The sequence below is a fragment of the Condylostylus longicornis genome, unplaced genomic scaffold (assembly GCF_029603195.1).
Source record: "Condylostylus longicornis isolate FDR11 unplaced genomic scaffold, ASM2960319v2 ptg000109l, whole genome shotgun sequence".
NCBI classification, from domain to species: Eukaryota; Metazoa; Arthropoda; class Insecta; order Diptera; family Dolichopodidae; genus Condylostylus; species Condylostylus longicornis.
This window is the reverse complement of record NW_026578077.1, coordinates 6,931-151,109: the sequence shown is the minus strand read 5'-3', so window position 1 is coordinate 151,109 and position 144,179 is coordinate 6,931. Positions and strand designations below refer to the sequence as shown.

Here is a 144,179-nt window from a genome sequence, read left to right as displayed (position 1 = left end):
AAAAATATATTGAACCAATTCATAATGCATTTACTGAACTATTAGTACTAGTTTATATACATTTTAGTTCAACATTTATAGGACTGCGTCGCTTATAGGTGACCAAAAGCGATGCGTTACTGTAGAATATTAATAAAAACATTTGAGAACTTAAATAAATGAAATACTGTACAAACAAAAGTGACCAATTCAATTGCCAATATAAATACAATACAAATAAAAGTGAACAATACAATAAATTGAAATACTAATTGAAACGCCCTTTAGTTTTTTAGTAGGACAAATAAAATAATTTTTTAATTCTCTTTTAACATAATTTACTTACTCAATAGCTCTAATAATATTTAAAAAAAAATTGTCAATTATTCAATTCTAATAAGTAACATATAGGTAAAAAAAAACAAAATAATTTAACATATATTGTAAATAGAATAAAGTAAGACTCTTACAAAACTTAAACAATTGCCCTGGTAAGTTTAAGGCCACCGCATTAAAAAAATCTGATGTGGTCAGCACATAACCGACCGCATTCTGTATTGTCTAGTTAAATGAAAGTGTTACAGAATATTATAAAAATGTCTGTTAAATACTTCTTTCCAATTTTTAGGACATTAGTAAGCTTATAGTTAACATACCTAGAAAAATGTAAATTTGGCTCTTAGTAGAGTTTCGCTTTGTGCTACCCGAATTCCCTGAAATGCTCGCCAGTTAGTTTCGGTAATAACCAGAACTCAAATATCAAATTTCAAGAAATTCCATGAATTCGTTCCGTAGATATGGTAAAAAATGTAAAATCAGTTTTAGAGTCCTGAACTTTCCAAAAAATTTATATGTTCATTGTTTTAATACGAGAAATTTAAATATTAAATTTTAATGAAATCGGTTGATTATTTCTTTTTATATACGCCAAAATGCATATTTGGCCCGTAGTAAACGTCCAGTTGCCGACACCTGATTAATTACAAAATTTAGGAAATTTCGCAGACGGTTGCTATATGAAATATAGCTAAGCACAGTTTGTATATGAAATTTCAAGCAAATCGATTGAATATATTTTTTCAAAATAGTGAAATATGTAGAACAGGCCCACTAGAAAGTGCAGTGCTCGAGGCCTGGTATATCCCAAAAGTAAATTAATCCACAGTCGAAATAAACTTCAACATAAAATTTCATCAAAATCGGTTGAGCCGAACTTGAGAAACTCACGTACACACGTACGACCGACAGACCGGCAGACCGACAGGTTGCTAAAAATAGTTTATTTACACTTCCCTACTATGGAAAAGTGCATTCCCATCGAAAACTCGATGTGCAAAATTTGTTGCCATCACATAACCTACCTATTGTATACAATACAGTCAACTTCAATATAAATCGTATGTTTTTCCTCAATTTATTTTCTATCGAAATTATTTTTTAGTTTTAAAAAAGTATAGAACAAATAGGTCCTTTTTATTTGCTTAAAATTTTTTTATTTTTATTTTCTCAACTGAAACCCCTTACTTAAAATCTTCAAAATATTTTTTTGCATAATTATAGCTGTTTGTGAATAATTGCTAACACCTTTAAGATTTTGAATGAAAGATAAGTTTTTTTTTTTCAATATTATCAAAGTTTATTGTAAAAAGCACTAAATTTAGAAAAAAATTATATTTTTTTTTTTTTTTTTTTTTTTTTTTTTTTTTTTTTTATTTATTAATTATTATTGCAACTAGAACCATTCGGTCTATCTAGCAATCCTTTCTTCTCCAGTTCTAAAAATCACGTTTGTTGGGCCAACATCCTGTGATGATTCCCCCGAATACCTCCGTTACACTTAAGATCAAGCGGCAAGATCAAGCGGCTTCCTGCGGTTTAGCCTTCTGAGGATATTTTCGTGATTATTTAAGATATCTACCATCTCATTATTTTCATGTTGACTCATCCTAGATTTGTGGTTCTTTGCCACCCTAATTATTTCATCTTCCACAGTTGGGACGTTTAGATCTCTATGCAAGGTACTGTTACGCACGTACCAAGGTGCTCCGACTATCTGTCTCAGGATTTTATTTTGCGATCTTTGGATTATGTCTGTAGTACTTTTGCTTGCGCACCCCCACAGTTGGATGCCATACTGCCAGATTGATTTAATTACTTGGTTATATACTAACAGCTTGTTCTGGAGATTTAGAGTTGAATTTCTATTCATCAGCCAGTTCAGTTTTCTCATTTTTATATCGATTTCTTCTTTTTTCTTTCTTACATGAGGTTTCCATCTTAATTTGGTGTCAAGCGTCATTCCGAGATATTTAGCCTCATTCGCATGGGGAATTGGCGCGTTATTCAAATATATATTCTCCGGATTTATTATTTTATTTGTAAAATCAACATGAACTGATTTTCCTACGTTTAGTTTTATTCTCCATTTCTTGGTCCACACATCCACTAGATCTATTGTTCTTTGCAGCTTAGATGTACACTCCTGAATTGTATCTCCCACAGCAAGTATAGCCGTGTCGTCGGCAAAAGTTGCTAGCTTAGTTTCATGCGAGTTGGGAATGTCATTAGTGTATAAGAGATACAGAACCGGGCCCAACACACTGCCCTGCGGGACACCAGCACTTATATTCCTCAGGCAAGAGTATTCGTCTTCCATCTTAACTCTAAAGTATCTGTTCTCAAGATATGACGTCAGGATATTTCCAAAAGGTTCAGGAAGATTCCGTTTTATTTTGTAAATGAGGCCCTCGTGCCACACCTTATCGAACGCCTGAGCCACATCCAGGAATATAGTGGAGCATATTTTCTTAGTTTCAAAAGCCTCTTCTATGGTATTGGTTATCCTGTGAACCTGATCAATTGTACAGTGCTTGCTTCTGAATCCAAATTGATGATCAGGGATGAGCCCCCTCTCAACTATCACTGGTTTCAATCTAGCCAATAGTAATCTCTCGTACAATTTCGACATCATTGGAAGTAGAGATATAGGACGGTATGACGTTACATCATGTATTGGCTTACCTGGCTTTGGAACTAGGATAACCTCAGCCACCTTCCACTGTCTGGGCACGTATCTTAAGCGAAAGCTGCAATTTATAAGATGAAGTAACTTCATTTGGGCTTCTTGAGGCAGTTCCTTTAGGATAACCGGAGTAACTAAGTCGTAGCGCGGAGCTTTGTTGTTACTAAGCTTTTTTATTTCGTCTCTGAGCTCAGGCATAGTTACTCTGCTGAGAGACACTTCACCCGCACTAGGAGGAGGGACAAGATCAATAGTCTGCGCCGTAGGATTAAATGGTTCAAATGTTTTTTCAAGGTGATCCGCGAAAATTGACACCTTCTCTTTATTGCTGCAGGCCCAAGAGCCAGCTGCTCTTATTGGTGGGAGTGAGGTTGGAGGCTTCTTATCTGATTTAATTGTCTTCCAAAGAGAATAATCACCATCTTTTTCAGCGGATAGATTTACTAGTTTTTCAGCTAATGTTTCGTTTTTTACTATTTTCAGAAGTCTAGTTAATTTACTGTTCAAATAGTTTAACTTACGTTTATGCAGCGGGGATCTCGTCATTTGCCAAGTTTTACGAGCCTTCCTTTTGTCATGGATCAAATTACGAACTTCCAAGGGGTAAGCTATGGAATTATTCAACCTCTTTTCCATCGGTTTAGTATTGGATACTGCTGCTCTGTGTATATTATTTATGAATTCGTCAATTTCTTTTTCCAGTTGCCGAGGATTTTGCAAAGGAACATTAAGCTCAGTCATTAATGAAAGGTCAATCTTGAAATTTTCCCAATTCGTGGATTTATTTGTTAATCTTGGTGGGTCTTGTTTGAATATTATAGTTTCACTAATCGTCAAAATTATGGGTGAGTGGTCATAGCATAAATCATAGCATTCACTGATACCAATATAATTATTAGAAATGCCCTTGGTTACGAAGAAGTCAATTAGATCCGGAGATCTGTTTTGATCAGTTGGCCAGTAAGTTGGTCTACCAGTAGAATGAAAACAACATTTCAGATCTAAGCCAGCCTCATACAAAGCCCTGCCCTTTGGTGTAATTAACCTTGAGCCCCAGTAGGTGTGTTTGGCATTAAAGTCGCCACCAAGGATGAAATTGTTTCCAAGTGCATTTATCATATTTTTATAATCATCTACTTTAAATTTGTGCTTGGGTGGGCAATATATAGCAGAGACTTTGAAGTTTTTGTTTTTGGTTTTGATTTTTATGGAAGTTATTTGCATATGTTCTAATTCGATTTTCGTGTCTTCGTCATGATTTAAATTACTTTTGATTATTATTGCTGATCCACCTCTGGCCCTATTTTCTGGATGCTCAGCATGGTAACATGTGTAATCTTTGATGGCTATGAAGGATTCCTTCGTAAAATGGGTCTCCGAAATCAAGCAAATGTCAATTTTGTTTTCACGTAGGCACAGTTCTAACTCATTCTTTATGATTTAGCAGCCCGTTGGCATTCCACGTCATAATTCTTAATGTGTACATTGTCTATACTGGGATAATAGTTTGATTCTTTTTTCTAGCTCATCTAGTCTTTTGATCAATTTTCCTTCAGTCAACTTTTGCTCACTTATTTTGCTTAATATCAGACTTAAAGTATCTTCTAACGACATTTTATTAGCCGCAGTCACACGAGCCACTCTTGCATAGGACCTGGAATTACTACTCACGCCCCTCACTTCTGGTGTTGCGTCGATTCTCCTATTCTCTACCAATGGAGTGGCAATAGAATTCAGAGCAGGCGTGGGCTGGGCCATAATCACTGGGGTTCTGGAACTTTTTATGACAGGAGTTGCCCCGTATTTCATTGCAGTGCTCGAGCTCGGAAACGACTTATTGTTCGCTCTCCTTTTTATGGAATAATCTCTTTTCTTTTGAAGTTCACGTGCTACCTCACATCCCCTGTAGTTAGCCGGATGTAACCCACCACAGTTAGCGCATTTAGGTGGAAGGTTTTTGCTGAATTTACACTCACTGGAAAAATGATTTTCTCCGCACTTTACACACTTCGGTTCTTTCTTGCAAAAAGATCTCGTATGGTTGAAGCCCTGACATCTTTTGCACTGTGGGATAACTTTTACATTCTTTTTAATTGGTTCAATTTTCACAGTCATGTTTGCTATCGATTTTATGTTATAAATCTTGTCCACATTTTCGTTCTTATCAAATGCAAGCATAAAGAGAGGAAGTTTTATCTTATGATTCGTCAATTTGTTATTTTTGTCGGTTACTTTTTCGTTTCTCATAATATTTACTGCGTCACTTATTTTGAATCCTTGATTTCTTAAGTCCTGCATAATGTATTCTTTATCACAAGACCAGTGAAGTCCTCTTGCAACTACCCTTATTGGTCTCTCGTTCTTATTTTCGTATGTATACCATTGGGCCTTAATTGATTCCAGCTTCTTGACTAGGGCTCTGTAGTCATCCGAGCACTCTGTTTTGATCTTCCATATGTTATCCTTAATTGTGACAATCTTGAAGCTCTTGACCACTGTCGAGACAATCGCGAGAACATCTTTATATTTTTCAACTCCCTCTATGTTAATAGGGGGTGGTTTACGGTCTTTTAAATTTGTTAAAAGACCGCAAAAAATTAAAATCAAAGTTTATTGTAAAAAGCACTAAATTTAGAAAAAAATTATATAGTTTTTTTTTTTTTTAAACTGCAAATTACACAAATCTTTATATATCTACGTCATATTTCTTTCTTTTCTTTTTTTTCTTTAAGAACTTGACAATTCAAATTTATACAAAAGTTATATATAAAAAGTTCAAATTCTATAATATGTTTAACAAAAAAATTTTTTTATGTCTTAAAATATTTATAATTCGAAATTCCATATATGTATGTGTTGCGGTTAGCGATCTTCTACTTAGTAGTACTTCTTTTCTAGATAATTCTGTCCTTTTTATAATTTCTGGAATAAGCTGTTGTGCAACGGTGAAGTTGTTCCTGGCTTTTCGGTTGTAAATGTTTCTTTCTTTTACATAGATCATATGATATAGTTCAACGAACCTGTAATGCAATGTATCATAATTATGTACACCACAATACAAATCGTTGTTGTAAATTTTACGTTTCTTCTTCTCTATTTTATACTATTTTCCCCGTCAATTCTCCGTTTCATTCTATTCTATTTGTTTTTTTCACTCTATTACATTTTGATCAATAGCTGACTATTACTCTACATAAATTCGTCTTTGACTACAAGTGACAGTTGGCAGCATGACATATAATGTATGTGCAGAAATAAGCGCTGCAAACTATCATCCACCAGTTTTATTTACATTTACAAAATGCATAAATGGAAGGAGAAAGGGTAGGGGTCGGGGATAGCAAGTTGTTTCTTTGTGGTTTTTTTTTTTTTTGTTGTTTCTTTTCAGGAAAAAATGCATTGTGAAGTCATGACGGAACAAAAGCTGATCTCTAATAATTAAAAATTTTGCTTTTGTAGATTTATTGGTTAAATGATATTAATTATATTTTTATACAAAAATGTGACCAATAACACCAAATTATTATTTCTATGCTATGATTTTTTTCAATTTTGAAATATTTTTGTTGCCTAAATAAATAAAATTACTTGCTTTAGAAATTTAGGTATACTACGATTTTCGGACGTACTTTTTTTATCAACCATCCTATTTTGGCAGACTTTAAAGGTTTGACTTGTCGAAGATATTTTCTATTAATTCTAAATTAGGACTGATTATTTAAAATATCTAATATTTTCTTGTATATAAACATGTTTTCAGTAAAGTTTTGTATTAAAAGGAAAATATGCTTAGATTTTGGTGAATTTACCTTTACCCTATTTTCAATTTCAAATTTATTATTTATTTTACCTTTGACATTACAAAAAATCAAGGCCTGGGCCCTGATTTTTTTGTGAATGTATTTATAAAATTGCATATGTATTTTTGGCGAAATGACATTTTTGAAGAATCATTTTTTTTTTTGTTGTTTTTTTTAGGAAAATTATGATTTTTGCTATTTTCATTTCGAGTTATTTATACGAAAAGTTAACTGAAACCTAAAAATTTTTATATTAAAATGGAATTTGGAGTTTTCTGAACAACATATCAAAAATTCAAGTTTTAACTCAAAATTTTAACTACAATTTCGATTAAATATATTTTCCAGCTTTTTCTGCATTTTTTTCTACCGCCATGTCAGGCAACATATCTGAGAGAACTAAGAGTGAAAAATTATAATACAGTGAATAAAAAAAATTTAGTGTTATATTTTTTAGTCTAGAATACACGACTATAAATAAAGCTAAAAAAAATTTTATTTCATTTAATTTAAGTTTGCAATTACTTGATTTTTAGTTTTATAATTATGAAAGTGCTTTTAAAATTTTATAATTGTTATAAAAGATGTTTCGTTTCAAATTATCCCCTATATAAAAGCAAACATTTTAGGTAAATTAGCGAGTAAGCCTTACTAACAAAGTGAAAACAACTCCTAATGAAACCATAAACACATACTAGTACATACCTAAAAAAAAAATATATGGACTTTTAATATAAAAAGAATTCACATAAGTATATGTATGCAGTGATTTTTACGAATTATGAAGCATATAGGTTTAATTAATATAGGTTTAATTATATTTTATACATCAAAAATATATAGATATACGAGTATATGTGGTTATATCAGAAGTATGCATTTTGCGAGATATATCATACAAAATTACCAAACTCGTTAATACCAAATGTACATTTTCTCAAATTTGAAAAAATAAACCAAAATCAGCTAAATACTTCGAAAAAAAAAATTGTTCTATTTTTTTTTTCTGTAGTGTAGCATTTATTAAAACTTAAAAAAAATAAACAGAACCTGGAGGGTTTTTTTTTAAATCAATTTTTAATGTTTTAATAACACAAAACTTTAAAAATGTTAGCACAAGTAGAGTAAAAAAGATTGAACTTTAACTTTTTCTAATTAAAAAGTTGATCTTGTGGGAGATTTATAATGTTAAAAAGGGCCTGTATTTCTGTCAGCCGTGATTTTACCCTATAATTTTTAGGAAAAATAATTTTAATAAAATTTATTTTGAATGCAAACTTCCTTCTTTTGACAAATATCTTTTGCAAACGTCAAAACAAAACTCCAAAATTTATTTATGTGAAAATATTTTTAGGTCTTTTTAGACTCAAATAACTTAAAACGTAAAAGAAAGGTGAAAATTGTTTTTTCTTCATATAAACTCTATACATTTTTTTGAAAACTATGAAAGGAAAATGAGAGTTGCACTTACTATGCGGTGGTCTTATACTTGTTATTTTGATCTATTGTTTTCTTAACTAATCTATTGGTGGGTTACTGCTTGCTTTAGTTTTATGGAATTTCATAATTATAGATTTATTAATTTTTTTTTTTTAATACAGGTGTTAAATCAAAAGACCAAAAAATAGGCGGACCCCAACTGTCATCAAATCTATCAATAGTGGGGAACTTTAACCTAACGTAAAACGCACCTGGATGGTCATAAACTTCTAAAACTAGTCAAACTGATTATTAAAAAAATTAACCATTAGTTTTACTCTGTCGTGTTTTTTTTTTAAATTCTGTGAAGAAAGGCGAGGAAGCTCTGTCACTGTCTTTTTGTCCAAGCCCTCTCCCTATAAGTCAAGAGGTCCAGATATTTGTATGCTGTTCAAAACGCGGCTTATGTTTCATGAAACAGTTCCGTTTTTAATTACTTACTTGGGAACACCCAGATCCCTATGAAAATCACTATTGCGCACATACCAGAGAGCACCTACCATATTACGAGGGTCCTTGTTCTGGAAAGTTTATATTTGTTTGATGTGTGCCAGTTGGTTATATATCAACAGCTTTTTGTATGTTGACAATCCAGGCCTAAGACCTAGAGGCAAAAGTTCTCTCTACATTTATCTTCAAATTCGTTCTTGTTTTCTTTACATGTTCTTTCCATTTGAACTTAACATCCAAAGACATAGCTAGGTATTTCGCTGTGTTTTGGATTGATTCTTTAACACCATTACAAATCAATTATGGAGGGTTGACCAAATTTTTGTTTGCGAAATTTATATGTTAAAATTAGCTTTAATTTAGCCTTATTTTTCATCTATTCGTCCATTTCCTTTGACCCCCATTTACACCCCCTAAATTTGGCAAATCGCTTGTATAAATCACTTATAATATAGGACACAGAATACTGCCTTGAGGCAAACCAGCTCCTCGTCCTGTTTGATTTGGAAAAGCCTGTCACATAAATATGATTCAAGTAACTCCACGAATTATAACGTTATCAATTTCTTAAGTTTAAATAATAAATCGTCGTACCAAATTTTATCGAACGCCTGGGTCACGTCCAGAAATATTGTCGAACATATTTACCTTTCTTCTAACGCCATTTCCCCAATATTTGTTTTTCTGTATACTGGATCAATTGTTGCATGCTTTGTTCTAAGAGCAAATTGATAATTTGGAATCAACTTGTTATTTTCTATTATCGGCATCAGCTTTGTTAACAACAATTTTTCAAAAAGTTTTGATATCGTTGGTAGCAAAGAAATCGGTCTATATGACTTTGTTTTATTGAAGGGTTTCCTTTCCTGAAAAACGAAATTCTTTCCAAGTAATCAGCAAATAGTTCAGCTTGATCCATCTATTTTTTTCAGTGGGGGATTCGCTTTATCGGTTTCCTGGTACCCTTCGTTTCTTTCCACAATGAATAAATTCTTTAATGAATAAAGCGAATCCCCCACTGAAAAAAATAGATGGATCAAGCTGAACTATTTGCTGATTACTTGGAAAGAATTTCGTTTTTCAGGAAAGGAAACCCTTCAATAAAACAAAGTAAGTTTCTTTAGTTGCCGATAAGCCATTTAAATAAATCTCGTATGATAGTGATTTAAAATTTTTCAGTTTTTTTTAAGTATTTGAGATAGTCTATTCACAATCACTTTGTCGCCTGGGTTATGTGACTGTTTTCATTTACGTCTATTCCTTCCTTTTTGCACTATTAAATGAGTTAAATCATTAGGATTTATTATTAAGCTCAGTCAATCTTGTATTTTGCCACGCTGCTTTCTGTATCAATTTGATAAAACCCTCCACTAAGATTAATTTGACAAAACTCCATTACGATTTATATGTCTAAAGACATCACGTTTCAAGCCCACCCAATACTTAGTTTTGCTGACTAAAGTGCGTACGCTCCGTTTCTTAGCTATTTTCCCCTTAAAGGTTTTATGACTGCAAAGCGATCGGAATTCAAATTAAAATCATTTCCAAATTCAAAAAATTTTCCGAAATTCCTTTAGATATAAAAAATTCGATAACATCAAGGACTTTGTTGGCATCAGTAGGCCAATAAGTCGGACTGGCAATAGAATGACTATCTCTGATTAAGGTCAATCTAGAGCTCCAATCCACATGTTAAACATTATAGTCACCTTCCAGTAAGAGACTGTTTCCCACCGCGCATAAGAGGTCCTTAAAGATGTCTTGTTTTATGCTATATATTGGTGGACAATATATGGAACCAACATTGAAGTTCTGCTTGGGAGATTCACTTTTACCCATAACAACTCGCACATCCTCAGTTTCTTTTTGAGATTGCTCATTATGCTTTATTATTCCTTAATTAAAATAGATTTCCTTAATAAAATAGCACTACCTCTTTTGAATGGGTAAAAGGATGAGTTCTCCTACAGCATCTATAACCCAATTCATCCAAGTCCTTTCAGATATACATTGATATTTTTAGCTCGAAGAAAAACCTGTAAATCGTGCTTTTTACATAGAACGCCATTTGCGTCTCACGTACCAATTCGTATTTGATTTACTGAAATATTTCGGAAATCGCTTCGGGGTTGCTAGATATACGTTAGTATATCTATTCATCCATAATAGTTAGTCTCATTGAGATTTCGTCAATACTTTGTAGCACGTCTTACATTATTTGCATTATGCTATCGTCAATTTCTTTAGATTTTTGCACTGTATTTTTATTATTCACTGTACTTTACTATTTTATTATTCATGCCTTTCTTAGGTCTTTTATTTATACAATTTTCTGCCATTTTGGAAGCCACATGTGAGTATGTAATACCATTTCTTACTATTATATTCTATTTTATATATTTTATTTATGTCTTCGGTTTGATCGAAGGACAATAACTCTACGCTTTTGAATCACTTTTGATAAGTTCACATTTAGTATCCTGGGGCTAATATAATGGATGTAGGTTTCTGACCATTACCCTAATTGGCATCGTCAATTTGGCTTTATTAACAGATATAGTCGTTTTCAGTTTCAACATTTATTTTTAGCTGATCGTTATTCGTAATGTTTACCTCCACGTTAATACTGTCATCTTAGATGATCCATATTAGCTGTACGTAATTAGTTATATTACTTACTAGTACTGGCGGTGGCTGGTGTTTTTTCCACCTTAATGCTATTAATTTCTAATGCCGGTTCCAGCTCTGGTGGACCCTTGGCTTTTCTCTCCTTTTAGTTTTTTTGGTTTAAGAACCCAATCAGTTTTTCTAGTTAACTCTTTCTCATCTGTTTCATGCACGACCATACTTATTTTGTCTTTTTCGGTGCCATTGGAAATCGCATTCTGCTGTTCCAATAATCTTAAATTTTCTGCTTTTGGTTTGCAGATCTCTTCTTCAAGCTTTCAGCTTCACCAAATCACTTATACGCGAATCGACCAATCGCTTATACGCGGTCCAAAATCGTTATGCAATGAATCTTTTACATTACTTTCAGATGTTTTAATTTTGCCATCTTCATCAGACCTTTTTTCTTTATAACTATTTATGGCTTTTCTTCGAACTTCCCCCTCAGGAGGTGACCTTGCAACCCTTAGGCAACTCTTGCCAAACAGTAAATCATTAATTTCGTAAAAGTATAGTCGTAGTCGTACTCTACAACCGATTGGTACATCTATTATTCTCGATTAATTTTTTATACATAAATATTTAAGAGCGAAACTTTAAAATTTGAAAAAGTTCTTCAAATCTAATTAATTATTGTTTGTTAATTATAAGCTTCATTTTTTTTATTTTTTTTATTTAAAAACACTTGGTCTATTTAAATATTTTACATCAGAAAAATAAATTGTGATTTATTTTACAATATTTTTTTTTACCGAGAGGAAGGGTGAAAAATCTCGAAAGACACTGCCAGACGAAAAGCAGTAGTGTGGAACTTTAATCCACTAAAAAACACCCTCCTCAAAATAAACTATAAAACTAGTCGAAAACGACTAACCATTAATTTTCCTCTAACCTTTTTGATTATTTACAAGCTTTTGATCTGGCACAATAGCGTACTAAGTACTCATTGTTCCAGATAAAAAACTCTAAACTAACTCGAGAGGTCTCGTACGTTTAATTCTCCTAACAAAGTTTTGATTGTCAACCAATCGAGCCGCCTCGATATTGACATGATTGGATAAACGCATTTTATGATTGGCTGCTTGCTTTTAATATCGTCTGTGACACTTAGGATCGTGAGATCCCTGTGTATATCGGCATTACGAACATACCAAGGGGCATTTACAATGTCCCGTAATACTCTATTTTGAAATCTTTGTATAGATTGGATATGAGTCTGCGCAGCGCAGCCCCATAACTGAATACCGTAAGCCCAGACAGGCTTAAATATTTGATTATATATCAAAACTTTGTTGTATATTGTCAATTTGGAACGCCTCCCCAAAAGCCATTCAAACTTTCTATATTCCTCCTCTAGTTGATATCTCTTTTTCTTTATGTGCTCCTTCCATCCGAGCTTCGCGTCCAACGTCATTCCCAAATACTTTGCTGTGACGGAATCAAGACGCCATTTATTCGAACCGAAAATGAATTGTCAATTTTCCTATTAGTGAAATTTACGTGTACTGATTTCACCTCGTTAAGTTTTACATTCCACTTTCTTGTCCATTTTGAGATCTCATCACTGGCCCTTTGCAATTTTTGTGTAGATTCATTTTCAATTCGTCCTAATGCGATAACTGCTGTATCGTCAGCAAATGTAGCTGTTGTCACTCCTTCCGATTCAGGAATATCACACGTGTATAGCAAGTATAGTATCGGGCCCAATATACTCCCCTGTGGTACCCCCGATCTGATATCCCTAAGCGAAGAGTACTCCTCTTCCTGTTTAACTCGAAATACCCTATTAGTTAGGTAAGATTCGAGCAGATCAACATACTGCCTTGGTAGTAATTGCCTAAGTTTTTTTATTAATCCACAATGCCAAACCTTATCGAAGGCTACGTCCAAAAATATGATAGATGATGTGATATTGTTTTTTCTTCCAGTGAATTTTCTATTAGGTCAGTTATTCTATGAATCTGATCTATGGTTGAGTGGTTCCGGCGAAAACCAAATTGATGATTCGGGATTAACCTTTTGCTTTCAATTATAGGCTGAAGTCTTTTCAATAAAAGTTTCTATAGCAGTTTTGAAATCATAGACAACAATGAGATTGGTCTATAAGCCGCCAGGTCTATAGGTTTGCCAGGTTTGTGCAGCATGATTATCTCTGCAACTTTCCAAATTTCAGGCACGTGATTGAACCTTATACACGCATTTATTAGGCGCGTAAGCATCGTTATACCCCTTTTTGGGTAATTCTTTCAAAATATCGGCCGTTATTAGGTCAAATCCTGGGGCCTTTTTAGCTTTAAGAGTCCTGATTTCTTCTATAACCTCTCTTTCCTTAACAATTGGAATAGTCACGCTATCCCCAACAAAAGTATATTCCTCATTATCATCCACGACCTAGATGTCATGCGGGCAGAATATATCGGACCACGCGTTTGTTGCCACCTCTTTCTCGCCCGCCTGCTTCGTTTTACTTTTGCTAGTATATGTGGGGGATAGTTAATGCCCCCCCTTCTAATAGCACTAATTTTGGAACTACTCCAAGCCGCATTATGATCTCGCAATCTCTAAGCGAAATCTTGACCAATCTGTAGTTCCATTTGTCAGCGCAGGTTTCACTCTTTTCATGACTATATTTTCCTTAAGTTCAAGAATAACCACCGAATGATCGGAGTCAAGATCATAGCTGAAATATTTCTGCCGTAATTTTAAATCTAGGGTGACAATACAATGCAGTCACTCTAAATTTTTGCTTAGTCGAAGTGATCTGAACCGCCGTCATTTGCATTCCCTCGGTTTGCATCTGGTGCAGATCGCAATGCACCACATTTTCTTTTATTATGATCGCCGTTCCGCCTTTCGCTATATTTCCAGGGTGGTCCGAATTGTAAATTCTATAACCTGGAAACCGAATTCTGCTTCTTGAGGTCATATGTGTTTCAGTTACGTGTTTCTATATTCAGTTATGTGTTTCTATATTCTGTGTATGAAGATAAACTTCAAGCATGTCCCTTTTATTTGCAATGCCATTGCAATTCCATGTTGCTATTTTAAAATTACCTCCTGCCATCATTTACCAAGCCTTTTGGTACTCGATTTTTTTCCTTCGCTCTCTAAAATGCTCAATCTCTGAGAGATTTTGTCCATCATATCTAGCATGTTCTGCATCATATTTTGCATTTTATACAAAACATTCACGTCACTGGCTCCTGTTTTATTGCTCGTGCTATATTGCTACGTTTTTGTAGTTCCATAGCTACAAGGCATCCCCTATAGTTTGCTAGGTGGGCCTCCAAGCAATTTGAACACTTTGCTGCAGTACTCTTTGGTTTACTACAATCTGATATTAAGTGCCTGCACATTTAACACAATTCGGTTCTCTCTGGCAAAATTTTTGTGTATGCCCATACCTTTGACACCTTTTACACTGCGGAATGGTCCTGTCCTTTCGAAGTGCCTCTATCTTAACTTTCATCCTGTTTATGTGATCGATTTCATAAATTTTTTTCATCTCCTCTTCATTTAAGAATGTTAACATAAACAGCGGTAGAGGCACCATAATGTTTTTTCCATTTTCTTTTATTTTTTTAATTTTATTGGTTACATCTAAGATCTTGTAACCCCTAGAGCTTAGGCCTTCTTTTATGTCTTCCGGTTTACAACTGGAGTGAAGATTTCTTACCATGACTTTTATTGATCTGGCCTGCTTGTTCTCACAGGTATGCCATTCTAGTCCAGATCCATTCATGGCTCTGGTAAGATTCCTGTAGTCCATTTCGGAATTTACAATAAGCTTAAATTGATTGTTGTTCATCATTTTAACCTTATAATTGATGTCCTTATTTTTTAAGGTTGACTCTATTTTATTATAGTCAACCACATTACTTATGACTACTGGAGGCGGCCTAGAGTTTTTCGTGACATTGCCTCGAATCCGTAGAGCCGACCTCCGAAGAGGGTGGATTCTCCAACGTAGTTGAATTACCACCTGGGGTACTAAATCCTTTTGTTTTGTCCATTGCACACATGATTAAATTCTGCATTTTATACCTACTGCCAGGATTCAAAAACTGCCTTCCCTCAGGGATCAGACGCAGACCAGGGAGCCGCCTATTCTAGGCCAGACGCTTCTGGATTTACCGCCCGCGCGCTTCCTAACCAACGATACCCGGATTAAGCGCCGAGTACTCGCTTTCACCCGCTCTCGTCAGTCTTACTAAGTAAGTTGCCCAGGAGACACCCGGCAGATAACTATGTTACCTACTTTCTGGGAGATGAGAGTCGGATTTGTTGGCAGAGCTGATGTTTTCAGAGGGCATTTCCTAGCATTTTCAGTTTCACATGTTAGGAAAACGTGAGACTGACTAGGACTCATGCCAACCTCTGTCCCCCAACAACCTTGTTCCCCCAATTTACAATATGGCACTAGTTTTTTCTAAAAGCAATGCATTAATTTATAACAATTTATTTGTAAATTTTAATTTTTTTTCGGCAAAATCTCTTGTTGAAAATGCACGAATGTTACGAATGGAGTTTTATATTAATGAATAAATCAATTTGCAATATTATATGTTGTTGTGATGCGCGTTGTAAAATTTTTTAAGCGAAATGTTATTAAATATTAAATATGAATAATGTAAGGTGTGAAATTGTATCAATGAAAAATATTATAATGCAATTATCGGATAATAAATCTAAAAATTGTAGTTCTATTAAGTGAAATTCATTTACAAATTCTAATAGCACTGATAATAATTCTGCTTCAAATTTTTTTTTTCTACTAGGTGAAAAAATCTCGAAAGACGAAGAAGGACGGCTCTATCTGCCTTTTTCCTCCGGCAGTGGGGGAACGTGACTCCTACTTGGTTTTCCCGTGCAGGAATTAAATACCTTCCATAAGGAAATTGGTATTTAGTGTTAAATCGAATGTTCTTGTTCGTTTAAGTCTTTCTGTCATAACGCCATTGTCTAGCAGCCGAGCTGTTTCCATATTTACATGTTGCTCTAGACGAGCCCTATGTTTTGTAGCACAACTCCTAATTTCATCCACAAACAAAGGAATTCCTAAGTCCCAGTGGATATCACTGTTACGTATATACCACGGCGCATTTACCATGCCCCGTAGAACTATATTCTGGAAGGTTTGAATTTTGTTAATGTGAGTTTTCTTGGCACAACCCCACAGCTGAATGCCATATCGCCATATTGGTTTAATGATTTGGTTATAAATTAAGATTTTATTATCAATTGCCAAATTGGACTTACGACCTAGGAGCCAATAATTTTCTCTATATTTATTTTCTAATTCTAAGTGTTTCTTCTTTATATGCTCTTTCCACCTTAGCTTGACATCTAAAGTCATTCCTAGGTATTTTGCTGAGTTATGGATCGCTACATTCGTTCCATTTACGTTAATTTATGGTGGATTCACTATTTTCCGACTGGTGAAGTTTATATGAACCGATTTTGCCTCATTCAACTTCACCCTCCAATCTCTAGTCCACTGGCCTATTTTGTTAATTGCCTCCTGTAATTTTTTGGTTGAATCGTCAATGTTCGCTCCTACTAACAATATTGCAGTATCGACAGCAAAAGTTGCTATCGTAGCATTTTCTATTTGTGGCAAATCACTCGTGTAAAGCAAGTACAACGTTAGAAACATGGAAGAGCAGATTTCCTTATTTTCCAAGCTTTTTTCTATAATATTAGTTATTCTATGGACCTGATCTATTGTAGAAGGGGTCCTTCTAAAACCAAATTGATGGTTCGGTATTAGGCCCCTATTTTCTATTAGGCCCCTATTGGCTTTATTTTCTATTAGGCCCCTATTTTTCTTTTAAGCACCTGGGAAAGTCTGTTTAAAACAGTTTTATCATCAGGGTGACGCGAACGTTGCATCTACGTCTGGCCCTTCTCTTTTCATCTACTAAATCAGTTATTTCTCGAGGATAGCTATTTGCTGTCGGTTTGTACTTTGACATTTTTGTATTGTTCCATGCAGCTCTTTGTATGATTTTAATAAATCCTTCTAACTCAACATCTAATTGCTCTCTTGATTGTATATTAATATTTACGTCAATATTGTTTATTATTTCGTATCTAAAGCTCACCCAATCCGTAGTGCTATTTGTTAAACTAGGCCTAAATAATGTTTTAGTTATTTTTTCACTTAGTTTTAATATGACAGCAGAGTGATCCGAATTAAAATCATAGTTATCTTCAAGACTTCAAGAAAGTTTTCTGATATTTTTTTGGTTATAAAAAAGTCAATAACATCAGGAATCTTGTTAGTGTCAGTAGGCCAATAAGTAGGAGTGCCAGTGGAGTGATAGCAACAACCTAGTTCTTGAATAGCTTTTCTTAGCTCTCTTTCTCTAGTTGAGGTGATTCTAGAACCCCAATCTGTATGTTTGGCATTATATTCACCTCCTATTAGATATTTGTGTCCATGCTTTTACAGGAGATCTTTAAAAGTATTTTTCTTTTTGCTGCAATTTGGTGGACAGTATATAGCAACAACACTGAAGTCCTGTCTAGTCGATTTAATTTTTATCGAAATAAGCTGAATTTCAGCCGTTTCTATCTTGAATTCTTCATTATGTTGTATACTATCTTTTATTAGAATTGCACTACCTCCTCCTGGCTGATTGCTGGAATGTACCGCTTTATAGCAATCATAGCCTTTTATTTTAAGGCTCGCATAATATGTCAAATGAGCCAAATATCTATATTTCTCGTTTTGACAAAGACCTCCAATTCTTGTTTCTTATTAAGAACACCATTAGTATTCCAAGTCTCTATACGTACCTCATTTACGTACATCTTTTCTTAACTTCTTTGGTGTGCCCGTATACATCTCAGTGTATGCATCTTCAATTTTTAATAATCTTTTAGAGATCTCGTCAATTCTAATCAACATACTATGCATCATTTATATAATGTCTGCTTCAGTTCTTTTTAATTGTGGGGTTTTGTTCTCAGGTTCCTTCATTTTCTTTTTTTGTGGGGTTTTGCTTTGAAGCGCTTGTGAATAAGATACTCCCTTTAACACCTTACTAGGTGCCGTCGTTCTGTCTATTTTTGGAGTTCTTTGTTCATTAAATTTAATTTGGTTTTGTTTGGTCTTATTCTTTTTCAATCTTCTTTTTTGCAATTCTTTTGCAACCAAACAGCCTCGATAGCTAGCAGGGTGTGCCTCATTGCAGTTCGCACATTTGGGCTGAGAACTATCCTTCTTGAAGCTTCTAAGAGCTTCAATTGTACTGTATTTTTTTTGCTCTCATGTGCTGTAAGTACTCTTTTTTATAGATCTTGGTTATCTCTTCCGAATGGTCAAAAGATAACATAAAGAGCGGAAGTTTTACTGAAATATATTTTCGATTTTCCTTCTTCCTTTTGATTTTATTTACAACATCTAGACATTTAAAGCCTTTGCTAATAAGCTCTTTTTTTATATCCTCTGGCTCACACGGTGGATGGAGATTTCTAGCCATAACTTTAACTGGCATCCTCAGTTTATTCTCATACGTGTGCCACTCCAGTGTAGCCTTATTTATAGCTTTTGTTAGTAATCTGTATTCATTTTCATTTTCCACATTTATTTTTAATTGGTCATTATTCATCATATTGACCCTAACGTTTATTCTTTCTTCTTTTAATATCTTAACTATGTGGGAGTTGTTCTTAATGTTGTTCAATATAACCGGAGAAGGCTTGCGCTGTTTTGGATTTTCAGCCTTCATTTTAGGGCTGTTTTCATTATTTTAATTAACTGTCCTCTCTAAATTTATTTCAGGAGACTTTTTCAGTTTTCGCTTCTTTGCATTATTATGTTTTAGGATCCAGTCAGTTTCTCTTGCCAGTTCTTCCTCGTCGGTTTCATATACGATAACTTCCGCATCTTTGTTTTTCTTTTCTGTTGATGCAGATTTTATTTGATTTTTTAAATCCACATTCTCTGCCTGTAATTTGCAGATCTTGTTTTGTAGCACCTTACAAAGACTCTCCAACTCGGCTATTCTCGAGTCCTGAGAATCTAATTTATTCTCCTGTATGAAATGCCTTTTCATATTACCCTCTTGGGTTTTCTTTTTTTTGTCTTCCACAAACTTATTAGACTTTTTCTCAGAGTTATCATCCTTAACTCTGTCCTTTTTCTCTGCAATCACCAATGGGGGTGATCGCATGACCCCCGATCTCCTTCTAAATGGGTCCATCAACGCCGATCTACTATGCAATAAGTGGTCTCCCTCAGAATCCATGAGACCGGCCTCCGAAGAGTGTGGATTTTCCAGCATTACTGGATTACCGCCTGGGGTATTCAATCCTTGTGTTTTGTTCATTGCATTTGTTTGGTTTACTGCGAAGTTTTCTTCTCCTAGCCTTTGAGAATAATTTCCTCGTGCAAGGCAGCACATATAATTTCTGCCGTCCCTCAGGGAACAGTCGCAGACCAGAGAGACGCTCATTGTGAGTCCGTCGCGTCTGGATTTTCATTTGGATTTTAGTGAACTCTTACCACAACCATACCTTACTGCGGATATTTCGTAGCCCAATCTGCTTCAAATAAAAATTCATTTAAAAACATATTAACAAACTTCATTCCGACCTTACGCAAAAACAAGGGATACTAACTGAACTAATGATATAGTTCCTGCTAATCTACTCTGGTTATTTTACAACGTCCAAAATGGTTACGTATTTCGAGACTAGGTAGGAATAAAACCCCGGAAGCACTTAAAAACTGTGTCTCAAGTAAATTAAACATTAAACATTCAGTAATAGAATGCTTCAAATAAGTGAAAAAAGGCGCCGATATTAGTAAATTACAAAGTATTGGGTTTAAAACAAATGTTCCGTCAATATTAATATTTAAATATCAAAAATAAAAACTTCTGGCCTGTTGAAATTAAAATTAAAAATTTACTTTAAAAAAACCGCCCGACTGTACACCTAAATCGAGTAAATTAGCATGACGATCATCATCATCATTATCTTCTTCTGTGTCATCACATGTTCCATTTTAATAATCATTAGAGCCGAACTCTAGTGATTATTACTCGAGAAGTCTTGTAGACTGAAATAATGAGAGTAATAATCCACTAGCTCAGAATTTAAAAAGAAAAATATATGTTTATTAACAGAGACACATTTTAAACAGCAAACACATATAAAATAAATGGTTACATAGAATATAAAGCGGTGCATCTTAATAATGAATTAAAAGATGGTTGCGCTATTTTTATAACTATTAATATAAAACATAATGAAATAAGTAAAGTAGAAAGAGACGAAAACAAAATTTCGGTGTCCGGGACGTACTATAAAGATCTCTTAAATCTCCTTAAAGAAAGGTCTATTCTGGGAGGTAACTATAATGCCAAACATATTGATTGGGGTTCCAGATTGACCTCAACAAGAGGTGGAGAGCTAAGAGAAGCTATTAAAGAGGTTGGTTGTCAGTACCAATCCACTGGTAGACCAACATATTGGCTAAGTGATAGAAATAAGATGCCAGATCTGCTACACTTCTTTATTTTCAAAAAAAACTCGGCAAATTTCATTAGTTTCAGTTATATTAAACTTAATTAATATCAGTTATATTAAAATTAACTGATACAGTTACCAAGAAACAAAATAGCCCATGTTGAGAGATTAAGTTGATTTAAAGAAGAGATTAAGAATAAAATAAACTTAAGAATTAAAGTACGAACCCTAGATGGGGTAGAGAATTTTAATAAAATCATACAAAGCGCTGCTTGGAATAAATAAAAAAAATCTGATGTGGTTAGCACATAACCGACCGCATTGTGTATTGTCTAGTTAGATGAAAGTGTTACAGAATCTTATAAAAATGTCTGTTAAATACTTCTTTCCAATTTTTAGGACATTAGTAAGCTTATAGGCAACATACCTAGAAAAATGTAAATTTGGCTCTTAGTAGAGTTTCGCTTTGTGCTGCCCAAATTCCCTGAAATGCTCGCCAGTTAGTTTCGGTAACAACCAGAACTCAAATACCAAATTTCAAGAAATTCCATCAATTCCGTAGATATGGTGAAAAATGTAAAATCGGCCCGCAGATCAGTTTTCGAGCCCTGATCTTTCCAAAAAATTTACATGTTCATTGTTTTAATACGAGGAATTCAAATATTAAATTTCAATGAAATCGGTTGATTATTTCTCTATATATACACAAAAATGTATGTTTGGCCCGTAGTAAACGTCTAGTTGCTGATGCCTGATTTGTTCCAAAAGTTAGGAATTTTCGCGGACGGTCGACCAAAGGTCATATATAAAATTTTAAGTAAATCGGTTGAATATTTTCTTCAAAATGGTGAAAAAAATAAAATCGGCCCGCAAATCAGTTTTCGAGCCCTGATCTTTCCAAAAAATTTATATGCTCATTGTTTTAATACGAGGAATTCAAATATTAAATTTCATTCCCACCGAAAACTCGATATGCAAAATTTGTTGCCATCACATAACCTACCTATTGTTTACACGATACGGTCGGTAACAATATGAGAAACACTGAATATGATAAGAGAGAAGTGAAGAGTTAGACGCAGATGGTAAAACTCACGAGATCCGGCAGATAAAACTGCACTCAAACAACTCACTTATAATCTAAAAAGAAAAATGAGAAAAATCAAAGAAGATTTACTTGATAATTACATTGCAAATTTGTCAGCCGACCGAGAAAGTAGTTATTCCTTATGAAAGGCTGCAAAAAATATTAAAAAGCCAATTTTACATGTCCTCCCTATTGGGGGAACAGATTGTAAATGGGCAATCGAAAATAAAGATGAGGATGAAGTATTTGCAGATCATGTTGAACAAATTTTTAGGCCAAATGACATACACTCAAACATAAATATTGCAATTTCAAATATGAGAGAAAAAACGTTATCGCCGCATTTGCGCAGAGAGATAGTGGAAGAAATAAAAAGTTTAAAGCCAAGGAAAGCAACGGATTATGATTTAATTACCTCCGACATACTGAAGCAATTACCAAAACAGGGTGTAACAATGTTGACTTTTTTAATGAATTCTGCATTAAGGTTAAAATTTGTGCCTAATGCTTGGAAGGTGACAGAAGTTATAAAGTCACCAAAATCTGAGACCAAGTCTTATAGACTAATTTCTCTGCTACCAATTTTGTCGAAACTCTTTGAAAAGTTATTACTAAAAAGAATAGGTCCTATAATTGAGAAGAGATCATTAATTCAATTAAGTCCGAAACACCAATTTGAATTTAGAGCAGAACATTCAACTGCTGATTAAATTCATAGAACAATAAATATTATTGAGCAGGTTCTAGAGGAAAAGCAAATTTGTGCAACAATTTTTGTAGACGTGGCACAGGCTTTTGTTATTCTCTCTTCTTATTTAACCAACACATTATTTAGAGTCAGACAGGAGGGGGAATATTTCACACTTGGAAAAATAAGATCAGGTGTGGCTCAGGACAGTATTTAGGATACAATACTCTACCTATTCTTTACAAGAGATGTGGCTGAAATAGGAAACATAATTATTGCTACATATGCTGATTATACTGCAATTATGACAGTATCACCAAATATTGACGACGCCACAAGAAAGTAGCTTCAAACAAGCAACAGTTTTGACGCTGAGGCGAAGAAACGGAAAATAAAAGTCAATGAAAATAAGTCTGCAAAAGCAAATTTTACAAATAAAATTTTTGTAAACCCCCCACGTGTTAATTTAAATTTGGTGAATGTTCAGCAGGAAAATGCGGCAATATATCAAGGAATGACACTGGATGTCAAGCTAGAATTGGAGGAACATATTAAAAAGAAAAAGGCAGAATTAGAATTAAAATATAAGGAAATGTATTTTCTAAATAAAGTCCTGCTCTATAACCAAATTATTAAACTGGTTTGGTTGTATGGTATCCAGTTGTGGGGATGTGTCAAACAAATACATGTCCAGGGAGTTCGTTCAGAATATGGTTTTCCGGAATATGGTGGATGCCCCTTGGTACGTGCGAAATGGAGATTCGCGCAGAGATTTAAAAATTCCGTATGTAGTTGTCGAAATTAATGAAAGGGCGGTGAAACATAGAGCTCGTCTGGAGCAACATGTCAATGTAGAGGCCTCTCGGCTCCTTGTTATCTGGGCTCCTTTTTATCCGGAGAGGCAAAGTCCTCTTCAGTCTTCTGATTTAGTGCAAAATGCGCTTCACCAAATCGGGGAGCGTTGAATCTCTTTCAATCTGTATTAAAGAAACTTTGATGATTGGTCTAAGGTAGGGTTTCTTAACCTGTGGTTCATGGACCCCTTGGGGGTCCATGGATCATATTTTGGGGTTCGCCGACTGCTCCTAGTTTTTAAAATTTCTTTAAAAAATTTTTTTTGTCAAAATTTGAAACACTGAGTAGATAATTTGAAACACTGAAAAGCCTTTGATTTTTATTTCACTTAGAATAAAGTGCGTTAGAATCAGTTCAGTTCCACAAAGTTCTTGCAAATTCTTAAAGCGAAATATTTGTTCGTAAAGTATTGTATTTACTAGTATTTTTTTTCGAGTGCTTTTTTGTATCATAGTTTTTTCTAGTGTTGGCATGCGCTGGTTACAAAAACTCTTCCAACCAGCTTAAAAGATGTATTGTCAATAGTTATTAAAACCGTGAATTTTATTAGAGGTAGAGCTCTTAATCACCGTCTTTTTAAAACATTGTGTCAAGAAATGAACACAGAACATGAGGTACTTCTGTACCACACGGTCTGGCTGCCTCGAGGGCAGGTTTTGAAACGAATTTTCAAGTTGAAGAAAGAAGTATTTTTGGAAGAAAAAGATAACTCGCTTTTTGAATATTTCAATAACAAAAATTTTATATGCAAATTAGTCTACCTGGCAGACATTTTTAATTTTTATTGAAAAACTTGAAGGATGCAATCTGTGAGCACCTGGAAGTACTTCAAGTTTCATTTGAAACATATTTCAATTTGGATGAGATAAGTAAAAAAGATGAGTTGTGGATTCGTATTCCTTTTCTTTGTGATATTGACTGTATCGACGACATGGACCTTGCCAAAGACGAGTTAATTGATTTGAAAACAAAGTCCTTGTTTAAAATGGATTTCGATTCAAAAACTCTTGGAGAGTTTTGGTCTACTTTAAGAGAAGCCTACCCATTGCTAGTAAGACGAGCTATGACAGCCATTATACCATTTGCTACGACATATCTTTGCGAATCACGATTTTCTACACAATAAAAACAAAACATCGAAATCGACTGAATTTCGAACATGATATGCGCGTTGCTTTGTCGAAAACCATCCCTCAGTTCTATCTCCTAGTCAAGGAAAAGCAGCAACAGCCTTCACATTGAAAATTTTATTTTTTTCAATTAAAATTATTATTTTACATCCAGGAACATAAAGATATCTGTCAACAGTTATATTGTTGAAATAAAAATATTTAAATAATAAAATAAAATATATTTGTAATAATTGACGTTTAAACAACTTTTTTTCACAGAGGGGTCCGTGACATATTTAAAATTGTTAAAGGGGTCCATTGCACCAAAAAGGTTAAGAAACACTGGTCTAAGGGGACTAGTATCAGAATATAAGGAAATGGTTTTGGTGGTAAAACACATAACATTTGCATAACAAAACAGGACACCATTTTGAACGGTTGTTGCACAGTTTTCTAGGTCATTGGAGAAAAAAATTTGGTATAAAATAACATATACAGTGCCCTATTTTTCTCAATAACTCCTAAAGCAGATCAGGTAGCTTGATGACTCATATACCCAAATGAAGCTCAGAGTTATGTAGGTTGCCAAATGAACTAAAATTGGAAAAAACTCAAATGTTACGGCACAGAGAAAATAACGTTTTTGAAAAATGAAAAGTCAAATTTTCACCAATCGAAACTTTGGTGAATAGCTAAAAATTTTTTGTTTGTTCTACAACAGACTATACCAAAAAATTTTTTTTTAAATATAATAAATAACTATACATATGTAATATCTTTACATCTATCAAATCCTAATGCTAGGAGAGAATCTTTTATGCACGATCTTTTTTTAACGAATTAACAACCAAATAAATTTATACTTATTATAAAGCAGGTAAAATTTCGAAGTTATATTTCAAATATAAATTATATATAATACTATTTTCATGAATAATTATTCAAAATTTTTACAATACATGCACAAAATACGGGAAAACTACTAGCACAACCTTCGCCTCCAGCATTTTACGTGGAACTGAAAGAAAGGACCTACTTCAATAGTTTTGTTCAAATACATAATTTCATTGGAAAATAAATTGATAAAAAAAATAAAAATTACATCGAAGTTAACCCGATTCAAGTTTGGAAAACTTTTTCAATGCGTTTACCTAATACTAACAAGAACACTGGCTGTAGCTTTAGTGTAGAATTTTAACGAAATCTTAAAACAATTAACAGAGTCTGGAAGGTTTTTTTTAAATTAATTTTTTAATATTTTTTTAACACAAATATAATATAACAAGTAAAAACGTTTCAGTCGGTATAAACCGATTGAATTATACCCTGCACCTTTCGTTATTGTGTAGCAATTACTCGAACCTGTGAAATCATTCTATAGAAACTTCACGGATATGTCTGACCTATAATTGGACATCCGACTGCCAAGTTTCATGAATCTGACTTTATTATTTTTCCAAATATTTAGAATAAGCTTTTGGACTTGTATGGGAGCTGCTCGAACCTGTCAAGCAATTCCATCAAAACTTCAGAAATATGTCTGCCAAGTTTCATAAATCTGACTTTATTATTTTTCCAAATATTAAGAATAAGCTTTTAGACTTGTATGGGAGCTACTCGAACCTGTCAAGCAATCCCACCAAAACTTTAGAAATATGTCTGACCTATAATTGGACACACGACTGCCAAAGCTCATGAATCTGACTTTATTATTTTTCAAAATATTTAAAATAAGCTTTTAGACTTGTATGGGAGCTACTCGAACCTGTCAAGCAATTCGACCAAAACTTCAGAAATATATCTGGCCTATAATTGGACACATGACTACCAAGTTTCATGAATCTGGCTTTATTATTTTTCCGAATATAAAAAATTTGCTGTTGGAGTTGTATGGAAGCGACCTGAACCGGTGCAGCTATCATATTATAATTTTTAGACCATGTATAGAATATAATTGGACAAACGTATACAAAATTTTATATTTATAGCTTTATTAGTTTTTGAAATATTTAAAATAAACTCTTTGAGTTATATGGCAGCTACCCGAACCCGTTGTCCGAATTAGTCCAATAACAATAGGGCTCGTCCTTGGCACAAAAGAAAAAGCTTGTGAAAGTTTGGTGTCGATTGCATTATTCGTTTTTGAGTTATCGTGCGAACGGACGGACGGACGGACGGACGGACGGACGGACGGACGGACGGACGGACGGACGGACGGACGGACAGACGGACATGTCTAAATCGACGCAGAATTTTACGCTGAGCAAGAATATATATATATGTCCATACCGCAGATGACTCCTTCAAGTAGTTACAAACTCCATACCAAAGTTAATATACCCTTCACGAAGTGCAGGGTATAAAAATGTGAGTTTTCAGAAGGAGGAGCACCTTGAAAAAACAATGAAGCTAAATTTTTCTAGTTGTCCCTTCCTTAGTTTCAAGTATTGTCAAAATCGTAATAAGAGTGTGTTCATTATATATATTTATTTGAGCTCTACCATAAAAGTCGTTTAATTTGAAAGAAAGAAAATTTAAAGATTTTTTTATGTAATAAGTAAAAAAAACAAATTTAGACAAAACACATTAATTTTTTTTTTTCTCTCTGAAAATAGTAATTACATGATATATGTACATATTTCTATACAACAATTCCGCCCTTGAACTGGACATATATTTTTTTGGACATATTTTTATTTTTTTAATTTTTTATTTTTGAATTTTTGTCATTTAATATTCGCTTTTATGTTTTCCATTTGAACACACTGAAAAAACTCGTCACTATATTTTGGTAGCTAAAAAACATAACTACAACTTTATATTTGAAGTTGCAAAAAAATTTAAAATTTAGCAATATTTTTGCCCCCATATTGAATACATATTTAAAGCCTATTCGTGTATCTCGCTGTTTAGCTCACTTTTTATTAACTTTCAAATCAGAATTCTCAGTATTTTCTAATGGATGTTTCACTTTTCCAATAAGATTACTCATTATTTTATTTGGATATTTGCACTTTTTCTCAAATTTTCGACTGAATGTTTCACTTCCAAAAAAAATAAAGTGAAAAACTTTAAAACTTTTATACAATTTAAAAAAAAACGAGATACGCAATCGGAATAATTCTTCACATTCGAAAATTACATTATACAAGTATATGATAGTTACTCACTTTCATCTCACTTTCCTTATTATATAGGGATATACATAGCTGATTTATGACATATAAAGTGAAGTTAGATTTTATGAAGATCACTTGAGAGATATAATTAATCTTGTCAGATCCTTCATGAGCAATGAAAACAACTTAAATTTTTTAGCAGCATTTGATCAAAAATATTATATAATGTTAAGAATGCAGTGCAATAAAATATGGCAAAAAATGTTATTTCCTCGTACTATAACGATTTCAACCAGTTTTTATTTCTAGAAGCATACAAAACTATGGCAGTGTATCAAATTGAGTATGCGTTGGAATATCAACGTAAAAATTAGAATTACGTGTAAAAATTAGGTATACGTGGTAAGCGTTTTTCCAGATATTTAGGATGAGCACGTAGTTTATGCAAAAAAGTGAAAGGAACTGATAGTGTGAAATTCTTTTTATAAAGGTGTTACTTTCATATGCATTGAGTTCCCGAAAATAGTACCAATTTGATTTTCGACTATAATGTTTATATGTTGATTGAAGTATACTTGAAGTATACAAGAACACCAAAAATATTTAAGGAAAAAAATCTTTTTTAAAGGAAAAATAGAAATATTCTATAGAAAAAGCACTATCGAATATATCTCATAAATTCAATTTTACCCCTTCGAATATCTAAAATGAATAAATTTTTCGGAAAAATCCTAATTATTCGACAGTGGATATTCGATAGCTCCCATCACTATGTAATAGCTAATCTTTACTAAATTTTTGTTGCCTACACTATAATTATAACAACATATTTAGTTATAATACTATGTTGTAATTATAAAACTAAAGAACTGCATATTTCGAACTGAATAAAATGAAATAAATTTTAAACATATACTAATTATTGTCATAATTGCAATGTTGTAGAGTTTTTATTTGACTTTCGGAGTAAAGTTTTAAATTCTTTAATCAATAACCCATCTTGGACTTAAACTATATTGAATGTTTGCATTTAAAAAAAAACTTTAAGGGAGCTTTGACTATTGCTGATTTCTAATTTCGTGAGTTGTTTTCTTTTTGTTTTTGGATGGCAAAGGTTATTGAATTGGCTATCATTGAGCAAATGCTGCATAAGGAAATGATGCAGAATCTTATAAGGAATTGTAAGAAACTGGCTACAATTGTAAAAGAGGCAGGCAACATTTTACATGATAAGTGATAAATTCGAGGCAGGTCAGACTTATCATGAGTATAAAATTATCCAATTCCAAACTTGTAGTAGATAATGAACATTTTTGCGAAGATATTTATTTATTTATTCATTTATGTTTAACTCAAACATTTTACATAACTTAAAATTAAAGAACTACTAATTATACATTTACATATTTTTTAGGGAGAACAAATTTTTGACTTAAAAATTAAATTTAAAAATTATACAAAATAAAACTTGTTAGTATTAATACTCCATTAAATATGAATAGAAACAATGAAAAACTAAAACAAGAATTAGTTAAAATAAATAAAAGGGTTATACTTAACTATAAGTAAATAGAAGCTTTTTCATCGTATCTTTCTTCAGTGAAAAGTCAAATCTGTATTTAAGTTTGTTGCATAAACGCAGCATTCTGCTAACAGGCTCATTTTTCCCATAATTGGTCCTATGAAAAGGAACCATGAAAAGGTCAGGGGAAAGAGACCTAAAGTTAGAGTTAACCACAATTTTATTTAAAATATCGGGAGAGATTAAGTCAGTTTTCATAAGCTGAAAAATGAATAACAAATCCGCAACGTCACGTCTTTTACCCAGTGTGAGCAGATCAAGCTTGATCTGCATATAATACGATTGTTTGTGCACATTTGTGCACATATACTTAGATTAATTTTTAGGTTATTCCTTGAACACCAGTCGTAGAAGCGGCTAAGATCGTTCTGAAGATACATCGCATCATTTGCAGAACTCATTTTTTTGAAAATTTTCATGTCGTCAGCATATATTAATACTGTGCGTTAGCATGCAAACGACATTATTAATTGAAATTATGAACAGCAGTGGACCTAAGTGACTACCCTGGGGTACACCAGAATTAGACGAAAGAGGCGAAGAAATTGCTGAACAAAAAAGGACTCTGTAAGTCGTATCAGAGAGATATGACTTTATTCAGGCTAAAAAGTTGTCAGGGATCCTAAGAGTTCTAATTTTAAAATAATAATTTCATGTGGTAGTATGTCAAAGGCTTTGCTAAAGTCTGTGTAAATTACGTCCGTCTGACACCCATTTTCCATATTATTTGAGAAAAGTGTCGTGGCTTCCACTAGGTTAATCAAACGATAGAAAAGGGGCTCGTCAATTGATGGTTGGTCGTCAATGCAATAAGAGAAAAATATCAGAGGATGATAGATATCAACATTAACCAACGGATCCGAGAAAGTTATAGGTAAACAATTATATCAATTGGAAGTAAAGACTAGATCCAGCTGCCTCGATTGATGGTTTGTTATTGAGAATATTTGTTGCAAATTATTTAGATGAAAAGTATCTTTAAAAGACATGTAGACTGAACTTGAGAGTTTATCGATCGATAACAGCCAGATATCCGAAAGATTCAGCCAAGATGACCAAAGCTAAAAAGTGGAATATTCGATGGTGGACCACAACCTGTCAGCCTTGGTTGGGAGGGCCATCAGTCTATCAAAAGTTACTTTCGATCAGTCTACAAGTTTAATGGTGGCTTCAACAAGTGGCCAACACTCCATGATCTTTTCAGCATCATGATCGATAAGAACAGTTCTCCATCAAATGTTTAAAAGTTGCAAAACCTCAAGCTGCATTCGGTTGGTGAGCCAGAGAAGTTGTTGCGCCAATTCCAGATAACAAATAAAAATGATGTAACTTCTTGGAGTGTCCTGAAGAAAAGTACGATAATAAGCACGTACTTGTGAATACCCAATTAAGGATATTGTCCAACGACGGACTAGAGAATATGACGGACTGAAATCAAGTGCTGATTACTGAAACGGAGTTGAGGTACCCTTTATATTTTTTGACTCCTCTCCCTTTGGATTTGGTGAAAAATATTATCTAATGTTAAGAATGCAATGCAATAAAATATTGTAAAAAATATTATTTCTTCACACTATACCGATTTCTTTTTATTTCTATAGAAGTATACAAAACTATTGTAGTGTATCAAATTGAGTATACGTCGAAATATCAACTTAAAAATTAGCGTGTAAAAAGTAGGTATACGTGGTACCCGGTTTCAAGATATCCAGAATGAGCACGTAGTTTATGCAAACAAATGAAAAGAACTGTTAGTGTGAAATTCATTTTATAATGATGTTACTTTCATATGCATTGAGTTTCCGAAAATACTACGGATTTGAGTTGGCAACTGTTATTTCTTTATGATGTTTATATGTTGATTAGATTATCGTACAAGTATACAAGAAACCCAAAAATATTTAAGGAAAAAAATCTTTTTTAAAGGAAAAAAAGAAATATTCTATAGAAAAAGCACTATGTAATAGCTCTAATATCTTAATATCTAACAAGTCCCAGTACTTAATTTTTTTTTACAAAGTATTACGATTATCGTTCCTGTTTTTTTCTTTAAATTCCACTGATCGTGTCGTATTTCTTATTATTTTTTTCTTTCTTTTACGTAAAAAAGAGTTTAATATTTCAGAAAATTTTAGGATATTATATACATTTTTTAAAAAGCTTCCCATTTAAATTCTATTGCACGAAAAAGAAAGAAAAGTAGGAGGAAAGAAAAAATGAAAAAAAATTCAAATTCATATTTCAGTATGGTTTCAAATTTAAAGTGAGGGATGTATGATTTTTCATACATATTTTTTATTTCCCAATACGGTAAGTTGAGTAATGTCGCCTAACAAAAATTTTTATAAAAATAATATAGGTTAACGCATTTCAACAATTTGAGTTATCTCATTTCGGTTATTTATACTTACAGAATCGTTTCACATAATTTCAATTAGTTTTTAAGTTATTAAAAAAAATATATATATGTACATACTTCCAATAAATTTTTTTGCACATAATTATTTTAAAACTAGTTCAAACTTGTTATATTGAGTGCTTAATAATTAATTTGTGCTCTTGTTTCATATTTTAATAACATTTATTTATAAAATGGGCCTGGCTGTATATAAATCTTAATAGTAAACTTAAAAGGACAAAAATTTACATAAGTACCTACTACCTATACTATTTATTTCAAAAAAAAAAAAAAATTCTAATCCGGTCGTAGAAATATATGATTATCTTGATATATCTTTTCTAAAACCTTTTAAATATTCCTTTACTTAGGTAATTATATTAAGTTTTAAAAAATTTTCTCAAATAAAAATAGAGGTAAAATTTTAAAGTGTATATAAAATTTGTATTGATAAAATGATATTTAATTGTATTTTAGATATTTCTTCAAATTTTTTCTTTACAATGTATTCATATCAATATAATAGTTATCCATTCATTAATTATATTTTCAACTTAACGTAGTGTTAAGTTAGTGTAGTACTAACTTCCCATATTTTGAGTTAACTTATCCTATGAGAAAAAAAGCTGTTCATTTAAAAATAATGAGATGCTTTCAGTAACATATTAAATGTTGAAGGCGAAGGCTGTGCTTGTGGTTTTTCCACATTTTTGTATGTATTTTAAGAATTTTAAAATAATTGTGAACGAAAATATTTGATTGTTTTTTTAAATATATTTTTGAAATTTATCGGTTATTGAATTTTTTATGAATAAAATTTTTTATTGATAAATTAAGCTGTTAGGATCTTTATGTCACGTCCATACAGACATTGACTATTGTAGCTTATTTACATTAAGAAGGCGTGACTGATTACAGCCAAACACAAAAATTGGCGAACTGTTACTTATCAAGGATCACAATTTGCCATCATGTAACTCGCGAAAGGCGCGCGTCCGCAAAGATCATCCGAATGAGGATGGGATTGTTCGGTTCGTAACAGTGAAAACGAAAAGTTCAGAATTTGACGGCCCAATCGCTTACATTTGCGTTCTTCCGATCGATGGAGAAGCATTTTCGGACACTGATGTTATAACGAATCATGTTAAAAAGAACTCACGACGATAAGATCTGGAAGCGTCAATAAGTATTTTTCAGTTATCCAGCAATTAAAATATTAAGCAGCACGTAAAAAATTTTGAAACCACTTCAAATTTTAAAAATTTAAATCAAAACGAAATTTAACAAAAGGGAAGAAAAAAGAAAATTTGTACATCTTATTAAACTTAAATAGAATTTTTTATATTTGGAATACGGATCTGAGTATTAGATTCTGGACAATATTCCAGGCAAGTCCCAACAAGTTGGTTAATAAATTACAGTGAAATTGTTTTTAAATGGAGTTTACCAAAAACAACAAAAATATTGTTGCATCGGTGTACTTACACGACATGTATTATTTTCACATCACACCATCGATATACTGCGAAACGTAAAATGTAAGAGATCCATACATTTTTGACATTCAATATGATACTATAAATCAGAATTTTAAAAGAATCTTCGTATAAAACTGGGAGTAGAAAGAACTTGGAATTGAATATAATGTTCGCTAGTGGACAGCATCGCGTATTTACATCAAAGCTGCCGGGATCGATATAAAATTTTACTGCACGGAACCAAACTGAATTAAACGTTGAACGCCCAATGCCACGTTGACACTGTTGCCAAATTTTTAGCATCATTAAGGCGTGATGAAAGCTTTACGAGATTGCTTCTCAAAGAAGAATATATTGGCAAAACAAAAATGAAAGAACAATGTTTACAACGTTTTTAACTTACTTTAATTCTTATGCTAATTGGATTTTCGGCGGATCATCACCAGGCTATTCAGTTTTTCTGCAAAGAGAAGAGACAATCACGGTTTAATAATACATTTAAAATAAAATCATTTTAAAAATAATTTTTTTTTTCTATTTTTTAATTTCCAAAAAATTCAAATTTATCTACGTCAGTTTAATAATCGACATGTGTATATAAGAAAAATGAAAAATAATGTCTAACACGGCGAATAATGAAAAGGGAACCTATTAATAGACGTTTTGCCAAGTTTCAGCTGCAATTCGCAGTAGTTCAACGGTTGGGAGCGGAACTAAAAATATTGGCTCAAAAAACAACAACGCATTCTGTCAAAAGCAAAACCTTAGCTAACCACATTGGAATAAAATTGGTTGCTTTTACGGCAACCCTCTAAGGGAGCAGATTAAAAAACTACACCGGTCGATTAGTGATTATGATATAATATAGAAATGTACAAATTTTTTTTATATAAATTTTAAATTTAACATTTAATAAAATTTAAAGTTAAATTGATTGTAACTTTTAAAATTAATTTTTTTTGATGTGCATAGTAATTTTTATACAAATTAATTTAAAAGATTGTTATAAAATAAATCATATTGTAAACAGAATCAAACTGTGCATTTTCATTAAATTATAATATAATATTTTATTCTTTCCACTACTTGCGATCAAGTCAAGTTTGGAAACAGATGCAGCATTGTTAGGGTTATAGTTTACCACATGTTTGTAATTCAATGCGTAGAAAAATAGAAAAAGATTAAATATTAAATTTCTCTAACTAGAAATTTGAAAAAAGTGCAGCTTGTTGGAAATTTATTATGTTAAAAAGGAACCTGTATAGCTTTCAGAATCAACGAATTAGAAATACTAAGGGAAAAAACATCTTATAAAACATAGTGAAACCAAAAACTTCGCAAAAATCTCTTTCCTTGCTCTAAGCATTGTCAAACTGGAGTTAACATTAAATGCCAAATTTGTTGTTTTTTTTTCTTAGAAAAGTACGCGCTGGTATAAAAAGTAAACAAAGAAGATTTTATTTTATTGACAAAATTAGTGCAGTTTGTAATAAAAAAATAATAAAATATTCAATAATAAGTGTTGAAAAAAGAATATTATTTTATTTTAAAACTAATAACAAATAAAGAATGTAACAACTGAAAAAGAGGAAGAAAATCTATTAAAAATGAAACCGTTATTCCCGTTTGTAGAAGCAAATAGTTTTATTACACAATATACATGTGAATATCATTCATCTCGATAAAGAGATATTTCGAAAAAGAAATATTTTTTCAATAGTGCCTTAATTAATTCATAATTTGTAACTTTATTAAGTATTTAATTTTGTAAAGTAATCATTTGTTTTTGTTTTATTTTAAACTAAAATTAAAAGATCGAATTTTCTTTATAAGCAAAATGAGTTTGATAAAATGTAGCATACAAACAAATATTTTAAATTAATCTTTTTTTTTGTATAATCACATTTTTTCTAAAAATGATTAAATTAAATATATTTACCTTTATAGAGTGAATATTTGATCACAAATCAAACATATGAAGGCGTTCCGATCCCTTTGAATTCAGTAAGTAAAATAAAATATTAGAGTGAACTATTTATAAAATATATTGTTTTAGAATGAATTAGTATGTGAAGCTCAATTAAAGAATAGGAAAAAAAAACGGCAACGTACCATCTGCTTCAGTGAGTAATAGCCATTATATTTATTACAATTTGTGAAAAAGGGCATAGTTTTAGGGTCATTAAAATATACAAAACCTAAACAACTCCAAACGCAATAATTATATTTCTGGGTAAAAAATCGTGAAAACAAAAGCTAAAACTTTGTTTTCTTCTTATTTTTATTTGTTCAAATGGTAGAAAAAAAATTAAAAACATTAAAAAATACTAGGTACAAAACAAGCTTTTTTACCCAACATACTTTTGAAAGTACGAAGATTGATTGGCCAAAACATAAGCAACCTTTAATTTTCTTTTTTGAATAAAAACAAAAGTAAATTCAACATGCTTGAAAAATATTTCAGGCAAAACTTATGTGATATGTTTAAGCTAAATTTTGCATAAAAATTTTGTTGATTAAATAGAAAATAGTTAATAAATACACTGCTAGTCTTTAAGATTTAGCATAATGTTTAGTTTACGAATAATACTTATTGACAAATTTTAAGAGTGATTATTTCGCTATGAATTAAATACATAATATTCAGTTAATGTCTCAATAATTTCACGAACAATTAAAAAAATTACATACATGTTCAACATTCTAAAGGTAGACCTAGAAAAACTACACCACAGCAGAACCACTTAATAAAAACCAATATAGTAGAGAACCCTGAAATCCTGAACAAGCAAACTACATTTTCCGATATCTGCTAAAGCTCTTAGGAAAAAAGCTATAGACTTCGGAATGTTTAGTCGCTACCGTACCAAAAAGCCTCTTATATCAGAAAGGAAGTGTAAGCCGAATTAAAGTTGCAAGAAATCATCTCCATTTCTAAATTGGAAAGCGTATTATTCGCGGACGAAAACAAATTTAATAAGCTCAGTGTTAGCAGGCCAAAGAAGGAATAATTATTATTCCAAAATACATTAAAAGTGGGGTTAGTAATGTGGACATCTGGGTTTTCATTCCTGGTTAGAGTATCGGTTCAACTTGCCACAAACAGGGTATTTTGGATTGTTTTAAATATTTAGTTAGAATGTTGCCACGTGCCCAGGAGGAAACGCCCTTGAAATGGAAGTTCCAATACGGCTAAGGTCATTGCATTCAAGTAAAGTGGTTACAAGAACAAAATTATAAATTGATCGGAACAATCTCAATGTCTAACTTCAATAGAAAACATGTTCGAGATTGTAGAAACAAAGATCAACAGAGAAATAATGACAAATTTAGTCACTTTATGTATTGGAGTGGACGAGCTCTCTAAGCTTGCTTCCTCTAAAGAATAACTTTCCATTCCGGGTAAAATAATTAAAAATTTTATTTTTTCTGTACCTTATAATATAAAAAGTTATAAAAAGCGCAGGTTATGCAACGAAATTTTAACGGATTTTTTGCAAAAAATGTGAGTTGCTTTTATTTTGTCCAACTAAATTTTGAACTTTTGAAATATTTATGTTTCATTTTTGGTTTTTTTTTAATGAATTGTACGATTAAATGTTAAGTTTTTCTATTGCCTATAGTTAGTTTATTTAAAAAAAAATATTAAACTCAAGAAAAATATATTATTTTTCAAATTTATGCATAAATACGTAAAATTGTGGCAGCGGATTACTTTAGTTTTGGCCAATACTGTATATATATTTATATTTATTGTTATTAATATTGTTTGGAGTTGTTCAAAATATGTTCATTTTCGAGTGTAATAAAACATTGTGTTATTAAAATATTTAATATAACAATATTATTTGCAATTTATAAAAAAAATAATAAGTTATTTATAAAATAAATATTATACGTTTTTTTTTTTCAGTTCAGATTATTAAATTCGTTTTTTTTACAGATATCCAAAATGAAAAAATATTTTGAAATACTTAAAGTCGATTTACGACGCACCTGATATACGCCGATAAAAAATTTCATAGCGCTGATAATTTGTAGTTGTGTCGTTTTGGAAAATGTATTTTCTTATTTTTTGTTGTTTGTTTTATTTTCTTATTTTCTGTATAAAGGTTTGCCTTAATCTGAGAACTCTATCCTTAATCTGATCTCAGAAAGTAATTTTAGCTACTATTGTTATTTTGCTATAAACGTATGTATATACGAGTGCATTTGTATTATTTTATTTAAAAACATTCGTATATAAATATACATAATATTTGTTTAAAATTCTATAAAATTTTAACTGTATAATTTTATATGCATGTATGTATGTATTTACATATTAAATTTTAACTTTACAAATATTTATGTTCTCATGAATGAATATACATACATACTTTTAAAAAAAATCTTATTTAACGACGATTGCGACACAGTTTTCCGGGACGCACCGCCGTCGTTAGTTAAGGTCCTGGTGTAAAAACTTTTAAAAAAAATTTTTAACTTATCCTTCTTACAAATTACATATATTTTATAGTAGAGGCCAGACAAGAAAATAAAAGAAACATGCTCCTGCTGTGACTTTGACAATGCTCGGAGCAAAAAAGAGATTCCAGCCCTGTATTTCTGTTAGCCCGGATGTGTATGCTTTTTCTTTAAAATTTAAACAAATTTTTTTTATAAGCAGAAACTGCAAAAATAAAAAACTGCTCAAAAATTAAAAAAAAACCTGAAATATATGTGTAGGATTTCAATTTTGTTTAAAATTTTTATTTAAAACATTTTATTTAAATCATTAGATTTTATAATTATTACAATATTTTATTTTACATTTAATTTACATATGTTATTTTACTATTTTATTTTAAACATTTTAACTTTATTTATTTTTATTATTAAACATATGTTTCTACATGGTTTATTTTAAACATGTGCTTTTTTTAATTTTAATGAAACTTATAATTTGGTGTCTTCTTCGATGGTCGCTTACGAGAAGATTGATCATTTTCATTACTTATTGCTTCCACGAAGATAAAAACTACTCAAAATTCTTTTCGAAAACCGTGAGTGGAGATTTACGAAAGTGAGAACAATTTCGGAAACAAAGTACATACCATCATATTAATTAAGAAATATTTGCAATAGTTATATATTAAGAAATAATCAATAAGTCAATTAAAAACACTGAGCATGACACGGCAGAATAATAAACCTATCCTACATTCGGCCGTCCTGACATTTTATTCGACTCTAATGAAACGCCCGAACCGCACTTTTTCAAATATTCGGCCACCGTCGTTGTATTTGCTGGACTCTCGTGGTCCCCCATTTTCTCAACCTCATATCTACCATAATCTAATATTTTCACAACTCTGTAAGGGCCCAAAAATTTTGGTCTCAACTTTAAAGCAGTTCCACACTGGGTTCTTTTAATAGCCACCAATTAATTCAACCTATAGATAATTTCAGATTTTCTCCTAGAGTTGTAAGTTTTAAAATGTTCTTTATGGATTTCAGATATATTTTCCTTCACTTGAGTCCTTATATTTTCTTGCTCTTCGATATGATCGGTAATATCTTGGTCGTCTAGTCGGTTTAAAATTTGAAGATCCTGTTTCAACCTCATCTGTAATGCTGTTGAAATTGGGTGCTTCTCGTCGGCGTGCTATTGATTATTTGTTGAACTGTATCAACGTATTTATACCAACTGCAAGGTCTCTCACGGCACAGTTTTGATAACATAGGTACTATTATTTTGTGAATGCGCTTAACTTGTTTGTCCCCCCGAGGTACTCCTGTTTCTATAACTAGATGTTGGATGTCTTCAGAATCGCAGTATTGTTTAAAAGCTTTTGAATTAAAGGCTGCTCCTTTATGAGAGATGATTCTCTTTGGGTTTCCAAAAACTGATGCTTGTTTTTGTAATCTAGAAACAACTGCATCTGCCCCAGGGTAAAGCCAAACCAAATTTCGAGAAAGCATCTACCACCAGCATATTGTTGTATGCTTTATTTGTTTTTCCATAGACCCAGACGGTCTATGTGATACATTCCTAAAGGCAGAGTTTCTTTTTTAATTGGACATAGAAAACCTTCCTTTTTACGGTTTTTTCTTTTGCCATAATGCATTCTACACAACTTTTTACAATACTTGGAACCTTTACATTTAATTTTGTTAATATAAAAATATTTATTTAGGTAATCCTGGGTTTTTTTAATTGAAAAATGACCACTTCGGTGCGCTAATCTAATAATTTCTTCTTGCATTTGGGATGGAACCACAACCAACTCGTTAACAGGAATTGATTGGAAAAGAAATCTTCATAATTGGTAATTTCCAAAATCTTCAAAATTACATTAATCCATTGATCCTCTGCTTGAGCTTCCTTCAAACGATGACGCAAAGAATCTTCGAGAAGCAGACAAACAGCTCTGCTTAAAGCATGAACATGCCTCATTTTAGTGGCGGGTTTATGTTCTATTTGGTAATCAAATTCTTGTAAGAACATTGCCCATCGGGATACTCTTAATGGTACATCTGTTTTCTTCATTGTCGTCGCAAATACATTGCAGTCGGTGACAATTTTGAATTTCATTCCCATCAGATAAGTTCGCCATTTCTTTAAAACTTCAGTAACAGCGAGAACCTTTAGCTCATAGAAACGATACTTCTTCAGCTGGTTTAGTTTTTCGACTCATAAATTTTGTTGACTGTTGGTCCTCTACATCCTTTTGTAATAATACAGCCCCATATCCAAGCATACTTGCATCTGTGTGAATTGCAGTTATCGCTTTTGAGTTGTACAATTTCAAGACCGGAGAACTAATAAGCAATTTTAACTAAACAAATTTCAATTGTTGGAATACAAGAACCTGCTCATCAAGCACATTGAAGGGTCTATCTTTTTTCATGAGGTCGGACAAAAGTCTAGCTATTGTGGCGCAATTTTTAATAAACCGCCGAAAATATGATGTTAATCTAATTAGTCCGATTTGATTACAATAAAAACATCGTTAACCTATTCATACTAATCCCTGGCCAAATGGTTTGTTTACCACATCGGAAACAATTCCTACCTCTACTAGGCTGATTATTCAGTTTCACTCCTGCAAATCGGCTTATTGACGGTTGTGTGTTCTGAGGTAATGCCAGTTTATTAAATGTTGATGTATTAAAATACCTCGGTGTACTTGATACTGTGTGGTTGCTTTTTACGGGACTTCAAGATATTATGTACTTCAGAAGCACAAAGAACAATGCCAAATTCATACATCAATGCTCCTTTAAGGTTTGCCAGCTACGAATATTATTTTGGCTTCTGATGAACAACCTAGCAGCCCCTCTCATTACTTATTGCTTGGCATAAACGAAATTTTCAAGCTCACTCCATCCAGCGATCAAAGCATTTTCCTCTACTTCAGCTGTCCAATGTTTTACGTCTGGTGAAGCAATACCGTTGAATTGTGATAAGCTGTATTAAAATCCCTGAGAGTAAAGTTTGACTGTCTATTAGTGTAATAGATCATTCTTGGAGTTAAACTTCCATCATTATTTTCGCTATCTATTATATTACATTCAGAAAAAAATATTCAATAATATTAAAATAAAAACTGTTGAGAAAAGAAAAATTATAGTGTAGTTTCAAAATAATGGACAATTTAATCTATATAATGGAACCCAAATGTAAATACTCGTAATAGAAAATAAAAGAGTTGTTTAATCTAGATGTATTTTATTTTAGTTTAATAGAAAAACAAAGTAAACTTATATTCAAATATTTAAAAATATAAATTGTATTGCAAATTCATCATTTTATAAAAAGATAAATTTGCAATTTATTATATATATTTTTATTTAAAAATAAATTCATTATTATATATATTTTCATTTATTATGAATTTTCAAATAAAGTCGTTATTATATATATATATTTATATTTTTAAATAAATTCAAATTGAAATAAATAAAAGGTCACCTGTATTTCTATCATATCATGACCTTACTGTATCCAATTACAACATGCTCGAAAATAATACAACGATGTAAAGAATTCATTACTCCCAAATGTCATAACCAAATTCAACACTCAATGATGACATAATTGCATGCTACACAATTGGATAAAAGTAGCATCCAGGAGCGTCACAAAATATATCACGCGAGATACTAAAATCGATATGATGTAACTAAATTTATATCGCGATAGAAGGTAAATGGAACATTTGTGGTCGACTTAAATATATCATGAGAATTTCACCCCAATATGACGACCATTTATTACCGACCGTATTGTGTAAACAATAGGTAGGTTATGTGATGGCAACAAATTTTGCATATTGAGTTTTCGGTGGGAACGTACTTCTCCATAGTAGGGAAGTGTAAATAAACTATTTTTAGCAACCTGTCGGTCTGTCGGTCTGTCCGTCTGTCGGTCTGTGTGTGCACGCGTGTATCTCAAGTTCGGCTGAACCGATTTTGATGAAATTTTATATGTAAGTTTGTTTCCACCATGGCACGGATCGATCAACTTTTGGTATATATCAGGCCTCGGGAACTGCACTTTTTAGCGGGCCTGTTTTACATTTTCGAACATTTTGAAGAAAATATTCAACTGATTTACTTGAAATTTTATATATAAGCTCAGCTCGACCGTCCGCTAAAATTCGTGTGTTTTGGAAGAAATCAGGCATCGGCAACTGGGCGTTTACTACGGGCCAAGTATACATTTTTGTGTATATAAAGAGAAATAATCAACCGATTTCATTGAAATTTAATATATGAACTCCTCGTATTAAAACAATGAACATATAAATTTTTTGGAAAGATCAGGGCTCGAAAACGGATTTGCGGGCCGATTTTACATTTTTCACCATTTTGAAGAAAGTATTCAACCGATTTACTTGAAATTTCATATATAAGCTTTGCTCGATCATACGCAAAAATTCCTAACTTTTGGAAGAAATCAGGCATCAGCACCTGGGCGTTTACTACCGGTCAAATATACATTTATGCGTATATAAAGAGAAATAATCAACCGATTTCATTGAAATTTAATATATGAATTCCCCTTATTAAAACAATGAACATGTAAATTTTTTGGAAAGATCAGGCATCGGCAACTAGACGTTTACTACAGGCCAAACATACATTTTTGTGTATATAAAGAGAAATAATCAACCGATTTCATTGAAATTTAATATATGAATTCCTCATATTAAAGCAATGAACATATAACTTTTTTGGAAAGATCAGGGCTCGAGAACTGATTTGCGGGCCGATTTTACGTTTTTCACCATGTGCACAGAACAAATTGATCGAATTTCTTGAAATTTGATATTTGAGTTCTGGTTGTTACCGAAACTAACTGGCGAGCATTTCAGGGAATTCGGGTAGCACAAAGCGAAACTCTACTAAGAGCCAAATTTACATTTTTCTTAGTATGTTAACTATAAGCTTACTAATGTCCTAAAAATTGGAAAGAAGTATTTAACAGACATTTTTATAATTTTCTGTAACACTTTTATTTAACTAGACAATACACAATGCGGTCGGTTATGTGCTGACCACATCAGATTTTTTTAAACTGTTCAATCAAGTCAAAAAAAAATCAAAACAAAGTTACTCAAAGTCATTAGATTCAATAAAACCTACAAATAAATCCATCCCATAATTTATTTTAATTGAGCGAAAATTTTTTTTCGTTTTTCTTTCAATTTAATAAAATTTTTTCTCTCGAGTAGCTTTCATGTATAAAAAAACAAAATTGGTTTTATTGTACTTTCTTTCGCACAATAATATGCATCTCTTTCGACAATCTGCACTCAGATACAATTTAATAATTTTAAAAAATTTATATTAAAATATATATTATAAATTTATAATAAAATATATTTAAAAATTTTAATAATATATGCAGTATAAAATATTATTTAATGTACTTAATTTTACAAAAAAAATTTCTAATTTATTAAAGTTTTAATTTTAATTTTTTTTTTTAAATATTTCTAAAAATTCAAAATTTAGAATTCTTTTCTTTTTTTGAACTTTATTTAAATTTACTCAAAATCTTTGTGTAAACAAATATATAATATATCAAAAAAAAAACTTACTCTGTTTTATTCTTTACTTCCGCATGAAATTTTCTCACTCATATTACTAGATGTGTAATCCTAATTTTAACTCGGTCTACGAAAATAGGTTCATATATTGCGGTAAATAATAAATTTCTCTCAAAACTTCGAATATACCATGCTATATTAGGTGATAAACTTTCTCGCATGCGACCACTCAGGCTTAATTTTAATTGATATTATCACAAATTAAAATACATATAATAAAAATATACATATTCATGAATGCAAGTAAATAATACAATTAGATACCACAATAAATACAATTAGATAACGTGAAACACACAAAAAATTGAGAAATATGAAATTAAGTTAAATTAAAATTACTTTTCTGTTAACTTTAAATTGTAAAGTTAAAAAATATTTTTTTAACTTTATGAATTATTAAAATGATGTAAAACTAACAGAAAATTCTAAATTTTTCTTTTGATTTTCTTTTATTAATGTAAAAGAAAATCAAGAAATATTAAGTTGAATTAAAATTTATAATATTCCTTTATAATAAAATTTTGAAAAAAATATGAATTTAACTTTACTTGGTTACAGTTAGATGATATAATATCGTCTTACATAAGACGATAGTAAACACACATTTTCCTTATTCTTTTGGCAAATTCACAATGCAAAATTAAAAATTAAATGATATTTCATATAAAGAACTATTTTCAAAAACGTTATGAAAGTTCATTGGCGTTTAATTTCATAAGTTAACACCATGTAATAAAAAAAAATTTTTTTTTTTAGTTTTAATTAAATATCGTGATTCTTTTGAAAAAGTGTGTTCTGCAACAATAAGATGATTTCTGCTTTCTCATTCCTCAAAGTAACAGGAATACACATGTTCAAAACTTCTAATATCTGGACTTTCTGATTGGTTAATTGGGTGGACCTTATTAGATCTTGATGGATCTTGTTTAATTTTGATGGACTTTATTAGATTTAGATGAGTTTTATTAGATTTTGACGAATAATATTTTGATCAAATAACTTCTTTTATTTTTATAGAAGACACCAGTGAATCTTTTTGGGATGGCTTAATTCGTAGGATTTCGTAGGATTTCAATTTGGTTTAAATTTTTAATTTAAACCATTTTATTTAAATCATTAGATTTTATAATTATTACAATATTTTATTTTACATTTAATTTACATATTTTATTTTACTATTTTATTTTAAACATTTTAGCTTTAATTAATTTTATTTTAACATGTGTTTTTACATGATTTATTTTAAACATGTGTTTTTTTTTTAATTTTATTGAAACTTATAATTTGGTGTCTTCTTCGATGGTCGTTTACGAGAAGATTGATCATTTTCATTACTTATTACTTCCACGAAGATAAAAACTACTCAAAATTCTTTTCGAAAAACGTGAGTGGAGATTTGCGAAAGCGAGAACAATTTCGAAAACAAAGTACATATTTTTTTGTTTTTTTTTTCATATATTCATTTATTTCAAACCAAAGTAAAAATTGAATAATTCAATAGCTAATTATTTACTTAAAAAATAGTTGGAAATAAAGAAGTAAATTAATCATTCGTACTAAATAAGTAAGTGTTGGTTAATTCCTACCATAATTTTACATGCTCCAAAAAGTACTACATGCATTTTAAATTAAGGAAAAAAAAGTGACATAAAGTCAACAAGTTTATAAAAAGATAGAATAATTTCGAATAATAATACATAATACAAAATTTTTAAAATTAAAAGAAAATTATATAAAATTAAGAAAAAGAAAAAATTAAGAAAAAGAAAAAAAGTATAAAAAATTAAAAAAAGTAATAAACTTAAATTAAAATTAAAGTAAATTACATCAAAACACGTAGAAGATCTTCAGTTTCATTGTAATTTAAATTAGAAAGCCAGAACTTTGTTTGTTTGTCAAATCTTGATCTAGAATTGATAAATCTAATTTCAGCTGGCAATGTATTAAATATTTTCGGTGCAGTATAACTGAAAGATTGAGTGAAATGAATATTGCAAAATCTAGGAACATTATATTAAATTATAGTTATTAGACTGTCTAATCATAAAATTTTCAGATTTTAAATAAAAAATTTTTAAGTTTTATAGAGATATAAGTTTCTTATAGGTAAAATATTTAAATGTTTAAACAAATTTAAAGATGAAGTTAATATACCTTTCCAAAATATAACTCTAATGGCATGTTTCTGCAATATAAGTAGTGGTTTTATTTAATTTAAATATGCCCCACCCCAACAAACCAACCTATACTGGAGTTTGGAGTTAAATAACGCATAGTACACAGAAGTGGCCAATTGCAGTGAGGTATACAAAACGAACACGATAAAGGTTCCTTATAATTTTTTTGAAGTGTAGTTTCAAATGATTAGTGTGGTCCCTCCAGTTTAAATTTGAGTCAATAAACAATCCTAAATATTTAAAAGTAGACACACATTCAATCTTAAAGCACTTATGAGAACAGTTACCAAAACAGTCATACTTTACCAAACAATTACAAACAGGTAATTTTCTATAAGAATGGGAATGGCACAATAAATCGAAATCAGTCTGTAATAAGTTCCCAATAGTAAAATTCACATACTTAGTCTTTGAATTTATAATCAATCTATTTTTGCTGAACCAATGGCGAAGACTATTAAGATCATAATTAATACTAGCAACAACATCAAAATAGTTATCGCAAGCATAAGTAAAAACGGTATCATCTGCGAAACCAGTAACAACACCCTTAAAAGATTGAGAATATAAAGAATTTATGTATACAAGCAACGATATAGGGTCCAGAACAGAGCCCTAAGGCACTCCACAGCTAATTGAAAGTTCGTCACTAAGAGCACAACCAATCTTAACCCTTTGTTTCCGTTCCGACAAGTAAGAAGCGAACCAGTCATACATAAACCCCCTAAAACCTGCATTGGACAATTTTCTTAATAGCAAATTATGATCAACCAGATCGAAAGCCTTAGTCAAATCAATAAACAGAGCAGACGTAGCTTTCCCCATATTTAAAGAGTGGCAAATCTCCTCGCAAAATTTTAATAATGCTCCCTCTGTAGATTTACCACTCAGAAAACCAAATTGATTTTCACTAAAAAAAGCATTTTTATTCAAAAAGTAAACAACTCTGGTTTTAATAGCTTTTTCGAATATCTTTGAAAAAGTTGGTAAAATAGAAATAGGTCTGTAATTGTTAATGTCTAATTTATCACTTTTCTTAAATAGAGGGATAACTTCGGCAGATTTCAAACAATCAGGAAAAGATCCTGAAAAAACAGACTTATCAAAGATATAAGCTAAAACATGAATAATCGGCCAAGATATTTTTCTTACAATTTTATTAGTTATCCCATCTGAAGTACCAGAATCCGAATTATCTAAACTATTAATTATTTTGCGTTCTTCCAAGGAAGTTATCGGTTCATAAAAGAAGCTAGTTCTACTATAAACCTCATCACTAATAACAGAATTATCAAAAAGCCAACTAGAGTTCGGTTCACCAGAAAGTAACGGCACCCTTACAAAATATTCATTAAATTTTTGAGCCAAAAATGACTGATCAAATATAACATCACCATCAATTTCAATGTTTATTTCACTATGGGAACGGTCCCTATTTAGAAGATTGTTAACTAACTGCCACTCTTTCTTAGAATCACCTTTAGCATTATTAAATTTACCCAAACAGAAATTATCTTTTGACTTTTCAACAGAAGTTCTTATGCTTTTACTAAATTTCTTTACATAGTTTCTCAATCTCGTATTATCAGGACACCTTTTTAATATTTTCGGAAATTTATTTCTTCTTCTAATATCTCTAACCATACTATAAGAATAAATGGAAGAACAGATTGAAATATGTCCACCCAAAATATTAATAAATTTACTAAAAGCTAAATTCGAATCAGGTTCATCATACACAGTATCCCATGCCTCATACATAAGCATTTCATTTAATTTAGCAAAATCTATACTTTTAACATTGTTATTTAAAAATGGATTATTGACAGTATGCTGGATACCTGGAAAAATTTTCTGAAACCGCGTAAATAGGTGATTAATACACGTTGAAGATGTATTGCACACTCTCGAAGGCTCATTAATGCAAGACTCGAAGCCATTTGCGGATAATAAGAGAAAAAAGAATAATCATCTACATCATTAGAATTACCAAGCAAATCTATATTAACATCACCAAGAATAACGCAGTTTTTGGTTTTTACCGATTCAACAAAATGACCAAATTCATTATAAACTCATTAACTTTGGAACACTGCAGTCTATATACCATCATGTCTACATACCATCATATTAATTAAGAAACATTTGCAATAGTTAATTATTAAGAAATATTCACAATAATTAATAATCAATAAGTCAATTAAAAAACTTAAGCATGATACGATAGAATAATAAACCTATAGATAGATATATCAAAGTATATCTATTAATAAGTAGTTCGACTCTCCGTCTACATCACACTAATGCAATCACTCACCAATATTTGTATACAAGGCGGGAGTTTTATTTTTGTAACTTATTCCAGTACAAGGTGGCAAAAAAGGTGTATTCATATTATAAAAGCGAAACGGAAAAGAAATGTTTAAAAAAAATTATTAAAATTTATATAATATAATTTTGAAAAATAATAAAAATAAATTTTAAAAAGACGAATCACCAATGGGGGTGATCGCATGACCCCCGATCTCCTTCTAAATGGGTCCATCAACGCCGATCTACTATGCAATAAGTGGTCTCCCCCAGAATTCATGAGACCAGCCTCCGAAGAGTGTGGATTTTCCAGCATTACTGGATTACCACCTGGGGTATTCAATCCTTGTGTTTTGTTCATTGCATTTGTTTGTTTTATTTCGGAGTTTTCTTCTCTTAGCCTTTGAGAATAATTTCCTCGTGCAAGGCAGCACATATAATTTCTGGCGCCTCTCAGGAATCAGACGCAGACCAGAGAGCCGCTCATTGTGAGTCCGTCGCGTCTGGACTTTCATTTGGATTTTAGTGGACTCTTACCACAAGCATACCTTGCTGCGGATATTTCGTAGCCCGATCCACCGGGATCTCATTTAATTTTAGTATTTAAAATTTAAAATTTAATTTAATTTAAAATTGTATTTTATTTTCTTTTTACATCTTCTCCGTTTTATGATTTTAATCAAAGTGACCTATTTAACATTAAAATTTGCTTCGGTACAAAAATTACCGTTAAGAATGCAGTTAACATAATGTTTTAATGGAAAAATGCATTAGCCTAATTTAAAAACTATATAAAAAAATATAAATGGGCATTGACCTCGAGTGTGAATACACTGTTCTTTTCTGTTTCCTTTTCGCCTTGAGATGTCTCTAATATACTCGTACTCTGTTGTAGCATTTATAATTTGTGGCTACACTCGGCCGGTCAGGTAGTGCAAAAATTATGTTCAAATAAATCAAGATGTCAGCTGACATTGGATACCAAAACAAAGGTAAGATCACTTTGCTTTTTACCGACCGTATTGTGTAAACAATAGGTAGGTTATGTGATGGCAACAAATTTTGCATATCGAGTTTTCGGTGGGAACGTACTTCTCCATAGTAGGGAAGTGTAAATAAACTATTTTTAGCAACCTGTCGGTCTGTCGGTCTGTCGATCTGTCGGTCTGTCGGTCTGTGTGTGCACGCGTGTATCTCAAGTTCGGCTGAACCGATTTTGATGAAATTTTATATGTAAGTTTGTTTCCACCATGGCACGGATCGATCAACTTTTGGTATATATCAGGCCTCGGGAACTGCACTCTTTAGCGGGCCTGTTTTACATTTTTGAACATTTTAAAGAAAATGTTCAACCGATTTACTTGAAATTTTATATATAAGCTCAGCTCGACCGTCCGCAAAAATTCGTATATTTTGGAAGAAATCAGGCATCGGCAACTAGACGTTTACTACGGGCCAAATATACAATTTTGTGTATATAAAGAGAAATAATCAACCGATTTCATTGAAATTTAATATATGAACTCCTCGTATTAAAACAATGAACATATAAATTTTTTGGAAAGATCAGGGCTCGAAAACGGATTTGCGGGCCGATTTTACATTTTTCACCATTTTGAAGAAAGTATTCAACCGATTTACTTGAAATTTCATATATAAGCTTTGCTCGATCATACGCAAAAATTCCTAATTTTTGGAAGAAATCAGGCATCAGCAACTGGGCGTTTACTACGGGCCAAATATACATTTTTGTGTATATAAAGAGAAATAATCAACCGATTTCATTGAAATTTAATATATGAATTCCTCGTATTAAAACAATGAACATGTAAATTTTTTCGAAAGATCAGGCATTGGCAACTAGACGTTTACTACGGGTCAAACATACACTTTTGTGTATATAAAGAGAAATAACCAACCGATTTCATTGAAATTTAATATATGAATTCCTCATATTAATGCAATGAACATATAACTTTTTTGGAAAGATCAGGGGTCGAGAACTGATTTGCGGGCCGATTTTACATTTTTCACCATATCCACAGAACAAATTGATGGAATTTCTTGAAATTTGATATTTGAGTTCTAGTTGTTACCGAAACTAACTGGCGAGCATTTCAGGGAATTCGGGTAGCACAAAGCGAAACTCTACTAAGAGTCAAATTTACATTTTTCTAAGTATGTTAACTATAAGCTTACTAATGTCCTAAAAATTGGAAAGAAGTATTTAACAGACATTTTTATAATATTCTGTAACACTTTCATTTAACTAGACAATACACAATGCGGTCGGTTATGTGCTGACCACATCAGACTTTTTTGTTATAATAAAATGTTATTAAAGTGTTTTAATATATTTATAAGGTGTTCTTTTGCAATGTATTTTGTTAATGTATCATACATTGCATTTGTTTACATTTTGGCCTGTGTTGTTTTTGTGCTTAAAGTACTAATATTTCTTATTTCAGAATAAAATTTTACATCAAGGAGACCAACATGAGGACCAGAAGTCTGTACCGACCAAGGATAATGGATCAAAACAAGTAACATATAAATGTTTTCGCAAAATATTAATTTCTTATTGGAATGGGAATGCTTTTTAATCTTGTTGTTGTTTTTGCTTTTCTTTTTAGGTTTTTTGTAGCATGTTGGACCGCAGCTAAACATTCTCCTGGCTTTGATGTCCACGTTTAGTGGGTATCAATAACACTATTATGATTCATGCCAAAGGTAAGCGGTTATTTTCCAATTATTACATCCATACGAATTAATTCTGCATACTAAAGTTCTCCTCTTAATTTATTTTTAGCTTCAACACGATGACGTCACCTGGAAGAAAAAAGGTGGATAAGGAAATGAAGGGGATATAGCGTCCCGACTAGCTTTCAGCAGCGAAAGGATTTAAGGATGCGGAAGGAATTGCAGCAACCATAATTTTTTTTTAGTTTTAATATTATAGTAGTTTTGTTTAGAATAGTTTTTAAGTTTATTTATTTTAAATATTATGATATTTTTAAGATGAAATTTGCTAGGTTCCAATTCGCGTTATCTTATAAGTAGGATCGGTTTGTTGAGTAGTGTTTTTTTTTTGTTTTTAAATTTATTTATTTTTTTTGTTCGCGTTTCGTTTAATTTAAATTAATTCTTTTCTATTAGAGTTGTCTTGCTCGACCGGTAGTACGCATATTTTAGTTATCGCGCGTTTTAATATTAAATTTTTAGTTCGAATCGTACCAAACCATCCGCACCAGGGTGCGTCTCGATAATTCGTTCCATGATCCATCTGCTCGGTGTTAGGTTCTCCTCCTTTAGTAATACAAGATCACCCACCTTGACATTTTCTTGTTTTGTTGCCCATTTAGGTCGTGGTTGTAGTCGAGAAAGGTACTCCTTGTTCCAACGACGCCAAAAACTTTGCACTAAGTTTTTTATCTGACTCCAACAATCTAATCTGCTGATATTAGTATCCAGTACCGATGGTTCTGGTGGTGATAATAATATGTCACCAATCAGGAAATGTGTTGGTGTTAGCGCATTTAAATCCTCTGGATCACTTGATAGTTAACATAAAGGGTGTGAATTTAAACAGGCCTCAATCTGATGAAGTACGGTGGTAAATTCTTCATAGGTTATTACCATGTTGCCAAGTGCCCGCTTCAAATGATACTTGGTGGAGCGAACACCTGCTTCCCACAATCCGCCAAAATGAGGGGAACCTGGAGGATTGAAGTTAAATTTTATTCCTATATTTTCAATTAGCAGCGCGATTTCATTATTTAGTTGCTTTAGCATCTCATTTTTGTGTTTCGATAGGATTTTATTTGCACCTTTGAAATTAGTAGCGCAATTAAAATGGAGTTCCTGACATAGGCCTCTTCTTGCACAAAATCTTTGGAACGCCGTGACAAATCCTTCAGCCGTCAAGTCCATCACGAGTTAGAAATGAACTGCTCTGACTGACATACAAAAAAATAGAGATATATATGCCTTGTATTTTGACGGCTTCCTGGTTCTTGACGATTTTAGTTCAAACGGCCCGCAGTAATCCACACCGCTGTGTGAAAATGGTCGAATTTTTTTTACTCGTCGAGTTTGCAAATTGCCCATTAGCTGTTTCCGTGTGTCAAGTTTTTGTCTAAATTATTTGATACATTTATTAACATAAAATCTTACTATATTTCGCACATTAGTTATCCAATATTTTTCGCGTAATATTGTAATCATTAATTGAGAGCCATCATACAATGTTTCTTGGTGAACCTTTTAATAAATTTGTAAAATGATTTTTCTGATATGCCCAATCTGAGGTAAACAATCTGCCACGAATTCGTAAAATTCCTTCGGAGTCCAAAAATGGAACTTTTAGAATCCTTTTCAAGATTTGTAAGTAATTTTTGAATCTCACCGTAGAAATACCTTGCCTGGGCCCGCTGAATTAAGATGTTTTGCGCCACCTGCAATTCCGTTGCAGTTAAAAATTTAGGTTTTTAAGTCTTGTTTTTTAAAATATGAATGAATTTGGAACAATAAGCAATAACACGAACCATGCGTGTAAATGACGAAAAGTTTTCTTCAAATTTATCATTTCTTAACTGCATGTGCGCCACACATATTTTTCTCTTTTCGACCTCTGTTGTTATAATTGACTTTTCGGGCCAATGTCTTTTAGATTGAGGTAACCACTTTGGTCCTCGCCACCGTAACTCATGTTTTTGTAATTCACTTGGATAAACTCCTCTAGACGCGCAGTCCGCAGGATTGAATTTTGTTGGAACTTGATTCCAAATGTTCTTGCCAAAAGCGCTATATATATGTGAGACTCTATTGGCTACAAATGTTGTCCAAGTTTATGGACGTTTTTGTAACCAGGCCAGAACAATCTCCGAGTCAGTCCAGGCGTAAATATTTTTTATATAATTTCAAGCTCTAAAGCACGTAGAACATATTTAATAACTTTTACTGCTAATGACGCAACACAAAGCTCAAGCCCGGGTAAAGAAATTGTCTTTATAGGCGCAACTTTAGTTTTTGACATAATTAACGACACATTTCTTCGACCATCGTTATTAGTTATGCAAACATAAACAGCAGGAGCATATGCTTTTATGAACGCATCCGAGAAGCCGTGGATCTCTATTGATTGTCTGTTTCGCTTGAAATGAACCCATCTGTTACTTTTTATTTGTTTAACATCTTTTAATTTTTGCAGATAGGCCAGTCATTCTTTAGTTATGCTTTCATCAAGGTTGTCATTCCAATTTTTTCCTGAAAGCCAAAGATTTTCCATTATTATTTTTGCCTTGATTATTATAGGTGCCAACCACCCTAGTGGATCAAAAAGCTTGGAGGTTTGCGATAGAATTTTTCTTTTTGTCCAATCTGTCTCACCGGAATCAAGATTAGATACATACGAAAATATGTCTGATGTTGGATTCCAATAAATCCCCAAGGTTTTGACCGTTGGTTCGTTATTCTCATGAATCGACAACAATTTCTCACGTTCTCACTCGCAATGTCCTTTAGGATTGCAGGACAATTAGACATCCATTTTCGGAATTTAAAGCCGGCACTGCTGGTCACTTCTATAATTTGCCTTTGTGTTTCAATTGCCGAAGGCACTTCGTCAGCCCCAGATAACAAGTCATCCACATAGAAATCTGTTTTCGCAATTTGGCAAGCTATAGGAAACCGTTCTGCTTCATCTTTAGCCAATTGCAATAGAGTTCGCGTAGCTAAATAAGGTGCACTTTTTGTTCCAAAGGTCGCCGTTAATAAATCATAATCTCGAATAGGCTCAGTTGTCGTTGCTCGCCACAAAATACGTTGGTAATTTGCATGATCGGGTTTTATCCAAATTTGCCGATACATTTTCTCGATATCTGATGTAAACGCTACTTGATGCTTCCTCCATCTTATTGGAATCGCCGCTAACTCGTCCTGCACAGTAGAACCTCTATAAAGCATGTCATTTAAAGATTTACCACTACTAGTAGCTTTCGAAGCATCAAGCACAACTCATGACTTTGACTTTGTAGTTGAACTAGATTCTTTGATGAGCGCATGATGAGGAAGATAAGCTGAGTTATATGATAAGCTCCTTATTATTTGGTCGAATGAATACAACTCGATGGAATTGGTCAACTTCATGTGGCCCATTGCGATGTATTCATTCAAGCAATTTTCATACTCTTGTTGCAAGGCTTGATTTTTTTAAAATTTGTTTAAAACTTGCTGAAATCGCGTGATTGCAATACCTCTAGATCTTCCAAGATGTAGCTCAGGTGTCGCTTGTTTTAGAGATAATGCCACTTCATAACGCCCGTTTGGTAGCCTAGTTGTTGTTCTTTCATAAATCTCCTCCTACAACTCTTCTTCTTTACTCAAGATTCTAGGCCCGTCACTAATCTTCTCTAGCTCCCAAAAGGCTCTTAATTGATCTTCAAAGGATGCGCCTACATGAAAAGTTTTTAATATTATGTTGTTTTGAGGTTTTACACCCATTCTGCCGGAGAGCATCCAACCAAACACTGTATTTTGGGCAATTGGAAGATCCATTCCATCCTTAATTAGGCTATCCACTAATATTTGACCAAATATATCTGCTCCGATCAATAAATCTATTCCGCCAGTCTCGTTGAACTTCGAATCAGCAAGTGGTAACTCCTTGATAAAGTTCCAATCACGTGTGGAGAAACTTGATCCTGGTAAAACGCCTGCAACATTCCTCATAACCAGCCTCTGCATCTCGATTGATTCCTTGGACAGAAGTGACTTGATTACGAAGTTAACTCTGGCCCTAATGTGATGCGATTCATGATTTCCAATTCCCTGAACTATAGCACTGATCGACTCTTTCTTTAAATGCAGCAGTTGTACAATTCTCTCTGTAATAAATAACGCCTGGGAACCTTGATCTATTAGCATGCGAATCACAATTTCTTGTCCAGTTGAACTCAATAACTTAACTTGAGCTGTTGCTAAAAGTACATCGTATTTAGAAATCGAACTAGTATTGACTGACAGATTTGGGCTGGGATTAAACGTGGGACTCGTTGCATTAAGTGTCTGACTCTGAGATGCTGCAGAATTACCAGTCACGCTGCTATTTTGATTGGGTACCTGATCTCGACCTCGATCATTTTGTTCAAAATGAGTCATGGTATGATGTCGGCGCTTGCAATGAAAACAGCTGTGCTTACTTGGGCAGGTAGCTAGCATTTGTCCAGGCAACAAGCAATTAAGACACAGTTGATTGCGCCGCACAACTTCAGTTCTTTGGCTAGGCGACATTCCCTTGAACTTAATACATTTGCGCAAAATATGTGACTCACGACAAACAGGGCATTTAACAATGTTATTAATATTGCCACTGTGATAAGTCCTGGCCTGAACTTTTGGGACGTTAAACTGTGATGCACCTCTGTTTTCACGCTGATTAGATTTTTTAGCGGAAATAGCTTCCAAAGCCCGAAATCATGACTCCAAAAATTCTTTTAATTCGGACCAAGAAGTCAACTCCTTAGTTTTACTAATTTCTTGCTCCCACAATTGATGACTTTCGGGTGGCAGCTTTTAAACTGTCAAATAAACAATTATCGGATCCCAATCTTTAGTTCCAAGACCAATATTTTCTAAGACTTGCATGCATTTACTAGTCGTGTCCAACAGGGCTCTAACGCCTGAAGCAAATTAATGAGACACTACAGTTTGGGTTAAAAGTCGCTTTAATTGCACTAATATTCTTTTATTCTGATACCTATCCTTTAATAATTCCCAGGCTCATAATTACTCCCAGTAATTTGAATGTGCCGTAAAAGTTGCTCTGCATCAGCTGTGAAATGCAATTTGAGCTATTGGAGTTTTTGTACATTAGATAGGGAATCATTATTGTGAATCAGGGTATTAAATAAATCATGGAATGTAGGCCAACGTATATAACTGCCGTTTAATTTTTCTAAATTGATTTTTGGAAGTTGTATTCCATGACTACTATCGCTATGGTGTACAATAGTGGTGACGTCAGCCTTAGGCTCAAGTTTCGATACTTCGACGGTAAATTCTTCATCTAATCGCTCTTCAATCGCACCATAATTTTCGTTAAAGAACGGCTGGACCTGAGAATACACATAACCAATAAAATATTCATGACTAATCTCTTTATCCTCGTTTTAGTCCCGATGATAATTTTTAATGAATGATTCAAGTAAATCTTTTTGATTACATTGCAACTTTAACCGCTTATCCATAAATATCAATTAAATTTTTCACTTAGATCTGGTCCTTTTTTCTACAAAATTTCAACGCGATTATTTCGCTTAAATGATGCAACTCAATTCTAGATACTATACCAGCCTATTCAATTTCAATATAAACCTCAGCCTCATAACAATGAGTGAAAACACCGTACCTTCAATTTAATTGACCTTAAATATACGTTAGGTCAGCAATTTTTCTATAACCAGAAATTTTAATTATTTCCTCCAATATCACTATAGTGTTACAGATTCGATCGTAAATGTTATAGATATTCTATATATTTAAGATCCAAATCGATTATCAAAAGCCGCAAGAAAAATATTTCGCACACTCCAAATTTCAAATGATAAATCAACCACGTATTTTTTGTACTTTTTGTAATTTTTAGAATCTTTATTTTGTTTTTATATTTGCAAACCTCAAAGAAGTTATATAGTTTATTTTTTATTAAAAAAAATTTCTTTAATTTTTTATTTATTTGATCAAAATAAATCAAATAAATTTTATTTAAAATGTATTAAGGAAAGGTATTTATATTTCATTTTTGTTACCTTGAAATCAATATGTAGAAAGCACTTCTCAAAATGTACCTTTATATTGACTTCAGTAGATCGCAATCAGCTCTGATCACAATGTTGAAAGTAACTTCTTTGTAAGATCCTTCCCCAACGCAACTTAGAAAAAATAGGTACCACTTATTAGTACATTTGCACAGCACTCGTTTTAAATTATACGTATTATTAAATCAAATTTCCAATTAAGAAAAAATTTAACAAATAAAATTAAATGTTCACATTTGAATGTTTCTCGCGAGTTTATAGTTTTTATTTTATACAAAAATTATTTTTTTTATCACAAAAAAAAATATATTGTATTGAAATTAATGCATTTTAGTCTATTGTTCATACTCAAAAGTTTATTTTCACGACACTAGCAAATTTCTTTTTTTTAATGTTCTCACACTAAATTTATTATAACGTATGAATTTTTAAGTTATACGCGCACTACTCATAATGTTTTTACCGTCTGGAAGTTAGTTTTTTTTCTGAAATTTGCTTTCCCCAACGTAATTGAAGAAAAGCGCGCCACACCTTGAATATAAATTTTAAATTGACTTAGGGTACGTAATGCCACTATCCGGCTCGAAGGACCAAAATGTTTTGACACAAAACGTAATTTTGTGGATCAGAAACATGCACCACAAGAAATTCAAAAAAAAATACTAGCTTCGCCACTAATTAAGGTTATTTGTTGTAATTAAAATGCAAACACATTTTTTCAGTTAAAATTTTTAATTGTTGTAATATAATTATTATTGCTCTTTTACATTTCAAATTTGTTTTATAATATCATTTCATTCATGTTAAATTTATATAATTATTTAAAATAGTTAAATAAAATGTTAAATTGTTACACTCTTTTTAATATATCTCATTTAATTTTAGTATTTAAAACTTGAAATTTAATTAATTTAAAATTGAATTTTATTTTCTTTTTACATCTTCTCCGTTTTATGATTTTGATCAAAGTGACCTATTTAACTTTAAAATTTGCTTCAGTACAAAAATTACCGTTAAGAATGCAGTTAACATATGTTTTAATGGAAAAATGCATTAGCCTAATTTAAAAACTATATGAAAAAATATAAACGGGCATTGACCTCGAGTGTGAATACACTGTTCTTTTCCGTTTTCTTTACGCCTTGAGATGTCACTAATACACTTGTACTCTCTTGTAGCATTTGTAATTTGTGGCTACACTCAGCCGGTGAGGTAGTGCAAAAATTATGTTAAAATAAATCAAGATGTCAGCTGACATTGGATACCAAAACAAAGGTAAGATCACTTTGCTTTCTTTTTTTTTGTTTTATTTAAATAAATTTTTAAAGTTAAAATTGTGCCTAAAAGCAAAATAAATGTTATTAAAGTGTTTTAATATATTTATAAACTGTTCTTTTTCAAGTGCCGAACCCATTTGCAACGTATTTTGTTGATGCATCATACATTTCATTTGTTTACATTTTGGCCTCATCTATTTTGTTATTTTTGTTTCAGAATAAAATTTTCATCAAGAGGACCAACATGAGGACCAGAAGTCTGTACTGACCAACGATAATGGATCACAACAAGTAACAGGTAAATGTTTTCGCAAAATATTAATTTCTTATTAGATTGGGAATGCTTTTTAATCTTGTTGTTTTTGCTTTTCTTTTCAGGTTTTTTGTAGCATGTTGGGCCGAAGTTGAACAACCCGGGATCCAAGTTGGGTATTGAAGAACTAGTTGCATTAATCCTCTTTTCAGCCTTGTGAGTGGTGTTTCTGGCTGTTTCCGACAAACGTTTGTAACTTGCGAAGGGTGTATCGTTCAATGATATTTTAGGTGGAGTTCTCGGTGTTAATGTACTTCTATGGGAAAACAATGTTTGGTCCCCCCCAGAATCCATTGGACCGATCTCCAAAGAGAGTGGATTTTCCAGATCAACTGGTCTGCCACCTGGGGTAATAAATCCTTTTGTTTTCGACATTGCATGTTTGAATATGTAAATGAATTTGAATGCACATTCATAAAGCGAGCCGCTTGCTGCAAGACAGACGCCCGCCCGTTGCGACCAACTATTGGAACAGCCGCTCCGAATTAAGGTTTGATGATATCTCTGCTTTTCCGCAATCCCGTTTGCTAGCTGACCCGAATTACACCACCTGGGTTGGAACCAGATTTTTCATAGCGGTTGCTCAGCGTAACCGGAGGGACCACTTGCAGATGAGATATGGCGTTGAGTAGCTTATGCTAGGCTGTGGTAACAGGAAACCCAACAGTTATATTGCGCAATACTACCCTAATAACCCCCCTTTAATTAATAAAAAGCAGAAATAGTAGCATTTATTTGAATTCACACATTTTATTAATTATTTTTATTTTATGAAATTCAAATGTTTATTTTGCTCTTGTACTGTAAAAATTTTTTAAGGTTTTATGACTTAAATTAAAGCTTAACAAACTGGGCTAAATCCCGTAAAATAAATTTTGAAATTATCCCTACAATTGTAGGAATAAAGAAAATAAAATAATCCTTTTTTAGTTCCAAATTTCAAAAACTTGAAAATTTTCTAAAATTTGAGTGCTTGTTTCCAAAAATAAAATATGTACAAATACTAGCTTTTTCAATAACTGTTTGTTTAAAACCCCAATCTTTTTTCGGAAGAACAGTTATAAACAAAACAAACTTGGAGAAATTTCGTGGAAATTCGTTAAATCCTTGTACTTCATAAAGCTTTGAGGTTCGACACCCATTCTGCTCAAAAGTTCTAATCATTTTTTATTCCACCAATGGTATAAGCTGTTGTATACATTTCAGAATCCCCCCCGTTCATTGCCTAAAATAATAAAATCTTGGTATCTTGGCACGACTATGTCGCTTGACAAGGATTCCTGAGCCTCGGGGTTCCCGTTGTCTTCCAAATTTCTCCGCAGGATGCCCTCCAGAAGACTCCTTGCAGCTTCCTCACCACACTTTAGTATATCATGAGGTTATCGGTTTTTAAAAGGAGATTTACAATTTATCTCAGAAACTTTAAAGATATTTGATAATACTTGTTTGAATATCCCAAAAAAGCTTCGTTGATTCCGGGCAATCCCAGGAACTATCATTATATTGGAGCAAAAAATTTTCGTATTACTGACCCCAATTTTTTTGTACTTTCGTAGAACCATAATTATCAATATAAAAATTAATAGACTAAAATTTTTATTACAAAATTATTGAAGTAACTTTTATAACTTTTTTATAGTTCCCGTAACTGATATAACTTCTTGATAGTTGAGTAAATTTTATAACGTGGCCACTTTTTTATTGTATTTATAAATTTAAACTAAAGGACTTCGACACGATAGCCTAATGAATGGAAATATTCAGTAGATAAAAGATGGTTGTCATGCCGTATGAAAAGTTTTACAGAATTAACACACGCGATGATTTTGACCTTTGCCATCATGTCAAATTTGGTATTTCTGCAACTATCACGTATACGACTACAATAATAGAACTTAGAGGCAATGCTATCATATAATCCGATATATGATTAAGAATAGTCCACATTTACAAAAAATTTTGTTACATTACCAACAGCGTCCCGCGTTAAATAAATATCAACAATCAAAATGATCTGAATAAATGGTAAAACCCATCTTGAAATTCTGATTGTAGCAATTAAGAACTTGTATAGTCTAGTGTAGAATAAATAAACAATGTTCTTTAGGCTTTCATCAACGTTTCGATTCAATTTCAAGTCTTTATCAGGGATAAAATAAAAATTTAATATGACAAGAATGTTTCTGGAATATTTTATACATTTCTTGTAATATCAATTATTATATCGAAATTTATATTATACAATCGAAATTTATATCAATAATCATACAGTAACACCATGGTAATAGCTACATTCATATATTTAAGTTATATATTGTGGAAATAATTTTAATATTGAGTCATATCAATACTTGTACCAGGGAGTTAATAAATAGTACATTTTGGTATTCACGCAAATAAAATTAAGTTTTTTATATATTTTCAATTCCAATATAGAATATTCAATTTATATTTTAGAGATGCTCTACCGATTTTACCGAAATTTTTATAATTCTGTAAAGAAGTAAGATACCAAGGGTTGAAAAATATGCATAAAAATTTTTTAAATTTTTAGTATTTTTAGTTGGCGTTGCTTTTTTTCGAAGTACAATATCAACTTTTATCAATAAAATTTTAATGCTAGCAACTTTTTGATTTATAATCTGGCAAAAAAATTATTTTAATTTCCCATATTTATAATTTTATGACATTAAATTTTTGACTAAAAATATTTATTGATTACATATTATACACGTAAGCATATGTATAGTTTGTTATAGTTTTATTAAAAAAATAAAAAGCGGAATAGATATATTTTTTATAAAGTCTGAAGTAAGATCGATATATTTATTCAACAATGTATTAAGAATATTACGAATTTTTGAATTCGTTGCTGTTTTTTTCTTTAAATGCCACTGATCGTGTCATATTTATTATTATTTTTTTCTTACGCAAAAAAGAATTTAATATTTAAAAAAATCTCAGGTTATTATACACATTTTCTAAAAAGCTTCCCATTTAAATTCTATTGAATGAAAAAGAGAGAAAGGTAGGAGGAAAGAAAAAATTAAAATTTTTTTCAAATTCATATTTTAATATGGTTTTAAATTCAAATGAATGTATGATTTTTCATGTACATTTTTTATTTCTCAATAAGGTAAGTTGAGTAGTGTCGGCTAACAAAAATGTTAATAAAAGTAATATAGGTTGACACATTTCAACAATTTGAATCATCTCATTTCGGTTTTCAAACAATTTCAATTAGTTTTTAAGTTATTAAAAATGAATATAATATATGTACCTACTTGCAACCAAATTTTTTTTTACAAAATTATTTTCAAACTAGTTCAAACAAGTTATATTGAGTGCTTTATAATTAATTTTTGCTTTTGTTTCATGTTTTAATAGCAGGTAAACAAGATTAATTTATTTATAAAATGGTCCTGGCTGTGTATGAATCTTAATAGTAAATGCAAACGGATAAAAATTTAGATGAGCATCTACTACCTGTCATTAATCGTTTGGAATTTTTGAGTCATTTGATAAGATACTATTTATTTCAAAAATAAATATTCAAAAAATAAATATTCAAATCCGGTCATAAAAATATAGGACCGTCTTTTCCAAAACCTTTTAAAATTTTTTTTTCAGGTAATATATTAAGTTTTACAAATTTTTAGAATAAAGAAAAATAGAGGTAAAATTTTGACGTGCATACAAAATTTGTATTGGTAAAACAATATTTAATTGTATTTTAGATATTATTTTCTAATTCCCTCTTCAAATTTTTTCTTTACTATGTATTAATGTCAATATTTAATAATTATCCTTTTATTATTTATATTTTCAACTTGACACTACAGTTACTTCCCATATCTTAAGTTAACTTACCCTATGAGAAAAAAAGCTGTTCACTTAAAAATAATGAAGTGCTTTCGGTATCATATAAAACGTTGAAGGCGAAGGTTGTGCTTGTTGTTTTTCCGGTTTTTTGTGTGTGTTTTAAGAATTTTAAAATAATTATCAATAAAAATATTAATATATTTAATTAATTTTTCAAATATATTTTTGGAATTTTACCTGCCGTATAATAAGTGTGAATTTATTTTAATACTTCTCAAAATAATAGCCAAATCGATTTAAAAAAAAACTCATATAAAATAAGGTCGTGCTTTCAAGTTTCTCTCTTAGCATTGAGACTTGTTAGATATAAAGACATTAGTATTATTCTTGGAAATTGTTACTTGGGACAAGTGCGAGTGTGGGAAAGTTACAATAAGTGCGATGACCCGAGGGATGTGTCCTTTTGCCCCATTTGATTCCTTTGTAATCTACCAATATACCAATGCCAATAAAAATTTAAGCACATTTCTATTACAGTAATATAAAAGTTTGATTTTGTGTGAGAATTTAAGTAAGTTTTTATTTTTTATGTTGCAAGGTTTTTTCTGAAATCAATATATGTTAGAAACGCTGCTTATGATCTTTCTGATCACATTTGCAAAAATAGCAATGCATACATACATACATACATACATTGTAAAGAAGCAATTACATTTTTTTAATCAATTTTTAAAAAACATTTGTAACTATAAAGTTTAACTAGAATATTTTACCTGATAAGAAAACATGGTGTTAGAAGTGAACTTTTTCGATGAAAATATTAAATTTGAATGCTATTGTTTTTACTAACTTTTATAGTCTTATTTAATTAAAATTATAAAGACAAAAATTATAACCCAGAAAAAGAAATGTAAAATAAATTTTTTTTTTTATATAAAACCAAACACGTGTTTGATAATTTGCCATATATAACATTCATATTATTTTACTATAAAAATGTCGAAAAAAGAAGAAAGCATCATATACATCAGGGGAAAAAATAATATTTCTCTGGTGCATCCAAGCGGCGTAACGCAGCTTATATCAGGAATGGCATGTCCCCAGAGGAAGATTATTATCTCAATTTTAAAAATTCTTAATTCTGAAAATTCTAATCTTCCAATCACTTTTAAAATGTGGACGGATCAATTTAAAATATTTATAAGAGCTGCTGATTTGTAGTCTCAAAGTGATTGTCGTAAAGTGGCTTTATTACTGCATCATATGGGTCGAAGTATTCAGGTATTTAATTCTTTCGTTTTAAATATGGATTAAGTGATTTAGTCGTAAAGTTTGAAAACTATTTTGTACCAAAAACAAATGTGGCAATGGAACGCCATAAATTCTTTACTCAACGTCAAGGTCAAAACGAATGAATTGAAGAATATGTCACTGTTTTAAAAAATCTGAGCCTCAATTTATGTTTTGATACTTTACGAGAAAATTTAATCAGAGATATTTTCATCTGCGATTTAACAGACAATTTCAGATTCATTAAAGAACAAATATTACATGAGGGAGATATAACTCTTGACAAAACTATTAGCATTGCTAAATCTATGGAACTAACCCGTTCACAAAATCAACAATTAGAGAATACAAAAATGAGACTTTTGTTGGTGGGCTTCAATAATGCAATTAATAAAAAAAGGCAAGCTTTAATAATAAAGGGTTAACAAATTTCCATAAAATTGTATAACATAATCAAAATGCAGCGAAATTTAATCAAAATAGTAAAGGTTCTTCAGAAATCGTCAGCGCTGTCCTGCTATTGGAGCAACATGTTATAAATGTGATGGTAGAAAACATTTCACACTAGGTTTGTAAATCGAAAGAAATTGAGTCCCTACAAGCAAATAATAGTCCAGTTAGTCATAATTTTTTTGTTGGAGTAATTAATGTTAATACAAAAAATTCTTGGTATATTCAAGTATCAGTAAATAAAACAAATTTTAATGTACAATTGGATGCCGGTGCGCAAACCAATATTATGTCAATGAGAACTTTTCAAGAATTAATATTAAATTCCAAAGATATTTAAAAGTCGTAATTAACATTCTTACATTTAGTCATGAAAAATTCATGATTTTTGGTCAATGCAAAATTGTGTGCATAGTTAATTGATTAAAATATGAAATTGAATTCTTATTGTCGATTTAAATTGCCAAACTGTTTTCGGTTTACCTACTTGTATCCAATTGAATCTATAAAGAAAAGTTGCTCTCTTAATCAAATTATTAATTTGTTGCAGAAGTATATTACTATATTTAATGGTCTAGGTTGTCTAAAAAATAATTGTACGTTAAGACTAAATGCAGATATAAAGTTGGTGGTTGAGCATTTTAGAAGGATTCCGCTTAAATTATACAATCCTTTAAAAGACGAACCTGGCAGCACTTTTATAACACCTCTTGGTCGTTATAGATTTCTACGACTACCATTCGAAATTTTTCATGCCGAAACTTTTAAATAATACCAAGACCTAACAGTTTATATAGATGATTTTCTAATTTTCAGCTCCACAAAAGCAAAACACGACATGCGTTTAAAAATGGTCCTAAAAAAAGCTCAAGAAGTAAATTTAAAATTTAATACAACTAAGTCAAAAATATGCCAATCGGAAATTAAATTTCTAGGTCGTATATTCAATTCCAATGGTGATAAACCAGACAATACAAAAGTTGACGAAATTTGTGAATTAGGGATCCCTACTTCCGTCACAACGATTTTTCGGAATATCAATTATTTGGGTTCCTATATTCCTAATCTGGCTTGCCATTTAGAGAATTTACATCAATTACTTGAAAAGGATATTGTTTGGTCTTCGAACTATAAGCATTCTCAAGAATTTAATAATGGTTGGTGCACCGATTCTTACTTATTTCAATGCGTCTCAAAATGAATTGGGTGCTGTAATTTTTTACGAAAGAAATCCTATTGCTTTTGCTTCGGCTACTTTAAGTAGTAAACAAAAAAAATAATGCTCAAATAGAGAAGGAGCTGTTGGCAGTTATTTTTGGATGTAAAAAATTTCAGATATATTTATGGTTAAAAAGTAAAAGTATTTGTTTTGTTTGCAAAGAATTATGTTTCGTTTGCAGGCTTATGATCTCACAGTTTCATCAGTTTCTGGGAAGCTTATGTACATTCCAGACGCTCTTTCTAGATCCCCACTTCCAGAATTTGCTCTTACGGATATTATTAAAGATATTAATTTACATGTTAATTTATTCAAATTTAGAAGTGTCTGATAAAAAATTAGAAATCATTAAGAACCGAACTATGGCAGACGAAATTTTAAAAAATGTTATTGCCAAAATAGTTGGCCTAGTTCAAAAAGTAAACTTCTTTCGGCAGTTTAATAAAAGCTAAAGCTTTTAGCTCTTTATAAAAGCTTAAAAAAGCTCGAAAAAATAATGTTCATTAAACGAGGGAGAAAAGGTTTATTAAAAAAGAATTATGATTCCAAATGGTTACGGGGTACCATAGGTGTCAAACTAGACATTCCAAGATCTTATTTTGTATTTGATGAATATGGTAAGTCATACCGCCGAAATAGAAATTTGAAATTTTGATAAAGATTACTACCTAGTTATAATGAAATAAATTGAAATATAAGTTTAGCTACAATATTCTTTTGATTTTACCATATAACAAAACAAACAAAAATATTTCTATTAGCCGTCACTTCTTTTTGACACTTGGAAAAAAAGACTCACCCACTTTGTTGTGTAACAACAGTTATTCTGAATTTCATATTTTTTTTATTATTATTTTCCATTTATACAAATTACCAAAATTGCTGAAATATAATTTGTCATAATCTATATTATATTTTACAAGATTTTTCCAGTTCATGAACAGGTATACATATAATCTAATAAATAACAAAAACAAAAAAATGAAAATAGCAAAAGAGAATGCTGGGTAGAAACATTACTCAATTGATTATACATACTGTAAAACAAAAACAAAAAATGAAAAGCGAAAAGCGAAAGAGAATAAAAAAAGAGAAGTAATATTTTTTTTGTTTTTTTGCTTTACTACCATAAACAAAAATAAAAAGCAAAAGGAAGCGAAATATTTTAAATGAGTTAAGTAAGAGTAAAATAATTTTTTGTTGTTATATTTAACATGGAATGGAATTAAAAAAAATAAAACTAAAAATTGTGAGAGAATATAAGAACACGAATAACGTTACGTTACGTACTTAACTAGATAACGTTGTTTAGAAGGAAATTTTTCGTTCTTAATTGTTAACTAATTCTTAATTTGAATTTTAATCATATCTATGTAATTAACAGTGACACATATTACATCTTAAAATTTATTAAATTAAAAATATTTCCATTACTTTTATTTATCATTAGTATTCAAACCAATATAATATTTATGCATATACAAGTATATACCTGCATATGTATGCCATAATATGTACAAATTTTTCTAAAGTTGATTGCCACAATCCTGTTTTTACAACAGATAATACTGCTTATAAGCAAACCACAGGGGCCCCTAGTTTAGTATTAATGCATGTGTTTATAAACATTGTAGTTAGTTAACGTGAAGATTTTTCCATAGTACAATTTCTCGCAATATTTTAGTGGAAGTTAAAAAACTTTTTTAAAAATTAATCATTTTTGTATGCCTCTTAATTTTACTTTTAGTTGATTTGAAACCGATATGATACGTAAGTAACATGGGAAACTTGTGATTTTTATAAACACAAAAATTGCTTACAAGCCTATTTCAGTGGGAAATAATCAATTTTAAATAGTATCATTTTTGTATAAACAGGTCAGATTTTTAATAAAAAAAAATAATTACAGCAAGAAGTTCTTCAATTAAACTATTTAGCATTGTACGACCTCAATCAAAAAAAAAAAAAACAATACCACAAAATTTAAATCTGGATGAATCTGCCAAACAGAAGGAGTTAGGAGAAGAAATCGAGGAGTTGCTTATTAATTTGAAGAAAGATCCAACCTCACGTCAGATAGCAAGATATGTAGCTCCCAGGCTAGATAAACTCAACAGACTATGGAAACATATTTGGAGTGCGAGCACTGATCACGCGTAATTCCAAATTCATAAATCTAAAAAATACTAAAACAGGTACTAAAAAATGGACCAAAGCCAATAATTACCTGAAAATATATAGTTTTTTTAAATATATGAATTATTAGACTACTTTTAGTTAAAAATAAAAGTTTCATAAATTTTGAACATTTGGAAGGCTTAAATTTTTTGCCGGTACTCACAAGTATCGTTGAATTGCAGGAACCTGCCGTTGAAATAAATAATAAGTAAATATTGTTTCTAGTTTTACAAATAAAACATTTCAAATTATTTATTTATTTAAATTTATATTTCTCACAACAGAAAAAATAGCTAATCAACTTCAAATTCAAAAATATGTAGAACCAAATATAAATTACAAAATAGAAAAAAAGTTTTTACAGTAGAACTTATTAAAAAAAGTTAATATTTTTAATTTTCCTTTAATTTTTTCAATAAAACAAGCTACCTGAAGAAGAAATAGATGGTACTTGTCAGTTTCGTTGGTTTAGAAAAACAAAACAATTTTTATTTGTGCCGAAAATCACATTAAATTAAGGCGGTACTTGTAAATACCGTCCGTCAAAAAAGGTTCACAGAGAACCTTCAAGACCGAATTACAAGCAAGGCATCAGCTCCAAACGAAAATCAAGCTAAGAGCTCTAAAGTTGAAAGACGGACGGCGATTCAGAAGAAAACGAAAATTAAAATGCTGAGGTGAACACTGATGTTTTGATAAACATAGTGCAATAGCAGAGTTACAAAACGCAGTATAATAAAATAAAAATATTTTACCGAGTTGTCGATAAGGTAGACGAATGTAGGCTACAAAAGAACTCCGCCAAAGCATGCATGCAGTATCTTGAAACATTGCAACGTATTGGAAAGATATTACTAGAACAAATGATGACATTGTTTCCCATGCCGCAAATGAACTGGAATCAGAATACCTAAAAAGTAGATATTTAGAAAAAGTGAAAAAAAACATCAAGAAAGCATTACAAAAATAAGGGAGCATACGCTGCAGCAAAAGAAATATGGTGAGTCTACAATACAATAAGAAAGGCCTACCGCAAATCAACCCTACCGCAGTATTAAAAACCTTGGAGTGCCCGAAAACAAATGCAAAACATGAAAAACGTGAACATTAAAATAAATGTACCACAGCGTGAGGAAAATAAGATAGGAATGTCTAATTTGCAAGGAGCAGCAAGGAGTACATTACTCAACACGTGCATGAAATGCAACAAAAATCATAACAGCTTGTTACATAACACATCAATACAAAAAATGCGGAATTTTTATTATCTAAGGAAAAATGCGTTTAACAAAAGAAGCAGCAAATCAATTACAACTAAAACCAACAAAAATTTATGTCATAATAATAGAAATGGATGCAAAAAAAAATCAACTTAGTAAAAAATAGTGTAAGCATAACAATAACATCAAAAAAATGTCAAGAATTTTCGGTTACAACCACTGTTTACGTTCTGGAAAACTTAACAAAAATCCTGCTGCAAGAACAAGTAAATAAAGGCAAATGGGAGCACCCTGAAAGCATTAAGAGAATTTTTGACACTGAATTTAAAAACACTGGATGATATTGATGCACAATTCAAACAATTTTAGTCTGCTGAGGTATGGTCTCCATTTTTTGAAGTAGCTACTCAGCGTAATAACAAAGGGAGATATTTTGCCAGAATCCCATTAAAAGAAGACTATGAAACCGCATTGCAAATATAGCGCGATGCGGCTATATTTAGTAGCCGCATCGCGCCTACTAAATATAGAAAATCAGTTCGCAAGAAATCAAAAACTTGCGGAAGGTTATAAAGCATTTATGCGAGAATATGAGAACCTAGGCCATATAAAAATATGTGAAATGGGCAACCAAGATGAATCTTACTCTTTACCATCATGCAGTTGTTAAAGAAGAAAGCGCAACAACGAAACTTCGAGTTGTATTTGATGGATCCAGTAAGTCACTAAACAGCAGAAGTATCAGTGATATCATGAGGACAGGGCCTAAGGTTCCAAAGTGGAAAACCTTTGTTGTCGACCGCGTTAAAATCATTTAACAATCACCAAGGAAGATTATTTGGAATTATGTTAACACAGCTGAAAATCCCCCTGTCTACCCTATAAGTCGGGAGGCCTCGGCGTTTACATGCTGTTCCAAATGCGCCATATATTTCTTGAAAAAAAGTTCCTTATCTCCTCACTTACTTTGGGGACACTCAGATCCTTATTAATATTACTATTGCGAACATACCAGGGAACACCCACCATATTACGTAGGACCTTGTTTTGGAAAATTTATATTTGTTTGATGTGTGTTTGCTTGGCATACATCTATGTAGGCTTTATAATTTGGATATTATATCAACACCTTATTGTATATTGGCAATCCAGACCCACGACTTAGGAATCTATAATTTTCTCTATATAGTTTTTCTTATTATATTATTTCCTTCTTTACATGTTCTTTCCATTTGAGCTTGACATCCAAAGTCATATCTAGGTATTTTGCTGTGTTTTGGATTGATACTTTAGCGCAATTCAAACACAATTATGGTGGGTTTACTAATTTTTTTTTTGTAAAACTCACATGTACAGATTTCATTACATTTAGCCTTATTTTCCATGTATTTGTCCATTTGCCTATTTGCTTCCTGTAACTTCAACTGCAAATATATCTGTATCGTCGGCAAATGTAGCCAAAGTTACAACTTCTAAATCTGGGAAATCGCTTGTATAAAGCACGTATAATATAGGACCCAGAATACAGCCTTGACGCACACCAGCCGTAGCTAATTTCCCTAAGCTTAGAGTACTTCTGTTGATTCGGAAAAGCCTGTCAGATAAATATGATTCAAGTAAGTCCGCGAATTACCAAGGTATCAATTTCTTAAGTTTAAATTATAAACCGTCGTGCCAAACTTTATCGAACGCCTGGGCCACGTCCAGAAATGTTGTCGAATATATCTCAACAGTCTCTCAATAACTCAGCAGTAATGAGATCAAAACTTAGCGACTTATTCGGTTTAAGCGACTTTATTGTTCCGCAGATTTCTTTTTCATTAAATAAAGCCATAGTGCTTTATTCCATATCAAAATCTTCTACGAAAGAAATACTAGAATTCAGTTCACTTTGTTGCTTTCCAAGTAATCAGAAAATAGTTCAGCTTTATCCCTCTTGCTCTTTACCCATGATTTCAGTTGGGAAATTCGCGTTATCGGCTTCTTGGTACTCTTCGTTGCTTTCCAGAACGAATAATTCGTTTCTTTAGTTGGCGATAAATTCTTTATATAATTCTCGTATGATACTGATTTAAAATTTACTATATTTCTTTTGAGTGCTTGAGAAAGTCTATTCACAACCATTTTATCGTCTAGCTCTTCTTTCTGGTATTAAAGAAAGCTCTTCTACTATTAAATAAATTATGTCCTTAGCATAATTACTTGATATAGGTTTCAATTCAGAGAATCTGCTTTCAATTCAGAGAATCTGCTTTCAATTCAGAGAAGGCTTTCTGTACCAATTTGATAAAACTCTCCTGTAAAACGTAAACTTAGTTCTCTGCCTGTAGTTAAAGTCAATCTAGAGCCCCAATCCACATGTTTGGCCTTACAGTAAACTCTCAGCAAAAATCTATTTTCTCCCGCACATAGCAGATGTTTAAACATATCCTTTTTAATGTTACATTCCATTAGACAATATACTGAACAAACATTGAAGTCCTCCTTGGTAGACTCAATTTTAACCACAACAAGTTGAACCTCCTTAGTCTCTATTTTGGATTCCTCATCATGGTGTATAACTTCCTTAATCAAAATAGCGCTACCTCCTCTCAAGTGGTTACCAGGGTGAGCTGCCCTATAACATCTGTTATCCAGTACATCCAAGTCCTTCCCCAAGTGCGTTTCTGGCGACAGACAAACGTCGATATTTTTAGCTCTAAGAAAAACCTCAAATTCGTGCTTTTTACTTAAAACGCCATTAGCGTTCCACATACCAATTCGGGTTTTATTCCCCGATATTTTTCGCTCCATAGTAGTTAGTCACATTGAGATTTCGTCAATCCTTTGTAACACGTCTTGCAAAATTTGCATAATGCTACTGTCAATTTCTTTAATACCATTTTTTACCCTAATTGATGTATAAGCATTAAACAGCCAAGATAACTAGCAGAGTGTGTCTCGTTGCGAAAATTATCTTTTTTTTTACATTCTGCTGTCATATGATTACCAGCATATTTAGCACATCTAGCCCCTCTTTGGCAAAATCTTCGTGTATGACTGAACCTCTGGCATCTCATGCATTGCGGGATGAATCCATTATTTCTAAGAAGTTCAACTTTTATTCTCATGTGCTGAAGATATTCTATTTTTTATATGTTATTTATGTCACTGGTGTAATCGAAACGCAACATAAAAAGAAGCAACTTTCCTCTTTGAAAATTCTTATTAGCTGCGTGTAACTAGTTACATTACTTAATATCACAGAGGAGGTTTATGTTTTCTAAGTTGATCATTCTTCTTTGATGGAGAGTTCTCCACCCTGGTTACTCCAATCGGTTTTTCTAGGTAACAGCTAAATAAATTATTGAAAAGGTACTTTAGCGGTTAGGACCTGGATGGCTACACAAAGATACTATAAATGTACTATAAATGTGAATTTTTAAAAATTAAAATTAGTTCTCATAAGTCAACAAGAACACCAATTAAAACTATTTCTTTTGAAAGATTTTTATCATTACCAAAACAACAAGAAACCAACACCTTAAGTCACAGATTTTGCATTAAGGCAAAAAATTAAACAACTTACGACAGCTGAATTGGAAATTGCCCTGTGTTCCATATTCAAACTAGAACAAACTCTCTTTGACACAGAAATTAGCTGCCTAATCAAATTTAAGTTCCTGATTGTTAACAGTAAGATACTAGAGCTTCGCCCATTTTCGAAACATCGTATCTTAAGAGCGGGAAGAAGACTATGAAGAGCGGATATCGACGGCAACTCCAAATATCCTGTTATAATACCAGGTTCGGGTCATTTGGCATCATTAATAACAGGCCACGCACAACAAAAAACACTTCATGTAGGAAAAGACTTAACTACATACATATGTCATGCCATTTTGTATCAGAGCAGTCAATACAATGGCATTTTATTCCTCCGGGCACTCCCCATTTAGGGGAACTATGGAAACCGGAGCAAAATTGGTAAAACGTTTATTAATTATTGAGGATACTAAATTCGCATTTCAAGAATAGGAACACTTCTAGCAAAAATCGAAATTAATTTAAACTCACAATTCACTGACACCATTTACAGGACACATAGATGATATAGAAGCGTTAACACCAGGACAGTTTTTGTAAGATTCAAAACTATCTAATGTACCTACAGGAAACATGATAAATGTGCAAGAAAATTGGCTTCGACGATGGGAATCAGCAATTCTGGGAAAAATGGTCAAATGAATACCTCTTTAGTTTATTCCTGCGGGAAATAATTACATATATTTAAGTAGCATAATTTTTACATAAATAGGTCAAATTTTCAATTAATTAATTAACTTCAAACTAATCAAGAAGTTTTTCATTTAAACTGCCAAACACACTGCGACTTTTCGCAGCCGAATGTGAGAAAAAAGGTGAGAGATTTGCAATAATGACATTAACTTATCCGCTCGTATTATTTATAGTTATATTTATTAATGTCTTTATATCTAACAAGTCCCAATGCTCAGAGAGAAACTTGAAAGCACGACCATATTTTATATGGGTTTTTTAAATCGAAGTGGCTATTTTTTGAAAAGAAATATTAAAATAAATTCACACTTATTATAAAGCAGGTAAAATTTAGAAAATATATTTGAAAAATCAAAAAAATATATTAATATTTTCATTGATAATTATTTTAAAATTATAAAAAAAGTGGAAAAACAACAAGCACATCCTTCGCCTTCAACGTTTTATATGTTACTGAAAGCATTTCATTATTTTTAAGTTGACAGCTTTTTTTTTCTCATAGGGTAAGTTAACTCAAGATATGGGGAGTAACTGTGGTGTCAAGTTAAAAATATAATTAATGAAAGATAATTCTTAAATATTGATATAAATACATAGTAAAGAAAAAATTGAAGAGGGAATTAGAAAATAATATCTAAAATACAATCAAATATTATTTGTTAAATACAAATTTTATAAACTTCAAAATTTTACCTCCATTTTAATTTGAAAAAATATTAAAAACTTTCTATCATTTATATCAATTACCTAAGAAAAAAAAATATTTAAAATGTTTGGAAAAAACAATCATACATTTTATGACCGGATTTGAATATTTTTTTATTTTTGAAATAAATGGTATTTCACCAAATGACTCAAAAATTTCAACTGTAAAATAACAGGTATTTTAAAATTTTTGTTCTTTATGTAATATTCTTTCCGTTTAGAATTAAGATAGGTCATACATACACATGCAGGAACATTTTATAAATAGATTGCTCTTGTTTACCTGCTAATAAAATATGAAAAAAGAGAACAGCAAAATTTTTGAAGCACTCAATATAACATGTTTTAAATAGTTTTAAAATAATTATTTAAAAAAAAATTTATTAGAAGTAGGTACATACATATTTATTTTTAATAACTTAAAAACTAACTGAAGTTATTTGAAACAATTTTATAAGTAACGTATAAATAACCGAAATGAGTTAATTCAAATTGTTGAAATTTGTCAACCTATATTACTTTACTAACATTTTTGTTAGCCAACACTACTCAACTTACCTTATTTGGAAATGCAAAATGTGCATGAAAAAACATACATCCTCCCTCATTAACATTTGAAACCATACTGAAATATGAATTTGAAATTTTTTTTTCATTTTTTCTTTCCTCCTACCTTTCTTTCTTTTTTGTGCAATAGAATTTAAATGGGAAGCTTTTTAAAAAATGTGTATAATATTCTGAGATTTTTTAAAATATTAAACTCTTTTTTACGTAAAAAAAAAGAAAAAAATAATAAGAAATATGACACGATCAGTAGCATTTAAAGAAAAAAACAGGAACGAAGCCAAAAATTCGTAATATTTCGGAAAAAAAATTGAGTATTGGGACTTGTTAGATATAAAGACATTAGTTAGGTTATTAACTTTTTATACATATGTTTAAAACTTTTTTTGGATTTTGAGTTTTTATTTTGTTTTTTTTTAAAGTACATATGTATGTACATATGTACATAAATTTTTATTGTTTTGTTAAGTTTTCATTCTTAATACCATTAGGGCATAGTCCCCTAGAGCTGATGGCACTATAAAAAAATGCAGTTTTTCTTTACCTCAAGGATGGTGTGCAAATTCTTTTAGAAAAAAATAGGAATAAACAAATTTTTAAAGTTAATAAAAAATGTTTGTTTTTATTTCAACTTTTGTTATATTTCAGTTATATTTCAGTTTAAAATATCGTTCACAAATTCTTCACAGATTCTTTTTTTCGATAGCTCTAAAAAGCTGAGACTCTTTTTATAAAAGAGTAATAATTATTTGTGTATTTTTCATAATTTATTTCGAAAAAAAAAACAATAAATATTACCCTCAGCTCTGAAGAACCATTATTACAGATTCAAAATCAAAATTACTTTTATAATTCAAAATAAAAAATAAAGGGTGTCCGACAAATATTAACGGTTCTTAATATTAACAAATATTAAGAACCGTTAATGGTGCTTTCTATGGCGATATGATAATTCAGTCTTGTTCTAAAATTGCGACTATAAACATGTGGATGTGGATGGTATGTGACGTCGACACATCCCATACAGCCCGAAAAACAATTCAATTACTACATGAGTCATTTTCTGGTCGCGTAATTTCTCGTATTGGTGATCAGAATTGGTCGCCAGATCATGTAATTTAACGCCGTTGGATTTTTTTCTTTGGGGTTTTATGAAATCTAAGTTAATGTTAACAAGCACACGAATACCTATGCCTTAAAGGAAATTGAGGGCTGTATCAAATTCAGCCACATTTATGCAAAACAATCATGGAGAATTTCAACAAAATAGTGCGTATATGCCAGCAAAGTCATGGAAGTCTTTTCCCCGATGTGCTATTCCATAGAAACCCTATACTGTATACTATTGTAAATCTATAAAAAATTTACAATTTTTAGTAAAAAACCTGTGTTTTCTATCAAAATTATTTCTTTCTTTAAAAGTAATTTACTTTATTTTTCGATAATAAATATTATTATAAACATTATAATTATTTAAAATAATTAAATTATTAACTTCTCAGCTCCCTTTTTAACTTTGTTTCATCACAAAATCACCAAAAAAATTCATGCACAGCTGAATTAATTATAATATGCATGGAATATTTCCCGATTATACTTATTTTTTTGCACCACTGATAATTTATATGTAGTACAAATATTTGTATTCAAAAAATGCTCTAGTTCATGGATGGCAATTAAAGGGCACGCGTGCCAAACTTGGCACGGAAAAAAAATTTGATGGCACGTTATAGTTGTGCCTCGACAAATTTTTATATAGATTTTTTTCTAATAAAAAATCTAAAAACTCGTTGAAAAATTGATTGAATGAAAAATTTCCTAAAAATGATAATTTCCTAATAGCGAAATGACAAATATTCAAAACCAAACATATTCAAATGTTATATTCTTTTTATTTTTGTTTTTTTTCACTTCACTAAGTAAAGTATTGAAAAAAAATTGAAAACGAAAAAAAATTCAAACCGCTTTGAAAATGCATTGAGTATTCAAAAATTTCAAAAAAGAAAAAACATAGTAAACTTTGAAGTTTTCTTTTTAAAACAAAAAAGTTGTGGTTTTTAGGGTATGAAAAATTATCCATATTTCATTTGGAGCGAAGTTAGCAAGAGTGAATGTCATAATTGTTTTTCTGAGTTTACACAACACGTGTCGTGTTTAGTTTTTTACCGTTATTTTTAATTGAAAATACTTCTAATAGAAAGTGAATGAAAAACATCGACCAATTTCTAATGCTAAATATTTTTACAGCTGTAAACTTGATTTCGGTAATGAACTAATTTAACAAATAAACATTATTTAAATATATATAATTTTTATCGTGTAATTTTAGATTTAATTATTTACCCCATTAACATGTCACCAATAAAAAAACAAAAACTACAGGATGTTCGCAGTTTTTTACCATCTTGGACAATTGATTACGGCTTTATTAAACATGGAGATAAGAGTCGTTGTGGTCTGTGTTCCGAAGTTATTGTATGTCGAACATCTTCTATTAAACGACATTTTGAAACTAATCACAGGGAAATTTCTGAAAAAAATATTGCCGAAAGAAGAGAATTAATATCACAACGATTAAAAGATGTTGAAAAACAGTCAAATTTGTTTTCAAGATTTGTGAAAACTCCTAATAATATAACAGAAGCGAGTTTTGAAATTTCTTATTTGATTACTAAACACTCGAAACCATTTTCTGACGGAACGTTTATAAAAACACTTATGTTAAAAGCTGCTTCCAGTTTGTTCCAAGATTTTAATAATAAGGAAAAAATTCTCCAAAGAATACAAGAATTACAGATGAGTAGAAATACTATTAAACAAAGAATTTTAAAAATGAGCATTAATATTTCCGAACAACTTCAAACCGATATTAATAGTTGCGATTTCTTCTCAATTTGTTTGGATGAAACAACTGACATAAACTCGTCTGCCCGATTAGCAATTTTTGCACGTTATTCAAAAGGGAATGAAATACGCGAGGAGCTGTTGAAATTAGCAAATATACCGGAAAGAACAAGAGGTGCAGATATTTGTGAAGTTGTTGTTAATGAATTAAAAAGCCCTAATCTCAATTTAAAAAAAATTGTTTCTATTACAACGGATGGAGCACCTAATATGACTGGTCCGGCAACAGGGTTTGTTAATTTATTTCAAGAACATGTAGGACATCCGATTATAAGATTTCATTGCATCATTCACCAGCAAATGCTTTGTGCAAAAGTAGGTACTAGCGATTTAAAAGAAGTTTCAGAAAAAGTTAATAAAATTATAAACTTTATTGTTGCACGTGATATGCACAAAAGACAATTTAAAAAACTTTTAAATGATGTCGATTGTGGATATGACACTCTTTTAATGTGCAATAACGTGCGTTGGCTGAGCCGGGCCATATCGTTAGAAAGATTTGTGAGCTGCTTGGATGAAATACGTCTGTTTTTGCGTGAAAACAATAGGGTCGATTTTAAAGAACTTGATGACATAGAATGGCTAACAAAATTAATGTTTTTCACTGATTTAACATTACATTTAAACTCTCTAAATAAAAAATTGCAAGGGCGTGGGAAGACGATTGAAGTTATGTTTGGACTTATAAAGGGGTTTGAAGTTAAACTAGATATTTTCATTAGAGATATCGAATCTGGAAAATTTGAATATTTCCGAAAACTAAAAGTTTTTTTTGATGAAATACACATTTTTGAAAAAACTAATTGGAATTTCACCTATGAATTTACAAATATTCTTGTTTCTATTAAGCAACAGTTTGCACAAAGATTTCTCGATTTTAAAAGGATCGAAAATTATTTAAAAATTATTAATTACCCAGATTTATTTGATATGCAAGATTGTGACAATAACCTCCATAATTGGATGCGATTAGATAATTTAGAAATGCAAATTATTGATCTGCAATCCAATCCAATTTGGGTAAATAAATTTGTGAATATGCGGAAGCTTGTTGAAGATTTAGAAAGCCATCGATCCCAAAATGTGGAATCAGAATGTTTCATGGAAAGTAAAATTTTAGAAGCTTGGAATAGTATGCCAGATACCTTTTATTCTGTCAAAAAATTAGCAATCTCGTTGTTAACGATTTTCTCTTCCACTTACTCTTGCGAAAGTCTTTTTTCCGTTTTGAATCATGTACATTCAAAGACTAGAAACAGATTGACAGAGGAAGATTCGGCAGCATGTATTACTCTGCAGTCAACAATGTACCAGCCCGACATAAAAACTCTTGCAAGTAATATGAAACAAAAAGTTTCTGATAAAAAATTAAATTAATATTTTTTCTATCTGTATTTATTAATTTTTATACCTTGAACTATAATATGTATAAATAAATATTATTACAACTTGTCATAATATTGTATTTACCTAACCATACCTGTACTTGGTACTGTGCTGGCACGGGAAAAAGTGTGACAATAAATTTCCCCAAATTTTGGCACTTTGATCAAACCCTATTTGCCATCCCTGCTCTAGTTGCTTTAGCTAACGCTTCTTGTTACGCATTATTATTAGGTATCAAATTCAAACATTCAATTTTGTTACTACCCTATTAATTGTTGCAAATGTTAAAAACATTATATATATATACATACATATATACCATACGCATGTTTGTATGAAAGAACTGGGTTTAACAAATTTTCAATAGAAATTTTAAGATTTTTAATAACGTCCAATGTATCCAAATTTATGTAATAAGATTTAATTTGTGCTTTTTGTTATATTTAAAATATGTCTTTGGTGGTTTTTAATAAGTTATTACGCCAGAATCGCTGTATAACACAAGCTGTGCAATTCCGTTTTAGGAATTGTATATACTACTACTTTTCAAGACTGAATTCGCATAAATCGAACACAAGTTTAAATTCAAACCATAAACCAAAGAATGAGGTTTCTGACAAAATAAAGCCCATTAAAGAAAGAATTAAAGAAAATGCAAAAGTAAGATCAACATTTTTTAACTGAAATTAAGTGCCATTATCAATATTTCTAGACTGCTAGCTATATTGGAGTGATAGTACTAGGATTTGGAGTTACTGGAATTATGTTTTACACAATTTCTAAAGAATTATTTTCGTCAAAGAGCCCAAACACCGTGTACAACAAAGCACTTCAACGAGTTATCAGTGTAAGTAAATTTATGTTTAATTGAACTACTTTACATAGGCAAATAATTAAAAAAAACTTAAATGTATGTACGCAAGTATACGTACATTGTATTTATATCAAGTCAAGGCCTGGGCTCTGACTTGATATAAATATCAAATTTGTATTTATATAAAGTCAAGGCCTGGGCTCTGCTTTTTTTGCGAATGTACATATATTTGTAGAATTGCATATAGATGTGTTTTTGGCGAAATAACATTTCTGAAGAATAATTTTTTTTATTGTCATTTAGGAAAAATGACGATTTTCATTTCGAGTATTCTATACGAAAAGTTGACCAAGACCTAAAAATTTTTATACTAAAATCAAATTTAGGGTTTTCTGAACAACATATCGAAAATTCAAATTTCAACTCAAAATTTTAACTATAATTTTGATTAAATATATACAAGTTTTTCCGCATTTTTTTGTACCGCAATATCAGACAGCGTATCTGAGAAAATTGAGAGTAAAAAATTATAATATAGTGAAAAAAAATTTAATGCTCTATTTTTTAGTGTAGAATACATGACTTGTGGATTGTAGATTGTAAAGATGGAGTAACAGTGCACTACGACCACGTAAAGGATCTATACTCAGATGAAAACTTATACGAATTGTTACAACTTTAACCTTATTACACTTCTCTCATCTCTCAACATAAGTACCAAAAAGTAAATTCCATCTTTAATGCCAACTTTAGAAAGAAGAGGGGTCTACAATTGATCCAATACTATGTTTAATATATAATTGATCCAATATCATGTCTACTATACATTTTTCACCTCTCAAAAATTTTATTTGTAAGAAAAGCTCCAAAAATTTAGCAATAGAAATTTTTCTCATCTTATACATATACATATTCAATTAAAATCTTAAAATTCAGTTTTCAACAAAAATTAATAATAATTGACAGTTATAGAACCTTAAATTAAAGCAGAAATAGTAGCATTTATTTGAGTTCACACTTTATTAACTATTTTTATTTTATGAAATTCAATTATTTATGTAGCTGTTGTTCTGTAAAAAATTTTTTAAGGTTTAATGACCTAAATTAAAGCTTAACAAACTGGGCTAAATTGCATAAAATAAATTTTAAAGTTATCCCTGCAACTGTAGGGATAAAGAAAATAAAATAATCCTAACTTTTTTAGTTCTAAATTTCAAAAACTTGAAAATTTTCTAAAGTTTGAGTGTTTATGTTTCCAAAAGTAAAATATGTACAAATACTAGTCCTGCTACAAATACTAGCTTTTTCAAAAACTCTGTGTTTAAAACCCCAATCTTTTTCGGAAGAGCAGTTATAAACAAAAAGACTTGGAGAAATTTCGTGGAAATTCGTTAAAATCCTTGTACTTCACAAAGCTTTGAGGTTCGACACCCATTCTGCTCAAAAGTTCTACTCATTTTTGATTCCACCGATGGTATAAGCTGTTGTATACGTTTCTGAATCATCCCGTTCGTTGCATAAAGTAATAAAATCTTGGTATCTTGGCACGCCTATGTTGCTTTGGCCTGCCGCAGCCCCGGAAGATTTCTCCAGCGTTCCATCCGTTTCCTTTCTGATTCTAGAATACTTAGAATACTTAAATTTATTAGAAAAATAGATTTTAATTTAAGTTTGTAATTATGTGATTTTAAGTGCTATAATTGTGAAAGTGCTTTTAAAATTTTATAATCATTATAAAGGATGCATCATTCCAAGTTGTACCCTATAAAAACAAATATAATAAAAATATTATAAAGAAACTCGTGTAAGTTTCAAAGTTACTGATGCGATAGTTTAGGTAGGATAGTAAATTAGCTTTAGTAACAATGTGAAAGAAAAGAAAGTAAAAAAAATGGATGGAACCTGGAAGGTTTCTTTTAAATTAATTTTTTAATAACACAAAACTTTAAGTAGAAAAAGATTGAATTTTAACTTTTTCTAATTAAAATTTGAAAAAAGTTGATCTTTTGAGAGATTTATGATGTAAAAAGGGTCCTCTATAGATCCCATAAGAATACGTGTAAATTTGTCAGCTGTGCATTGTCACTCTCTCTTAGGGTCCAGGTCTGTTTTTCTGTCAGCCGCGATATCGGTCGAGAAAAATTAGAAGCTTCTATCACACTTCTTTATTCGAAACATATTTGCAAGCAATTTCTATCTCGTACAAAACATCTGGCCAAGTCAAAAATATATGTTTTATTAACATGTTTTTTATTTGTTTATTTTTTAGTCACCGACTCATTACAATAAGTTCCATATAATCGTTTTAAAAAAAAAACTTGATGACCTGATGTAAAATGACAATAAAAATTTTATCTATAAAATGATATCAATAAAAAATAGATTTCAACTCAAAAATATAATTCAAAAACAAAATAATTAAATGTGCAAAAAAATCAAATTTTAGTAAGTTTGTGCAATACTATATTAACTATGTTATAATGTTTTTCAAGCATATAATGCAATTTTCATAAATGACAAAATTTGATAATGAAAATATAAACTATATACCGCAATCTATGCAAACTAATTGTAGTAGCTAATGCAGTATCGGTATATATATACAGAAAAAGCTACAATATAATGCGGGAAATTTTTTTATAAAACGTCTACATACATAAAAAATTATGATAAAAATTTTTTTACTTATAATAACCAAAGTATATCTACTAATAAGTAATTCGACTCGTTCCATTCCGTTAGTTTTCATTTGCATCTTGCTTCCAAATTCTTAAAATATTCCATATTTTTGTAGAAATAGATGGTAATAAGAGTTGTGTAGGCAAGAAAGAAACAAAATATTGTAAACAAACGAGTGTATCAAAAACATTGAACTAAAATAAAATAAAATTAAATTAGGTAAAGATGTGAAAAGGTAAATATGTACTTTTTTCAAAAGTACATATTTACCTTTTCATATCTTTTGGCAACAAATGAAATTTTCGTGTCGGCTTTTTGTCATCCCAAACACTTCAAATAATGTTTACCCATTATTATAAAAATTTTTTTTTTCCACAACTACTTAAAATTTTTTTAATATTATACGTCTTTTTAAAATTTATTTTTATTATTTTTCACATAAATTATAATAATTTTTTTTAAACACTTTTTTTCCGCTTCGCTTTTATAATATGAATACACATTTTTTACCACCTTGTACTGGAATGAATTACAGAAATTATTGTGTCGCTTTTAAAATTCTTAATATTTTTCCCTATACTTTATATAGGATGCGTATAAAACGCATTTCAGAAAAGTGTATAATGTCAAGAGCTTTTACTAAACTTTTTGGAATTTGATACTTTGTAAAATTTACGTCGTAAGCGCTTTATTGAAGTCACGGATTATGAGAGGTATCTAAAGCCAATACGACATTGTCCATTCTGAAGTTATATAAATTAGAACTTCTAAAATTTATTAAACTGTTACCACGAAATAGTTCTTTCAAAACCCTTTAGAAATATAAGCGCCTAGCAGGAAGGATATTTAAATTGGAATATAAAGGAAAACTATATGCAAGACTATTACATTTAGATATTATTAGCCTAGTATTAACTGATTTTTGATGGAACATCTGCAAAATAATAATATAATACATGTGCAATTTATTTTTGACCATTATTAAACTACATATTGTGACACTACATATTGTGTTTATGAATTTCTGGTTCATACTTTTTGTTGTTTTGCATTTCAGTAATTCTCTAAAAAAAACAAATTTTACTAATAACTGCTGATATAAAGTATTGAAATATTTTTTTTGGTAAGTTAGAAATGTAAGTAAGTTTATGAACTCGTTTCGTTAAACAGGTTAACCAAACATCGCGTTTATTAAAAAACATCTGTATAAAAGTATTTGTTAAAACGGAGTTTTTATGCAACTTATTTAATTTATATGTAATTTTGTGAATATTTTTTAAAATAATTGAAAAATTTTAAAAAAATTATATTAATTTGATGAATTAAAATTAGTTTTTCAATGGATTTTTGCCCAAATTCCAAGGAAGTTCTTTCGTTCAATGTAAAAAGCCTTGTGCTAAAAATATTGTATGTACATACATACATTTTTTTTTTCAAAAAAAAAAGAAAAACTTTGTTATTTTCTAAATTTTCGAAACTTTACACCCTACGGAAACTTTATACAAAAAAACATTTTTCGCGAATGAGTTCATTTGGTATGAAAAATATGGGTAAAATGTATTTTTCACATATTTTTCATACCAATAATATTCACAAATAGTTTTTTAGTGTAGTGCCTATGTATAATTTAGAATTTGTATGAAATGTCTGAAAAATGCATTTTTCGCATGTTTTTCTGATCACATTTAACACGTTACCTTCATAAGATATAGTAGTATGTTGTAAAACGTGGTCACAGAACATCATTAGAGGGAGTGAGCGGGACGGCGGCTGGAATTCTTGCTATCCATATTTTTTTTTTTTTTTCTTTTTTACCGCGAGGAAGGTGAAAAATCTCGAAAGACACTGCCAGACGAAAAGCAGTAGTGTGGAACTTTAATCCACTAAAAAACACCCTCCTCGAAATAAACTATAAAACTACTCGAAAACGACTAACCATTAATTTTGCTCTAACCTTTTTGATTATTTACAAGTTTTTGATCTGGCACAATAGTGTACTAAGTACTCACTGTTCCAGATAAAAAACTTTAAACTAACTCGAGAGGTCTCGTACGTTTAAGTCTCCTAACAAAGTTTTGATTGTTAACCAATCGAGCCGCCTCGACGTTGACATGATTGGATAAACGCATTTTATGATTGGCTGCTTGCTTTTTAATTTCGTCTGTGACACGTAGGATCGTGTGATCCCTGTGTATATCGGCATTACGGACATACCAAGGGGCGTTTACAATGTCCCGTAATACCCTATTTTGAAATCTTTGTATAGATTGGATATGAGTCTGCGCAGCGCAGCCCCACAAATGAATACCGTAAGCCTAGACAGGCTTAAATATTTGATTATATATCAAAACATTGTTGTATATCGTCAATTTAGAACGCCTCCCCAAAAGCTATTCAAACTTTCTGTATTCCTCCTCTAGTTGAGATCTCTTTTTCTTTATGTGCTCCTTCCATCCGAGCTTCGCGTCCAACGTCATTCCCAAATACTTCGCCGTGTTTGCGGACGGAATTAAGACGCCATTTATTTGAACTGAAAATGAATTGTCAATTTTCCTATTAGTGAAATTTACATGTACTGATTTCACCTCGTTAAGTTTTATATTCCACTTTCTAGTCCATTTTGAGATCTCATCACTGGCCTTTTGCAATTTTTGTGTAGAATCATTTTTATTTCGTCCAATTGCGGTAACTGCTGTATCATCAGCAAATGTAGCTGTTGTCACTCCTTCCGATTCAGGAATATCACACGTGTATAGCAAGTATAATATCGGGCCCAATATACTCCCCTGTGGTACCCCCGACTTGATATCCCTAAGCGAAGAGTACTCCTCTTCCTGTTTAAGTCGAAATACCCTATTAGTCAGGTAAGATTCGAGCAGGTCAACATACTGCCTTGGTAGTAATCGCTTAAGTTTTTTTATTAATCCACAATGCCAAACCTTATCGAAGGCCTGGGCTACGTCCAAAAATATGATAGAACATACTGCTTTTTCTTCCAGTGAATTTTCTATTAGGTCAGTTATTCTATGAATCTGATCTATGGTTGAGTGGTTGCGACGAAAACCAAATTGATGATTCGGGATTAGCCTTTTACTTTCAATTATAGGCTGGAGTCTTCTCAATAAAAGTTTCTCTAGTAGTTTTGAAATCATAGGCAACAATGAGATTGGTCTATAAGAAGTCGCCTTGTCTATAGGTTTGCCAGGTTTGTGCAGCATGATTATCTCTGCAACTTTCCAAATTTCAAGCACGTAATTGAACCTTATACACGCATTTATTAGGCGCGTAAGCATCGTTATACCCCTTTTGGGTAATTCTTTCAAAATATCGGCCGTTATTAGGTCAAATCCTGGGGCCTTTTTAGGTTTAAGAGTCCTGATTTCTTCTATGACCTCTCTTTCCTTGACAATTGGAATAGTCACGCTATCTCCAACAAAAGCAGATTCCTCATTTTCATACACACTCCGGCTGTCATGCGGGCAGAATATATCGGCCAAATGATCCGCAAACGCATTTGCCTTGTCCTTGTCAGTTTTTGCCCACGTTCCATCTTTGTTTTTAATAGAAGCGAGATGTTTGATAGGTTGCTTCATTTTCTTTGTTGCCCTCCACAGTGAGTAATTGGTTTTCTCACACGCCGTCAAATTTTGAACATAATCAGCAACCGAATCCTCTTTGTATTTTCTAATACAGCGTCTTAGTTGCTGCGATTCATGATTATATCTGATTTTATCAGCAGGATCACGCGTTTGCTGCCACCTTTTTCTCGCCCGCCTGCTTCGTTTTACTTTTGCTAGTATATGTGAGGGATAGTTAATGCCCCACCTCCTAATAACGTTAATTTTGGAACTACTCCAACCCGCATACTGAATAATTTTCGTAAAGTTTTCGGCCTCCTCATCTATGTGCTGGGTCGTTCTTATTCTTTTCCTTAGATCTATTTGTCGTTCAATCTCTAAGCGAAATCTTGACCAATCTGTAGTTCCATATGTCAGCGCAGGTTTCGTTCATTTTATAACTATATTTTCCTTAAGTATAAGAATAACCACCGAATGATCGGAGTCAAGATCGTAGTTATCATGTACCTCGATGAAATTTTTCGCAATCCGTTTCGTTATGAAGAAATCTATTTAATCTGGACACTAATTAACATCGGTTGTCCAATACGTTGGCTTCGCAGTAGAATGAAAAAGGCACCCCGTGCCGGCAATTGCTTTCCTAAGATCTCTTCCTCTAGTTGAAGTATGCTTTGCACCCCAATCAGTGTGCTTGGCGTTAAAGTCACCCCCCAATATAAATCTATCGCCCAGGTCTGTCAGAACGCATTGAAACATTTCTGCTGTAATTCTAAATCTAGGGTGACAATATAATGCAGTCACTCTAAATTTATGCTTAGTCGAAGTGATCAGAACCGCTGTCATTTGCATTTCCTCGGTTTGCATCTGGTGCAGATCCCAATGCACCACATTTTCTTTTATTATTATCGCCGTTCCGCCCTTCGCTATATTTCCAGGATGGTTCGAGTTGTAAATTCTATAACCTGGAAACCGAATCCTGCCTCTTAAGGTCATATGTGTTTGAGTTACGAGGCACACGTATATATTCTGTGTATGCAGAAAAACTTCAAGCATGTCCCTTTTATTTGCAATACCATTGCAATTCCATGTTGGTATTTTGAAATTACCTGGTGCCATCATTTACCAGGTCTTTTGGTATTCGATTTTTTCCCTTCGCTCTCTAAAATACTCAATCTCTGAGAGATTTTGTCCATCATATCTAGCATGTTCTGCATCATATTTTGCATTTTATACAAAACATTCACGTCACTGGCCCTTATTTTATTGCGCGTGCCACCGTCATCAGTTTTCGTTTGGAGAACGTCCCTGTATGTTACATCTTTCGAGACTATTCTCGAGGTGAATTTCCTCGGTGGCCGTTCAGAATTCTTCTGTTTTTTGTTGCTGTTCAAATTTCTACGTTTTTGCAGTTCCTTAGCTACAAGGCATCCCCTATAGTTTGCTGGGTGGGCCTCCAGTACTCTTTGGCTTACTGCAATCTGATGTTAAGTGCCTGCCTGCACATTTAACACAATTCGGTTCTCTCTGGCAAAATTTTTGTGTTTGTTATACCTTTGACACCTTTTACACTGCGGAATGGTCCTGTCCTTTCGAAGTGCCTCTATCCTAACTTTCATCCTGTTTATGTAATCGATTTTACATATTTTTTCATCTCTTCTTCATTTAAGAATGTTAACATAAACAGCGGTAGAGGCACCATAATGTTTTTCCCAATTTTCTTTCATTTTTTTAATTTTATTGGTTACATCTAAGATTTTATAACCCCTAGAGCTTAGGTCTTCCTTTATATCTTCCGGTTTACAACTGGGGTGAAGACCTCTTACCATGCCTTTTATTGGTCTGGCCTGCTTGTTTTCATAGGTATGCCATTCTAGTCCAGATCCATTCATAGCTCTGGTAAGATTCCTGTAGTCCATTTCGGAATTTACAATAAGCTTAAATTGATTGTTGTTCATCATTTTAACCTTATAATTGATGTCCTTAGTTTTTAATGTTGACTCTATTTTATTATAGTCAACCACATTACTTATGACTACTGGAGGCGGCCTAGAGTTTTTCGTAACATTGCCTCGACTTTTAGAATCAGGAACATCCGCTTTCTCAGCGTTGGTTGTCACCTGAACCACTTCCGTTAGACGATTCCGCTTTTCTTTTTTTACTTGACCTCTTTTGTTTTAGGATCCAATCCGTTTCTCTGGCGAGTTCCTCCTCATCTGTTGAGTAGGCGTCTAAGACTGACCTCACCTGCTTTGCTCGTGGTGCAGCGTCTTTTTCTTTATGACTGCCCACATTAGACTTATTGTTTGTAATTTGCGTATGCTTCTCGTTCTTTAGCTTCTCATTTTCAGCCCTCAGTTGAAGAACCTCGCTTTTCAAAGCCACACAGAACTGTTCCAGTTGGCTAATCCTTTTGTGTATGTCAGCATTCTGATCATCACTTTCTTTGTCTTGAGCTTTACTCATGTTTATACCCTTATTGATCTGTGGAGCTTGAATGTTCGGTAGTCCACCTTCTCTATTTCTATTCTTTTCTAAAATCCGCACATCAGATGTAGGTGGTGAACGCCGGGTTTTCGCGTTCCCCCTGAACTGATCAATCAAATGCAATAAATGGCTCTCCCCAGAATCCGTAGAGCCGACCTCCGAAGAGGGTAGATTCTCCAACGTAGTTGAATTACCACCTGGGGTACTAAATCCTTTTGTTAAATCCATATAAATCCATATAAATTTGAAATAATAAAAATAAAATTATCAATAAGAAAACCTTCATATAACAATTCGCATTTTCAAGAGTTCGAACCTGAGACCTTTTGCATAGAAATCGTATGCTATACGCATACCCTAAATATAATAAGTATTACCAACGGCTTACAGAAATACAGGCCTGGACCCTCAGAGAAATTGACAGTTGACGAATTTACACGTATTCTTAAAGTAATAAAAATGACCACCATGTTATTTTTACTTTTTGCTTTAGAAATAAAATATGTTCTTTTTTTTTTAACTTCAGTTTTTATTTCATTCTTCTTAAATTCTAATTTTTTATTAATCTACATTGTTATGCGTAATTTTATTTACAATAAAAAAAAACTTCAGGTTGAATCTAATTTCACATTTTATCTTTTGAAATTCACTATTGTTTTCTGTGATATCCAGAACACCGAATGAATTATTAAAGACGAGAATGATGTATTTAATTACAAGATAACGGGACAATTTTTATCCCGAATCCCGAATTGTGAAAGGTTTATATATTAGGTAACGAAGGTCCTGGCCACCGTAAATGCGGTAACATCTGCAAGGCGATAAGCTTCGGGCCATTGCATAAACCGATTAACAATAGTTAATATGTAAGATTTTCCATCAGAAATCGGAAAAGGACCCACTAGGTCAATATGTATGTGTCCAAATCTTCGTGTCGGGATATCAAAAGTTTGCAATTATGAACTTTTATGACGATGAACTTCGGACTTCTGGCATGGAAGACTAGTCTTTGTCTAAAAGTCACGATTTATATTTGGCCAAAGTTACCTGGATATAAAAAGCTTTCTTGTCGCACGGGTATCAGGATGGATTTAGTTATGTAAAGAATTGAATATGGTCCGACGTAAAAGGCTCGGAACGTAATTCCTATTATTGTTCGCAGATGTTTCACAATAAAGCTCAAGATCAGGTAATCTAAGTTTGCCCAAAATTGATCCTTTCCTGCATTTGCGCGATTAAGGTCAAAACTATCGGGATCAACAGGGAAATTTCTAAGAAACGCGATAAACTATCCGCAACAACATTATCCTTTCCACGAGTAAGACGAATGTCTTCTTGGTCGTAAGTTGGGCTATGTGGTCGAGATGCCTCGTCTCGGTGTAATACGGTGACTCAAAAAGTCAAGCTTCGCAACACCGAAAACATTTCAACGCGTTAATCGTTATACCGTATTCCCTGAACCTTTCAAATAAAGTACGCAACTGGACTTTATCAGGAGATGAAATGAGTGTGTTATCGATATGAACAAAGACAAAGTCCGAACCTCGAAAAACCTCATTCATAAAGCTAACCGAAAGCCATTATACCAAATTCGGAAAGACCGAAAAAAGTTGTAATGGCCATCTTGTGAATATCGAAATCAGCAACGAGGATGAGATAATATGCTCTTGCAAGATCTATTTTGAAAAATGCTTTAGAAACACTAAGATGCATCGTGTAGTATTCGTACTATCTTTTATGAAAGGCAGCTGTTATAATTTGTACTGCTAGCCGCGATATTCGGTCCAACGGGGTGCCCTGGATCAGTTTTGCCGGGACGACGACATTTTGTGGCGTCGACTTTGCTATTTGGATCGACAATAGCGAGAACGCTTGAGTTTTAATGAGCCTCAAAAATTTTATCGGCAATCTCGGACAGTTGGGAAAGGGGTTTATTTCCAATTGACGCTGGTGCGACATTAATAAATTGCAGCAGTTTCCGTAATCGTAACGTTTAGTCTCGGAAATTAAATGCCGTTTAATAAATACCGGCTTCATAAATATATGTCGATTCACATCAGGACGATTCGACAAGTTTTCAACAATGGAATGCCAAGATTCAGGAGGCAACGCCGCAACTGTTAAACAATATTTGGTGTCGTCGCTTGTTATACGATAAGCAGTGAACTGCGCCTCAGCTTGTATTAACCACATCGATTTGTGGTTCTGTTTTATTGGAAGATCCGAAATCGAGGCGCGATCCGGGCTACTTATGTTAAAAACAAATCTAAACAAATTAAAAAAAAAAATTAAAAAGAAAAGATATCTTTGACAAATCAAACCAAATGAAGCACCAACGCTATTACTATTAAGTGCGTTAATAAAAAAAAAAATAAAAGAAAAATTTTTCAAATAAAAATTCGGGATATTACGTTAAAAGAATCAAAAATTTTTTACAAGGTAAAAAAAAAAAGGAAAAAAAAATTTCAAAAGAAATTTCAAAGCCAAAGCTTTAAGTAGAATTTACTCTTAAAAGGAAAATCAACTATTTCAAGAACATGTTCACACAAAAAAAATTAAATTAAATTTTTGTTAAAACCAAAAAAAAAAAAATTATGTTCAAAATTTTATGTTAACACCACTGTATGCACCGAGCAAAATAAATTGTGGATAAAGAAAAAAATAGGATGTGAATCACAATATTGTAATTTTTATACACACTGGATTAGTATAAGTGTTTATGTGAGTGCATACCATAGATTCCTATAATGTACAAAACATGTTAATATTTTTGTATTTGTTTTGTGTCTATTGATTATTGTACAAAAACTGAGACTATGGTATTCTTTAGTTCATATATAAATTTCGTACGGGAGGGCTGCGTCGCTGTGCGGTAAAATAATTTATTTCGTGTTTAAAATTTAATTTTAATTATATTTATTTTTCGTGTTATTAAATAACTTTTTTTTTTTGTTTGTCATATTTTGTATGAAACAAAGTGGATTTTGAAAAAATAGTACTAAAATTTATTTAAAAAGAAAAATCACTTAATAAATTATTAAGATTTGGTGTACTTTTTAAAGTTTTATTTGTAATCATATTGAAATAAAATATAATAGTATATTTGATTACGTTCATATAAATAGAAATGCCCGGAAATTGTTGCGTTAAAGGATGCAGAAGCAATAGTCTTCGAGAAAAGGAGAACGTAAATGCTATACCTACATTTACTTTGCCAAAGAACGAAGTCATCAGGGACAAATGGATACAAGCATTAGGACAAAGAAGTTCTACACCGCTGAAGTGTTTTTAATTTGTAAGAACTTTAAATTTTATTTTGTTGCCTGTGGCAAATATAATTTAATCAAGTTCCTACTAATGTTAAGATTTTAACAATTGAAATAAGCATGTAATTTAATCTATTATAAAAGAAAATTAAAAAATTTTGTGAATGTAGTTGAATACATAGGCACATTTATGTCATAAAATGAATTTCTTTTCTCATCAAATATTATTAGTTTTAAGAAATATTGATTAAAAATTTCAATTTTTTATGTAAATATGTCAAGCAGTTTTTTCAAAAACAATTTTGTTATGTATTTATTATTTTGGTTTTAACTGAAAAATATTTTGTTACCTGTAATTTACTATAATGTAATTTGTTACCTATAATAAGTTACTAGTTTGTAAGAACAAGAAATTTAATTTTATTAATATTTAAATGAAATAAAATAATTTCTGCATATTTTAGTATTTAATCGTTTTTTATTTTACAAACATCCCAAATCACCATATAAACATTTCTAATTTATTTGAAAATACCTAGTATAAAATATATTTCCTAACAAAAAGTACATGATCAATTTTCAATACACCGTATGAATTTATTAGTAAATTGTGGCTGTATAATATTTTGAATATAAATATAATGAATATTTGAAATTCTGAGGTAATTTTATTAATATTTAAATGAAATAAAATAATTTCTGCATATTTTAGTATTTAATCGTTTTTTATTTTACAAACATCCCAAATCACCATATAAACATTTCTAATTTATTTGAAAATACCTAGTATAAAATATATTTCCTAACAAAAAGTACATGATCAATTTTCAATACACCGTATGAATTTATTAGTAAATTGTGGCTGTATAATATTATGAATATAAATATAATGAATATTTGAAATTCTGAGGTAGTTTTTTTTTTTTGTTTTAAATTGATTGTGTATTTATAAATTAATTTAATAAAATTTTTCAAAAGGTTTGTATTATTACTTATATAGTAAATGTAAAATAGATAAGTAAATGGAAAAATAAAAACCAATTATATATGTCAAACCCCGGTCAGGTCACTATAAAAATTATATTCAATATTATATAACTTAATATGCAAATATTATACAAGTAATTTTCAAATATTCATATTATTCGATACTAAAGACTAAGAAAAAAATAAACAGTAAATATTAATAAACTGAAATATTTAATATAAATAAAAACTACGGTAGGCTAGTCACCTACCTAGCTAACTCTCTATGACTATAGAAACTAGGGCTTGATAGATATCATGCACTAGCCCTATACTCCTCCTAGGAGTGAAAAAGGAAAAAAAAATATATGTTGATGATTGTATAGTTCAATTTTTTGTTTTTGTAAAAAAATAATGTATTCAATTATAATAATAAATTTTACTAAACTTAATTACTATTTTTGAACATATAGCAAATAATTGATTATTTAGCAAATATTAAAATTATTAAGGTTAATAATAAAGTTAAAAATGCTTGTTAGGCATTTAGTGTGGGAATTATAAAAATAAAGTTTTCGCAAGTTTTCCCTCCTTGAAGATTCGCATCCACCTGAATCAGAAGCTTAATTTTACTGGTTGGAGTTTTGATTCCAGTTTTCCTAATTCTGACGTTTTCAAAGATATATTAATTTTTTCGGGTTTTGATATTTGTTGATAGCCGCTGCTAGCAATATGGTAGTGATGATTAAGGTGAATGTGTCATTGATTGTTATGCTAATTGCTGAAGTTGTAGTGAGCTCGCTTTGACATTACTTAAGTCCAAATTATTCAGATAATCTAGGCTGAGTTTAATTTTTTATTGGGAATGGTTGTCGCTCATTATTGGTGGCAAAATGATTTGAGACGATTGAAATTCTTTGTTGGTATAGTTCTCGTTTTTAATTGGAATTGTTTTATTGTAAAATTCGTTGACGAAGTTATCGTTAAGGTTTTTGTAGTGTTGTTAGCTTTGACTGTCCCATTGAAATTATTGAGGAATATTGTATTTTCATTGATTATTTCGAATGATTGTCTTTCGTTGAACAGGTATTGCTGCTGTTACTCAAAATTTTAGGGATCAGTGATAATTATGTAATTTTCCTATTTGTTTGTTACATTCGTTTCTAATGCCAAAAATTTGATTGAGGTTCGTTAGTAGACTTTTGTATGTTAGATGCAATTGCTTATTAATTTTAGTGGTGACTCTGGTGGATACTCGATTGCATCAATAACATTGAAATACGGTAATGTTTTCATTTCAGAAATAAATTGGTTGATTTCCTCTTTATTTAATAAATTGGTGTTCACTATTTTTCCCTTGGATAATTGGATTGCTGTTACGATTTCTTTTATTTCTTTTTTTATCAGAATAACTTGGTTTAAAAGAGTTTGGTGATTAGCTTCTTTTCTTTTGGTGATTAGCTTCGGTCGCATCAGGGTTATCTGCTAACCATGTCCAAGCGCTGCCAATCCAATTTATTGATTGTTTCCTTATGGCGGAGTGTTACGTCAGTTCTTTAATTAAATCTTCGGTTTTTTGAATTTGGAAGGTGAATTGTGTTTTGGTAAACTTGTTGAAATTTAACTGATTTGCTTCCACTTTTGATCATTGAAATATGTCATGATGGGTGACTTGAAATCGTATATTTGAAAAGCTGCTGATACGCTAAATAAGGCTGAAAAGAGAAAAATGTTTTGTTAGTTGGGATAATTCTTTATGTATGCTTTATGAATTTTTCCTTCCGTTTTCGGTTGTGACTGTAACATTGTTATTCCTAGCTATTATTTCGTTTTTATAAAGGGGTTTGTTCTTGTTCTTTATTTGTTTATCGACAACGAAAATAGCTTTTCCAGGCTCGTATGATTTAGGTTGTTTCCTTTTATTCCTTTCTCTATTTATTTTGTCTTTTTGGCTTTTATGAGTTTTTTCGGGAAGATGTTCATGAACCGTTTCTTGGAAATTTATTAAGTTTTGGTAATTAATTCGTTGCGTTCTTCTATAAAAAACGTTTGACGGTTTTTTTCCAGTAACGGAGTGAATGCTGTTATTGTAGCGGTCGACCACGTTGTTTATTATTTCTTTAAATGTTAAATTTCGATGTTCCTGTTGTAGGTATCCGGATATTCTCTCTATCCATTACTATCATTCTAAGTTCTCTATCCATTACTTCCAATTCTCTATCCATCATTCGAGGTACTCTGTAGTAATGTACAATTTTTAGCAAATTTTTTTTTTCAATGGCTGATAATTTTTCCGAAATGTAATTCTTTTTTTTTTTTTTGTGAAAAGAAAACTTTCTTTTATTTGGAATAAAATACTTTTTTTTGTGCGCTACATACGCACTGATTTTCTTCTAATGAAGACACCAAACAATAAAAATTGAAATCTATTAAAATTAGGAATATTATACCTGACTTAATATAATCTACCTGACTTAATCTAGAATTTGATTATTTTTTTTTTTTTTTTTGTTTTTTACAAACTAAATTTATACCTGTTTTAAACCTTAAAACTGGTCAAATAATTAATTTAAAGAGCCAAGTAGTCGCGTTACCTTCGTCCGTGTTTAGTAGGCAGTCCTTGTTTGATTTGTATATCTGCATGCTTTCATGAACTTCTCTCCTGTGCTTTCCTTTTACCTCTTTTAATACCTTTAAGTTATCTTCTGTGATTGTGTGATCCGTTTCATAAATGTGTTTTGCAACCATAGAATCGAAAATCCGGTTAAATCCTACTCTCCTTGCACGTTTTATTTCACTTAAATGTTCCTTAAGTCTTGTTGTAACGGGTCTCTTCGTTTGTCCTATGTAAAATTTATCGCAATTATTACAATTGATTTTGTACACACCGCATCTTTCATGTATCTTCAATTTATCCTTAGCCGAATTTAACAAACTCCTAAGTTGATATTTACTATTGGTTTCCGATGTCCGAATATTGTGTTTCCTTAGTTGTTTATTTATCGAGTTTGTACAGTGATGATCATAACTTAAAGATGCCCATGTTGTTCTTTTTTCTTCCAACATCCGGTTCTGTTTAAACAATGTGCTCATATTCTCCTGCTCAATTTTTCGTTTTTTCTTCCTAATGAGTTTGTTAATACGTTCAGTAGAATAACCGTTCTTCATAGCCGTGTCCAAAATGAAGTTTACTTCTGATCTATAGTCGTGTCTGTCCATCGGTGTGGTTAGCATTCTATGGATCATACAGTTGATTGCCGCCATTTTATGTTTCGTTGAATGGTACGAGTCCTTTGAAATGCATCTTTGTGCTGTTGTTTTTTTCCTATATATCTTGAATCCAATTTTTTCAGATTTTCTTTTCACCAGTATGTCCAAAAAAGGTAACACTCCATTTTCCTCAATTTCGAATGTAAATTCGATGTTTCTATGTAATTTGTTGATGCATCTGTTTATATTCTCCAGTTCTTCCTTGTCCACTATCGCGAAGACGTCATCAACATACCGTATCCATACTCTAGGCATCAGAGAATCCTCCTCCATTCTTTTTTCCAATTTGGACATAAATAGTTCTGCGATAAATGGTGAAAGTGGATTGCCCATCGATACTCCCGATGTTGTTCTGTACATCTCGTTTCTGAATTCGAAGTAATTCTCCTCCATGCAAAGTCTTGCTAATTTGTGGTATTCTTTTACTTTGTTGTTCCAATTTTCTGTTTCTCCTTCTTGTGTTGATAACCACACTTTCAAATATTCAAGAGCTTCGTTAACTGGAACACTGGGAAAGAGCGCTTTGACATCGAACGATACCATTAATTCATCTTTAAGCCTTTCGTTTTTTCTATAAATTCCTCGCTATTCTTAATAGAACAGGAACGGAAATCCATTTCCCCAAATCTTTTCACGAGCCACTTCGTAATTTTGTATGTTGGGGCGCCGTTAGCGGAAATGATCTCTCTGAACTACTCACCTTCCTTGTGAATTTTTGGTAGACACACCAGTTTCGGAACTGATGGATTCGGCATCGTCAAGTCGTTGATGTTGAAGTCCAGAAACTTACACTCCTTTAAAGCTTTCTTAACCTTCATTGCTGATTCCTTTAAAGGGTTGGTCCTAATTTTTCTAAAATTTCCGTTATTAATTTTATCTAAGATCTTTTCATCGTAATCGTCCTTGTTCATAATAACCATAGTGTTTCCCTTGTCTGCTTTTATGTAATACACTGGCTTTTCATTCAAACTTTTCACCGTTGCACGTTCACTTTTGGTTTTGTTATCTAGGTTGCTGTTGGTGTTGTTGCTTCCTCTTAGTACTTTGTATACTTCTTTCCTAATGTTCTCCTTGGCTCCATGATCCGCTCCTTTTATGGCTGTCTCCACGTCTGCTATGATGTCTTCCTTATCAGTTCGCTTGGGTGTGATTGCATATTTTAGTCCTTTGTTGAGAAGGTCCATTTCCTTCGTGCTAAACGTGTAAGACGATTTATTAACTACTAAGTTCTCGATGGGATGTGTTTCAATGCTCATCGGTTTAACAGGTTGTTGCACAATCCTTAAAGATCCCAGACGTCTCAATTTATTGTTTAAAATCATTCTTTTTCTTATTTTCATGCATTTCTCGCCGGCCTTTATTTTCATAAGTAGTCTATTGAAGTCATCATCTGAAGCTCCCATTTCTTTGTAAATCCAGATATACAAATCAAACAAGGACTACCTACTAAATACGGACGAAGGTAACGCGACTACTTGGCTCTTTAAATTAATTATTTGACCAGTTTTAAGGTTTAAAACAGGTATAAATTTAGTTTGTAAATAACAAAAAAAAAAAAAATAATCAAATTCTAGATTAAGTCAGGTATAATATTCCTAATTTTACTAGATTTCAATTTTTATTGTTTGTTGTCTTAATTAGAAGAAAATCAGCTTTGATAAAGTGCGTATGTAGCGCACGAAATATATTAGCGAAAAAAAAAAAAGTATTTTATTCCGAATAAAAGGAAGTTTTCTTTTCACAAAAAAAAAAAAATCCGATCTGTTTCTTATTTTGAAGAATTTTTCAAATTTCTTGAGTTTATCGATACAGGTGATGAGAGGCTGGGAATATAAAATTTAACTCGTCTTCTTCTTTGCATTCCGATTACTCTGATTCGTGCTCATAATTGGCTCTTAGTTGTTTTTCATACTGTGTTGCATCTTCGGAAGTTTCTAAGTTATAAATTTTCCGCTGCTTACGATTTATTGACTTGGCCCGACGGGTGTTTCTTCGTTCGTTCCCCTGAATTGTAATTGTATGGCTGTTGGTAATAAGAGCTTATTGACTGTAGTTGGTTGTATGACGGTTTTTTCTTCGAAAGTGCTTTGATTGGAGCCACCACTCTATTGCTTGAGTCCTTACTGTGTATCGGTATACTACGTACACTGCAATCTGGATTTCGAGGCATGAACAATACGCCTCTGGTAAGGATTGGGGCCGCTGAATGATGAGCATTCTTGATAAATATCCGTTTAATCCTCTTATTAACACATCTAGGGCAGTGTTCCGATATGTTTCGCTTAGTGCTTGTAATGTGTCAATACTGTAATTCTCTGTTTTTATTGTATTGATTATCAGGGACAGCTGATGATTGACGTTGTCATAAAATTCGTCAATTGTGAGGTTCTTCTGAGTTAGATTGGGTAGTTGATGTACCAGTGTTATAACAACCCGCTTTTCAGCATAATGAAGGGATAAACATGCCTTTATTTCATTCCAGCTGTTGTTAAATATATTGTGTGATATTAAAGCATCATTCGCATTGCCTCAGATTTTCTGTCGGATGTTCTGTAATATCGCTCTATATATTGGTTTGTATCTTACGATTGGATAATCTGTCAGGATGCTTACGACGCTATGAACCCATGATACGCTCTGCGTCGGGTTTCCATCGAACACTTGCAGCTCGTTCACTGCATCTGGCAATTTGCAAATATCTTTTGGGTCCTGCTCTCTGACGAGGAGGCTTGTTATCGATCCAACATTTCTTGTATTTTCTAATGATTCTATTTTAGTTTCATTTTCTTTTATCATGTTGAGTTGGGTGCTGAGAGCCCTAGTCATGTCTCTCATTGCATCTTGTATTTTTCCGATTTTTCTCTCCATGTTTATTTTTATTTTTACAAATTATGATTGGTTGTTGGCCATTTTTAGTTCGAAAAAATGTTTTTAGTCACTCGTATAAGTTTGATGAAGAATTTTAATTCTTGGTTGCACTAACGTTAGGAGTAGAATGCTTCGCATTGGTTTTCGTTTGATACGTCGTAGTAATCCTTTTTATAATGCTCTAAGCATTGATAATTGTGATAGGCCTACTGCGGTGCGATTGGTATAACTTTTTTGGTATAACTGTGATCTGCAACTAACTCGTCTTGTTCCCACGATGATAACGTTCTGTAGTCCCAGGTTCCTACTACTCGGGCGCCAGTTAGGAAATTATAGTCCCATTTCTTATAAGAAAACTTTTATGGACTGATGTTCGTTGTATTGAGTTAATGTATTCAATTATAAAAATAAAATTATAATAAAATAGAACAATTATAATAATAAAATTATAATAAAATAGTAATAATAATTTATTATTAAGCAAATAATTTATTATTAAGCAAATATCATTATAGTTAAAGTTAAATTATATAGTTAAAAATGCTTGTTAGGCATTTATTGTGGAAATTATAAAAATAAAGTTTTCACAGGTAATTTACTAACGTAAATAACATTCTTATAAAAGTTGTGGTAATCTCAGCGTCTGATGTTATGCGCATGTATCATAGTGTCTTAACTTACTCGTACATACCTAAATATAATAGTAATTGGATTTATGCTTGTATATACATATGTATTCTTGCACTTACTTACGATGCAAAACCTTGAAAAACGAAAAAAAAAAATTTAGTAATTCCAAAAAAAAAATATTGTAGTTTTGATTGATTTTAAATATAATTTACTTATAATATTACTAAAAAAAATCTGATGTGGTCAGTTCATAACCAACCGAATTGTGTATTGTCTAGTTAAGTGAAGGTGTTACAAAATGTTATAAAAATGCCTATTAAATAATTCTTTCCAATTATAAAATGCCCTATTTATGGCATAAGAAAGCTTATAGTTAACATACCTAGAAAAATGTAAATTTGGCTCTTAGAGTTTCACTTTGTGCTACTCGAATACCTTGAAATGCTCGCCAGTTAATTTCGGCAACAACTAGAACTCAAATATCAAATTTCAAGAAATTTCATTAATTCGTTCCGTAGATATGGTAAAAAATGTAAAATCGGCCTTCAGCTCAGTTTCCGAGCCCTGATCTGATCCAAAAAATTTATATGTTCATTGTTTTAATACGAAGAATTTAAATGTTAAATTTCAAGGAAATCGATCGATTATTTTTCTTTAGATACACAAAAATGTATGTTTGGTTCGTAGTTAACATCCAGCTGCTGACACCTGATTTCTTTCAAAAGTTAGGACGTTCCACGTACGGTCGGATTAAGCTTATATATAAAATTTCAAGTAAATCGGTCAAATTTTTTCTTCAGAATGGTTAAAAATGTGAAATAGGCCCGCTAAAAAGTGGAGCTCCCGAGGCTTGATATATCCCGAAAATTGATCAATCGTGCCATGGTCGAAATAAACCTACATATAAAATTTCATCAAAATCAGTTAAGCCGAACTTGAGATATACGCGTGCACACGCAGACCGAGAGTTTATTTACATATTTTACCGCTAAAAATAGTTTATTTACACTTACCTACCATGAAGAAGTGCATTTCCACCGAAAATTCGATATGCATCATCACACAACCTGATTAAGAATAATTTGATTATATATCAAATTGTTGTAGATAATTCTCACTGCCTGAAATTGTTAAGCTAAATTTTAAATATTCAAAAACAAATTTTAGATTTTAATTTAAAAAAAAATTTCAAATTACTTTTAAGTAAGTAATTGTAATATTCTTTTTCTTTGCCAAAAGTTAAAAAAAAATATTACAATTATTAAAAAAAAAATTTCTTATGAATGTAATATTTGTGTGTCATGTGTTTGTATAAAATAAGTAATTTTAACGTAGTATTTAATATTATTTAAAAATCACATTGTTATTTTGAAATATCTCTCTTTATTAGGTGCAATATTTCTTTAAACATTTTTTATTTAACAGTACTTTTTTGTTATTGTAATTTACGTAAATTCTAAAGACAAAAAAATATTTACTTGGCTTTTTCTGGTGTGGATGAAAGCAGTAGCTTCAAATATAATTAAATGTAATAATGATCAGTTTTTTTACAGTGTGAATGGTTGCTTGGCGGTTTTTGAGTATTTTTAATTTTTTATTTGATTAACGGACTTTCGTAGCGCTAAAGTTTTTAAACTGTTGTATGTCCTAGACATGGATGAAGTTAAATGGCGGTAAAATTTATTCTAAGCAGTTGAATGTGTGAGTGTGGATGGTTGATTTTTTTTTATATTTAAAAAAAAAAGTTCAGCATTTATAAATTTTTTTTTAATAATGCAATTACGTTTTATGTTTTTATTAATAACATTATGTATTTTATTAATGTTTTTTCACCTTTTAAGGGAAAAAAAACTTGGTGGTAAGCAAAATTTTTTTTATTAAAACATTAAAATCCAATGTCGGGGTCACCAATATGCTGGTCATAAAAATGATCACCATGTTATTCTTACTTTTTGCTTTAGAAATAAAATACGTGCTTGTTTTTTTTACTTCAGTTTTTTTTATTTCTTTATTTTGTTTCATTCTTCTTAAATTCTAATTTTTTATTACTCTACACTTTATATATCACACTTTTGTTACTTTAATATTGTGCATAAATTTATTTATAATAAAAAAAAAACTTTACATTATTAGTAATCTTTTCACATTATTAGTAAGTCTAATTCATTGATTTACCTACCGCATCAGGAACTTTAAAGTTTATGCATTAAGTTTCTTTGAAATATTTTTAATATGTTTGTTTTTATATTGGGGACAACTTGAAACTACACATTTTTTATAATGATAATCTATATTATATTTTACAAGATTTTTCCAGTTCATGAACAGGTATACATATAATCTAATAAATAACAAAAACAAAAAAATGAAAATAGCAAAAGAGAATACTGGGTAGATACATTACTCAATTGATTATACATACTGTAAAACAAAAACAAAAAATGAAAAGCGAAAAGCGAAAGAGAATAAAAAAAGAGTAGTAATATTTTTTTTGTTTTTTTGCTTTACTACCATAAACAAAAATAAAAAGCAAAAGGAAGCGAAATATTTTAAATGAGTTAAGTAAGAGTAAAATAATTTTTTGTTGTTGTATTTAACATGGAATGGAATTAAAAAAAAATAAAACTAAAAATTGTGAGAGATATAAGAACACGAATAACGTTACGTTACGTACTTATCTAGATAACGTTGTTTATAAGGAAATTTTTCGTTCTTAATTGTTAACTAATTCTTAATTTGAATTTTAATCATATCTATGTAATTAACAGTGACACATATTACATCTTAAAATTTATTAAATTAAAAATATTTCCATTACTTTTATTTATCATTAGTATTTAAACCAATATGATATTTATGCATATACAAGTATATACCTGCATATGTATGCCATAATATGTACAAATTTTTCTAAACTTATTTTAAAATTGATTGCCACAATCCTGTTTTTACAACAGATAATGCTGCTTATAAGCAAACCACAGGGGCCCCTAGTAAAATTATAATAGCACTATCATAATTATAAAACTTAAAATCAAAAAATTACAAACTTAATTTCTAAATTAATATCTAATAAAATTTTTATTTAAATTTTAAAATTCTAGGCTAAAATACATTACACCACATTTTTTTTATTCAGTATCATTCTTTACTCTCAATTCTCTCAGTATGTTGTCCGACATGGCGGTACAAAAAAATGCGGAAAATACTCGACAATATATTTAATGAAAATTATAGTTAAAATTTTGAGTTGAGTTAACTTGAATTATTCAAGTTTTATTTTAGTATAAAAATTTTTAGCTTTTAGTCAACTTTTCGTATAGAAAACTCGAAATGAAAATAGTTAAATATCTATTATTAATAATAGTTAAATAATAATAGTTAAATAAATATAAATCGTAATGTCAATGTATTTAAGCATTTTATTCGTGTGCATTATATAATCCAAATACATGTATACACGGGTTCTAATTAGTAGCGTATTATTTTATACGCATACAATAATTTTTCGCTTAAAGTACGTGTTGTGAACGTAATTTACAATTTTAAGCGACATAATTTAAGCGAGTATTCGGTATGAACGAATTTTTGTAGAAAAATTAACTCTTCAAATTAGGCTTAATTCTAAAAAAAGAATTATTCAAAAAATATTCGATCTTAAATGAAGCTAATTATTTTTTTTATTATGTACTTTTTTGTAACTATTTTTAAGAACTTTTCTAATTGTAAGTTTTATGCTATTATTTATTAGGAAAAAGAACATATCTCCATGTGTATTACTGGTGTGTTTTGGAAAAAAAGTAAATATCTCACACAGAACTATTTGCAAAAATTTTGAAACAATAAAAAAATATATTTTTATAAGATTAAACTTTGCGAATAGTTGATTTTGAAAACCTCGCGGAATGGAACATAATTTCAAAACCACAGACATAATACTTGCAATGATTGCATTGTAGGTACACGACTAGTTTGGTATTATACCTATAAAATTATGGAGAAATTACAACTTTTCTAATATAAATGACCAATGTGCAATTCTTCCATATCCACTTTCTTGAAAAAATTTGTTCGCATTTTATGACGTGGAACATTGAGTGAAACAAACTTCAACAAACCATGCTTTGCCTTCGAAAAATACCTGTTTCAAATTTATTTAGAATAAAACTACATTAATATAAACTAAAGTCCAAAATAACAAAATAAAAAGAAATAAGTTTATTCAATTTATATAATTTCGTGTAATTGTATTATTGCAACAATATTTTAAAATTTGATTATTCAAATTTTTTTTGGAGCTTTGTAGTTTAAAATATATTAAACATAAAAATAATAATATTAATATATTAAATAACTCTTTGATGTATTGAACTTTTTCTTAAGGCTGTTCTTGTGGCCCTAAACATATCAAAGTTGTGTCTATTACTTTTAAAACAGTTTCTAAATTAATTCTCCGAAATGCAGATTTATGGTGAATTTTTAAAGTTGCTGCCATCTTATTATTTTTACCTCTTATAATAATATAAAATAGCAATATCTAAACCAAATGAAAAAAGCAGAGTGTGTTAAAAAAATTATATTTCCTACCTTAACTGCTGAGAAGACAAAGAAGGGGGAGGTAAAATTCACTAAACAAAAATGCTACCAAACTGAAGATATATATAAATTTAGTATTATAAATTTAAATATGTACAAAGTTTTGTAAACTTTTGAAAATATATTAATGATTTGTAATTACCTCGAATTTTTGCAGTATCCGTGTGCGATAATATGTGTCCAATAATTAAACTACAACCTTAGTTATAAAACTCAACCAGCTGTTTATTGATTGCTGTTTATACGAGGGAAAAACTTGCACGATCGTATTATATTTTAATTTGTTCCACATCCCTTATGTTTAACCGTTATTTAGAATTTCTTACTTGAATTACTTATGTTCATTGGATAAATAAGCACAGATGAAAAACTGTTTAAAACTGTATGGGTAAATGTGACAGAATTTTGGCTGATGGAACATTTTGCACTAACAAATTCTAAGAAAAAGTGGGTATGGAACAAACTTGCAATTCATTATCTCAAAAACCACACGAGATATTAAGAAATGGATTTAGGATTCAAAAATAGCGGAGTGGAACGTCTATGAAACATATATTAACTTCAAAATCATGGCAATGGTTTTTGCACAGCTGGCGATATCAAAAACAAAATCATTTAAAAGAAAATATTAATCCAATTTAACTACGTAAACTGCAATTACGTTTGTTTATCAGCAATAACAAACTGCTAATCTATATGCATAAATTGCAAAAATGTGAAAATTTTGTGTAAGAGTAAAACATGAAATACTGCAAAACAAAATAAGTTATGTATAGTATAAACAACAAATGTTTATTTTTACCAACCGTATTGTGTATACAATAAGGTAGGTTATATGATGGCAACAGATAAAAGAAAAGTCGCAATATTGCACTTAATGGATGGTGAATGTGTTTATGTTACCAATTTAAAGTTTGACGATTTGGTAGAGTTATTCAATAAACATTTCAAACCTAAAGTTGACCAAATGATGGAAAGGTAAAAATTTATCAGTCGAAGGCAGGAGGAAAAATATGATTTTGCTATTTCTTTAAGAAATCTAAGCAAAATTTGTATTATAAATTTTCAACTTTAAAAGATGAACTAGTTTGGGATTTTTTCATTTACGGACTCTCATCTATTAATCTCTAATTTAATAATTTACTCTCTCTAATTTAATTCTCTCTAATAATAGTAAATGAAAAAAAGACTTTTATTGGCACAGTAAAACAATTTAATACGAAACAAAATAACCGTTTCAAATCCACAAATACAAAAATATATACCATACATTAACAACATCCAATAATATTAAAAAAATATTCACATTTCAACAAAAAACCTATAAAATGCAACACGTTTATAATAAAGTTGGGACAAATCAATGGTTTACAATTTAACACTTTTCTCTTTAACAAGTGAAAATACTGTACAATATAACTATGTACTTTATTATTAAAATTACTTTCATTCATATACAAATACATCTCAAAAACTGCATACCTTTCGGATGTTAAATACATTGCAATACAACCAAACAAAAAAAAACGAAAAAAACCCGAAAGAGGCGTTAAAATAATGCTCGAATGTAATGGTTAATTGCGTGAGTTAGGAAAAACAATTTTGTTTTGGCATGGCATTTACCATCAGCTTTTTGTATTTTATAAAAATTCCGTTAGCTTACAATTTCGGAAATATAAAAGGCCAAAAATTCGAATTTAACAAATTTCATGGGGTTCAAATTTTTTCCAACGAAATGACCTATTTATCAGGGTCTAAAAGCGGGTTTAAAATTTCAGGCTTTTACAACCTAGGGTTTATAGCTCATATGTGAATTGAATTGAGTAAAAATAAATAAATAAAAAATATATAAATGAATAAACGACTTCAAAAATTTCTAAAAAAACGGATTTTAGATAACGGTAAATTTTATTACCGAAAAATTTGTATTAAAAATTTTAATGAATTTTTCTGCCTTTAACTCGTTCCTTTGATTACGTCATCCATCTGTTCTGCAGTTGCATGGAGAAATTTCCATTAAGTTAATTATTAGTGTAATAAGCACATTCTTATTAATTTCGCAACTATGATGTTGTATTAGTAAAATTCATAATATAATTAGTGGAATAAGCACAATCCTATAAATATATATGTTCTTGTTATTGTGTGTTTCAATAGTAGATTGTATGTAGCAATCAATGTAAACAAAACAAATACTTAGTAATCATGTGAATTACAGTATAAAGCAATGAAGAGAACATTTCGTCGGCAATTCCTTCATGCCTCTGTAACTCAGTTGGTAGAGCGTCCGCCTAGAAAGCGGTAGGTCACTGGTTCGAGTCCAGTTCGAGGAGAAAAATTTTTTAATGAATTTTTCTGCCTTTAACTCGTTTCTTTGATTACGTCATCCATCTATTCTGTAGTTGCATGAAGAAATTTCCATTAAGTTAGGACGTATAATAAGAACTTTTTTAACAAATTTTTTGGAAAAGTGCAAAAAACAAAAATAATTGTACTAGATGTGGAGAAATACATGAGAACAAGTGTCCAGCAATAGGTTTTTAATGCAATTTTTGTAACAAGTTCAACCACTTCTCAAAAAATATGTTTGAACAAGGCTTCAGTCAGCAACATTTATGCAGCAACAATTTTAAGCAATGACGATACTGAAACATGTTTCGTAGTTACGTTACAGAAAAGTAGTCATCAATATAAATGGTATGTAATTATATATATATAACCATTTCTCTGGTGTGAAAAATTGCGACTACTTCTAGAAGGGCTAGAGACATGGGACAAAAGGCAAAATTTTTCCCACAAAAATTTTTTTTTACCGAGAGGAAGGGTGAAAAATCTCGAAAGACACTGCCAGAAGAAAAGAAGTAGTGTGGAACTTTAATCCACTAAAAAACATCCACCTCCAAATGAACTATAAAACTAGTCGGAAACGACTAACTATTAATTTTGCTGTAACCTTTTTTATTATTTACAAGCATTTGATCTGGCATAATAGCGTACTAAGTACTCATTGTTCCAGGTAAAAAACATCAAACTAACTCGAGAGGTCTCTTACGTTTAAGTCTCCTAACAAAGTTTTGATTGTTAACCAATCGAGCCGCCTCGATGTTGACATAATTGGATAAACGCATTTTATGATTGGCTGCTTGCTTTCCAATTTCGTCTGTGACACTTAGGATCGTGAGGTCCCTGTGTATATCGGCATTACGGACATACCAAGGGGCGTTTACAATGTCTCGTAATACCCTATTTTGAAATCTTTGAATAGATTGGATAACTGAATACCGTAAGCCCATATAGGCTTAAATATTTGATTATATATCAAAACTTTGTTGTATATTGTCAACTTAGAACGGCTTCTCAAAAGCCATTCAAACTTTCTGTATTCCTCCTCAAGTTGAGATCTCCTTTTTTTTATGTGCTCATCTCTATCTGAGCTTTGCGTCCAACATCATTCCCAAATATTTCGCCGTGTTTGCGGACGGAATCAAGTCGCCATTTATCCGAACCTAAAATGAATTATCAATTTCGTAATTTTTGTGTAGATTCATTTTCATTTCGTCCTATTGCGATAACTGCTGTTTCATCTGCAAATGTAGCTGATGTCACTCCTTCCGATTCAGAAATATCACACGTGTATAGCAAGTATAGTATCGGGCCCAATATACTCCCCTGTGGTACCCCGGACTTGATATCCCTAAGCGAAGAGTACTCCTCTTCCTGTTTAACTCGAAATACCCTATTAGTCAGGTAAGATTCGAGCAGGTCAACATACTGCCTTGGTAGTAATCGCCTAAGTTTTTTTATTAATCCACAATGCCAAACCTTATCGAAGGCCTAGGCTACGTCCAAAAATATGATAGAACATATTGTTTTTTCTTCCAGTGAATTTTCTATTAGGTCAGTTATTCTATGAATCTGATCTATGGTTGATTGGTTGCGGCCAAAACCAAATTGATGATTCGGGATTAACCTTTTACTTTCAATTATAGGCTGGAGTCTTCTCAATAAAAGTTTCTCTAGCAGTTTTGAAATCATAGGCAACAATGAGATTGGTCTATAAGAAGTCGCCAGGTCTATAGGTTTGCCAGGTTTGTGCAGCATGATTATCTCTGCAACTTTCCAAATTTCAGGCACGTAATTGAATCTTATACACGCATTTATTAGGCGCGTAAGCATCGTTATACCCCTTTTGGGTAATTCTTTCAAAATATCGGCCGTTATTAGGTCAAATCCTGGGGCCTTTTTAGGTTTAAGAGTCCTGATTTCTTCTATGACCTCTCTTTCCTTGACAATTGGAATAGTCACGCTATCTCCAACAAAAGCAGATTCCTCATTTTCATACACACTCCGGCTGTCATGCGGGCAGAATATATCGGCCAAATGATCCGCAAACGCATTTGACTTGTCCTTGTCAGTTTTTGCCCACGTTCCATCTTTGTTTTTAATAGGAGCGAAATGTTTGATAGGTTGCTTCATTTTCTTTGTTACCCTCCACAGTGAGTAATTGGTTTTCTCACACGCCGTCAAATTTTGAACATAATCAGCAACCGAATCCTCTTTGTATTTTCTAATACAGCGTCTTAGTTGCTGCGATTCATGATTATATCTGATTTTATCAGCAGGATCACGCGAATTATGTACTTTAATTTATTAAAACACAAAAAAAACAAATTTATTTTTACAAAAATCTTTATTAACAGTCGGAACGATTACGGATTATATTATGATTGGTTTTACAGTTCAAACTTAGACTAAAATATTGTTCTGACATTACATCTATTTATAACTAAAATATTCTTAATCTATATTTAATTTCTTTGTTATTGTGTTATGAAGACAAAGATATTAATTTCTTTGTCTCTTCTTTAAACTATTTAATATTTGATAACAGACACATTATTATCTTTTGATTTAATTACTTTCTTGTTGAGACATGTTTTTGTACATTAGAATCTATTATTTACCTGATAACTATAATAGTTGTAAAAACATGTCTTTCTTTGTTTCTTTATGTCTGTTATCATTATTTACCTACTTGCTTCAATGATATTATCTCTTTTATTTCATGGTTGGTTAAGGATGTAACTCGCGTTTTCTGCCACCTTTCTCTCGCCCGCCTGCTTCGTTTTACTTTTGCTAGTATATGTGGGGGATAGTTAATGACCCCCCTACTAACAACGTTAATTTTGGATCGTTTTTGGGTCGTTCTTATTCTTTTCCTTAGATCTATTTGTCGTTCAATCTCTAAGCGAAATCTTGACCAATCTGTAGTTCCATTTGTCAGCGCAGGTTTCGCTCTTTTCATAATTATATTTTCCTTAAGTACAAGAACAACCACCGAATGATCGGAGTCAAGATCGTAGTTATCATGTACCTCGATGAAATTTTTCGCAATCCGTTTCGTTATGAAGAAATCTATTAAATCTGGATACTTATTAACATCGGTTGGCCAATACGTTGGCTTCGCAGTAGAATGAAAAAGGCACCCCGTGCCGCCAATTGCTGTCCTAAGTTCTCTTCCTCTAGTTGAAGTATGCCTTGAACCCCAATCAGTGTGCCTGGCGTTAAAGTCACCCCCCAATATAAATCTATCGCCCAGGTCTGTCAGAACGCATTGAAACATTTCTGCCGTAATTTTAAATCTAGGGTGACAATATATGGAGCCACTCTAAATTTATGCTTAGTCGAAGTGATCTGAACCGCTGTCATTTGCATTTCCTCGGTTTGCATCTGGTGCAGATCCCAATGCACCACATTTTCTTTTATTATTATCGCCGTTCCGCCCTTCGCTATATTTCCAGGATGGTTCGAGTTGTAAATTCTATAACCTGGAAACCGAATCCTGCTTCTTATGGTCATATGTGTTTCAGTTACGAGGCACACGTCTATATTCTGTGTATGCAGAAAAACTTCAAGCATGTCCTTTTTATTTGCAATACCATTGCAATTCCATGTTGTTATTTTAAAATTACCTCGTGCCATTATTTACCAGGTCTTTTGGTATTCGATTTTTTCCTTTCGCTCTCTAAAATACTCAATCTCAGAGAGATTTTGTCCATCATATCTAGCATGTTCTGCATCGTATTTTGCATTTTATACAAAACATTCACGTCACTGGCCCTTGTTTTATTGCTCGTGCCACCGCCATCAGTTTTCGTTTGGAGAACGTCCCTGTATGTTACATCTTTTGAGACTATTCTCGAGGTGAATTTCCTCGGTGGCTGTTCAGAATTCTTCAGGTTGTTGTTGCTGTTCACATTTCTACGTTTTTGCAGTTCCTTAGCTACAAGGCATCCCCAATAGTTTGCTGGGTGGGCCTCCAAGCAAGTGGAACACTTTGCTGCAGTACTCTTTGGCTTACTGCAATCTGATGTTAAGTGCCTGCCTGCACATTTAACACAATTCGGTTCTCTCTGGCAAAATTTTTGTGTATGTCATACCTTTGACACCTTTTACATGGAATGGTCCTGTCCTTTCGAAGTGCCTCTATCCTAACCTTCATCCTGTTTATGTAATCGATTTCATAAATTTTTTTCATCTCTTCTTCATTTGAGAATGTTAACATAAACAGCGGTAGAGGCACCATAATGTTTTTCCCAATTTTCTTTCATTTTTTTAATTTTATTGGTTACATCTAAGATCTTGTAACCCCTAGAGCTTAGGTCTTCCTTTATATCTTCCGGTTTACAACTGGGGTGAAAACCTCTTACCATGCCTTTTATTGGTCTGGCCTGCTTGTTTTCATAGGTATGACATTCTAATCCAGATCCATTCATGGCTCTGGTAAGATTCCTGTAGTCCATTTCGGAATTTACAATAAGCTTAAACTGATTGTTGTTCATCATTTTAACCTTACAATTGATTTCCTTATTTTTTAATGTTGACTCTATTTTATTGTAGTCAACCACATTACTTATGACTACTGGAGGCGGCCTAGAGTTTTTCGTGACATTGCCTCGACTTTTAGAATCAGAAACATCCGCTTTCTCAGCGTTGGTTGTCACCTGAACCACTTCCGTTAGACGATTCCGCTTTTCTTTTTTTACTTGACCTCTTTTGTTTTTGAATCCAATCCGTTTCTCTGGCGAGTTCCTCCTCATCTGTTGAGTAGGCGTCTAAGACTGACCTCACCTGCTTTGCTCGTGGTGCAGCGTCTTTTTCTTTATGACTGCCCACATTAGACTTATTGTTTGTAATTTGCGTATGCTTCTCGTTCTTTAGCTTCTCATTTTCAGCCCTCAGTTGAAGAACCTCGCTTTTCAAAGCCACGCAGAGTTGTTCCAGTTGGCTAATCCTTTTGTGTATGTCAGCATTCTGATCATCACTTTCTTTGTCTTGAGCTTTACTCATGCTTATACCCTTATTGGTCTGTGGAGCTTGAATGTTCGGTAGTCCACCTTCTCTATTTCTATTCTTTTCTAAAATCCGCACATCAGATGTAGGTGGTGAACGCCGGGTTTTCGCGTTCCCCCTGAACTAATCAATCAAATGCAATAAATGGCTCTCCCCAGAATCCGTAGAGCCGACCTCCGAAGAGGGTGGATTCTCCAACGTAGTTGAATTACCACCTGGGGTACTAAATCCTTTTGTTTTGTCCATTGCACAAATGATTAAACTCTGCATTTTATACCTACTGCCAGGATTTAAAAACTGCCGTCCCTCAGGGATCAGACGCAAACCAGGGAGCCGCCTATTCTAGGTCAGACGCTTCTGGATTTACCACCAGACATTCTTGACATTGCAACTTTTTAGCCTCGAAATAACCTATTTTAAGATTTTCTGAGAAAATTTTCGTAAAGCAAAAGCATGTTTTTCGTTGATACTTTATACTTTTAGAAACACAAACCAAGAAATAAATGTTACTTTATATTATTAGAAACACAAACAGAGAACGATAAATAAATAATATTCGAAAATATAGCGTAATGATCTCACATACCGAAAATTGAAATAAAGTTAAATAAATGTCAGCTTTTATCAAAGACAGATGTTTTGTGACAACGGAATATTAATACTTCATTTGTTATTGTTTTGAATATATGTTTCGTCAGCAAGCTTGAAAGAAATATCCATACACAATTTATGTACGTATGTACTTAAAATTTTATTTTTATTGTTAGACTGAAAAACTCTAAAATGTTAACTTTTAATACATTTATAAGTACATACATATATTTGAATAAAATTATAGTTCCATATTCTATATGTCTCGTTAGAAGCTTTAAAAAAATAGCTATACATTTATAATTATGTGTGTTTGTACTTAAAATTTTATTACTAATCGTTCAAACGAAAAATTTTAAAATGCTCAATTCTAATACATTCATATGTACATACATATACGTGTATTTGAATAAAAATGTGATTTTGTTTATGAACCAACCTTTTCTTTATTTGAAAAATTTATTTCTGTATTGTTTACTCCCATCATTTAATAATTAAGTGCTTAAAATTTATTAAAGCCACAGTTTTGAATATTATTGCATCGACATAGGAAGCTTAAAAATAATTCGTTAGTAAGCTTTAAAAAAAAATATATATATATACTTACACGAGTATACTTAAAATTTTTGCAAATTTTTCAAACAATATTTTTTTGCAAATTTTTTCTTTTTCAACTTTTATAATAATTTTTATCTGTTATATACTAAAAAAAATAAAACCAAAAATTTAAACAAAATAAAATAAAAAAAAAATTTTTAAATAATCCAAAGAAAGAAAAATTCGACAATATCGATCTAATAACCTTCTGATATCCCAGTACCTTAAATTTGCTTTTATAATTCTTTATTTTATTCAAATTTCGTATAACTCTTCAAAAACCATCCTATTTTACATTATATATACATATATAGCTATTTCTCAGGTGTCAACAAGTACGGGTTCTTCTAGAAGGGCTAGACATCGTACAAAAGGCTTTAGATAGAGTTTTGCCTACAGGGTCCCAGAAAAAGCAAGAACACCACCTACCCTTCCCTTCAAGATGCGGTCGCAAAGCATTATAAAGTCTTTTTACAAATTATACTTCATCATGTTGGGATAATTTTTTTTTACTTTTGGTGCTATAAATATTGTTTCTATATAATGATTTTGTTGAGAGTTCTTGTAATGGAAGCATTTTTTGGCATGTGGACTTGCACTTCTTGTGACAATTGTAGTTCGTTCAGCATTGTTCCCATGACTTTTCTTGGATTTGCCCCAAGAGAATTGATTGTTTCCTTCATCTTCTTCAATGCAATATTAGCTTTGATTTAATAATTTAAGGTTTCTCATCAACAGTGACTTTCACCACGAACTTGCATCAATTGCTGTTGGTTCCTGCAATGCCACTCAGCAATCCCATTGAGATATCCATTATAGTTTGTATTCAAAACCTTGATAGGCTATGATCTTTCCATCCATTGTGCTTAAATAAAACTCCTTTTTTGTGAAGAGTTTCTCTGAAATATCTAATAACAATAAAAATAAGTAAATGTATTTTAAGACAGGAATATTTCAAGTAATAAGTAAGTATCAATATATTTGACAAATTAAAATTTTAAATTTGCAAAAGTAGGATGTTTGATAAAAAAAAGTACGTTCGAAAATCGTGATATATCTAAATTTTTAAAGAATTTTTAAAAATTTTACTTATACGTTATATGCAACAAAATAATTTGTTATTGGTTACATTTTTGTATATACATAGTATAATTAATATCATTTAACCAATAAATCTACAAAAGTAAAACTTTTAATTATTAAAGTTCAGCTATAATTATGCAAAAAGTATTTTTAACATTTTAAGTAGATGTTTCAATTAAGAACCTAAAGCGGATCAATTAAATGCCTTTAATTGTTCATTTCTCTTATAATACAGGTTTCTCTTAACGTAACTTCTTTTAATGCAATTTCGCATTATTTTTTGCGACATTGTCGATTTTTCTTTTTTGCGACATTCCCCTCTATTATGAACATCGGTATCGGCCGATATATTATCGGCAGTTCTAATCGGTTTTAAGTTTCTTCTGTATTATGAACCGATACCGATAAAAATATTTCAACCGATTAAAAGAAGCTTTTTCATACAAATTTTTGTTTTTGTAAATTGGAGAAAAAGTTTTTTTTTTTTCTAATGACATTTGTTTTCTTTCAAAAGTTATTTTCAAAAAATTTTTAAAACTATTTTGAATTTGGTTTTGATGTGCTAAAAAGTTGTTGTAAGCAAATTATTTTCTGTTAAATTTGTAAAATAAAAATATACATATATCGGGAAAATGTCGCGTGCATTATATTTTGAAAGTGAAGAAACGGTAGTAAGTGAAGAAACGCAAGCTATTCAAAGACGACATATAAGAGATTCAACTAATCCATTGGATTTAGACAACAAAATGTATGTTTATGTACCTATTTTATTTTATTATTTACATATATAATATGTACACATTTTTTAGGTTTATCCAGAATTTCAGATTATCATTCCTTGCCAGGTTTAAGTCCTCTTCCATTTTTTCTACTAACCGCGCAATTTGTTTTTTGTTGCTTACGATTTTACTCCTAAATAAAATATATGAATAACATTTTGAAAGAAAATAATTTAGAAAAAATGCTTACATTTTAAAAAAAGCAATCAATTACACCAGTTTCCTTGATAAAATGAAGATTTTACAAAAAAAAAAAAATCTGTCGTTTAAAAATTTGTACCCGCTTTTAAATCGGGGAAAACCCGACAATTTATCGTTTTCATAATACCAGCTAATACGTTTTCTATACAGTGAAAAAAAGCTTTCCCGACTCCGATAAAATTTACCGATAAACAATGTTGGTAATACAAACACAAAATTTTGCCGATAAATTATCGTTTATCGGCCGATACCGATATACATAATAGAGGGGATTATTTCAGTTATTGTAAATTTTTCCCTAGCTTGTCGTAATTTTTTTGAACTTTTTTTTTTAAGAAAAAACACTGATTTGTTAAATTTATTAGAAGTGGGGAATAGTAATAATGAAAATGAAGAAAATGTTTCACCGGAAAAACCAAAATTCCCAATTGAGGAATCAGAAAAAGCTTTCGAACTTCTGAATTCTGCTATTTATATTTTTGAAAAATATGATAATGAAGTTACCGCCGGCATATGGAGAAGTATGAAGCGTCACAAAATATTGAAGGGCAAAAAAAAAGATCTTAAAGTAAAAATTAATTCCATGATTTTGTAGAAAATTCAGTTGATGTCATTGAAATTGAATAACACAATAGAAAAATAAATTTAATTACCTATGTATGTGCATGGAATCAAAACATGGTATGATATAATGTAATTTTAATACGTTCCTATTTTTGATTTTTATTGAAATATGTAGTGCTCCTATTTTTGATTTTTTTTTTTTAAGTATGTATTGAATGATGAATGATTTGAAGTATTTATTGTATTTAATGATATTTTATTAACGAAAGCGTTTTATTAAATAAAAGTTCATGTTTTTGATTAAAAATTTGTTTACGATGTACATATAAATTATTTTTATTTTTTATAGTCTCGCTTAATGTAATTTTAGTTAACGTAGGAAATTTTGGGTCCCAAAAATTACGTTAAGTGAGGAATACATGTATACGAAAATAAACATCAAAAAATATTAAGCAAACAAAAAGAATCTATTTCTTCAATAGTTTTTTTTAAACCAAAAAATAATTTCAATAGAAAATAAATTGAGGAAAAACATACTATTTATATCGAAGTTTTGAAGCATTATTATACTTGCAGTGTTTGAAATCTTAAAAATTTTGATGTATTGTATTATTTCGTTCCGTTGTTTACTTTAATAAGAAAACTTTTTGTTTCAATTTATTTTATTTTAAAAATTTCTACTTACAACTGAAATAAATATTTAAAAAAACATATCAAAAAAATTTTGCATACACAATTTAACAAATTATTCAGTGTTAAGAACGTCGCAGACATAAATCAAATAAATCAAATAAATTCTGAACATAAGCATCGTCAATCGGTAATCATTTATCGTCAACAAAAATTACTTCTTTTTTTTTTTCTTTTGATCATCATAATTTGTTGCCATTAAAATTCATTGGTTGACATCTCTTCTATAATGAAGCCTAACAGCTTGATTTCAAAAAGCCTAATAATTATCATAATATTTCTTAAATCCTTTAACAACTACTCTTCACCACTGATATTATTGATGTTGAATCAACTATAAATAACTTTTATGATATCATACATACAGTTTTTTTTTGAGACTTTTTACGTTCCAATATTATGGATGTAATAAAAATCAGTTTTTACGTTTCATATCGTGCCAATGGCCCCTAAAAATGAATGGAAGGAAAATGTGTGAAAGACCAAAACAGCTATATTATTAATATTTTTTCAATTATGACATCGATATTTTTCCATATAAAATTACAGTAGGTGTTTTTGATAATGCAGTATGCTTTCGAATTTCGAACTTAGAAACTTAAATAACTTGGACAACAGAAAGACACAACTGAGAGAACTATAAATTTCACATACATATGTGAGTAAAAGAAAAAGCTTTTAGTTTTGAAAGTTCTAACATTTTCATATGTTTTTTAAAGTTTCAAAAATGAAATCACAAAACTAAATATTTCACTAGTGGCCCCTATAAAACACAGTCATATAGATACACCTATTATAATTTAGTAAGTTTGGTCATCATTATTTTCGTCAGACTTTTCAAATAATATTCGGAAATAATAAATAATATTGAAAAATTTCTTTATAGACAATGTCGGTTACGATACCATCGATCGTTTCTCCTTTTAGGGTATTATTTTTAATTTGGATTTTTAAAGAGCTAGAATTCATAGCTCTCGAACAACCAGTATAAAGTTTGCCGTGAGAGAAACAGGGATCTTCGAGGTAAATTCCTACTTTTTCAAAGGTTTGGCCCTGAGATTTATTTATCGTCAAAGCATACGCAAGGTTCAATGGAAACTGATGTCTAACAAAATTAAACGGGAGAGCGGGGTCGTTTGCTGTATCTAAAGATATTCGTGGAATAAAGTGAACCGATCCATTAATGATTTTCAATTGTATGACATTTTGACGAATTCCTAGAACAATCAACCGTGTTCCATTACACAATCCATTTTTTACAGATAAATTTCTCAATAACATTACAGTGCAACCTAATTTAATATTTAATTTAAATGGGGGCAATCCATAGGAGGATTTAAGCTATTCAAATATTCTACTGGAATATTTACTTGTAATAGCTCGCATATTCCGCTCTAGTTTAAAGGTTTGAAAGTATTGCCATAAAATAGACTTTTTAATTGTACTTTTGATAACTATGCCCCGAGAACCTTTTCGTACAAAGGGTACAACTTGACGAAAATCGCCACCTAAAATAACAACTTTTCCTCCAAAAGGAAGTTTGTTATCCATCAAATCTTGGAAAACCAAATCAACGATTTCAAGCGCCGTGCCAGGTGCCATGGGTGCCTCATCCCAGATAAGCAAATCTAAAGATTTTAAAATTTCTCTTTCAGATTGAGAAAGTCGAGGAAATTTAACTGTTGACAAATCTAAAGGTAAACTAAATGCTGAATGACACGTCATTCCTCCAGGTAAAAAAATCGCTGCTATTCTTGTCCATGCTACAATTAATGTTTTCTTATGAATTAGATTAAATTTTTCAATCAATGCGCGATATAAATATGTTTTGCCGCTACCGCCTGGACCATCAATATAAAAACATTTTTGAACATTTGAATTTTGGACGGATTTCATTATAGCATCTGCAGCTAAAAGTTGATCACTATTAAGATTATTCCATAAAATATCAGTTTTTTGTTTTTTTCCTTTGTTCACTCCTAGAAGGAGCATAGGGCTAGTGCATGATTTCTCATGCAATAGTTTCATAGCGTCATAGAGTTTAACTAGGTAGGTGACTAGCCTGCCGTAGTTTTATTTATATAAATTATTTGAGGTTATTAATATTTACTGTTAATTTTTCTTAGTTTTTTTAATATCGAATATTACGAATATTTTGAAAATTACTTGTATAATATTTATTAGTATTGCATATTAAGTTATAATAATATTGAATATAATTTTTATATTGACCTGACCGGGGTTTGAACCCGAGACCCTTCGGTTAAAGGAAAGGTGCCATAACCACTGCACCAATGGTCAGATATAAAATATCAGTAGTATTATCAAAAACTATATTATCTGGATTTTGATAATATAATGAATTGGAATTATTTGGTTGAACTGAAAAATCAAGTTCAGCAGGTATATTACCATCACCAACATCATCTGAATTTCGAGGAGCATTGTATGTTCTTTGATCATCATAGGTATTTCGAATAAAAATTAATGATATTTTGTTCATAGGTAAATTAACCGCTCTTCTCTCAGATAATTCTTTATCATAAACTGGCATAAGGAGACACTTCATTTATTGCTGTGTTAATGATAATCATATTTTCAGGACGGCATTGGGCGTTAGCAGAATTTAACATTCGTGCTTCAAGAGAAATATCTGTATCATAAACATACAATTCAGAATAAGATGGTGGCTGAGACATTTCTCTAACACAATTTGGTTGTAATGATGTATCAATTTCAATATTTTCTGAAGTTCTATGATAAACTTCACCTGATATCTTATAGCAATAAGGTCCATTGCCAGAAATTTGTTCAATTTTGGCTCCCATCGATGCAAATGCATTTGCATTATTATACTGTCTAATAAACTCCCTAAAATTTTTAGGCAATTCATCATTTCCGATAAATAAATTTTTCAATGAATCAGGAAAAGATATATATTGAGCCGAAATATGTGATAATTTATTATTATGGCAACACATACCTTTGCGCTCGTTTTTGAAATTAACAGCTTTGCAATAAACGCATTCATTTTTTAAAGATCCAAGATTATGAGTGCCCGAATTAGTAAGATTCTCTGATCCAATAATGCCAGATTTAAAATGAGATCTGACAGCAACACGACGGCGTTGTTGTGCATATTCACACGATTGTGTGAATAATGTGCTTGCTGCTGTTCCCTTCTATTTTCATGATCTTGTGGATAATGTGTTTGCTGCTGTTCCCTTATATTATCACGATTTTGTGAATAATGTGCTTGCCGTTGCTCTCTAATAATATCACGATCTTGTAAATAGCGGACCCGCTTCTGCTCTCTGATTCCTTCACGATTATTTTCATAGTATGTAGCATTAATATTTCTTTTATTATTATTATTATTATTATTATTATTATTATTATTATTATTATTATTATTATTATTATTATTATTATTATTATTATTAATATTATTAATATTTCTTCTCTCGGCCATCTCAACAACAAAATCTTTAATTAGAAATTTTAAAAAAAAACATCTAATCACTTAAATGATTTTAAAAGACTGAAAAATTTATTCCACTTTACATGATTTTTTAAAAAATTTGTTATTTTCATATTGAAAATATCAAAGCAGGCCTGACAAATTTTCATAAAATAAAATTTTCATAAAATTTTTATAAAATAATATTTTTGTTGTTGTTGTTTCTAATAGAAAAATATTTTTGTTGTTGTTTATAATGTCTGACGAAAATGATGATGAAACTTACTAAAATATAATATAGATTATTATTCCCAGTTCACTGAAAAATAAATTTAAATTTTTTATTAAAGTAATAACAAAGTTTAAAAGAAACTAATTCTAATAAATCCTGCTTTTATATAATCTAATTTTTTAACACCTTAGCATGCAGTTGTAGTTATAAAACAAACTGTAAAAATAGTACCACATCATCAGTACACTTTATTTAAGCAGTACTTTATTTTCAAAGATACTACACATTTAGTACTAAGTTAGAATTGAACCATCAAAAACACAGAAGGCGACTATAATTTTTGATAGTTAATTTTTTTTTGACGCCAAAAATAAATGATAGATTCAGATAGATAAAAGTGAGTGATAAAAACAATGATGATATTTCGGATTATTTTTATTTTATATCCTTTTTCAGGTTATTAAGACATTTAACAAACATTTACCTCGTTTGTATTGTAGCTTAAGTAAATGTTTTGAAATCATCTCCAAACGCATGCTGCGTTTTAACTTTTTCAGCTTGAAAATTAGGTTAAGCTATTATATTTCAAGTCATTTAAGCAAAATCTTTTGATTGACTTAAATGCAGCCGACTTCAAAATAATACACTACTTGTATCTCTAAAATGTTCTGTTTTACGCATTTTCTTATTTGCATTCATTAACTTTTTATTTGTTTCCTTATTTCGATAAATTATGGTTCAATGAATTATTATGAAATTCATTATTTTTTATTGGCGATACGGAAAGGGCAATGTGATTTTTTGAAAACATAAAATGCTGCTGACAATTTTAATCTGAATAAAATACGAAACATGTATACATCATGTTTTATGCTTAGTTGCTTTTTTCAAGCACCAAAATTTTGGACCGCATCTGGGATGTAAATTGAGGATCTAGGGTGGTGTTTATATGGACATAAAATAGGATTAATATCTCTATGATAAATATATGCACATTAATGTACAATTGATGTTGCCTTATAAACAGGGTAATTACCGTTAAGAACAAAAGTTAAAAATAGTTAAAAATTATAAATCATACATTTTTAGACTTAATCACAAATAAACAGAAGTTTAATCATTTTCGTGGTTATTATACATTATGTATTTATATATGTGTGCATCACAAGTGTATATACATATATATATAAATTTTAATATAGTAGGCACTTGTAAAATAAAATTAATACATTCTTCTATTAGGATAACAGAGTTCAAGATGCTCTTGGAGTTCCTATTAAAGGTTATGGTGAAGAAACTAAACGTCAAAGACGTAACCATGCTGCTCACAAAGTTTTTATGAGAAATGGAATTGAACATATGCGAATGCAATTTTACGTTCAGGGATCAAGACAAAAAGCAACAGTACACTTAGAAGTAAAGGAGGTAAGTAAACTAAAACAAAAATTAAAAAACAAGCCATACATTCTATTCTGTTAGTTGTCATAAAGAAGTAATTCATAAAGAAAAAAAAACTTTTTGATGGTATGATAAAATGTCTTTCTGTTATAAGAAAGTTTTTATAAACCTTATAAAACTTGAAAAAAAATTATAAAGTTTTAGGATGCAAACCGTCTTGTCTAATACTTTTTGAGAAAAAGAAAATGATGACGTCATTCTTTTCTTAATGTTTAAAGCTTTTTAAAGTTTTGTAAAATAAAATTTAATGTTTTAAAAACTTTTAAAAATTATAAAGCTGTCAAAACATATGTTTTTCCCTTTGAATGTACTGTTATGTTTGATAAATATTTTGAATTTTGATGTTAATTACGTTTTTATTTTTCCGTTTGGTTTATTAAACTTTACAAAATTTGTGAAAGATGCCATTTTAAAATTGAAATGATATTTACATTTTATTGTAATAAATATGTACGTTAATTGTGTACGCTACATCTATACACGAAAATATAGTGACTGTAAGTTTGATGAGAGATATTTGTTGTATTCCTTTAAACTTCCAATGGCATAAGTAATAACTCTGCTTGTTTTTTTCATTTTCAAAACTTAAAATATTTGTAATGAAAAAAAAATATTTAGTCTACCATTGGTATGTAAATTGGCACATTCATAATAATTACTTTAAGTATATGACTTCTATTAATGCAGCGAGTTTCGAAGCAAATGTTAAAGATATGAGAGAAGTTTCTTTAGATGTTTTTAGGAAAAAAACTGTTGATAATTTTCAGATAGATTTATGTTAGACAGAGTTTTTTATTTGTCCTCTTTGTTTATTACAATTCTAAAATTTAATGAAAACTTGTTTTTTTTATGATCATTTTTCTGACGTATTCTTTTTGTTTAATTTTTCAAGTAAAAAAATCTGAACATGATAAATTAAATGTAAATATTTGATATCACGCCATAATCATAACGACGTGGGTTTTATTTCTTAAATATTTTATATAAAATATATTTTTTTTTCTTTTAGATTTCAATGTTATTTCCCCGGTGGGTTGTAGAGTAGAAATACCCACAACGGGAGAGTAGAAATACCAAAGATGGTCTTTCAACGGATGGGTCTCTGATTCAAACCGCGGACAGATTACCATAAATATAAAGTAACAAATTAGTACACAAATAATATTCATATATTCATAATATTCGGCATTAAGAACTAAGAAAAATAAACAATAAATATTAATAACTTTAAATATTTACTATAAGGAAAAATAAAGCTACACCTCGGCTAGTCACCTACCTCGTTAAAACTGGGAAATGATTATCTATGATATCATAGATATGATAGCATAGGACTTGTTCTCGGGGAGAAGAAAAAAAAAAATAGACAATTAACTAAAGCTATTAATTAAGCCAAATTGGAATGGCAATCTTTTGAAAATAAATTTTCGAGACCAATGAAAGTAATTGCCAAAAATCTACATCCATCATGTGATCCACAGGATATTAAGTGTGAACTTATCCAAATGAGACTCAAATGCGTAGATGTCATAAATAAAATTTAAAAAATAAAAGAAAATGACGAGGATACTATTAAAAAGTTGCCTCTTTTTATGTTGTCCTTCGATTATATCTAAGACATAAATAAAATATATAAAATAGATTATATATAGCACATATAGAATATCCCGCAATGTAAGAGATGTCAGAGATTCGAACATACCTAAATATTTTGCCAAAGAGGAGCTAAATTTGCTAAATGTTTAAGGAAAACTGTCCGCGAATTAGAATGCTGCTATCGTAATATTGAAAGTCCGACTTATTAGTTTGCTTATGTCAACAGATTCCGAATCTTTTTGACTTTTGATATTTAAGGCATTTTATCAAATGTTTAAAATTTGGGATATAGCTTTAATTTGACTTTCGATCACTTTGTTGTCATGTTACTCTTGGTGAGGAAGTAGCTGACATACGGAACGGACCTATCTAAGTCAACAGAACCACAGATTGGGTAGGCTTCATGCAATTATTAGAAATATACATTCTCTAATACTTTGTGTATTAGAGAATGTATATTTTCAACTAACAAGTTCGCTAGGCAATAAAGTCGTTTAAATTGAATAGGGCTCCAGATTTTAAGCTCATTACTGCTGAAATAATAAGAGAACTACCGAGAAGGGCATCGACATTTTTAAAAAAAGTGATAAATGCAGCAGTTAATCTAAGGTATGTTCCTAGTCCTTGGAAAGTAGCGGAAGTCATGATGATAAGATAATCGGAAACCCTTAAATATTCCAAAGTCATAAGTTGTTAACAAGGCTAATGCTGATAATAGAGAATATGGAATTAATTTAAAACCATCAGTTTGATTTTAGAGCGAAGCATGCAACAATTGACTAACTACACAGAATGAAAAATGCTGTGAAAAAGGCGTCAGAAGAAATATGTTCGAAGATGGGCGTCTACCAAAATTACAAAATTTTTACGCAGAATGTGCAATCTACTTTTTGTTAAACATTTTGGTAAACAATACGGAAAAAAAGTGGTCTGGAAATATTCCAAAAAAATATAGGATTCAAAATTTAGGAACGATTTCAAATTTTTTTTAAAAGGAATCTAAAAAAAATATTTAGATTCCTAATTTTTGCACTCACTAACATATGTTCCTAAAATGAAAGTGAACTCGCATAACGGTTTTGAGTACTATTACTTTAGCATTATTTCTTTTTCGCTGTAGGACGGGTTTCCATTATTTTTGGGACATCTTTCACTCTGCTTGTCGTTTTATAACAATTTTTTTTTGGAATCTGTTACAATTTTTTGTTGCAACAAAGTCCATTATTTTCCGCACTCAATTCTAAAGACTTGGGGATAATGTACCAAAAACACATGTTTTTTATTGGTTACAAATCCAAAAATTGTTTTGGATATAATACTATGTCAATTTGTTGTGAATAATAATTTTTTTGGACAAAATGCTTTTTATTTTAGAAAGTAAAATTAATACCATTTGTCTCATTTTCTTATTTTTTCTCCTTTTTTTTTTAATCACATTTCAAACATATTTTGAAACTCGCTACTTAAACTTTAGGGGCAGGTACTAATTGTAGCTTTTTTCTTTAAATAGTAAAAAGTAAATGAGTGACGCGATTAGTATGAGAATCAAACCCAAAATTAAACATTTTATAAATTGTCAATTTTTTTGATTATTTCTTACTATACCCTATTTTTGTAAATTGGGCTCTTTTTATACCCGAACGAACGTATGTTCGAAGGGTATACTAAATTTGCTTTACCGTTTGTAACGCTAAGAAATAACGATGTTAGATATAGACTCAAGTGTATGTTTTTGATCAGCGTCAAATTCTGAGTTGATTTAGCTTTGTCTGTCCGTCCGTCCGTCCGTCCGTCCGAACGATAACTCAAAAACTAATTGAACTAAGTTCACCAAATTTTCACAAATGATTTATCGTAGTAAGTGCCAGAACCCTATTTAAATTGGACATGATCGGGGTACCGGTTCGGGTAGCTGCCATACAACTTCAAAATTTATTTGGCTATATCTCAGAAACTATAAAAGTTATGGTATTGAAATTTCACACAAACAAATATATTAGTGGGGCCAATGTGTCACATAAAAGTCGTTGAAATTACTTGGCTCCTTCTGGTACCTGCCATACAACTTTAAAAGTTATTTGGCTATATCTCAGAAACTATAAAAGCTTTGATATTGAGATTTCACACAAGTGAATATATTAGTAGGGCCGATGTGTCTCGTAAAAATCGTTGAAATTACTTGGCTCCTTCTGGTACCTGCCATACAACTTCAAAAGTTATTTGACTATATTTGAGAAACTATTAAAGCTATGGTATTGAAATTTCACACAAACGAATATATTAGTAGGGCCAATGTGTCTCATAAAAGTCGTTGAAATTACTTGGCTCCTTCTGGTACCTGCCATACAACTTCAAAAGTTATTTGACTATATCTCAGAAACTATAAAAGCTGTGATATTGAGATTTCACACAAGTGAATATATTAGTAGGGAAGATGTGCTTGATAAAATTCGCTAAAATTTCTTGGCTCTTTTTGGTAGCTGCCATACAACATCAATAGTAGTTTGGCACAACCAGTATTTTGAATAACACATAGTACTGAAATTTTGCATAAATTAATATGGTAATACGGCAACTTAAAGTCATAGCCTGCGCCATAGTTAGTTATGGCACATTAGTTATTCGCACATAGGATAACAAATTCGTACGGGTATCACAGAGTTGACAAGGTCAACTCTATTTTTTTTCTCGTTTAGTTTAGTAATTAACGATGTAAAGTTTATGTATCCACTTAAAAAGTGAAATTTATTTACCTATAATGCCTTAAAAGGAATAACCTGTAATGTCTGAGCGAATTAACGTCAATTTAATTTATAAAATATAAACCAGCAATATAAATAAAATGAACTTCTAAGTTATTTTATTCTTTTTTACAAAATTTTGCAAAATTTACTAGCTTTTATTCCTTGAATTTTCGTATTCTTAACCAAAAATATGGGTATTCTTTCCCACAATATTGGCAAAACAACGGCGACGCTTTAAAAAAAGAAATAAGAAAACGTACCGAAGATTTCCAAACTCCTCGTAGAAGTTTCTTGCCTTTTGTCATAGGTTGCGTAGGTGGATGTAAGTGCTCCAAACAAAGACACCAGTTATTTCAATAGAAAAAAATTTCACTCAGTTCTTCTGCAAATAAAAAATATTTCTTTACGTTAGTTATAATATGAAACTAGTCCTAGCAAGTACTATTCCTGTAGTTTTGAAATTGTGTTCCATTCTGTGCGTGAGATAATTATGCGTAATTAAGCAAATAATTAGTTGCTTTGACATCTAATATCTTTTGTTTAATTTATTTCAGAACCTTGCTTTGAGTTATGTCGCATAAAATTGTAAAATACCTTTGACAATAAGCACTTTAAGCGATCAATTACTGCTTACGCAAAAAATAATTCGCTACTAAAATTCATGCACATATGTATTTGGATTTACAGGCGAATAAAACGCGTGAATGTGTAATCAGTTAACACTAAAACTAACTACCATAATGCGTATGGCAAAACGATTTCTATGCAAAAAGTCTCAGGTTCGAACCCTGTAAAATGCGATTTGTTGGTTTTGATTGAAAAAAAATTTGTCAGATAAACTTTTTTTTTAAGGATAATTTTATTTTTTTTTTGTTTTTATTTAAAATGAAATTAAAAAAGCTTTACCCTTACAAATCAATGTCAGTGAGTTTCCGTTCTAAATATTTTTTTGAAAATACCCTATTTGTAAGAAGTTTAATGCAATAGAATAACATTTTCTTATAAAATTTTATCCTAAAAATATATTGTCAAGAAATTTAATGCACACTGATTTTTTGCTTACTAATACATTTTGCAGCAGATCGCGAAAAGAATGCATAACTAAAAGCGTGCGTACATATTTATTATAAAACAATGTAGATTTAATTAAATCTTTACAATTTTCTTAAGAAAGTGTTCACTTTTTGTTATAACTCACACTTCGAAATATGAATTTACAACAATATTTATACTACCAAAATTAATAAAAAATTTACCACTACAGGATGTAGGACCATTTTGTAATAAGCGGTCACAAAGCATCTTGGGAGGTGGGTGGAACTCTTGCTTTTTCTGGGATCCTATAGGCAAAGCCCTATCTAATGCCTTTTGTCCTATGTCTCTAGCCCTTCTAGAAGTACCCGTACTTTTTGACACCTGAGAAGTAGCTATATATATATATATAATATAAAATTTTTAGGGTACATATGAGAGCTTCTTAAAATTAAACTAGGAGAAAAATTAAGAGAAAGAACTTTTGTATTTTGAGACTCAACATATCCCCTAGAAAAGTATCTCATCGTTCCATACCGTGAAAATAAATTTTTAACTGAAGATCAAAAGAAATTTAATTTTATTCATAGCTCTGCTTGATGATGCATAGACCAAGCTTTTGGCAAGTTAAAAGGAATGTTTAGAATATTAAAGTATATAAATATTAATAATATCAGGTACATAAAATGTACTGTAATTTCATGTATAGCTCTTCACAATTTTATATTACAAAATGGAAAGGATAGTAGTTTTGATCAAGCATACTGGAAAGTGAAGACGGCAAAATTATACGTGATAGATTTAATATGTTATTTTCTTCTTGAACTTCCTAACTAAAATAATAAAATATTTGAAAAATACTTTAAATAAAATAAAACATTATTTTTTTAATTTTTTTTTAATTTTTCAGGTAAATACACTACACTCAATTATTATCAAAGTACCAAAATACGAAAAACAAAATGGCACATTCACAGTCTATTAAAATTTTTAAAATTGATTTTTAAATTGAAAATTTGAATCAAGCTTCTAATTGTTAGAATAGTTGACATTATATTTTGAACCATATCTTTAATTGCTTCTAATATTATTATATTATTATAGATTATACCTTGACGTTACAAAAAATCAAGGCCTGGACTCTGCTTTTTTGTGAATGTATTTGTAAAATTACATATATGTATTTTCCACACCCTCGAAGATAGAAAATTGAAATTTAATACGTAACATACATAGATCTTTAAAAAAATAGTTGAAAAAAATAAGTTACAAGTTTTTTCTAGATATATTGGAATGTAAAACCATTTTATAATTTTAGTTTTTCTAAAAAAATTGGTTTTAGCCTGATTTTTGAAACGACATTATATGAGGCTTATGTTTAAGGGTTGTAAATATCTAATTATAAGATTTGAATTATAAATCATTATTTGAATATAAATAATATTGTTTTCAGTCACAAAAAAGAAACTAATAGAAATAAAAAACACTATTTTACAATTATAAATTTAAATAGTGAAATATAGTTACAATTTTTTTTTAACTATATTACGCTATTATTTTTGTTATTCATAATAACTGCAAGCAAACAAAATGTATGTAGTTATTGAATAAAATAACAAAAAAAGATATATCAATATTTTCGCGGCATCATTGTCTCCTTTTCTTAGATAAGATTAGACTAGATTACTAAAAAGAGACATGGGCAACGGAACTCTTAGTCTCCGACTACCGCAGCTAACTATGGTTTATTGCAGCCCTCAAATTTCCCACTTAAACTACCCCGGTTTCATGTAAATACTCGCCGGTATCCTTCAGTAAGTTGGACGAAAACTCCTAAATACTGAGAAAAACCTGCCTATCACCATCTGTATGTCACACAGCACAACAGTCACTCAGAATCTGTATCTCGCAGAATCTACACAAAACGAAGTCCGATTTACCCAGTTTGTGCAAAAGATGTTTCTCCGGATAAAGCCCAGAGAAGAAACCAGTAATAGCACAAAGGCGATTTCGGTCTATCTGGCTCTGGGGAGAACTTCCTTGAGTAAGATGGAATGATCTTCATTTTTTTCTTCATTAATTCTAAAATCCTACCAGAATTCGTCTTCTGCACCTTCGAAATCTTCATCTTCCGACTCAATGGGCAAAAGGATTTTCAGAATCTTTATTTCATTTAATAACTCCACTTTTCCTATTTTTCGATTAGAATTAATTTCAAGTAATGTAAGTAAAGTAAGAAACAATAAGTCCATATTGATCATAAGCCTCATATGAGGTCGAACATTGGGTTAGGTTTAGTTAGGTTGCACGGTTCCCCGAAGGGTACACCTAGGCCATCAAAGCCCATTTTTAATACCGCTGGATGCTCCCTCTCTCCCTCATTAGAAACAGCCCGAGTTCCTCAGAAACCGGCCAAGATCCCTAATATTTACATTCGCTAGGTCCGCAGCCCGCCCAAAAAAGTGGGACCCAAGAAAGTTCCCCTGGAGTTCGCCAACGCCGCACACGAGCTCAGCAGATGGATCACCGTTTCCTCCTCCTCCTCGCCTCAGCAGCTTCAACAGAGATCGTTTGCGGGGCGGCTCATCCTCCTGGCATGATCGCCAATCCGGCAGAGATATCAGATCCCCTGTAGGACGCAAATCCAAATAGTTCCATTCGCCATGTCTCGCAAGCTCATCCGCCTTGCAATTCCTTGAGATTCCACTGTGGCCGGGAACTCAAACCAAGTTTAGCTCGAACTGCCTCGCCATCTCGTTAAGAGAAGACCTACATTCTAGGACCGTTCTGGACGTAGAGGTGTCCGACTCCAGCGCTCTTATTGCGCGATGGCTGTCTGTGAAGATACTAGCACTCTCCACGGACACCACATGCTCGCCAAGCCAGCGCAGAGCCTCCCCAGTTGCGACCATCTCTGCCTGAAAGACACTGCAATGGTCCGGCAGGCGGAAAGAGAGCTCAACTCCCAATTGCTCGAAGTAAACAGCCCCACCCACCTTTCCATCAAGCTTGGATCCATCCGTGTAGAAATGGACGGAGCCATCCCTGACCGCGTCCCTCCAGCTTTGCCTCGGCAGGACCGATCCTCCGAAATTCCTCACAAATGAAAGCGCGGGAGGAACAAAATCAATTGACCCCACCTCGTGCCCTCAGTCCGCAAGAATCGAAGCATGACCTGTGATGCCACACGACCACTGTGATGCAGCCCCCGGGCGCACTGCAGACCCCGCAGTCATCTGCTTACCCAGTATATCCAATGGCGGCAGATGCAAGAGAGTCTCAGGAGCCTGTGTAGGAGTGGAGCGCAGAGCCCCACCAACACACACCATTTCCATCCTCTGAACTCTGTTGATTAATTTCAGGTTTAAGGAAGTACGGAGCGCCGGCCACCACACCAGAACTCCGTACATCGGACCGGTCTCACCACCGCGGTGTACAACCAATAAACAATGCTTCAGGCCCCTCCTCTTCCCGATGGCCCTCTTGCACGAATAAAGCGCAATAGTTGCTTTCCTTACTCTCTCCATGATGTTAAGTCTCGAGTTCAGCTTTGAATCCAGAACCAGCCCCAGAAATCTTGCTTTCCTGTTGAAGGATAGGCCGATTTTGCCAAGTTTAGGAGGAGTTACGCCCGGAATCTTATATCTCCTACTGGAAATGACTAGCTCCGTCTTTTGAGGGTTAATAGAAAGCCCACAGCCGGTCTTCCAGTTCGAAACAGTTGGTTCTCAATTGAGTTGAAAAAATTGAGAAATAAAAAGAATAAGGCGTGGAGAAAATATGTTAAGACTCAGAGCTCTGAATCTTATTCTTCTTTCATAAATTTATTTTATTCGTTTAAACGTATGTGTGAAGTGAGTTATATTAATTATTTGTCAGATTGCTCTTTGGAATTAAAGCAAAATCCTAAATCTTTCTGGAAGTTTGTTAATTCTAAAAGGAAATCTGATCAATTTCCAAACTTTATGACTTATTGTAATCAAACTACAAATGATCCTCAAATAATTTCAGATTTATTTGAAAAATTTTTCTCCAGCGCTTATTCGAATAATATTTTTAACATAAATCCGCAAAATTTTGACTACTTTCCCAACTATATTGGTCGACCTCTCCCTGAAATAGAGCTATCGTCAACTAAAGTTTGTTCTTATTTGGAAGCCTTAAACAATGATTGCTTTCCGGGCACTGATAATATTCCTGAGATTGTTTTAAAACAATGTTCTCGTGTCTTATCAGAGCCAATTTCAACTTTATTTAATAGATCTATTTCTGAAGGTACTTTTCCGAGTTGGTGGAAAACCTCTTTCATACGACCGGTGCATAAAAAGGGAGAAAAAAAGAACATTGAAAATTACCGTCCGATAGCTAAGCTTTCTAGCATCCCTAAAGTATTTGAATTAATGGTTTATGACGTAATCTACAATTATTGCTCAGAATTGGTAGTGCCAAATCAACATGGGTTTTTAAAAATGAAATCTACAGTTACTAATCTTGTTGAATGTAGTTCTAAATTTTTAAATACGATGGAGGCTGGATCCCAGACGGATGTAATTTATACTGATCTGAGCAAGGCTTTTGATTTTTGATGTAGTACTTTTTAAGCTAGAAAAGTATGGTTTTCCTCCTTTTTTCATTAAATGGATTGGTTCTTATTTGTGTAGTAAGAAATATGGAGTTATTTTTCGTTCATGTACCTCCAATTACGTTGTTGAAAATTCGGGTGTACCTCAGGGTAGCCATTTGGGGCCTCTTCTTTTCATTATTAGTATTAATGATGTAACGCGCGTAATAAAACACAGTGATTTAAGTATTTATGCTGATGATATGAAAATTTACAGAAGAATAGACTCCGCTACTGATACCTTGCTCGTACAGCGGGACCTGGATTCTTTTGCTAATTGGTGCAACTTTAACAATCTTTCCCTTAACGTCTCTAAGTGCTCCGTAGTTAGTTACACTCGTCGTTCCGTAACTATAACTTCCAACTATGTCTTGAATAAAGCTAATCTTAACAGGGTTAGTTCTATTAAAGATTTGGGGGTTGTATTTGACGCAAAGTTGACGTTTAGACACCACTATAACGCCGTGATTAGTAAAGCTAATTCAGTCTTAGGTTTTGTTAAGCGTTATACAAAGGAGTTTAATGATCCCTACGTTATAAAAACTTTGTTTGTGGCTTTGGTACGACCACATCTTGAATATGCAAGTCAGATTGGTCTCCTTCTTACCAGGACCACATCAATAGATTGGAGGCAGTTCAAAAAAACTTTTTAAGGTATGCTCTTCGTAATTTTCATTGGGAAAACCCTATTATTCTCCCACCATACGGAGATCGCTTATTATAACTTCAAATGAAGACACTTGAAAGTAGAAGAATTGTTGCTGATATTTTGTTTATTGTGCAAGTGTTTATGAGCCGCATAAACTTTACATATGCTAAAAATGTCATAGAAGCTCAATTAAATAGTGTCACTCGTTTTCGTAATAACAAAATTTTTAATCTTCCTTTCCACTGCACAAATTATGGGAAGAATGAACCTATTTCTCGAATGTTGCTGTTAATAAATACATTTCTCGTGAGGAGTTATCGCTAACGAAGACTCAACTTAAGAATACCCTCTTTGCAAAATTACAATAGTTGTACACTTTATGAGGTCACTAACTTTTAATTATTATCATACATAATACTAATTGTACGTGAAAAATAAATTTAATAATTTTCTGACCTACATTAATTAACAACTAACTTTTGCTGACTTTGCAATCTTTTGTTGTAAATGTTTTCATTGTTTAAAAAATTTTTTTTTTTTTTTTCGTTTTTTAAGTTGAACTTTTTGCTAGCTAGGCAACTTTTGTTCAGGTATTTTTAAGTAGTATTAATTTTAAGTTAAAGTTTAAATTATCGTATAGGTTAAATTGTATAATGTAATTTGTAAATTGTAAATGTTTGAGCTAAACATAAATAAATAAAAAAAAAAAAAAAAAAAAAAAAAAAAAAGAAACTATACTAATACAAGCCCTTTGTGTTAGCATTAGTCATCTGCGTAGATAACCACCTTATAGCCCTCCCCCTCCAGGAGTACCAGTAACCGCTTTCCCTTCCAACAGAGCGCTCAATGCATGACCCGCCAAAGTTGGCTCTGATGGATCTGCCGGACAGCATATTCCCTATCAGGGCAGTGAGGGAGACATTAATTGAAAGCTCCGACAGAGCTTGAGTGATCGACCGCGACCCGACATTGTTGAAAGCGCCTTCAATATCTAGGAAGGCACCCAGTATGTATTCCCCGTCGTAAAGGGACCCTTCAATGTAGTGGATTAAGGAATGTAGGGCCGTTTCCGTTGACCTGCCCTTCCGATACGAATATTGCGCCGGAGACACCCATCTCGGGTTAAGGTTGCTCCTTATGTATGCGTCTGTCAATTTTTCCAATATTTTTAGTAGAAACGACGTTAGACTGATCTAAAATCCTTTGGGCAGCTGTGAGAGCTCTTCCCAGTTTTAGGAATGAAGACGACCCTGGCAACATTCCACGATTTTGGAATGTGATCCAGGTCTATACAGCATTCGTATATAATTTTCAGCCATTTTGTAGTTCCGCAGGCACTATATCGTCCGGGCCCGCCGATTTGAAAGACTGAAAGCTGCGGATAGCCCAAAGCATTCTTCCCTCGGTGATCACTTCTGAAAAACAAGATTCACTGTCGTAGACATTTGAAGTAGACTCCCTCAAGGATTCCGGGAAGTGAGCATCCAGAAGTAGCCCGAAGGACTCCGAAGCAGAGCTAGTCCACGAGCCGCCAGCTGCCAGCAGATAACTCGGCACGACTGGGTCACCTGCCAGGACCCTTCTTAGTCTAAATACCTCCGCAACCCCGCCAGTCCTACCGCAAAACTCTCTCCAGGAGGATCGTTGCGCCCTCCTCAGCTGATGCTTGTATTTTCTGAGAATTGGATGCGTTCCAATCAGATGATGCCCTGCTGAACTTTGCTCTGTTGAATTGACTTCTGCATTTTTTCCGAAGAGCATTCAACTCATCGGGCCACCATTGCGGCTTTCTTTTGCCTTTTAATCGAGTTAGTGGACACGCCACTCTAGAGGCGCCATTTATGGCCCCGGTAAGCGTGCAGACCGTACTATCCAGGCCCCAACTCGTTCCAGGACGAGGAGGGCCCCACTACCCCAGAGATCGCTTGGCGAGTCTCTGAATTTCGGTTGGTTACCAACTCGAATTCAATATAATGGTGGTCAGAAAAGGAATGATCTTCTGACACTTTCCAATTCCTGACCAGACCAGCAAGAATGTTTGAGGCAAGAGTTATATCTATAACCTCGTGCAAATTTTTAGTAAAAGTGGGCTCTGAGCCTCTATTACATAATGTGAGTTTAGTGCTTAAAATAAATTCTAAAAGTGACTCACCTCTCAGGTTAGTGTTCGAGCTTCCCCAGATTACGGTTCAGAGAGACTGAGCCTTCCTCACCATGTCCTTCAAATTCTCAGGCGGTTGCTCCCCTTAGAAGTCGAAGGGCAGGTATTCTGATGCCCACCAAGAGATACTGCCACTAGCTTCAAGGCTGACTACAGTCAAGTCTTCATTGCTGTAAAGAGGTAATAGAAAAGCATTTGAGTTACTTTTAATAAGTATGCATGATCCTATCTTCGAACTGCCGTCGCTATAAAACAGCTTATATTCTGACGTCCTCAGCCCGCAGATATTTCCTCCTGCTATCCAGGGCTCGTGGACCAGAACTATACCTTCTCCACCCCTTTGTAAGCGGAGAAGGAGCGCAGCTGAAGCTGCTTTAGAGTGGTAGAGGTTGATTTGAATTGCACGAAGCATTACTGCTCTCGTTAACCTCCACCAGCGTCTTATCTGCATCCTCATCCAGACCTAAGTTCAACAAAGCCTCCTCCTAGTTCTCTATAAACTCTTTGCGAGCGCGTTATCGTTGCTGAAGGCGTGCTTTTCTTGCTCTGGCCAATTTGTGTTACTGTAGCCATCGAGCTATTACCGACACTAGGCCTGACTGAGTCATAGCGTTGTGTGCGGTAGCTCGGTCCCAGTTGTGATCCCTTACACACCTTGGGTTTTGCACCAGCGCTTTTAGCATTGTTGGTGCTCGCCTGCAGTTTTTGTACTGAATTCGCTCTCAGCGATGTTTCAGCACAATTTCCGGAAACTGGCTTGGCCAAAATTCTTTCCGACTTTTTATGAGTGCCGGACTCATCTACGTTTTTTTGATTTCTGCTCATCATTCTGATCCCACGAGTTGCGAAGAAAGGATGTCGATCTAGGCAGAGATCCGCCGTACCTAGACAAGGCTAAGTAATCCGGAGGGCGCCAGGTATCCGGATGCAACGTTAGCGAATGGACTATTTATCTGAGCCCCCAGCCAAGCTGATTATCGACACGGGTTGCGTAACACCTTAATCAGAAGTGATAGGATACAGTGAAGGGATAGGTGCGGGGGAAGGGTTTGATTATCTTTTGGCTTCAGGCCTCATCTGGGGAAGCATCCCGAGACTCCTTGACCCTACTCAGCTCCTACACCACGGCAAGGTAGATAATCTTGAGAAGTGGTCGAACATTAACTGAAACAAAAAAAAACTTGTGACTTTCCAAAAATTAAATTTTTTTTGTATTTTTCTTTCTTTTTAACAATAAAATTTTGATGCTAAAAAATTAAAACAAATTCAACGCTTTTATAAAATCTGTAAATTGGCACATGTCATAAAAATTGAAATAACATTTTTTGCAAAAAATTTTTATTATAACTGGAGCACTTATTTTCGAAATAGCAAAAAATAAACAGAAAACTTTATAGTTTAATATTAATCGTTCCTGTTCAAAATTTTTAATTTAAAAACCCATATACATTATGTCAAAAAATAAACAGAAAACTTTATAGTTTAATATTAATCGTTCCTGTTCAAAATTTTTAATTTAAAAACCCATATACATTATGTCAATTTATGGTTGTAAACAATTTATTGCAGCGAAAACATAAGCATTTCGCAAACTTAGAAAACTGGTGGGTCCTTTTACCGCTCCATTCCGTATTTCGTTCTTCTAGTCCTCAGGTTGTGGCAGCATGAAATTTTAGCAGCTTTTAAATAACAAATAGTGTTTACTTAATATTTCTGTATATTATTCTGCTTATTTGTATTTCATTAAATTATTGACTGGAAAACAAAACAGTCTTTGCTAGATGTTGGCGATTATTTTTTTTTTCTTAAAATCGAATGTCAAAAGTTTTCCTTCATGATAAACTCTAATTTTTACATACTCAGATGCTGTTATTCTTATCAAACTTAATCTGTGATTACTGTACATTCTTCAAAAATAATTTCTTCCCATACTAATTATGATAATAAATTTAACTATCATAGGATTTTCTGAGGGTCCTTAATAGTTTACATTTTTAATAAATAGTTTAAAAAGAAGGACAAATGCTTTTTTAAAACTTTGAAATTAAATGAATGGGACAAAGGATCAAAGTCACTGTGTATGATGTAATATAATTCACCTAAAAAACACTGTAATTTTTATAAACAAACTAGTGTCATAGAACACACTCGCTGAATTTCTAAATTTCGTTGATTACAGTTACATTAAGATACAGTCTTCTTGGAAATACCATGCATGGCATGCATATGTAATGTAAATGTTTAAAACCTACCTGCTTTAAACAAATTGTTGTTGCGATTATTTTCCATTTAGCAAATAGAACAAACAAATGGTTACCATTAATAATTAATTTTGCTACTTGTACAATTATTAGTTATCTGTACAGAGTATTATAACATTTTATAAGTTTCCCATTTTTATTATACGTATTAGAATTCAATCATAAAGTTTTGTATTAATTTATCATTGTTGATAAATATTTTCAAAATATTAATATATATTTAAGTGTATTAACAGGTAAAGTTTTAAAATGAAAATTTAAATATGCAAAACATGGAACTGCAAAAAATGTGAAACAGTACTTTAAAAAATGTTTTATTATTTTTAAATTTATGTTCACAATTCAAAATATATTACGTAGCAAGAAATTGGTAATAAAATTAATATTTTTAACATTTTAAAAAAAATAAAGCCAACTTTCATGATTTTACCACAAAATAAAACTTAATTTTTTCGAAAAATTTTAATATATAGATAATATTCACAAAAAAAATTAAATTTAAATATTTTTCACTTTTACGAAAACGAAAATTTAATTAATACTTAGTAGTTGCCTACAATTTTGTTGCATTGAAAAGAAGACACTTGTGGTAATGTTAAAATTTGCTAAAACATAAAATTTAACATTGGCAATTTGACGTGAAGGTGCACTGCGTTGGTAGTTCACTTTGTGTTGGCTTAATTTTTTTATTAGGAAATACATATATGAGCGCTGGCATATCTATGGGCAAATCACAATTTAAATAAAATAAATAGTAAAATAGTAAATAGTAAATAATAATAAATAAAAATAATAATAAAAAGTATTGCTTTAGAAATAACATTTCGCTGAAAATATATTGGCAATTTAATATAATGTACGTTAAGGAAAAAAGAGGGTCGGTCGAAAATAAATACAGGCTAATCAGTAATCAGTAACATAACATACCATCATTTAAAGCATCAAAAGTTTACGTGGCACAGAAATTTTAACGAATTTTCATGAAATGAAAGTTGCTTTACTTATAACTTCCCCTCCGCAAGAGATAACAGTTTCAAACAAACACTTTCTGAAGGACTTGAAAGGAACATGGTACTTAATTTCATACATAATGTACTTTTAGAGTAACAAGTAGTCGAAATTTAAAAAAAAAAATCAAATTTTTCCATTTTTTTTTTTTTTAACTTTCTTTATATGAGATGCGGTAGGTAAAAAAATGATTTAAAGCTATCTACTCTTTACATTACTACGATAAACAGCGTTAGATGAAGACAATAATTAATTCAACGAGTTTCGTTGATTAATGACGAAACTCGTTGAATTCTCCACATTTCATTAACAAACGAAACTCATTAATCACATTTACAATTTTTTTTTCACATTTACAATTTTGGGAAAACTGCTACTAAAAACAAATTTTTGTTTTAAAGATTAGCTTGTGATCACTAATATTTTTTCTAAAAATTAAAATTTTGAAAAATGATATTATAATTATGTAATACATTGTTTTTATATATTTTTTTCAGAATTCTTCTAGAGATTATGAATATCGGTATTTATTCATCCAATTAGATCAATATCCCAGAACTACAATTATACTAGAAGATAAAAGATCAAACGATTAAATTATCAATAAAACGTAATAATTGATTTGGATTCATGCTTGTAACTTATGCTTATTAATAGGGTTGTTATTATTATGGATGGTGAAGTGGTTCACGAGCAGCTAAATCTATTAGGAAAAAATCTCTGCTTTTGAGATTTCGAAAAAATTATATTTGAAGTTAATAAAAATTTAAAATTTTATCGATATTTTAAGATTTTCAATTTATTTTCAATAATTTATCGTGATGAGTACGCCAGCAACAGTAGTAAGGGTGAAAATGCAAATGTTGGAAGGATACGAAGAGATACAGGAGATCGATCAAATATATTGGAGCTGCCAAAAGGTTCATTGGTGATCACAATTAGCCTTATTATGGATATTTAAAAATTATAAATTATTTAATTACAAATTTTTACTTCTTTTTCACAATAACCTCCATTAAGCCTTAAAAACTAATGAGATCATAATATAATTTAGGTGATTCGTTCTGAACAAACTACTTCTCTTCACTAAAAAAATTCATAAAATATCGTTCAATCGTTCGTTTCGTTCATTTCTCTTCTGTATATATAACGGCATGTTTTATACCCGTACGAACGTGTGTTCGAAGGGTATACTAAATTTGCCTTACAGTTTGTAACGCTAAGAAATAACGGTCTTAGATATAGACTCAAGTGTATGTTTTTGATCAGCGTCGAATTCTGAGTTGATTTAGCTTTGTCTGTCCGTCCATCCGTCCGTCCGTCCGTCCGTCCCAACGATAACTCAAAAACTAATTGAGCTAAATTCACCAAATTTTCACAAATGATTTATTGGACATGATCGGGGTACCGGTTCGGGTAGCTGCCATACAACTTCAAAATTTATTTAGCTATATCTCAGAAATCATAAAAGCTATGGTATTGAAATTTCACACAAGCAAATGTATTAGTGGGGCCAATGTGTTTGATAAAAGTCATTGAAATTACTTACAATTGTCTGGCACATGCCATACAACTTTGAAAGTTATTTGACTATGCGTGACTTTAATAATGCTGTAAAAAAGATTTAAGTACGGTATTAATACGGTTGTAGTACCGTCTCAGAGCTTTCAAGACCTTTGCATTGTAAAAAAAACTACTAAAGCTCCTTCTGGTAAGTGCCATACAACTTCAAAAGTTATTTGGCTATATCTCAGCAACTATAAAAGCTATGGTATTGAAATTTCATACAAGAAAATATATTAATAGGGCCAATGTGTCTGATAAAATTCGTTAAAATTTCTTGGCTCTTTCTGGTAGCTGTCATAACTTCAATAACTAATTTTAATTTTGCATAAATTAATATAGTAATACGCCAACTTAAAGTCATAGTCTGTTCCATAGTCAGTTAAGGCATCTTTATTCGCACATAGGATAACAAATTCGTACGGGTATCACAGAGTTGACCGTGTCAACTCTATTTTTTCTCGTTTTTGGTTATACTTATATGGCTATTCTTATTTATTGTAAAGTTTAAAGAAAAAAATATGTGATGGGTTTTGTAAATTATCTTTACTTATCTTTATTTTTAATCCTCGAAAAAAGCTGAAATCCCATCCTAATTATTTTAAACTTTTGTTTAATTTACATTCACTTTTTATTTTAATCTATAATGGGTTTGTATGTTAACTTATAATGATTAATTTTTTTTTAGTTTTTTCTTTTATTTAAAATATTTAGGCAAAAGGCGATCATAATTATTATCATGATCCTTTTTTAAATATTTTACGCATAAGCGATCATTAAATAAATAAGACATATTTATGCCTAAAATATAAGGATAGCCCAGTTCAATGCTTCCTTTTTACCGACCGTATTGTGTAAACTATAGGTAGGTTATGTGATGGCAACAAATTTTGCATATCGAGTTTTCGGTGGGAATGCACTTCTCCATAGTAGGGAAGTGTAAGTAAACTATTTTTAGCTGCCTGTCGGTCCGTCGGTCTGTCGGTCTGTGTGTGCACGCGTGTATCTCAAGTTCTGCTAACCGATTTTGATAAAATTTTATATGTAAGTTTATTTCCACCATGGCACGGATTGATCAACTTTTGGGATATATCAGGCCTCGGGAACTTTTGGGATATATCAGGCCTATACTTTTTAGCGGGCCTGTTTTACATTTTTGGACATTTTGAAGAGCGTATTCAACCAATTTACTTGAAATTTCATATTAAAGATTTTCTCGACCGTCCGCAAAAATTCCTAAATTTTGGAAGAAATCAGGCATCAGCAACTGGACGTTTACTACGGGCCAAATATACATTTTTGCGTATATAAAGGGAAATAATTAACCGATTTCATTGAAATTTAATATATGAATTCCTCATATTAAAGCAATGAACGAAGTAAACTAGGCGTTTACTACGGGCCAAATATTCATTTTTGTGTATAAAAAGAGAAATAACCAACCGATCTCATTGAAATTTAATATATGAATTCCTCGTATCAAAGCAATGAACATATAAATTTTTTGGAAACATCAGGGCTCGAAAACTGATTTTCGGGCCGATTTTACATTTTTCACCATATCTACGGAACGAATTGATGAGATTTCATGAAATTTGATATTTGAGTTCTGGACATTACCAAAACTAACTGGTGGGCATTTCAGGGAATTCGGATAGCACAAAACGAAACTGTACTAAGAGCCAAATTTACATTTTCCTAGGTATGTTAACTATAAGCTTACAAATGTCCTTAAAATTGGAAAGAAGTACTTAACAGACATTGTTTTAATATTCTATAACACTTTCATTCACCTAGACAATACACAATGCGGTCGGTTATGTGTTGATCACATCAGATTTTTTTATTTCATACAGGTAGGTTTCAATTTGAATTAACTAGTGTAATCTTTCAATTTTCTTATTTAGGTAAAAAGTATATCTATTTATAAATATTTCGACTTGTTCCATTTCGTTATTTTTCGTTTGCTTACCACTTTCAAAACCTGAAAGAAATTCTTCCAAATCAAGCAAGAAAGAAACAAAATTATGTAAACAAACGAGTGTATCAAAAACAATGAACTGAAATAAAATTAAATTAAGTTAGGTAAAAATTTTGTTAATTTTTTTTTACAACAAAATTTGTTTTTTCATATTTTACTTTTCATTAGACACACAATATGATGTAGTAATATGTACGTACCCCGTTTATATGGCTGCTTCAAGCTCATTATTGTCTATATAAACGTTACTTGACCTGAAGCCGGCTTCACTCAAATCGCTTACTTGACTTGAAATGATTAGTTAATAATGATTAGAAATTTAATAGTTAAACGTCGTTGTTGGGCTTTAAAGTTAACATAGTAAAAACGCAGCTTGAATTTCTTGCTGATTTCACGTCAAGCCGCAAGTAGACGAGGCATAGAAATTAAGCAATTTATAAAAAAATACCTATTGCCGATAAGTGTGTATGTATATATATTCATAAGAAATATTTATTTTAAATTTTTAAAACAAAATTTAAATAAAAATAAAAAAATTCATAGTTTTATTGCAATAAATGTAATGAAAATTACTAATTACAAATTTTAAGTTTTTTGTTAATATTATTTATCTTTTTCAAATTTTGTTTTTAAATCGCTTTGCTTTTATAATATGGATATATAATTTCTGCCACCTTGTACTGGAATAAGTTACAGAAATAAAACTCCCACTTTTAAAATTCTTAATATTTTTTCCTATACATCATATACAAAAAAATAAATACCTACCGCTTTTAAAAATACATTATAAAAAACAGGTAGACATCTATTGCGTTCGTTTTCCCTCTCCCAAAAATTCTTATGTGAATAAAAACGAAAATAAGAAGGTATGCTGCTTAACTGTTTTAGCTAAGGGAATTTTTTGTATACAAAAGTTGGTGAGTGATGTAAACGGAGAGTCGAATTGCTTATTAATAGATATATTTTGATTTAAGTAGATTTTTAATTTGGTCACTTTTATTTGTATAGTCAACAGGCGCGGGTGACGTGAATCGGTCAATTTTATTTGTATTTTTATTACATTTTATTTATATTTGATCAGTCTCGTTTGTTTTTCTTTGTATTGCATATAGCCATAAGTTATTTAGTACATTGTTCAATTTTATATGTATTGAGTTTCATTTATACTTCATGTCTCGTTTTATACAATACATTTATTTGTATTCTATATTATATTCGTAAGGCAACTGAAATAAAAGATTTGTATAGAATAAAATTTCATTTTATTTCAGGTCTCGTTCGTTTTTATTTGAATTGCATTTAGTATATGGTTCAATTTTACTTCTATTGTATTTATATTAGGCAACATATTCGGTCACATTTGTGTGTATAGTATTTCATTTATTTTACTTCTCAATTGCTTTTATCAATATTGCGTATAGGAGTATATCGCTTGTTTTTATAATTTGTATTTAGTGTATCGTTCAATTTTACTTGTATTGTATTTATATTAAGCAACTGATTCGGTCACTTTGGTGTGTATAGTATTTCACTTATTTTACTTCTCATTTGCTTTTACCAATATTGCATATAGGAGTATGTCGTTCGCTTTGGATTACTAAATCCAATGCTCATAAAAACGAACGACATACTCCTTTATATTAATATCGTTCAATTTTATTTGTATTGTATAATATCCATAAAGAAAGAAATAAGGAAAAATATAAAATGTATATCAATCAGTGTTGTTAATTTTACTAATTGCAGTATTTAACTACATTTTCGCATTTCACACTACTATACTACTGCCAAGCCATTTTTACTACTTTTTTGCCTTTATACAGAAAATTTCATTATTTGCATTTGCTATGAAAATGCCATATCGTATTGTTACAGAAAGCACTTGCACAACAAAAAAAAGTTAAATTTAGCACCTAATTTGAAAAACGCTATCGCGAAAGAAACGTCTAACGTTGAAATTTCATTAATGAAAACTCACAGTTGTCATTTTTAATATGAAGTATAAACGCAAAGTTTTGAAAGCGTTCACATTAAAGATATAAGTTTATTGAAATTTGTTTTGAATATAATTCCGTAAAATCGTAACAAAAGTTTTTTCAAAGCTAAAAATGTAATCAATATTTACGCCAGTTAATTTATATGAATAATATATATTATTAAAAATGAATATACTTCATTCAACACCTTTTAATTCATATATATATATCCTTATTACATATTTATTCAATTTTGTCTTTGTTAATTCATTACAAAATTCAGTTCCAAACTTGTTCTTAGAATTTAAAAAATTAGTTAAAACAACTGCAAAACAAGTTGAAATTAACAACATTGATATCATTTACCATTTGTAAATAAAATATGTATATGCAGTAATTTTTTTAACAACTAAAAAAGAGAATTGGAATTCTTAGTGAGCGATGAACGATACATTTTTGAAGAAGTGAGCTAATCAGCTAAGTTCAGTGATTCGTTCTTTAAGATTAGTTCGCTCGCGAACGACACATAAATAATAATTTGAAATATACCGGTCATTTAAGAACTAGTGAACACAATTAATCATTGAGATATTGATCTTATTAAAAAATGTATGTTATTGTTGATCCTTTGTTGGTGTTTTTTTAATCTAATTTTACAAATAATTATTAATTTTCATTCACTTTCATTTATTTATGTATTTCAATTTCATTTTTATTTAATATAATATAAACTGAGCAATTTTTAATTACTTCATACGATATTCGCATCTCGAAACAAAAGATTTTGAAATCAAATTGACATATTTTACGTTTTAATACCCTTATTATGATCAGTGAAACGAATGGCTTTGCGAATCGACTGTATTAGCCGAATCGAATGAAATTTAAAAGTATGATTGGCAAAAGGTTTTGTTCACCAGATTCTAAACGTTGCTAGCTCAAGTCAATCAACAATAACATTCTCATTACCTAAAAATAGTTAATAGGATAAAGAAAAATTTTATAATTTAATTTCGTTTTTACGACGGATATTGCAATCTAAAAGGGGTAGTTAGAGAGCTTTTAGACATATAAGTTTTTTATTGCATATTATTAATTCTAGGACCAGTTAATTTCCTTTTTGTCGAGCTTTAAAAAATTTACTTTTCCTTGAACATGTTTGACAGCGTTAATGAGAAAATGGAAGTTGTTATGTACAAAACGGATGAGGATTCTATTTTTTAAGAGCAAAGGTAAAGGTTTGCCAGAAATGGAATCACCATTGGAAATGAATACCACTAAACTAAATTCTTACTGACAGAGAGACTTAAGAAAACAGTTGAACCTAACAAATGCAAGCTTGTGCCAGCAGTACTCCCAAACACATTGGTCCATATCAGGCCAAAAAGAAAAACTAATTACATGCGCAATGATATAATGTCATAAGCCATATGCGAATTTACTATATGATCGTATATCTTGCTATTTGGGAATTTTCGTTTATGCACGCTGCGCTGAAAGTTCTACATTAGAACTAAAATTTCTAAATCGTAGCGTTAAACAGTATGCAAAAACTTTGCTAAGTTTTTTTTGTTTACGCAGTCTACAAATTCTGAAACTTCTAAATAATCAGTCGTTCGAAAATAACAGAAATGATATTGTTTATGAAATTGTATCCCAATAGTTTTCGCCTTCCAATTCATTGCAAAATAAGGAAATTTTCACAAGATTTGAAGACCTCAAGAGAACTTACTTTAATAACACTTCAATATCTAAATCAGCCATTTTGAAATTTGAATTTTTTTTTGAATTTTAAATTTACAAAAAAAAAAATTTCATGAGGCGGCGATAAAATTTATACTAGAGGTCTGCGCTACATTCTAACATTTTATTGCAGGTTGAATTTCCGAACGCACTTTATTGCACCCAGTAATTTCCGAACGATCTATATTTTCAGTGTATTTAGCGTGAATTTTCGAGCGTACTACAAGCTAGAACTATTCTAGAACTGAATAAACGAAAACCTCTTACTCGGTGACTAACTATCATATACTTCGCACATCCCATTCTAGTATGTTGGAAGTCGACTTACCACCTACTAGATAGATATATGCATTCAAAAGCCAATCTTAGTACGCATCTACTGTCAAAATTTCATAACGGTACGACGCCTCCCTCAAAAGTTATAACGGAAAAAAGACTTACCACCTTCTATCAAATCTTCGAAATCTCCATTCTAGTCTA

General features: G+C 31.3%; 3 protein-coding genes and 1 long non-coding RNA gene across 5 annotated transcripts; 3 read left to right on the top strand and 1 right to left on the bottom strand.

Annotated features, from left to right (window-relative positions):
• Nucleotides 1-50,211: 50,211 nt before the first annotated feature.
• LOC129614455 (uncharacterized) lies at nucleotides 50,212-51,310 on the top strand. The gene is made up of 3 exons (XR_008697380.1): nucleotides 50,212-50,326; nucleotides 50,417-50,513; nucleotides 50,593-51,310. It is a non-coding gene; the product is annotated as an uncharacterized LOC129614455 (long non-coding RNA).
• A 2,833-nt stretch (nucleotides 51,311-54,143) lies between these two features.
• Nucleotides 54,144-56,335, bottom strand: LOC129614451 (uncharacterized). The gene has a single exon (XM_055529039.1). It carries the CDS (start codon nucleotides 55,071-55,073, stop codon nucleotides 54,144-54,146), a length of 930 nt encoding a protein of 309 aa, XP_055385014.1. The 5' UTR covers nucleotides 55,074-56,335.
• A 19,932-nt stretch (nucleotides 56,336-76,267) lies between these two features.
• LOC129614450 (zinc finger BED domain-containing protein 5-like) lies at nucleotides 76,268-78,072 on the top strand. The gene is made up of 4 exons (XM_055529038.1): nucleotides 76,268-76,946; nucleotides 77,022-77,281; nucleotides 77,669-77,951; nucleotides 78,068-78,072. The coding sequence occupies exons 1-4, from the start codon at nucleotides 76,268-76,270 to the stop codon at nucleotides 78,070-78,072; spliced, it is 1,227 nt and encodes a 408-aa protein (XP_055385013.1).
• Nucleotides 78,073-78,493: 421 nt separating this feature from the next.
• LOC129614447 (mitochondrial import inner membrane translocase subunit Tim21) lies at nucleotides 78,494-137,219 on the top strand. 2 transcript variants are annotated; one of them, XM_055529034.1, is made up of 4 exons: nucleotides 78,494-78,865; nucleotides 78,918-79,052; nucleotides 120,149-120,331; nucleotides 121,374-126,515. In XM_055529034.1, exons 1-4 carry the CDS (start codon nucleotides 78,656-78,658, stop codon nucleotides 121,407-121,409), a joined length of 564 nt encoding a protein of 187 aa, XP_055385009.1. In that variant the 5' UTR covers nucleotides 78,494-78,655; the 3' UTR covers nucleotides 121,410-126,515. The 2 variants fall into 2 exon arrangements, with proteins under 2 accessions (XP_055385009.1, XP_055385008.1); XM_055529033.1 differs by lacking the exon at nucleotides 121,374-126,515 and adding an exon at nucleotides 136,934-137,219 and having other exon boundaries at nucleotides 78,500-78,865.
• Nucleotides 137,220-144,179: the final 6,960 nt, after the last annotated feature.

Coding starts and splice junctions, on each gene's coding strand:
- LOC129614451 (XM_055529039.1), bottom strand. CDS start 55,073: ATGTCGCCTAGCCAAAGAACTGAAGTTGTGCGGCGCAATCAACTGTGT.
- LOC129614450 (XM_055529038.1), top strand. CDS start 76,268: ATGTCACCAATAAAAAAACAAAAACTACAGGATGTTCGCAGTTTTTTA. Junction 76,947..77,021: donor AACAAGAGGTGCAGATATTT/GTGAAGTTGTTG, acceptor CAACGGATGGAG/CACCTAATATGACTGGTCCG. Junction 77,282..77,668: donor CTCTTTTAATGTGCAATAAC/GTGCGTTGGCTG, acceptor GTTTCTATTAAG/CAACAGTTTGCACAAAGATT.
- LOC129614447 (XM_055529033.1), top strand. CDS start 78,656: ATGTCTTTGGTGGTTTTTAATAAGTTATTACGCCAGAATCGCTGTATA. Junction 79,053..120,148: donor CACTTCAACGAGTTATCAGT/GTAAGTAAATTT, acceptor TTCTTCTATTAG/GATAACAGAGTTCAAGATGC. Junction 120,332..136,933: donor TACACTTAGAAGTAAAGGAG/GTAAGTAAACTA, acceptor TATTTTTTTCAG/AATTCTTCTAGAGATTATGA.